The sequence below is a fragment of the Apodemus sylvaticus genome, chromosome 20, assembly GCF_947179515.1.
Source record: "Apodemus sylvaticus chromosome 20, mApoSyl1.1, whole genome shotgun sequence".
In the NCBI taxonomy this organism is placed as follows: domain Eukaryota; kingdom Metazoa; phylum Chordata; class Mammalia; order Rodentia; family Muridae; genus Apodemus; species Apodemus sylvaticus.
Window position 1 is genome coordinate 42456569 of NC_067491.1, and position 144179 is coordinate 42600747.

At 41.5% G+C, this 144179-nt stretch overlaps 1 protein-coding gene and 1 non-coding gene across 3 annotated transcripts; both read left to right on the top strand.

Moving 5' to 3' along the window:
- Positions 1 to 55906: 55906 nt before the first annotated feature.
- On the top strand, positions 55907 to 95969 carry Nedd1 (NEDD1 gamma-tubulin ring complex targeting factor). Of its 2 annotated transcripts, none has more exons than XM_052165416.1 (15): positions 55907 to 56011; positions 58503 to 58646; positions 62111 to 62205; positions 65426 to 65542; positions 68147 to 68287; positions 78658 to 78887; positions 80336 to 80537; positions 80902 to 81097; positions 84083 to 84211; positions 86302 to 86349; positions 87202 to 87404; positions 88451 to 88607; positions 89424 to 89580; positions 93677 to 93743; positions 94169 to 95969. In XM_052165416.1, exons 2-15 carry the CDS (start codon positions 58511 to 58513, stop codon positions 94271 to 94273), a joined length of 1983 nt encoding a protein of 660 aa, XP_052021376.1. In that variant the 5' UTR covers positions 55907 to 56011; positions 58503 to 58510; the 3' UTR covers positions 94274 to 95969. The 2 variants fall into 2 exon arrangements, with proteins under 2 accessions (XP_052021376.1, XP_052021375.1); XM_052165415.1 differs by lacking the exon at positions 55907 to 56011 and adding an exon at positions 56423 to 56509.
- On the top strand, positions 90204 to 90344 carry LOC127671403 (small nucleolar RNA SNORA79). Its single transcript, XR_007974758.1, has one exon. It is a non-coding gene; the product is annotated as a small nucleolar RNA SNORA79 (small nucleolar RNA).
- Positions 95970 to 144179: the final 48210 nt, after the last annotated feature.

The following is a 144179-nucleotide window of genomic DNA, read 5'->3' on the forward strand; positions in this document are numbered from 1 at the left end:
CATTGTTGCCTATACTTTCTGGACCATTAGCCATGCCCAACACCAGCTTAGTTGTTACTACAATAGGACTTGTATCCCTTTGACTTCACAAAATGACCATGGTGCACATTGTCTGACTGACCCCCACATTACAGAAGATGAAACGGAATTAGGAGGCAGTTAGATCACCTCTCCAGTGATCAGGGCCACTGATTTAGAGTTGCATTCAGAATTTAGATCCTGCCTGGAGAATCAGCTCTTCAGTGCTAAGTGGGTAGCTCCTACTCTTGTTCCTCAGCTCTGGGATCTTTGTAAGTCAAGAGAAAGTGAGATATAGCTGAGCCTCAATTTAAAATCAGACCATGTGCTTCAGGAGTAGATAGTCTTTAAGTGATCTGTAGACCTGGATGAATGGATGCTCTAAGAAATATGGAGATGATCGGAGAAAATGTTACCCATTTTCTCCATTATCATGACTGCCTGAGAGGAAGAAGGCATGTGCTTCCAACCACTGCAGCTAATGCCACATTTCCATGTGTTTGAAAAGCTGTTATTCCCCTTTCTGTTGTTTCCAAACGCAGTTCTTCTCAGGTGTTGTTTTGCTTGAGAGAGACACTGTCTACAATGTGCCAGACCAATCATTGTTTCCTCCATTTTAATCCACCCTTCTAGAAACCTCCTACATCTTTTAAGATAAGAATGACACTCCCTAGTTAAAGCTGCTGAAACAGTCTGTGCCAGGCACAGAGGGAATGAGGAACTGGACTGAAGCGCAAGCAAACCAACAAACAAAAATTCAAAATCTGTCAGCGTGAAGAATGTGTTGGTTTCCAGAAATGTCTTGCGAGATCTCTTTCAAGGCCAAATTAAAAGTTTTGCAACTGCTTTTATCTTTTAAAAACCATCTACAGTAAAGACTTGCCAGCAGACACCTGCAAAGGTTTCCACTTGTTTTAATTATAACAGAGACAGCAGGAAGCAAAGGGAAAGAGAGAGGGGAAAAAATGTAAGAGGGAAGGAAACACAGGAAGGAGAGCCATGGCCTGCAGCTAAGGTATTGGTAATAGAAGCCAAGAGTTTCCTGAACCTAGCTTAGTCCTCAAAGGAACTGATGTAGGACGCATCTGCCCGCCAGCCATTCGGATGCTCGAGTGCAGCTGTGTGACTCGCTGCACACAGGTACACAAGGGTGTGATGCTGTGTGACTCGCTGCACACAGGTACACAAGGGTGTGATGCTGACATCACAAATGCCTGAGAAACAGAATGTGAAATGTTTGTGAGCAAATTATGGAAATGAGTGTCCACCCACAGTCATCTGAAGTGCTGCCACTGCCAGAGCTGTACATTATCTGTGTCAAATGACACGACATTTAAAGTTAAGTACAATGCCACAGTATTTAACGGTGCATGCCTATATACCAAGTTTTTTTAAACACAAGTTAATTTTTGGCAGCAAATTCCAGCTGTTGTCTCTTGGACAAAGAAGGAGAGAAAATAAGCCATAGGGAGAATTCTTAAGAGGTTTCGCTTGTGTCTTTAGTTTTCTTTTTGTGAGCCAAATATTTGTTATGTAAGTCTCTCAGGTTTTTGCATGCATATGTTTCATAAATTAAAACAAAACAAAACAAACAAAAAAAGCCCTCTCTTTCCTCCCTCGTCCGCCTCGTTGGCAAGCTTGGTGCAGGTACTGACTCCCATACCTGTCAACAAGTAAACGCAAGCTGTGATTCTGCTCTCATACATGGCTACAACTCAGTGCTTCACAGAGCTGGTCCCATTCATTTTTGATTTTAATGACAACTAAAAATCATTTGAAAACTTGTGTTCAACTCTGTCCATATGCCCACTTTCAGAAAATCAATCTGTGAAGATATTAATTTTTAATATAAAATAGCAGAACCTTAACGAATGTTTAATTCAGTGGAGGCAGAGTCCCTATGCAATTCCTATCAGTTATATGTCCCCTTGTTATACTTTAAATGATGTGATTTTTCCAGAATTAGATCTGTGTCAAACCTTTTCCATGACTCGCCTGTTGTATAAAATCAGTCAAGCCAATCTACCATTCGTACTTTCAATGTTTTAAATATTTATAAAGAAGTTTCTCTTTAACAAAGACTTGTTTTCAGTTGTTTTTTTTAAGATTTATTTTTTATTTATATGAGTACATGGTGACTGTCTTCTGACACACACTAGAAGAGTACATGGGATCCCATTACAGATGGTTGTGAGCCACCATGTGGCTGCTGGGAATTGAATTCAGGACCTCTAGAAGAGCAGTCTCAACCACAGAGCTATCTCTCCAGCCTTTTTTTTTTTTTCAGTTGTTACTTTCTCTTCAGTAATGACTTGCTTATGAGTTGTAATTCTGACACTAAAAATTTCCATGACAACCCATTTTCTTTTTGTCATAAACACATGCACAATAAAAGGGGAGGCTTGAGGGGGAAAGCTGGGTTAAGAGGCACAGGAGTTTTACACTGGGACTTTGGAGACAAACAGAATTAATTGCATTTGCAAATGAATAGCACTTGCTGCCCTCTGATGCCCTCTGATGCCCTATGATGCCCTATGATGCTTCAGATCTCACCTTTATCGACTTTGTGTTCAACAGCTCAATGAGTGGACCTGGAGCCAGAGCCTGCTCCAATACAGGCATGCAGCTTTGAACCCTTCTTTTGGACCATCCACATTGTAGAAACTCAAGAGATTTCTGACTATCCCAGGATTTCTAGTCTCCTAATTTTTCTAATTCAATTCTCCTCCTCAAGATTCACAAGAACATCTTGGACTGACTTCTCCTCATTATAAAACATAATTCAAATCTCATAGACTTTGTAAAATGCTGAAAGGTAGAAAACGAAGTTAGAAGTCCACCATTATGTAACAACCAGTGTTAAAATTTAAAAATATTTCATCAAATTTGTCTAATATCCTCCTAATAGACAAAGATAAGTAATTCCAACAATGATCAGACTCCAGATTTGAGGCAACCATCTGTATTCCTTAAGCGTAACATAGACCTTTTGGGGGCTTATTGGCCAGGAAAATGCTCAAGTTGGGAGTGTTTAGATTTGGTGGTTTGGATAAAATGACAGAAAGTAATGAAGATGTAATTAGGTCCAAAGGAATTGTCCAGGATTGTTCTCTTTAGTAATAGAATGGTAATCCTATAATATAAAGAAAACAAACCAGGTCTCAAGTTTGTCCTTTAGAGGCTGGCCATTCAATCTCCCTTCCTCACATACCTACCTTAGTGTCTCCCTGACAAAACTTAGCTCATTGATTCAAACATGCATTTGTTCATTTGAAAGCTCCCCACTACCCATTGGATATATTTAATTTACTCTGTTAATTTTGCTACCTAGGCAAATGCCTTTTCTCACTCTTTTTAATTAAAAAAAAATTCCCAAACACTAACTGCATTCCAGGAACAATCACACAATGCATGGTCATCCCTTCTTTTCAGTAATATATCTATCTGATCCAGCAATCCTACTTCTGTAGATCTATCCAGAAAAAATAGAAATCAGTATATTAAAGAGGTATCTGCACTCAAATTTTTAATTTCAATGTTTTTCACAGATATAAAAACAAATGTCCATCACCTGCTGAGTAAGTAAAGAGAACCCCCAAATCATCATAGGCCTCCTCAACCTTAAAAAAAGAGGAAGATATTGAAGATATGAAGCTAGAAGATATTATGTTAAATGAAATGAGCTAGTCATAGGAAGACAAATATCATAGGGCCTCACTTACATCTAGCCTTTTATAGAGTTAAACTCATTGGATAAACTCACTGGATGGCATGCACTGGGGGCTAGGGAGTGGTGGTTGGAGACATATTGTTGAAAGCATATAAAGTTTCATTTCGATAGAAAAAATAAGTTCAAGAAACCTATTGTACAAATTAGTGTTTGCAGTTAGCCACAATATATATAGTATTGAAAATGATTTTAAGTCTTCTCAACACAAAGCATGTATATGAATACACATGTTTGTTAGCTTTACTTAGTCATTTGAAATCCATATTTCATGCATGATACAAACATATATAGATAAATTTGTATATGGGAGAAATTCTGTAGTCTACAGGAGAGAGCATTTTGAATGTGCTCATTTTTTTCAAAGCTCACATCTAATGACCTTTCCTCCTGGGGCCAGGCATCTCTCAGACCACAGTATCTCTATCACTTCTTCCATGATGCCTCCATGAAACACACACATGCTCTGGTCATACACATTCAGATTTGTATATGCTGCTTATTATATCTCCTTGTGCTCAGGGAGCAAGCAAGGCAAAGCTCAGAGAAGAAGGTAAGTTGTATCTCTACTTTGCAAAGAGGGCCCTCGTTAATGTTTGACTTCTAAAGCTTTATGGTTTTCTTTGTTTTTAGTTTTAGCATATTGCATTATTTTTTTATACCTTCATTACCTCTTCAGGATGTTTGCTCACTACACACACACACACACACACACACACACACACACACACACACACACATCTGTTTACCCCACATAGGGAACCCACAACAGACCAAAGTAAGGATAACACTGAGATAGGTCCAAAAACCTTGGGAATAAAAATTTCAATTCCCGGTGACTGACTTCCGGCGGCGGCGGCAGCGCCGGCAGCAGCAGTGGCTGGTCCAGCTGAAGGGCCATCAGCAGTGGAACCAAGGCGACACAGGGTCCAGTTAGGCCCTGTGCCCACGACCACTGACCTTCGCTGACCAGCCGGGCGGCAAGCAGCTGCAGTTGTGCTGCGCCTTTCCTGCACGGAGGCCACTTCAGAACTCGGCCTCCCACCAGTCAGGAGAGGTGCATCCATCTTGGTTCTGGACTCCGGGGATCGGACAGACTGAGGAACACAAACATAATCCGAGGCCAACACCGCGGTGGTCTGAGCCCGACGGGCGTTGGCCTGCACCCAGGCCCTGGGCTGGTCGGGGGGCCATCGGGGTGCCAACCCAGCCAGGGTTTTTTTTGCCCAGGCCTGCGCGCGCGCCGCCGCCGCCATTTTGCCTGCAGGACGACAGAGAGCTCTGGCGGGCAGACCTGTAACAGGCATAGCCTGAGGCTAACAAAGCGAGGGTCTAGGCCCCAAAAGGCACAGGACTGACCCCAAGAACTGGGTGGCTTGGTGGGCCATCTGTGAGTCAACCCGCCCAGGGGATTGTTAGCACAGCAGACTCTCCCGGCGCTTTCAGGGAGCGCGGGGTGCGCACGCCCGCCATCCTAGTCACCTGGCAAACCCAATTAACAGTCATAGCCCTAGGGGAACTTTGCTCGGACCTTGGCCTCCCAGGCTTTTGCCTGGACTCAGGGACTGGGCGGCCAGGCTAACCTTGTGTGCGACAGCCCGGTTGGCGGATTGGCTGCCCAGTGGAGTGAGCGGAACACAGGGGAGGTCACAGTAGCATACACCATCGGCACTCCCTGGGAGTGCACACGGGCTCCATCTGGTCCACAGACACAATCTGGGGCAAGGCCTCAGGCAGAAGCCATCAGCTCTACTCCCTCCGCTTCCGGATCCAGATCAGCCTGGGCGGCAACACCACATCTCCAACAAGTCCTGCAAGTGGCTAGCTGGGCTTCCGGGAGGCCAGCTGGGAGAAGTCAGTGTGCTCCAGTGAATCCAGCGGGCCCCAGCGGGAGCCTTCGGGTGCCTGCTTTGGGATCTGAACAGCCTGGGCAGCAGCACCCTGTCTACAAGCAGTGCAGGAGGTAAGCTGTGCACCAGAGGCCAACTGGGAAGGGGCAGCTTACACTGGTGAGTCCAGCACTGACAAGACAAACTAACACCAGTGAGAACTAGATGGCAAAAGGCAAACGCAGGAACGTCACTAACAGAAATCAAGGCAATATGGCAACATCTGAACCCAATTCTCCTCTACCAACATGTCCTGGATACACCATCACACCAGTAAAACAAGATTTGGATTTAAAATCACTAGTCATGATGCTGGAACAGGAACACATGAAGGACATACTTAAAGAAATTCAGGAGAAAATGGATCAAAAGTTAGAGGCCCTTGCAAGGGAAACACAAAAATCATTGAAAGAAATCCAGGAGAATACAAAAGCCAACAAGGAGGAAATGCAAAAAACACTTAAAGAAATACAGGAGAACTTTGGTCAACAGGCTGAGGTCATGAAAGACGAAACACAAAAATCTCTTAAAGAAATACAGGAGAACTTTGGTCAACAGGCTGAGGTCATGAAAAAGGAAACACAAAAATCTCTTAAAGAATTCCAGGAAAACACAAACATGCAAGTGAAGGAGCTAAGCAAAACCATCCAGGATCTAAAATCAGAAGTAGAAACAACTAAGAAAACTCAAAGGGAGACAACTTTGGAGATAGAAAGCCTTGGGAAGAAATCGGGGGACAGAGATGCAAATATCAACAACAGAATACAAGAGATAGAAGAAAGAATCTCAGATGCTGAAGATTCCATAGAAACCATGGACTCAACAGTTAAAGAAAATGCAAAATGCAAAAAGCTTGTAACCCAAAATATCCAGGAAATCCAGGACACAATGAGAAGACCAAACCTAAGGATTATAGGCATAGATGAGAGAGAAGATTTACAACTTAAAGGGCCAGCAAATATCTTCAATAAAATTATGGAAGAAAACTTCCCTAACCTAAAGAGAGAGATGCCCATGAATATACAAGAAGCCTACATAACTCCAAACAGACTGGACCAGAACAGAAATACTTCCCGTCACATAATAATCAAAACACCAAATGTTCTAAACAAAGAAAGAATACTAAAGGCAGTAAGAGAAAAAGGCCAAGTAACATATAAAGGAAGACATCAGAATCACAGCAGACTTTTCACCTGAGACTATGAAGGCTAGAAGGTCCTGGGCAGATCTCATGTAGACTCTAAGAGAACACAAATGCCAACCAAAACTACTATATCCAGCAAAACTCTCAATCACCATAGATGGAGAAACTAAGATATTTCATGACAAAACCAAGTTTACCCAATATCTATCCACAAACCCGGCCCTAAAAAGGATAATAGGAGGACAACACCAATACAAGGAGGGAAACTTCACCCTGGAAAAAGCAAGATAGTAACCTTTCATCAAACCCAAAAGAAGATAAGCATTCAAATTTAAAAAATAACGTCAAAAATGATAGGAAGTAACAATCACTATTCCTTAATATCTCTTAACATCAATGGACTTAATGCCCCAATAAAAAGACACAGACTAACTGAATGGATACGTAAACAGGACCCTACATTTTGCTGCTTACAGGAAACACACCTCAGGGTCAAAGACAAACACTACCCTAGAGTAAAAGGCTGGAAGACAATTTTACAAGCAAATGGTCTCAGGAAACAAGCTGGAGTAGCCATTTTAATATCAGATGAAATTGACTTTCAACCCAAAGTCATCAAAAGGGACCCTGAGGGACACTTCTTGCTGGTCAAAGGAAAAATACAAAAAGAAGAACTGTGAATCCTGAACATCTATGCCCCAAATGCAAGGGCACCCTCTTTTGTAAAAGAAACTTTATTAAAACTAAAAGCACACATTGCACCTAACACAATAATTGTGGGTGACTTCAACACTGCACTTTCCTCAATGGACCGATCAGGAAAACAGAAACTAAACAGGGACACAATGAAACTAATTGAAGCTTTGGACCAATTAGATTTAACAGATATATATAGAACATTCTATCCTAAAGCAAAAGAATATACCTTTTTCTCAGCACCTCATGGTACCTTCTCCAAAATCGACCATATAATTGGTCACAAGACAGACCTCAACAAATATAAGAAGATCGAACTAATCCCATGCCTCCTATCAGATCACTATGGAGTAAAAGTGATCTTCAATAGCAACAGAAACAACAGAAAACCCACATACACGTGGAAACTGAACAATACTCTACTCAATGATAACTTGGTCAAAGAAGAAATAAAGAAAGAAATTAAAGACTTTTTAGAACATAATGAAAATGAAAACACAACATACCCAAATCTATGGGACACAATGAAAGCAGTGCTAAGAGGAAAACTCATAGCCCTGAGTGCCTCCAAAAAGAAAATGGAGAGAGCACACATTACCAGCTTAATGACACACCTGAAAGCCCTAGAACAAAAAGAAGCTATTTCGCCCAGGAGGAGTAGAAGGCAGGAAATCATCAAACTCAGGGCCGAAATCAATCAAGTAGAAACAAAGAGAACCATACAAAAAATCAACAAAACCAGGAGCTGGTTCTTTGAGAAAATCAACAAGATAGATAAACCCTTAGCCAGACTGACCAAAGGGCACAGAGAAAGTATCCAAATTAACAAACTAAGAAATGAAAAGGGAGATATAACAACGGAAACTGAGGAAATCCAAAAAATCATCAGATACTACTACAAGATCCTGTACTCAACACAACTGGAGAATTTGGAGGAAATGGACAATTTCCTTGACAGATACCAAATACCAAAATTAAATCAGGACCAACTAGACCATCTAAACAGTCCCATAATGCCTAAAGAAATAGAAGGAGTCATAGAAAGTCTTCCAACCAAAAAAAGCACAGGACCAGATGGCTTCAGTGCAGAATTCTACCAGACCTTCAAAGAAGAGTTCACACCAATACTCTTCAAACTATTCCACAAAATAGAAACAGAAGGAACACTACCCAATTCCTTCTACGAAGCCACAATTACGCTGATACCAAAGCCATACAAAGATCCAACAAAGAAAGAGAACTTCAGACCAATTTCCCTTATGAACATCGATGCAAAAATACTCAATAAAATTCTTGCCAACCGAATCCAAGAACACATCAAAACGATCATCCACCATGATCAAGTAGGCTTTATCCCGGGAATGCAGGGTTGGTTCAATATACGGAAATCCATCAATATAATCCACTACATAAACAAACTCAAAGAACAAAACCACATGGTCATTTCATTGGATGCTGAAAAAGCATTTGACAAAATTCAGCATCCCTTCATGCTTAAAGTCTTGGAGAGAACAGGAATTCAAAGCCCATACCTGAACATAGTAAAAGCAATATACAGCAAACCGGTAGCCAGCATCAAACTAAATGGAGAGAAACTTGAAGCAATCCCACTGAAATCAGGGACCAGACAAGGCTGCCCCCTTTCTCCTTATCTTTTCAATATTGTACTTGAGGTACTAGCTCGGGCAATTCGACAACATAAGGAGGTCAAAGGGATACAAATTGGAAAGGAAGAAGTCAAACTATCATTATTTGCAGACGACATGATCGTCTACCTAAGTGACCCAAAGAACTCTACTAGAGAGCTCCTACAGCTGATAAACAACTTCAGCAAAGTGGCAGGTTATAAAATCAACTCAAGCAAATCAGTGGCCTTCCTATACTCAAAGGATAAGCAGGCTGAGAAAGAAATTAGGGAAATGACCCCCTTCACAATAGCCACAAATAGTATAAAGTATCTTGGGGTGACTCTTACCAAACATGTGAAAGATCTGTATGACAAGAACTTCAAGACTCTGAAGAAGGAAATGGAAGAAGACCTCAAAAACTGGGAAAACCTCCCATGCTCATGGATCGGTAGAATCAATATAGTTAAAATGGCCATTTTTCCTAAAGCACTATACAGATTCAATGCAATACCCATCAAAATCCCAACTCAATTCTTCACAGAGTTAGAAAGAGCAATTATCAAATTCATCTGGAACAACAAAAAACCCAGGATAGCTAAAACTATTCTCAGCAACAAAAGAAAATCTGGGGGAATCAGTATCCCTGACCTCAAGCAATACTACAGAGCAATAGTGTTAAAAACTGCATGGTATTGGTACAGTGACAGGCAGGAGGATCAATGGAACAGGATTGAAGATCCAGAAATGAACCCACACACCTATGGCCACTTGATCCTCGACAAAGAGGCTGAAAACATCCAATGGAAAAAAGATAGCCTTTTCAACAAATGGTGCTGGTTCAACTGGAGGTCAGCATGCAGAAGAATGCGAATTGATCCATCCTTGTCTCCTTGTACTAAGCTCAAATCCAAATGGATCAAGGACCTCCACATAAAGCCAGACACTCTGAAGCTAATAGAAAAGAAACTGGGTAAGACCCTTGAGGACATCGGTACAGGGAGAAAGTTTCTGAACAGAACACCAATAGCGTATGCTCTAAGAGCAAGAATTGACAAATGGGACCTCATAAGGTTATAGAGTTTCTATAAGGCAAAGGACACCAGCAAGAGGACAGATCGGCAACCAACAAATTGGGAAAAGATCTTCACCAATCCTACATCAGATAGAGGGCTAATATCCAATATATATAAAGAACTCAAGAAGTTAGACTCCAGAAAACCGAACAACCCTATTAAAAAATGGGGTACAGAGTTAAACAAAGAATTCTCACCTGAAGAACTCCGGATGGCGGAGAAGCATCTTAAAAAATGCTCAACTTCATTAGTCATTAGGGAAATGCAAATCAAAACAACCCTAAGATTTCATCTTACACCAGTCAGAATGGCTAAGATTAAAAATTCAGGAGACAGCAGGTGTTGGAGAGGATGTGGAGAAAGAGGAACACTCCTCCACTGCTGGTGGGGTTGCAAATTGGTACAACCACTCTGGAAATCAGTCTGGCGGTTCCTCCGAAAACTGGGCACCTCATTTCCAGAAGATCCTGCTATACCACTCCTGGGCATATATCCAGAGGATTCCCCACCATGTAATAAGGATACATGCTCTACTATGTTCATAGCAGCCCTATTTATAATTGCCAGATGCTGGAAAGAACCCAGGTATCCCTCAACAGAAGAGTGGATGCAAAAAAATGTGGTATATCTACACAATGGAGTACTATTCAGCCATTAGAAACAATGAATTCATGAAATTCTTAGGCAAATGGATGGAGCTAGAGAACATCATACTAAGTGAGGTAACCCAGACTCAAAAGGTGAATCATGGTATGCACTCACTAATAAGTGGTTATTAACCTAGAAAACTGGAATACCCAAAACATAATCCACACATCAAATGAGATACAAGAAGAAAGGAGGAGTGGCCCCTGGTTCTGGAAAGACTCAGTGAAACAGTATTCGGCAAAACCAGAACGGGGAAGTGGGAAGGGGTGGGAGGGAGGACAGGGGAAGAAAAGGGGGCTTACGGGACTATTGGGGAGTGGGGGGCTAGAAAAGGGGAAATCATTTGAAATGTAAATAAATTATATCGAATAAAAAAAAATAAAATAAAAAAAATTTTCAATTCCCTGGGAAGCATACTGGGCTCCTTAGAAGGAGACTCTGATAATAGGTCTTTAATCAATGATTACCCAGCTTAGGGAGGATAAATCTGGAGCTGAGTCAGCAGCTTCTGGGACAAGTAGCTAGAGGAGATTACAAGGTCAGAACAGAACTGTTTTCTAAAATTCTCCAAGATCTTACTAAATATAATGAAACTAACATAACAGCCAATCAAAATTATACCAATCTTCTTGCTTTGCCCTTACCAATCGTGTTAGAGGTTACATAATCCTTTCAGAAAATTCTTCTAGCCCTGAATTAAAGGGGGCCCGAAAGCCCCTTGAGTCATCATCATTTTGATGAATGGTTGGCCCCTACCTACTGGTAGTAAATACTCCTTGCTTTTGCATACTATTTGAGTCTGGCTTGGACCCTAACACATCAAAATCCAGCTTGACAAACCAATGAGTTTTATTGGGGTTACTTACAGGAACAGAAATGACTCACAGACAGGTGCCATTACCAAAGTCTACCCCAGCATGGGTGACAGCTTATCACAAAAGCTGGGTAAAATGGAGCGTATTTCATAACCTGTAGGCAGCAGGTAGGAACTGATTACTTAAATCTCTTTCCAAGTGACTCTGATATAAACCTCTTCCAGGCAGCTCTACTGGTCTCAGTGTCTTCCTTGCAGCTTTTGCCCTGGGGAGAGGGGAACCTTCATTACATTTTAGCTCTGCTTACTAAGACAGGAGGGACCTAATGAATCTGTTCAGTTTCAGGGACTTCCTGAAGCTGTTTTGAGTTGTTTATCTCTTTGCTTAAGGAGCTACTCTGTAGAATAGAATGTATCAATCTTGGAAGAAACTTACACAACATGGAGGCCAGAAAGTGGTGCCAGATCCTTTAGTTGGAGAGTTGCCAGTACTTCTGAGCCCACAGTTATAGGTGCTGGGATCTAAACTCTGATTACCTGATAGAGCAGTAAACATGCTGAACTGCAGAGCCATTTCTCCAGCCTCTCTCTCTCTTCATTTTGATCCATTTGTATGTTCATCTTTTTCTTAACTCCAAAGATCCCTCAACACCAAGGTTATTAACCCTCCAAAAATGAGACTGGTTGAGTTTTGTCAGGTTCTCAACCTTTGTTTATAGTTTAGTGTTTCTTATTTTTTTACAGTTTGGCAGTTAAACAGAAATCTGGGGGTCATTTTGTTATTTATAGTCAGAGTTGTTTAAAGGGGGCTATTAGGGGACCTTAGATGTGTGGATTCACGACAAGGATAAGATTACTTTAGATCAGAAAAGAAAAATCAGACCTAAAAACCAATACAGATAAGGAAGCAGTATAAACTGAGTAAGCTAGGAACTAAGTGCTTTATTGTGTATTTAGCTAGAGGGTTGGTTGGTTGTTTTTGTTTTGTTTTCTTTCTTTTTTGTAATGACATCATTTACTTGGCCTTCACTAGGGTTAGCATAGATCAGGCAGTAGGTGCTCATATGGGTTATGCTAACAAGCAAATTCATCACAAGCAAGGTGGATGGCACTGTGAGAGAAAAACAGACATCACCCTTAGAGCATGCCTGAGAATTCTGAATCCCAACACTAATTCCCCCCAAAGAATTTCCCATGAATCCTCACAACATATTATAAAGAAACACATCTTCAGCCATAGCTTACAGCAAAACGCATCGTCTTTCTCAGATCAAGGGTTTCCGACTCCTTTCCAAAGGATGTGTGCATTTTAATATTGGAAAATATTTGCTTCTGCTTGAAGCGTTTACAACAGGAGGCATGCAGCAAGGGAGGGCTGTCAAGGGAACGAGTATGTTCTTATCAATCCTTAAAAAAAGTTTTGTTTCCTATGAGAGAAAATACTTCAATGTGGTCTTTGATTTAGAGCAGTTTTACTGCTTTTCAAATGTATGTGGGTTGACCCCAGAGAAGCATGTGGGATGGCTATTTTGCAAGACTTCAAAGGCTGATGTTTTGAGCAGCTCAGTGTAAGTGGGATTAGTCTTAGCCCCGAATTTGGGATAAATGCATAGACAGGTAGCAGGGCAGCAACCCCAGATACACAAAAACCCTTGAGTTCTGCCTGAAGGGGAGGGCCTATGTCAAAATCTGAGGTTCCTGAGATACCGAATAGAGATACTATTCTAGCCTACTTCTCAGTTAGGATTTCTGATTGGGAGAAAGTAATTTTTCTGACATGAAAATATTTTTAGCTGATCTGATTTGTTTGTTTGTTTGTTTGTTTGTTTTGGTTTTGGTTTTTGGTTTTTTTGAAACAGGATTTCTCGGTGTAGCCCTGACTGTCCTGGAACTCACTCTGTAGACCAGGCTGGCCTCAAGCTCAGAAATTCACCTGCCTCTGCCTCCCAAGTGCTGGGATTAAAGGCGTGCGCCACCACTGCCTGGCTAAGCTGATCTGATTTTATTAAGCTATCAAATACACATGTTTAAAAGAACCACACAGATGGGCCATTCGGTCCAGTTGTAAATTACATGTTGATATCCACTCCAAGTCTTCAGGAAACTAGCATGTGGCTAGAGAGACTGTACAGCAGTTGAGGTCACTTGTTGCTCGTCCAGAGGAGTTTGATTCCCAGCACCTGTGTCAAGTGGCTCCAAAGTGCCTTGAACTCCAGTTGCAGGGGACCCCATACCTTCTTTTGCCCTCTTGTGGTGTCGGTAAGCATCCACAGTCACATAAATAAAGATAAAATCTTGTTTTTTTGTTTTTTTGTTTTTTTAAAGAAATCAGGCAGTCTATACTAGAACAACAGGATAACATGATGGGTAAGAGAGCAAGCTCTGACATTAGTTGGGATTAGACTTGTAGATATCCTGTTTGTGTGTGTGTATGCGTGTGTGTGTGTGTGTGTGTGTGTGTGTGTGTGTGTGTGTGTGTGCGCGCGCGCGCGCGCGCCTCAGTTGCTCTCCACCTTATTTTTTGAAACACTCACCGAACCTTGGCCATTGGGTTCAAGTCTCTGCCTTTCTCTCCTTGCCTCACACTTGGGATATAGACCTGTACGATACCGCCTGGCTCTTCATTTTTGTGGTAGTGAGTGGGAAGTCAGATTCCATAGCAAGCACTTGATCAGCTGAGTCATAGACCTAGCTGTACGGCAAGTTGTTTTTATTTTTTTTTCCAACTTTCCTGCACTGCAGCTTTGTGGGATATAACACCTAGAAAAACAGCATCTGGCACATTGGATGCTCACTACCAGTTATTTCTTCCTATCCCCTCTTTTTATGTACACCTTTCAGTGACGCTTAGTCATGCCAATAAATAACATAAGGGTTTGTTTTGCTATATATGTATATGTCTATGTCTATGTCTATGAACATGTATATGTATATGTATATATATATGTGTGTGTGTGTGTATATATATATATATATATATATATATATATATATATATATATTTAAGAGTTCAGTTTTGGATTTGCTCTATTCTCATATATTGTCAAGCAATTGGTATGTCTACCCGAGTATCCTCATAACACACAGGAGTCATGTATAGTGTCATCAGTTTACAGTGTCTCCTGTATCATCAAGCAACAGGAATGTTTCAGCTTCATCATAATCTTATGTGGTTGCTGTGGTATATAATTGAACAAGCATCAGGAATATAACTCAACAAAGGAGAGAGAATCAGGAAGAGGAAAAGTGGTTGGACTGAAGGTTCGGTCCTGTCTGAGCAGAATCAGGGCCCTCCCTGCTGAATGAGATATCCTAGAATCACCCAAATTGGTCCACAAATTGTACTCAAATTACTGGTACACAATTATGAACACAATGCACAGCACCTGTTGAGCCCGTAGGACGATCAATGACAAGTCGTAGATGTAAGAATTGGGCAGAGATTTCAGTAGATGCTGAAAAGAAAGTTCTAGAAAATCAAAGTTTCCAATTCAAGTCAAGGCAAGTGAAAGAGCCCTACTGAATTTCTTGTGCTCTTCTTTGAAACCCAGGAGCTAGGACTGCTACTGAGAACTAAGAATAATGCAAAACTAAGCCAGCACTCTCAAACCTCCCTCAGAGGGACAAGATTTGACAGTCATTTAACTCGGTGCTCAGACCAAAGCCAACGCTCTTCACAGGAAGGCAATATGTCTCCTGCAGTTTAGTGCTCCTGTTGTGAAATACAAAATTAAAAACGACTAGGTAGAAGCAACAGGGAAAGTGTTACCCATGGTTAGTGGGGGCTGCAGGCAAAGAGTTCCTCTCCAACCCCAGACAACAGACTCAGGAGAGTGAGTCTTTTAAATCACAATGGCGCATGTGCAAGATCTATTGGAAAAGACTGATATAGGGATGAAAAGCAGAGTTTAGTCACGGGAGACCTGGAAATGAAAAAGAACTCAGTAATGCAAATTCTGGGACTGAAAACTTCACCTGAAAGTGAACATGCATTGAATGAACTTTAAAAGCTAACGAACTCTACGGGAAGAGGACAGTGTCCTTGAAACAAACCAAAACAAATTAATTATTACTTGGCCCAGGAAGTGGGGTGATTAGGTGTGGCCTTGTTGGAGGAAGGGTGTCACTATGCAGGTGGAAAAAGAGAGCTGCCTCTTTGCTGCCTGAGGATGCCAGTCTTCTCCTGTTTCCCTTCAGAACAAAATGGAGAACTCTCAGCTCCTTCCACACCATGTCTGCCTGGATGCTGCCATGCTCTAGCCTTGATGATAACAGGCTAAACCTCTGAACCTATGAGCCAGCTGCAATTAAATGTTGTCATTTATAAGACTGGCCTTACTCGTGGTGTCTTTTCAAGGCCAGCCTGGTCTACAAAGTAAGTTTCACGATAGCCAAGGCTGTTATACAGAGAAACCCTATATTTAAAAACAAACAAACAAAAAATACTTAAATTAAGGCCATGCTGTGGTGGTGCACATCTTTAAGCCCAGCATTCAAGAGGCAGAGGTAGATGGATCTCTGAGTTCAAGGCTAGCCTCATCTACAGAATAGGTGCCAGGACAGCCAGGGCTACACAGAGAAACCCTGTCTCAAAAAACAACAACAATGTTTTAAAAAATATACAAGCCATGGCAGCTTATATAACTATATCAAGTGTGCTTTGGTTGTGTGTGTGTGTGTTTGTCTCTGTGTGTGTGTGTGTGTGTGTTTACAGGTAGACATGTGTTTGTGTATTTGTACACCCTTAGCCCAAAAGTCAGCTCCAAGTGTCATTTTGTGGAAGCCATCTGCATAAATCTCTCACTGGGTCATGATGAGGCTAGTCTGGCTGGTTGGTGAACCCCAGAGACATGAGTCTTCACTCTTCGCATGTCTTCACAGTGGCAGGATTATGAGCATGCCCCCATCATAGCTCATTTTTCTACATGAGATTTGAGGACCCTCCCACTTTTGTGGCCAATACTTTACTGACTGAGCTCTCTGCTCAGCCCATCAGATGTTCAAAAGTACATGAAATTGAAGCCTAGAAGGAAAGAAAGGTAGGAAGATAAAAAGGTTATTTTAAAATATGATAAAACTTCAGAAAGGCAAATATTATGTTTCCTTTCATGTGGAATCTAGGTTTTAAAAAGATGTGAAGGAATGTACTATTTGGACAGAAGAAGGGACCATTGGGAACATGTGAAGGGAACATGAATGTAACAGAGGGTGAATCATCAAGCTACATTATATACATATAAAAAATGCCATAATGACACTCATTTCCTAAAATATACAATAATAACCATAAATTATAAATGATAATGGTAAAACCTTTTCTCAGTTGGATTTACAACATTAAACACACTCAGATTTGGGAATTCTAAATGAACTCCACAGAAGGGGAAAAAAAAAAAACCTTAGTCACAGTGGAGCTTCTGCAAACAAAGGAAAAATATCTAAACTCCAAAGAAAGTGCCAAAGACCAGCCTCAGCTCGGAGAGGAGTTCTGAGATAAGGGGTGTATAGAAGCAGTGAAAACAAATGACTTGAAGTCAAATCATAATGGCCTATGTTCTGCTTGAGACAGCTTTCTAGATTTCTCTCTGTGTTCTACTGTCTCAATACACCTTTCTGTTGCTATTCTAAAATTTCTCTGCATAGCTCATTTCTTGAAGATCAAAAACCCAGTATTTTATTTACATATCAATTCAGTCATTGCCCCAGGTTCCTTTTTGACTATCTCTCATGGATCAGTATCCCTTTACCCCAGTCCCTTGATTCTTAGAAAGAGACAGCAAACACAAGCACAGACAATAAGATAGCTGGGTGGGATCCTGCCCTGAAATTACCATTCTGACCTTCCTGAACCTAAATTATCTCTGTCCCAGGCTGTCCTTGAACTCTGGAATCCACTTGCCTTGTAAGTATAAACAACAACAACAAAAAAAATTATCTGGGTGGGATCTTGCCTAGCGATCACCACTCCCTAAATCTTTTTATCTCCTTCCTTAGTATCTTTCTGACAAACTGGCTTGTAGTGCAGCTGGGTCCTTATGTTTTCACATAGTTGAGAAATTAAATATTTTTGAACTCATGTTCCCAGCATTCTTTCCCACAGCCTTAAGGGCTGCCCTGAAGTTCTCAGCATTTAACATTTAGCTGAGATGTAGACACACCCTCACCTCCCAGACTCTTGCTGTCTCTGATTATCATGGAGTCATTAACCTTGGCACAGAGGACATTCTTCAAATGAGGAATGTGAAAATATGTACCCTATTATACAAATAAGCCTTATGCCCACAGCAACCTTCAACACTTGTGGAGGTCCATTCCCTGCTGGCTCTGTTCCAGGGGCAGGAAACCATGTCATACTGTCCCTTACATGGCCATGCAAGACTCAGCAAGAAAGGAGTCATTACAAAACTCCAAGAATAAGAATGATAAGAATGAAAGCCAATTTCTCATTAGAAACATTCTAAGCTAAATAATGATGGTGAGTTTTCTTTAAAGTGTCAGTAAAAATACTTGCTGTTCAAGCCTGATGGCCTGAGTTAGATAGATATCTTGGACAGAGAGAATAAACTTTACAAAGCTTTCCTCTGCCCTTTCTTACGCACCCACATCCCTCACTTCCCCATATATATATATACATTTCACCAGTAAGTCAATAAATGTCAATAAAACAGCCAACTAGTCTAGATGACTCAAACTCAAGCATGTCACTAATTATATTAGGTATAAATAGACCAAAACATCTGATGCCTTGTTATAGCCAAGTATTATGCCAGGAGTTGGCAGTCTGAAGCAGGAGTATGGTTGTGAGTTTAAGGCTAGCCTGAGATACATAGTGTGTTCCACGATAGTCTGAAATACAGCCTCTCTTAACCTTTCCTTCCAGTCCCCCCAAAAGCAGAAATTGTATGCACTAACAGGTTGAAAACAAGGGATTGAGACATGGATACCATACAGACACTGAACCTAAGAAAGCTGCTGTGGCTCTATTAATAATAAGGTGGGTTTTATTTATTTTTTACTTATTTTTATTTGTGTCTGGTAGTTTGAATGAAAATGGTGCCCACAGGCCCACAGAGAGTGGTACTATTATGAGGGTGTGGCCTTGTTGGAGTAGGTGTAGCCTTGTATCACTGGGGGGAGGGCTTGAAGATTTCAACCACTCAAACCAGGCTTAATGTGTCTTTCTCTTCCTACTACCGACAAGTCCAGATATAGAACTCTTGGCTCCTCCAGCGCCATGTCTGCCTATGTCCTGCCATGCTTTCTACCATGACAAAAATAGACTAAACCTCTGAAACTGTAAGTCAGCCCCAGTGAAATGCTTTCCTTTATAAAAGTTGACATGGCCATGATGTCTCTTCACAGCAATAGAAACCCTCACTAAGACAGTGTCTATGCCTGTGTCAGTTCATGCATGTGTGTGTGTGGGTATGTGTATGTATAAGTACTTTTGTGCAAGTATGTGTGTGTATGTATGTATATATGTATGCATGTATGTGTGTGTGAGTATGTGTGTGCATGACCCCACAGAGAGGGAAGAAGAGGACAGCAAGAATTCTCTATTGTTCTCTATTATTCCTTTGAGACAGGGTCTCTCCCTGAATCTGGGACTCATGTCTTTTCAGCTCTGTTGAAAGACAACAATCCCAGTGATCCTCAGAGAGTGTGTGTATGGGGGGGGGGATACCTGTCATGTTACAAAGCCATGCTGGCACCCAAAATCTGATCCTTACGATTGCACTGCAACCACTCGTAAATGCTGAGCCATATCTCAAGCACCTCAAGTTTGTTTTTTACATATCTGTTCAGGGGTTCCCTCAAAGGAGAACTTTGCCTTGATTAGAAAACTGTTTAACTCTGGGCCACAGATAAGGACTAATTTTGATGCTTCAGGGAAGCAGGTGAAATTATATGAGGAGAGTCACATATTTCAGTTTTTACAGAAATCAGTCTTTCAACATGCAACTTATAAACAGCCAGGACTGTCTCAAAATGAACAGGGTCCAGGAAAAACTGGGATTGTTATCCTATAAAAAGAGGCTCTTTGTCCTGGAGATGGGGGAGTAAGAGGATAATGAGGGAAGAGGAAAAGAGACATAGACACACCCTCATAGACAACAGGCTGCACAGGGGGGAGAATGAGGTCTTTCAGTAGTCCCTCGGATCTTAGGCAATGCTGTTCAATCCCTAAAGCATATTTAGGAAGCTAACAGTGATGGACAGAGCATGAAAAAACATTGTTCATTATGTATATGATATTTGGGGGTCAAGGGTCATGGAAATATTGTTTTGGTGACTTTGTAGAAATCATGGGACAGCTTCTGAATATCCATGAGCTCTGAAACCAGGGATCTGAGTCAAAATATAGTCCATGTCTAAGCTGGTTAGTTTTTGTCAACTCAAATTTAGAGTCACCTATAAAGAAGGAACCTCACTGAAGAATTGTCTCCATCAGACTGGCTTGTTTCTGGGTCCATTGCATTTTCTTGGTTAATGATTGATATGGGAAGGCCTAGCCCCCTGTAGTTAGTGCCCACTGTGGGTGATAACCCCCTCCGTATTAAAGGTATGTCCTAGAGTTGTCCGAGAAAGCATGTTTAGCAAGCTTTTCCACGATTCCCTTTCCTTTCCGTGATTATCCCTTGAAGCCCCTGCCTTGAATTTCTGCCTTGGCTTCTTTAGTTGATGTAAACCAAATAAACCCATTCTTCCTTCAAGGTTGTTCTGATCAGTGTTTTATCACAGCAACAGAGAAGCAAGCTGGAGTGATGTCATGGTTTCTTTTTTGCTTCAATTAAGTACCCTGGCAAAACCAACCCTAGGAAGGGAGTGCTTGTTCTATCTCAGTCATTCAAGAGCACAATCCAGCTTAGCAGGGAAATTAAGATGGCATGAGCTTGAAGCAACTGGTCACACTGTGTCCCCAATAATGACAAGAGGGCAATGAATGTATGCTCGGCATACTTCCTCTATTTTATACTGTCTACGATCCACCATCTAGGAAATGGTTCCTTCCATAATAAAGATGGATCCTCTCACATCAGTTAATATAATCCATGTAATCCTGTACACATGTGCCCCTGAAAAACCCATCTCCTAGGTGATTCTCTATTCTGTCAAGTTGACAATTAGCTCTATCTCAATATTTTTAAGAGAAGACTAAAATTACATCTGCATTTTATAACTGTATTCATTAAAAGACTTTGACGTTTGCATGATAGAAAATAGACCTCCACATATTAAATGATGTCCAAGAAGAACGGGGGAGTGGCCCCTGGTTCTAGAAAGACTCAGTGCAGCGGTATAGGGGAATACCAGAACAGGGAAGTGGGAAGGGGTGGATGGGGAAATAGGGGGAGGGAAGAGGGCTTATGGGACTTTTGGGGAATGGGGAGCCAGAAAAGGGGAAATCATTTGAAATGTAAATAAAAAATATATCGAATAAATAGAAAGAAAGAAAAAGAAAATAGACCTCCACCTGAGTCACACAATAAAGGGTATTTTCTACTCACAGGACTCCCAAGTCCAGAGGTAAGGGGACTTTAGGCTTCAGCAGTGCAGGAGTACCTGATCCCATGTGAGCTCTGACCCACTTCTGAGAATGTGGCTTAGAAGTCATTTTCCTTATGGACTTTTTCCTGCGGGCTGGATACCCTCCCTATACCCTGACAACAGTGATGCTCATAGTGACTCCAAGACGCTCAGGCTCAGAGAACACCACACATGAGCTAATTTCTTCCACAAAAGACCAGATAGGAAATATCTCAGGTTTGAACCTAGTTAATTCCAGCAGTTTGCAGCCAATGGGGCCGTAAAGAATCCATCCACACAAATGAGACTGTGATCCAAAAGAACTTGATCCATTTGAATATTATAAGTGTGGTGTGTTATATAATCTTACATTTTGAAAATGTCCTCAAATTGAAAACATAAGATCTTCCTTAGTTTAAAATTGGAACAAAATCAGGAGGTGTGCCAGATTCGACCTACAGACTGTAGTTGCCTGGTCCCTGAGTCTTTGCTTTAAAGCAAAGACCATGCCTTCTTTCCTTCCTGGCATATAGACTCTTTGTTCCATATTCTCATCCAAGATGATTGTATTTAATACCACTTATATACCACAACACCCCAAACTTTTCATCTTTAATCCAGTCAAATCTCATATCTCCATACCCCCACGGCCACGCCTGTTCTGTGTCTCTATGTAGAAGACAAATAGAGTTTTAAGTTAAGCGTGTTCAACATCTGTGTCAGCAACTCTATTCCTTTCAAAAGATTGTTGTCCAGTGATTCTCAACCTTCCTAAAGCTGTGGCCCTTTAATATAGTTCCTCATATTGTGGTGGCCAGAAACCATAACATTATCTTTGTTGCTACTTCATAACGGAAATTTTGCTGATCAGAGGACTGAGTTATCCGGAGACCAAGCTGACTTCATGACAGGGTGCAACCTGGAAGTTTGGGAAACTAGGCCTAAATTTTTGTTTCCCAGAACTGGAAAAGCCCAATCCAAGTCAATTCCAGGATAAATCGTCTCTCATGGGCAGCCAATCAGGAAGCTACCCTACCACCTAACTTGAGCCAAGTAGTTTATCAGGAAAAGCATCCCCAGATCCCCTTGTGCCTTAACCAATCTCAAAGTCACCTATATCCTGGGAAATAGAACTAGTCAATCATGGGAAAGAAAGGTAAAATCCATTCATTCCTACCCTAACAGGTTTTGCATTGACCCTGCAAAGTCCACACCTTTGTCTTCTATCCTGAGGTATGGTGGACCATTGAATGCAGGCTCTGCAGAACAAACACTCTTTGCTATTGCATACTATTTGAGTCTGGGGTATCATTCCTTGCGAATCACAGACCCTTATACTACTGTTATGAATTGTAACATAGATATCTGATACGCAACCCCTGTGAAAGGGTCTTTTAGCCCCTCCCCCCAAAAAGGGTCATGGCCCCCAAGTTGAGAACCATTGGTCTAATCTCATGCATCAGGCAGAGAGGCACTGGAGCTGTCCCATGGAACTGCTACCAAGACCACAGGGCTATACTTCTTCCACATTCTTGTATTTCTGACATGTGTAGTGAAGTGAGCAGGCAGTCTAAACCTCCTCTGCCCCTTTTTCAATCCATCCATGGGACGAATAAAATGGAAATCAATTAAAAAAAAATCTAACGTCAGACTGATAAACTCCTCAGAGGCTTGTATCAGGAGCTGTGGTAGAAAGACGCAGTTGTGGTGCAGTGTCCTGTATCAGAGAAGCTTCCAGATCAGACTTAGATCTCGCCCCATCCTAATATGCATCCAGGTCTTCCGGGCATGGCTCCCAGTTCCTGCTTTTATTCAGCTATGTCCTTGCAACTTCACAAGAGTTAGTTCCTAGGGAGGCAGCCTAACTGCTTCTTCCTTCTATGGTGTTTGGAGGTCTGCACATGTCTTCTGCTTGGCCTTAGTTTATACACCTGTTCCATTTTCTCCCTGCAATGGTTCAGCTTCCTACTCTCCCGGGTTTTCAAAAGAATACATTTTCAAGCAAATTAAAGTTAAGTTCTTATAAACATAAGTCTGCACGAGTGTTTAGACATTCTTTCCCTCATATATTTTTTCAGGCATACACTTTTCCTTTGAGCACTACTCCATACTAGATGCTAGGCTGGACCCTGAAGAGACAAAGATCTGTATGCCGCAGCCCAGCACGAAGGGTGTTCATAATGTATGAAGGGCGACCGGTACACGCATTTACAATTTACAGCACAACCTTGTAGACAATAGAATGAAACCTGAGCAGAATGTTAAAGGAACAGAGGGACATGGCAAAGGTTCGCAGAGGAGTTGATGGAGCATCTCCACTGGGAAAAGAAAACAGGGAGAAAACAGAAAGTGCAAACAAGAATCCCTAGTCCAAAGTCTCCCGAGTTGAGTCACAAGATGATGACTTCCGGAAAGAAATATTGGGAAGATGGATTGGGTAGATGAAATGCCTAATGAGTCCATAAATGAGGAGAATTGCTTCTTACCGTGTATGAGAAGATAATTTTTATCAGATAATGAAATTGTTTTCAGTCTTCGGAATGAAAATGAATCCCTTGCTAATGCAGATCACACTAATAAAGGGAGCGGGGGAGAATGTTGAAATTACACTTGGCTGGTCGTAGGCAGAAACCAACCTAAATAGTCTAGGGGAAAAAAAATGAAAGATAATGAAGTAATCAAAATAATTGCTTAATAGGGAATGTGAAAGATCTGCGGTGTTAAATTATAAATGTACATTTTTGAGAAAAATGAGGTGACCTTAAGGAACAGATTAGAAACCCAAACCCATGCCGGGCAAAAGAGATGCCTTTCATTAGCAGAGCGAAAGATTAATTAAATCTGGGCAAGCTCTTTGAAGTCTGCAAGTGCGAGTCACATTATAACACAATGCACCCGGTATATTGGTATCATAATTAATGATTAAAACAGGGCTCTTTATTGAATGCATTCTGGAACAGTTCGTGTGACAGATGTGAGACGAAGAGGAGGAAAACATGTTTCTGAAAATGCAAACTGACATTAGGACTTTAGTAGTATCTGCTGACAAAAGTGTGTGTGTGTGTGTGTGTGTGTGTGTGTGTGTGTGTGCACCTTTGTATGTGCCTGTGGGGGGGCTGTGTATATGTGTACGTGTGTCTGTGTGTGTACCTATGTGTGTGACTCTGTGCGTGTTTGCTGCAGACTAGTTTATCTAAAGGCAGATACATATTCCTTCCCTCGCCGAGGTTTCCTAGAGACCCATGCTCACCATGATGAGGGTGGCATGGTGTGCCCCTTTACTGACCTCTCTGAGGTAATAGGTGGGAGAGAGAAGAGAAGGAAGTGGATGACTTATTGATTATTTTCCTTACTCTCTGAATCTTTTGTTTCAGGTGAATGGTTTTCAGGAGAAAATGGTTTTCAGAGAAAGGAGAGATAGGTGGAAATGACAAAGCCTCTGGCGTTTCTTAAAGTTGCTCAAGGTTGAGGTTTTAGGATAATTAAAAAACAAAGGGCCCATTTCGGATGAAATGTAACACATAGGTCAACGGCAGCTCTGAGCAAGCAGCTGGTGATCCAAATGGGTATTCTAGGACCAGGTACAAGGCAAACTTGTTTCTCAAGGCCTGGTCTGGTTGGCATCAGGATGAGGCAGGGCAGATCCTGCTTGAGGAGTGAAGACGCATGCATGGAGGCAGATTCACACAGGATCACAGGAACTCTGAGTCTACGGCACATGCTAGCTAAGATGCTGGCCCTCAATATTCGAACGAGAGAGCAAGTTGCAGGAACTCTTGTTTCACGGAAGAGATTGCAGTCATGCTCACTGTTTATCAATAGTATAACTCATGGAATATTGTGTCCTGAAAGTGGGATTTTTTTATTTTGAGCTTGGCTGTTAACTCTGCGGCATGAATGTTTCATAATTGAGCTCGGTCCATGCTGTGTCAACTCTAGATCGTTTAGAACCGCTGCTCTCAACTCATTTCAGAAAGGAATCTGAATCCTATGGCATGTAAGTCTTGTCTTGCCTTGAAGATAGACTCCAGAGAGCCAAAGAACCCTATTAAAAATGGGGTACAGAGCTAAACAAAGAAATTTCACCTGAGGAATATCGAATGGCAGAGAAGTATCTAAAGAAATGTTCAACATCCTTAGTCATCAGGGAAATGCAAATCAAAAACAACCCTCAGATTTCACCTCACACCAGTCAGAATGGCTAAGATCAAAAACTCAGGAGAAAACAGGTGCTGGTGAGGATGTGGAGAAAGAGGAACACTCCTCCACTGCTGGTGGGGTTGCAAGCTGGTACAGCCACTCTGGAAATCAGTCTGGCAGTTCCTCAGAAAACTGGGCATGACACTTCCAGAGGACTCCATGGCATGCAATAAGGACACATACTCTACTATGTTCATAGCAGCCTTATTTATAATAGTCAGAAGCTGGAAAGAACCCAGATGTCCCTCAATGGAGGAATGGATACAGAAAATGTGGTATATTTACACTATGGAATACTACTCAGCTATAAAAACAATGAATTCATGAAATTCTTAGGCAAGTGGGTGGAACTGGAGAATGTCATCCTGAGTGAGGCGACCCAATCACAAAAGAACACACATGGTATGCACTCACTGATAAACAGATATTAGCCCAGAAGCTAGGAATACCCAAGAAACAATTCACATATCAAATGATGCCCAAGAAGAAGGAAGGAGAGGCCCCTGGTTCTAGAAAGGCTCAGTGCAGCAGTGTAGGAGAATACCAGGACAGGGAAGCAGGAAGGGGTTGGTTGGGGAACAGGGGGAGGCAAGAGGGCTTATGAGACTTTCGGGGAGAGGGGATCCAGGAAAGGGGAATCATTTGAAATGTAAATAAAGAATATATAGAATAAAAAAATAAAAATGAAACACATCTTAGAAACTCTGTTCTGAAAAGTCCTCATAGGAAATAGGTGTCATCTCAAGTGTGGTTTCCAAGTGTGTTTTCTCATGCAATACAACGTTATCTTTTGACAGCTTGGACGGAAAGTCTCAACATGATTTCATTGATGTGTTGTATTTTTCTCATTATCCCTTTGTCTCTAAAATCCTCCAAAAGACATAACCAGTCTTATTAGACTCCCTTGGCAATCCTTCCCACTCCACGGATATATTCTTGCCAGGAAAGTCACTGTTTCCTTGTCATTGCAAATCTTTGAACGAATCCCATATGAAAAGGTTGAGGTTTACTCTCAATCATTGCAAGAGCCAGCCCAGGATACATGACATTTTCAACCTTTCTTCCAATTCAAAAGCTTCTTTTCTCTGCATGCTGAAGAAGCCTGGTGGCCTGCAGCGAGGAGGAAGCCAATCTTCCTTTCTCATGTCTTCATATCATTTCATCGCCACACTTCTAGATGTTTTTGACACCTCATGTTTGGGGAGCCCAGCAGAAGACTGCTAAGTAAGGGTTAAAATGACACATGTGATCTTGGCCCCTGTAGTTTGCCCTGTGACCTCTGAGTGGCAGCCCCACCCCCATCCCAATGTGGAGTCAGGCACCCTTATACCTGGCTCACACCACACTCACAGATACCGACCAGGGGGGAAAAAGAGTCAGAGAGAACTGGGGGTGAATGGATACTGCTCGAATCTTTGAAGCATCACTTCCCTGGGAAGTCTGAGGAAACTAATTTGCTAAAACCTGTGTCTCTTCAAGGGTCATTGTGATGTTGTGTGGTCAGCTCTTTAACACATTTAATGTTCTTTCCTGTTTCCCTGTTTCCTATTTTTTTTTTCTTTTAACAGTTTCTTGCTTTCACATGCCTGCCCTCTCTAGAAATAAGCAGCACTGATCTCCTTTTTTATGCTCTGTTGTCTAGGAAACCTAGCTTAAGACAACTTTTAAACTAAAACCGTGTACCAAAGTAAGAAATGGCCCGAAAGATGGAAGATAATATTCTAAGCTCCAGGAATCCTATGTTTGGAGGTCTCGAGGCAAATTGGCGTGTGCCTTTATTTTTTGATCGTACTCTAGGGTGTTATAAGCCATGACTGTGTGGCTTACAAATAACAGGCATTTATCTTTCATAGCTGTGGAAGCTGGGAAGCCCAAGATATCAAGGTGCTAGGAAAATTAGCACCTGTTAAAGGCACACACCCAGGTTCAAGGCTGGTACCATTTATCTCTGCCTGAACGCCCTAGAAGGGACTTCCTTCCCCTTCCGGGTTTCTTCTAGATATCTTTCTTAAAGACACTGAGTCTGATCTAATCACTCCTCAAAGTCCCACTCCCTGGTCCCCATACCTCTGGGATCAGGATTTCAACATGTGCACTTGGGAAGGGCCTGGCTGAGCATCCAGTCCCTTTAATGCCCTGGACTTTCCAAGAGAAAAGTCTGTCAGAGAACAACAGCTCTGGTTGGCCAGGATGATGGTACAGGGATTGTAAGAGATGCAGGTGGAGAGGACCATCTACGGGGCGGGCAATGGTAAGGAAGCGACAGAAGGACTTGAAATGGGAAGCCGAAGGGAGAGTTACATTCAGATCACTTACCGCTTCTAGAGACTGAGATGCGAGCTGACTGGGAAGATGGAGTCAATCTGTACAAATGTGTTCACTCAGGCTGTGACCTTCCTGTGGGTTTTTTAAAATTATTATTATAAAAGACAAGCGGTCTCATACACTCTGTGTGTCATTTTTAATTAAGTAATGTAGCCACGATGTCTCCTACCAAGTCAAGTATACTATTTATTTCTGATGTTACTCTGGGCATGGCCCAAGAAGCAGAATTGGAAGCTAATTTTGGAGAGTAAGATAAGACAAGGAGAATATTGTTTTGGAACAACTCTTGGGCTGGTCTCTAGCAGACCAGACCAAAATTCAAGACGACTCACTGATGTTAAAGTTCTGCTGTACCAACTCAATAATCACACTGGTTCTTTAACTGTCAAGGTCATGAAATGAGGAGGACAGAACTGTTTTCCCCAAGTGACCTAGTTTTACTCAGCAGAGTTATGGAGTCCCTATGTTTTAATATTGATGCAAAAAATGGTGACCTTTGAACCAGTCAGTTGCTTCTCTCCTCTTTGTCTCCATCTGTGTCTGTGTCTTACAAGGACATAACTGTGAGATAGATGACCTATCTGCTTTTTGTTCTTTGCTTTGAATTTTTGTTTTCCCCTCTAGCTGATTTTAAAACCAAGCTCTCCTTGTTTCCTCTGAAATCTTATTCTACTTTATGGACTGAAGTATTGATTGAGTCTAACCAAAACTTAAAACCTATACAACGTTGTACTTGTTGTGTTTTGACAGGTGTTAATAAATAATTACTTAGAGTATATTTAACTGTATAGGGCATATAGGGAAAAATGACATAAAAATTGGAACTAGACAAATTAAACTATTAGATGCCCTTCTAGCTTTTAGTTCAGTGATTTGCAGTGTCAACTCAAGGCTTCTGAAGCTTTTTAACTTGTTACCACCCAAGAAATTTTTACAAGACCCTGAGTGTGTATGTGTGTGTGTGTGTGTGTGTGTGTGTGTGTGTGTGTGTGTGTGGTGTGTGTGTGTGTGTGTGTGTGTGTGTGTGTGTAGTAGGCACTTAAATCTAACATTTACTAATATTAAATTCTATACTTAACTTTTAGATAGTTATTTGGTATATGTATATGCATATACATAAATAATTGTACCCTTTATTGAAGATGAAAACATTTGAATACTAATGAAATAAATGTTCTTGTTCTATTACTACATAAAATATTAAAGTCTAGCTGATTGGTACTCAGTGTGTAGAGCATTTTTTAACATTTTTCAGACTTGATTGATGTCTTAATTTATAATCATGAATCCTGAGACTGTCCCTTACCATATAGTTGTAGTATAGGAGAACAGAAACATGTTTAATGTCATTTCAGAAGTTGCTGAGAATTCGGTCCTAATTTCAAGCCAAAATTTATTTAACATTTTCTTCCATGAAGCTCAAATCAATACTTGACCATTTTAAAAACCAACCATTCTAACACAATGTAACCCAAAGATACACTAATTTGACACTTATATCCTGAGAAATGGTGGGGAGGAAATGTTGCCTTTGTCTTCTGTGATTAAACAATGATGTTTCCTAAGAGCAGAAACCTTTGTTCGTACAATAAAAGACAACAATTTAGAAAATACAGCAGCCTCAGACATGAGCCAGGATGGGTCAGGCAGCATCATTGATGCTATGTGGTGTGAGGGCGTATCCAGGGCAACGTCCGTGCTGTGTGTTCAGGAACAAACTTTCAGGGAGGTTGTACAATGCCACATAGGCAAGCACGATCAGAAACACTTGAACTAAATACTGTTTGTTGAACATTTAGAACCGTTTACTGTTACCTTATACAGTGTGCCCTCCACCCCATTCCAAAATGGGATTATGTCTCCCATTTTCAGAAGCTCGGGTTTACCTCGTGGCTGTTTTAGCCAGAGTCCTCCAGAGAAATATTAACACATAGGATATATGGGGTGTGGATGAGCTAGTTCACTCAGGCGTGATGCTTAAACTCTGCAGAAGCAAGGAAGAACTGATGTAGCAGCTTTAGCCACCGGCAGACTCCGGGGCAGAGTTCCGTCTTCCTCTGAGAACCCTAGTCGTTTCTCTTTGCACCCATCCTCTCTGTTTATATGTGTGTAGTGTGCACACATATTTACTGACCTGAGGTTCATGTCATGAGTCTTTTCCAACTGCTCTCCACCTTATTCACTGAGCCAGGCCTCTCACTTTACGCCTGCATGGCTAGTCAGGACAGCCAGTGTGCTTCTTGGATCCTCAGTGTTGACTTTGGAGTTGCAGGCCAGCCGCCATGCCTATTTGGCATCTACATGGGTCCTCAGGATTCAAATTCTGATCCTCGTGCTTGCCGAAAGTGAGTTCTAAACCACTGAGCCATCTCCTCACCCTCTTAATCTTCTCTGGAGGCTGTCAACTGATAGATAGCACAAGGTTAAACTACATCATGAAGTAGTCAGCATTTCTCACACGCTTCTGATACAATGCCAATCTTAAAAAACAACAAAACCCGAAGCACCTTCACAGTAACATCTGCACTCACGTTTGAGGGAATGGCCAGGTATTGACCTAAGGTCTCACTGAGGAGCAAAATGGGGTCAGAGGGAAGAACTTAGTGAAAGCAAGAAAGGATGTAAAATTAAGAAAGTCATCACTGCTGGGTCAGGCAGGATCATGTGTGTCTGTGTGAGTGCGTGCATGTGTATGGATACCTACAGAGACAAGAAGAAGGCATTTGTTCCCCCTAGAACTAAAGCAACAGGCAAAAGTGAGCTACCAGACATAGATCCTTAGGAAACAAACTTAGGTCCTCTGCAAGAGCCACAAGCACTCTTAACCACCAAGCCCCGCGGCTAGGGCACTTTGATAAGGATCTAGATACGGGATCAGTAATCGAGTTTCTGTTGAAAGCAATGGGTTCAACTTCCCCTATCATATCTGACTTTCTAACCCGTACCTAGGTACACATGCACGCACTCACACAGACACACATATATTCATATAAATAAAAACGCAAATATAACTATCATGCTGTGTCCCCTCTGATTCTGTAAAACCTGTTGCCTTTGCCTTAGAATACTCTACCAACCTACCCGCCAACCCTACCTGCTCTTGAGGGCTGGAGGTGAGGTGGCACAGAAGCAGATAAGAAACACTGCAGCAAGCTCATCTGAGCACTGTGGCAAGCTCCCATAATACCCTCCACCCAGCTCCCATTGGTCCCAAGAAAGTATCTCTTCTAAACAGCAGTTCCCAATTGCCTGGCATTGTCTACACCAGAAATTCTTGGTCTCTCAGATAGTCCTCAATTAGGTCCTCCATCAGGAGATGCTTTTGCGGCTGCACCGGCCCCCAGTGTTTACATAGAGGTGGCCCCGCCATTCGTACTATAGGCATCATATTTGCTCTTGATTAGTAAATTTTATACAGAGGTTAGAATGTAAAAACTGGTGGCAATTCATGTGATTCTTTTCCATGCGTGTGTGTGTGTGTGTGTGTGTGTGTGTGTGTGTATGTGTGTGTATACATGTCTGTCTGCCATGGTGCATGTGTGGAGATCAGAGGACCACTTACAGGAGTTGGGCCCCACATTGTGTGGGCACCAGGGATCGAACTCAGGTCGTCAGGCTTGCCAGCAGTTCTTCATCCACTGAGCCCCGTCACCAGCTGAAGCCAACCTCACTCTAAGATTTGAAGAACATTATTGGGAGCACGTTTGCTGTCTTGCTTTAGAGAGTATCGTTTTTAGTGAGTTGAAAAGCAACTCTTGACTCACATTCATTTTGGAGTTTGTAAGTATGAGGTTTTCACGTTTTGAAGATTATGCACTGACAGTGAACAAATGTATACCATGCATACTGGATTCTCCAATATGAAATATTTACTTTTATATGACAATAGATGGAAATCAATATTGTCATCTCCCTCTCTTTGTTGTTCCTGATTGGCGTGGCTATTAGGTTCAAGATATGCACAATATCTCCCCAAACATCTCTTCAGTTCCACTCAAATCTCTTCTTTGAGGACTCCTGTAAAGTGTAAAGCAAGCTTTGGCTTTCTCCTTGTATCCATTCTGTTTCTTAATTCCTCTCATGTTATCTGTCCCTCTCCCCTAAGACTTTCTGGACAATGACTTCATTTTGATAATACTCTCTTAACTGTATTAAACCTCTTAATCTATCCATTAAGCCTTTAATTTCAAAACATTTTCTCTCTTTTGTAGATTTTCTGGTTAGCTTTTTATTAAGTCTTCCCATTCTTGTCTCATAGCATCTTGTTTTATGGGTGTGATTATTTTATGTTTTGGTGCTAGTTATTAGAAACGTAGTTGTTGTTCTTTCCCTGTGGTATTTTCTTTAATACTTGGTACTTTTGGTGTGTTAATCCTGACTTTTGCTAGGCCTGATTGTTGTATCTTGTAGTGGGTTCTGTTTCTCCTCTCTCCCAAATCTCATTTGTATCTAGGCTGAGAGGGAGAACGGTGTGCTGAGACAGGACAGTTTACTGAGATCTGTAAGCCTTCGTCTGTGGAGAGGAATAGCCAGAATGTAGGCTTTTAAAGCACCGTATAGAGCAGTGCCTAGATTTCAGGATGGCTCCACAATCACTAAATATTTTAGCCTTTCATAAAAGGTACAGTTATTTGGACTGGTTTGTCACTCCAGCCAGTGCTGGTTCCTAGTTGGTAGTGTCACAGAGTCACCATCACCCATCAGCAAAGTCAGAGAACTTGGTTCTACAGACCACCCCAGCTGTTGATTAGCTGTGTGACTCTGATGGAACCTTTTAGAACTTCAGTGTTGGGGCTGGAGAGATGGCTCAGCGGTTAAGAGCAGTGACTGGTCTTCTGAAGGTCCTGAGTTCAAATCTCAGCAACCACATAGTGGCTCACAACCATCCATAATGAGATCTGATGCCCTCTTCTTGGAAAGAAGGCTTTTCTCTTCTTCTGATGTGTCTGAAAACAGCTACAGGGTAATTAGATATAACAATAAATAAAATCCTTTAAAAAAAAAGAACTTCAGTGTGTCCAGAAAAAATGGATTTTAAATTCCTGACTCACAAAAGCTAGGAAAGATAGGTGTTTATTATTGTGTTACTCCACTAAGCTGTTATACCTTGGAGTCATTTGTTACACAGAAATAAGTAACTAATATTTTTATCACATACCCCTGCTTTCCAAGTCATGGTATAATTTCTATTATTTTACTGGGACAAAGAAATAATAGTGATGCTTTAAGGTGGAATTATTTTGAAACATTTTTCTTATTCTCTTCTATTCATTCTTCAAGAACCTAAGCACAAAGTCTTTATTACAATTCAAATTGGAAGAAAATTGAACAGGCCAAACTGTACACATTCTCTTGGGTGCCTTGGCTTTCTGACTCTTCTCACAACACAATGAAAGCTTACAAGAGTGGTTCTCAACCTTCACAATGCTGTGACCTCCTTAATACAGCTCCTCATGTTGTGGTGACCTCCAAGCATAAAATTATTTTTGTTGCTACCTCATAACTGTAATTTTGCTACTATTATGAATTGCAATGTAAATATCTGATATGTGGATGGTCTTAGACAACCCTTATGAAATGGTTTTTGAACTCCTCCCCCATGGGGTTACCCCCACAGGTTGAGAACCACTGGTTTGCAACATGGAGAACAGACGCTTCACTATTCCTCCTTCTGTGGTCTTAAGCTCTCTGGCTCACTTGTTCTGTCTTACCATGAGACAGATGTTTTTGCTATGTTACGGCGTGTGCAGAAGGTTCTTCCCAGATGCACTGTAAGACACATGAACCATAATCTCCCAAGCCTCCAGAACCACAGGCCTAAATATGCTTCTACTACCTAAAAAATATTCAGCATCTACTATTTAGTCTTGAACAAGAACCAAAAAAATCAAACAACCCCCGCCCCCACAGAACAAAACAAACACCCAACAGTAAGACACCTCTTGTCTTATTCTACAGTATTCTAATTACAACATTTCAAAGACCACCTCGCAGTAACAGAGACCTTGCTTTTCCTGGGATACACTTGGTGATGCCAAGGAACAGCCTGGTTTGCTTGGCCAAGCATTCTTTTCAGCCCTTACTATGATTATGAGATACAAACTGCCCATAGAACCTGGCCATTAGGTACAATAATCATGCTCACAGCTATGTTTTACAAAGTAGAGGATTATAATTTATTAGAGTCCTACTTTGAACCATCTGTTCCTATGTTCATTAGTTGTATCATTTATTCATCTTCTAGCTCACTCATTCATTCATTCCTTGCCTATGAAGTATCTTCTGTGTACTAGTTCTGATATAGTGAGTGCTGGAAAAGGTATCATATAAGCCCTGCCAACAAGAGTTTAAATTAAAGCAATAGAACTTAATGTTTAATAGGAAAGAGATTTCTAACAAACAAACAACAAAAACAAACAAACAAACAAAGGCAAAGCCAAACCAACTCCTTTTCAAGAAGGAAAAGTATGCATGTATGTAGACACACTTTTATGAATGCAGGTGTGTGTTTATTTAAGTTGGGAAGTAAAGTTTCCAATTCTATTATTTTGTAATGCATTGAAGTTTAATACAGATACTAAACAAATTCCTAGCATACAACCTACTGCAGTTACTAAAAATTGTAACCTAAACAGCATTTATATAAAGAAACAGCATTTTAGTAGTGCCCAAGATGCCCTTTATGGCCTGTAATAGGGCAGGGTAGGGAAATAATTATCAAGGAACTTTCTTTGTCTATTTCAACAATCCATTAACATAGCTCTTTCTCTATCAAGAGTTACCTTTGGACCATTACAGCCAGCCTTAAAGAACATTTTGTTTGAGTCCCCTCCCCTTCCACTGCAGATGAAATCCTTGATGAAAGCCAGGTGAACCAGAGAAAAAAAATTTCCAGTTGTCCAAATAACATCTCAGAAAGCATCTCTTCCTTTCTCAAAAGATATGTCTAGATTCATAGAAATTAGAAGGAAAAAAAACCTTTTGGTCATTAGGTGAAGGATAATGTCTTCTGATATAGTGCCTGGGTTTTTCTTCAAGTTTAAAATTAGTTGTTTCTATTCAAAGTCAAGCCACCTACATTAAACATGGCTAATGCACCCTTTGTCCCAGGGGTGGAGAGGAAGCATGTGTGAGACCACTTAAGTACTATAACTTCATAATGTCACATTCAAAGCTTCAGGATGTCATTTGAAATAAGTGGCACAAAACACCTTTCTTTGTACTTAGAAGCCACAGGACTGCTTTCTGACCCACAGGTGACCCTCCCCAGTACATGCTGACACAGCCTTCTCCATCAAAATGTAGGAGTCCAAAGCTACTAAGAGTAACTTCCTAGAGTGTTAACTTCAGTCAGTAGCTACAAGAAATGCGAAGATGCCACTTTTCGGGTGGAATCTTCCTTTCATCGTTTGAAGAGTTTCATTTCTGTTCAAACAAAGCAAATATGAGTAAGAATGAACAGTCTGAAGTAGGTAAAACCCCAGGCTGGAACCTCTCAGATCATCTATTTGTTGCTATTCTCCAGTGAGATTTGAAAAGTAAACTCCATTGCTTCATAATTTTGTTCAAGAAACTTGAAATCTATGTTCACCCAAGAAAACAGGAAACTTCCTTGGGGGGAAGAAAGGGGGGAGGAGAAAAAACCAACAATCTATCTATCTATCTATCTATCTATCTATCTATCTATCTATCTATCTATCTATCCATCCATCCATCCATCCATCCATCCATCCATCCATCCATCTATCTATCTATCTATCTATCTATCTATCTATCTATCTATCTATCTATCTATCTATCTACGTATGTATGTATGTATGTATGTATCTATCCATCCATCCATCTATCTATCTATCTATCTATCTATCTATCTATCTATCTATCTATCTACGTATGTATGTATGTATCTATCTATCTATCTATCTTTCCATCCACCCACTTTATACCCTGATTGAAGCTCCCCTTCCAGTCCCACCCCTTCCCCTTCTCACCAGAGAAGGGAAACCCCTCCCCCGCCCCATGGATACCAATGTGCCCTGTCACATCAACTAACCTGGACCATGGACGCTTACAGAGACTAAACCACCAACCAAAGAGTACGCATGGGCTGGACCTAGGCCTACCCATTTGTAGCAGATGTGCAGCTTGGTCTTTATGAGGGTCTCCTAACAACTGGAACAGGGGAGGGTGTGTGTGTGTGTGTATGTGTGTGTGTGTGTGTGTGACTCTGTTGCCTGCCTCTGGAAACAGAACATTTTGTTTTCTTTTGCTGTCAGCCTCAATGACAGCTGCTACAAGCTCTTGGAACATCAGAAGTCAATATTTAATAATTAAATAAATGGCTGTGTGGAAGTTTGTACTAAAAGTGACAAGGGGCCACCAAAGTATGTTCAAACATGGATGGATGTGAATGTGTTTGTTTTGTAGGATGGTCTGTCAGGCAGTAACACGGAGCAGGAAGTGGAAAAGAAGCCTTTTGTTAAGGCAAAAAGTAGCAGCTGGACTGAAGGAAAGTTAGAAAGTGAAAGCAAACCTGAATTATCTAGTGATGACTGGGATGTGAAAGGAAACCAAAAGGCAGAGATTGGTTCCGTGGGTGGCTGATCAGCCAGCTGGCTGAGGCACAGAATACAGAAAGATGCAGTAGGATAAATAGACTTGGTGTTAGGAACAGACATTCTTGAAGCCCTTACAGGCCCGAGGTGCTTGTGGGATGTTGTCAGACTGAGATGAGGAAAGCCACACAGGTTTGATGGCTCTCTCACAGGGCAACCGTTAGCACTGACACTAGGAAGGCTGAAGACAGCAGCACAGGACAAGCCATATGTAGAAACTGAGGAAACTTTAGTACAACGAACACAACTGCCCCTCCCCAGGACCCAAGTGCTCTGGGTGTTTATTTTAGGCTACCTAAACACCAAGCTTGATGACCACAGGGGCTTGAACGCTCTGATGCTCAGGGAGAGTCACATAAGTTAGCTTTAGTTTACTCGACAGGGTGAACTACAGGAATGACAGACAGAGCTCTTCAGATACTGAACAGCTAGTTCATCGTGCACTCCTTAGCATGTGGCTTAGGCAGTGTATTAAGTGACACACAAGGTTAGCTATCTTTTCTTTAAGACTGTTATTTGGAGGTAGGATTATGAAGGAAACAGGTTAACAAACAAACAGGAGGATGTTTTGGGGTTCTCAGTTTTGAGAGACTTGCATTTATCTTAGCAGAGATACTATAATAAGTATCTATACTATAATACTATACTATAATACTATACTATAATACTATACTATAATACTATAATAACTTATACTATACTATAATACTATAATACTATAATTCTATAATAACTTATATAATAAGACTTTTTTTTCCTTCTGAATTTGCTTCTAGCCTTGAAAGGCTAAACTTCTAGGCATTTTTTCTGAGGGTCTGCTTGAGTTCTGAAAAAAATACAAGCTTTCATGTGGTGGAAAAAGATGAATGGTTTTTACACTAGTAGTGATCTGCTCAGTATTATATTTTTAATTGAATAACAAATGTTGAAATAATAACATTTAGACATGGTAGTTTAAATATCTGTTTGGATTACAGTTTATCATTTTCTTTTATTTTTTTTCACACATAGCTGCTAGAATGTTTAAAACCACACATCCTGTTTATAACATAGTAACACTGACAGTGTAAGCAATATGGATCTTACATATATGAAAGTTTCTGGTGTACAAAGGACATCTGGATACAGTGAGGCACATGCATCAATAAAGGTCTTGCCAAATAAAAATCATCCAAAATCAGAACATTGTGTGGACAAGAGGAATAAGGCCAGAATGTACTAAGATAACATTGTTTCCTTTTCTCCATTTTTTATGTGTTTGCAGGTTATGTGTGTGTACATGTTGCATGCTTATGAGCACACATGTGTGTGGGTGCATACATGTACACATGCTTAAGTCAGGGTTTCTATTCCTGCACAAACATCATGACCAAGAAGCAAGTTGGGGAGGAAAGAATTTATTCAGCTTATACTTCCATGTTGCTGTTCATCACCAAAGGAAGTTAAGACTGGAACTCAAGCATGTCAGGAAGCAGGAGCTGATGCAGAGGCCATGGAGGGATGTTGCTTACTGGCTTGCTTCCCCTGGCTTGCTCAGCCTGTTTTTTTAATAGAACCCAAGAATACCAGCCCAGAGATGGTACCATCCACAAGGGACCCTTCCCCCTTGATCACTAATTGAGAAAATGCCTTACAGCTGGATCTCAGGAAGGCATTTCTTCCCCTGAAGCTCCTTTCTCTGTGATAACGCCAGCTTGTGTCAAGTTGACACAAAATCAGCCAGTACAGAGGGCCAAAGGTGATGTCAGAAATGATCTTTTATTTTTCTTCCACTCTATTCCTTGAGGCAGGGGATCCCAATCAAACCCAGAGACTACTGATATGGCGAGTCTTATTCTAGAGATCCTGTCTCCACCTTCTGAGGTCACCACCTCATTTTCTGAGTCAGGCCACATGCCCACCTGCCTTTTCCCTGGATTCTGAGGATCTGAAATCTGGTCCTTTCACTTACCTGGCAAGCACGTCAGCAATCTCCCTGGCTGTCAAATGATTAACCACTGACGACATTTTGATACAAGAGAAAAGCAAAGCTCAGAATAGGTGTCGACTAATGCTTGTGCTCTGTGTGTTTGGGACAGACTTTGAAGTATATAAAACTCAATGTGCACATAATATTCCTGAAGTATGCACAAGAAAATATGCTGAGTTTCTTTCTTAAAGCACAGGAATTGTGGCCCCACTATCAGGGACAAGCAAAGATTTGTTTCTAGTTTAACCTTTTGATATAATATATGCAAGTTTTATAATATGCAGTCATTTCCTACCCAGGAGAAAATTGTTGCTAGCTTTTCCTCAAAATGAAAGTTTTTAAAGTCAGTCACGACAACACAATAATTCCCACTTCCTTGTTTAAATGAGGGTGTGGTAGAGATACATGTAAACTCTTGTACCATACATACAAAAAGAATGTCTCAAGTATGTCTTAAAATGAATCATCATGCCATGAGTCTAGATATATCAAATGTAAATAGGACAAACACATACTGATCCGATGACATGTCCTGGAAGTCAGTTATTTTCCTTCAAAAACATCCCAGAAACTTGTTATTTTTATAACCACTTTATCCAAATGGGTGAAAGCTTATGTAATGTAGAACTTATTAGTCAACATCATGTCTTAGACTACCTGTAGGTTTTATTACACAATTAGAGACCAAAGCAAACTCTTCCAGTTCTTAGATTCTTTGCGCTAAAATCTTCACTCTCCTGTCAGCCTCCTGACTCTTGAGCGGTTAAGACACTTTCATTTCCCCATCAGGAAGTCTCTGCGCCTCCCTAACCTCTTTGTCTGCTTCAATCACTCTCTCTCATTTTCATGAAGTTTGCTGATTGATTGCTTCTTACCGGGTTGGTTGTCTGGCTTTCCAGCCCTTTGTCTACATTCAAAATATCAGAGCTGTCCTTCAGAAAACATGCTGGTGTCAATAAGTTGTGTTTGTTCACAAAATAGCTTTTTTCCCCCCTTTTGGAACAAAAGTTTCCTGGTTCCAATTCATTTCCATTCCCATTGCTTCTGTCCGAATCCAGACCCTCTTCATCTTGCTTGCAGTATGTCGATTAGCTCTTAACTAACCCACGTGCTTCTGGACTCCCCACTGGCAGTTCATTTTCCTCTTTATTACTGAAATTCTTAAAACAGAATTTCAAAACCAGATTCATGCAAGTGTGTAGGAGTTCATTCCTTCATCAATCATTCATGAACTGTCTCCTTTGTTTTGGGCATCATAATAGGACACAGGGACACAAAAACTTATTTTTCATTGTCGATCATGTTACTAGAGTCTCAGGTTTAGAACAGATGGCCAGTAGGGTGACTTGTGCTCACAGTATTGTGGCCATGCACACAGTAGGCTCTAACAGCACCCAAGAAGGAAGGCGAGTTTCCAGAATCCCTTGTTGTAACAGCTAATTGGAAAGAACCAGGAAAAGAGTCATGGGACCATGCTGTAATAGGAACAAGCAGAAAAGGCAGTGGCTGCACGGTGTGATGTGCTATCTGGTCCCTAAGACTGGCCAGTGGCCACAGATATAGCCATGAGGCAGTGGAAGTGCTCCTAAGGGTCTACGCAAAGACGGTTGACTCAGCTCTAAGACGAATCATCATAGGATCAGAGTTGCATTTTTATAAAGACTATTATTAGGATTTATGGGGGAGAGCAGAAGGGTGGAAGCCTGGATATGGGAAGAAAATTAGGAGGGCATTATTTCAACCACCCAGCCAAGAGTGGAGGCTGATCCAAATCAATATAGTCCTGGTAGCAATTGAGAAGAGTGGACAGTTGGGAGATGGTCTGCAAAGAATTTGATTGGGTCTGATGTCCTCTTGGAAGTTTTGGGTGGGGAAATCTAGATATTGATATGCAGATATCTGACTTGAGCTCATGAGGTATCAGTGACAGAAGGGAGGCAGTTTTGGCAGAGAGCATGTGAGTATATCAGCTGGCTCTCAGCTGAGGGATTCGGACAGACTGATTTACTAATTGAGCAGATAGGTATTGTGCCCACATTGTACTGCAGGGAGTACTGTAGGTACTTGGGTGCAATGAGGATCAACCAAGACAAAGAATCTGCCCCTGTGGCATTTTTGAACAAGTAAATGAATGGCAGAAGGTCAATCTCTCATATGCTTTGAAGACAAAGTTAGGCAGAGCAAGAAGTGAGAGTGAATGTGGGGAATGTGTTTGTAAGATGTCTGGGCAGAAACATCTTTGAAGAAATAATATATGATCGCATACCCGAACCAAGTCCCAGAGGGCGCTAGAGGAGAGTTCAGGGAACAGTACACAAGGAAGAACTGCGTGGGGGCCACCAGCTACCTCAATAATGGGCGGGAAAGACTGTAGGGAAGAGGAAAAAGATAGAGATGTAGCTGCCCATGTAACAGGGCTTCTAATGGTACCAGAAAGCACTTAAAGTAGCCTTCATAAGCCATGCTTTTATTTTTCAAAGTTTTGTTGCCTGTGATCAACTATGGTCTGAGAACATTAAAGGGAGCATTCCAGAAACAACTCATACATTTAAAGTCATGCATTCTTTGGAGTAGTGTGACAGAACCTTACTTTGTTGTGCCCCATCTCACCCTGGAGGTAGATCTTTCCTTTGTCAAGAGTAAACTCATTGTAGGTGCTACTCCACTTGGTGGACATATTGGTTGTGAGATTGACTTATCTGAGTATTTGCACTTAACCTTTACGTGATTACAAATATTCCAGGGCAGAAGGGAAGTGATGCTGAAGTCCACAGATGCGGAAGAGAAGCAAGGTGCTCCCTTCCATAAGAGGAAGGATAAGTACAGTACAATGTCATTTGTGGCGAGAGAAGGTGCGAACACATTCATATTACTCTTATTACCATTGTAATTGTTCTGTTTTATTATCACTAACATAGAGCTCTTATGGGGCCTAATTATAAACTTTAATTATAGGTCTGTGTGTATAGGAGAAAACAGAGTGTGTACAAGGCTTGATACCAACCACAGTCATACATTTACAGGAGTCTCATTTGTATTCTCTGCAGATAAGGGGGAGCCACTGTGAATTCTGAATGCTTGTCACCTTGCTTCCCCTTGAAGCCTTCCTTAACTCTAGAGGCAATGCTAATCCCCTCCTCTGCTGTCTGGCATGTGTTCTGTTGAAAGAAGTAGACTTTGTGTCACCTCTATGTTACCTGTGCATGACCTGAACTTTTCCAGGTTAAGAATGCTATTCATCTTAGTGATGGCTGTTCCTCTCCCTGACTCCTGGGGAATCAGTGGACTGGCTGCTTTCTAGCCCCACCCTTGGAAGAATGCAGGCACTTGACTAGGTCATTGGAGTCCCCTCCATGTTTGCTAGGAATTCAAGAGTGTTCACAGATTCATGATCACAAAGCAATGGTGGCCTGACAGAGGAAAGGTTTACTTCTGGGAAGTGGATGGTGATACATAGGTATGAGGAACTCATTTTTCTTTTAATTACATAATAGTCTGTGGTGATATGAACTTCCCTTTAATGTCCTTGAATATTCAGTTCCAGATCTCTGAATAGCTGTCTATTTTTTTTCTTCTCAATTTTAGACTTTTACTCATTGACTTTTCACTATAGAAAATTAGGAATCAATTTTCTCATCTCCCTCTTCTATCCCAACCACACATGTGTTCACACACGCACACACACACACACACACCACACGTACACTCATGCACTCACTCTGACACACATGTATACACATACGTGCATACTTCCCATCCCAGTATCAAACCAATATCAGTGAGTTATAACTTTGGCTAAATTGGCATTCCATATGGGCGATATAGTTACTATAATCTTTGAATCCGTGGTATTGCTGTAGTTTTCTACGGTCACTTCCCCATCACATGTTCTCACACAGTCTCTCCATCCAGAATTCTTTGGATTCTTAGTAAGGCGTTCAGTTGCCTAGTGTGCTTTTGGTTCTGTCAGGAATTAACATCACCAGGCTCAGATCTTCACAAGCTCTGAGGATCAAGCCCTGGTCATGCTCACACACTAAGCACTTTAGGGAGTGAAGTATCTCCTCAGCCTGTGTGGACTTTCCTACCCTTTGAACCAACTGATGAGTTTTTATTTCTCCCTTCTTTCCTAGTTTTTTGAGTACATTTTTTTAAGCCCTCAGGAATATCTCCCACTTCAAATGCTTTTGCTACATGTATTTATTAAATTATACTTTCTAACTTTATATATTTCTAACTATAATATAAATTATATTTTCTAACTTTTCAATTAATTATGTTGTTTTTCTTTATATATATATATATATATATATATTTTCTATATTCTTTGTTTACATTCCAAATGATTTCCCCTTTCTCAGTTCCCCTCTCCCCGTATGTCCCATAAACCTTCTTCTCTCCACCCATTCTCCAATCACCTCTCTCTTTTTTTCTCTGTCCTGGTACTCTCCTCCAATTCCTCTCTAGCATAACACATTTCGACCAGAGCTTCCCTTCCCTCCCCTCAGCCTAGCTCCCCCCCTCCCCCCACTCCTCCTCTCTCCCTCAGATCCACTCCCTTCCTTCTCCATGTCAGAAAAGAGCAGGTCTCCACAAGACAACAGCAGAGCAGGACAAAACAAGATACAATAAGACAAGGCAGACAGCCCTGGGGCTGAGGCTGGACAGGGCCACCCCATAGGGAGCACAGTCCCAAGGGCAGACAAGAATCAGAGACACGGAGGGAGTCCCACAGAAAGCAAACTTACAGCCTTAGCATGCATGTGTAGACCCTTGCAGGCCCGGCGCTTGCCGCTTCAGTCTCTGTGAGCCCTAAGACACCCGCTTGGTTGATTTTGTGGGCCGCATTCTTCTGGTTTCCTCCATACGCTCTGACTTTTATAATCTTTCCTCCACCTCTTCTGTGGGGTTCCTCAATCTCCGAGGGGAGAGACCCAAGGGAGACCTCCAGTTTGGACTTTCTCTTCTTGGAAGGTCTGGTTGTGTGTCTCTACATCCGCTCTCATCTGTTGCCGGTGGAGGTGAAAGCCTTTCTGATGAGAACTGGACTGGACGGGGCGCCAATCGCTGAATACAGCAGAGTATTATTAGGAATCATTGCAATGGTTTCTTTTTCTTTTTTTCTTTCTCTCCTCTCCCATGTTGGGCTTCCTGACTGCTTTACCACTAGGGGCTTTTGTCTGGAGAGAGCAGCCAAGATATTACAGCTCTTTGAAGGGGAAGCCGATGCAGGGCAGGTAGCCAGAGTCTCTCCTGCTGCCTTAGCAGCATGGATACCATCAGCAGCAGCACTGGTGGGCTACAGCAAGCAACAGCAAGCCAAGAACCACAGCCAGAGCCGCTAGGCAAAGTGGGTGGCAGGATGTAGCTAGAATTGACAGCGAACATTGGATTATTGTGAGCCGCAGCAGCTGCTGTGTACGAGCCAGGCCTGCTGGGCAGATCCCAGGTCCAGCCATGAATGCTTACCCAGAGTTTTACAGAGTGTTACAGCTCAATAAAGCAGGCACTTTCAGATGATTCTTGGTGAAATAACTCCTGCCCTTTATTCCATGTAGATAGGGACCTTATAGACATTTTGAGAGCAGGGTGGGATCCAGGGCTAGATGCTTCCCATTGGCTCAGTCCGAGGTGCTAGGGATACTCTATTTACATGGGGGAGGACTTCAGATGTTGTTCCTACATGACTGTCACAGCCCTCTCAGTAGGGTGTGGTAGTTATGTGCTCCAGAACAAGTAGAGCTTGGCAGGGAACTGGCCCCGTTCCTGCCTTGTCTATGTTCCTGCCTTTCTCAATTCTGAGATTCCCCTGGTTTGAATCTCCTCAACCTTACCAGTTCTTCTGTCTGGTGGCATGGTCCACTTGCCCCATATACCTACTTAAAAGCTAATATCCACTTTTAAGTGAGTACCTACCGTCTGTGTCTTTCTAAGGCTTGGTTAATTCACTCAGGATAATTCTTTTTAGTTGCATCCTCTTTGCAGATATCATGATGTATTTTTTTTTTTAAACAGCTGAGTTAAAAATACTGTGTAAACGTAGCACATTTTCTTTATCCATCATTCAGCTGAGAAACATTTAGGTTGTTTCTAGTTTCTGGCTGTTATGAATAAAGTTGATATGAATATGGGTGAGTGCATGTCCTTGTGGTAGGATGGAGCATCTGTTGGGTGTAGCCAGGAGTGGTGTAGCCGGGTCTTGAGGTAGATTGGTTCCTAACTTTCTGAGGAACTGCCATACTGGTTTCCATAGTGGCTGCAACTGGCTGTACAGGTTTGTCTCCCACCAGCAGCAGGAGTGTTCCCCTTGCTCCACATCCTTGCAAGCACAAACTGTCCTTTGTGCTATTGATCTTAGCCATTCTGACACGTGTAAGGCAGAATCTCAAAGTAGGTTTGACTTCCAATTTCCTGATGGCTGATGTTGAACATTTCTCTAAGTGTTTCTCAGCCATTTGAGGTATCCTCTATTGAGAATTTGTTGGTTAGATCTGTACCTCATTCTAAAAATCGGATTATTTTTTTCCTTGAGTTCTTTATATATTTTGGATAGCAGACATATTTTATTTTTGTTTTTTTTTTTTTGTTTGTTTGTTTTTTGTCTTTTTTGAAATAGGGTTTCTCTGTGTAACCCTGACTGTCCTGGAGCTCACTCTGTAGACCAAACTCAGAGATCTGCCTGCTTCTGCCTCCCAAGTGCTGGGATTAAAGGTATCCTCTACCACCACCAGGTAAGATATTAAAGCTCTATTAAATGTGGAGTTGGGGAAAAAAAAAACTTTCCTATTCTGTAGTACACCTCTTTGCCTGATTGACAATGTCTTTTGCCTTACAGAAGCTTTTCAGTTTCATGAGGTCCCACTTATTAATTGTTAATCTTAGTGCCTGTGCTTTTGGTGTTCTGTTCAGGAAGTTGACTCGTGTCAAATGCAAATGCATTTGAAGCTGCTCCTCACTTTCATTTCCATCAGGTTCCGTGTATCTAGTTTTATCTTGCTGTCTTTGATCTACTTGGACTTGAGACTTACATAGGATAATAAATATGTATCTATTGCATTATTCTACATGCAGACATCCAGTTAGAGGAACACCACTTGTTGAAGATGCTGTCTTTTTTTTCTGGCTCTTTGTCAAAAATAAGGTGTCCAAGCATGTGTGAATTTATATCTGGGTCTTCAATTTAAATCAGTTGGTTAGCTTGTCTGTTTTTATGTCATTACTATACAGTTCTTATTATAGCTCAGTAATATAGCTTAAAATCGGGAATGAAAACAGTTCTTTTATTGTTCAGGATTGTTTTAGCTACTCTTATATGTTGTTGTTGGTTTGTTCTTTGCTTTGTTGTTTGTTTTCTTTCCATATGAAATTGAGAATTCTCCTTTCAGGGTCTGTAAAGAATTGTGTTGGAATTTTGATAGAGATTGTAATGAATCTGTAGATTCCTTTTGGAAGGATGGTCATTTTTACTATGTTAGTCTAACCAACCCTTGAGTACGAGAGAATTTCCTATCTTCTGACATATTCATCAATCAATCAATTAATTAATTTGCATGCCCCACATACCTTTAATAAACCAGGAATAGATAGACACTTTCTCAGCTGAATGGAGAGCATGTACATATTTTGCTAAATTGGATATCAATAATATTGTATGTAAGAATGAGAAACTAAGTTTTTCTCTCTAAGATTGGGAAGAATGAAAAATGTCCTCTTTCAACATTCTTATTTTAAAATGGCACTGCAAGTGTTAGCTAGTGTTGTGATACAATTTAGTTTTTCAAAGACTTAATAAAGTTTTGATCATACAACTCTTTCACTTGCTTGGTTAGAGTTGTTCCAATGTATTTTATATTTTAAGGCTGTTGTGAAGGGTGTTGTTTCTTTGATTTATTTCTAGGCTTCTTTGTCACATGGGGACTACTTTTTTTTTTTAAGTTAATCTTGTTTCCAGCCATTTTGCTGAAAGTGTTTGTCAGCTGAAGGAATTTCCTAGTGGAATTTTTAGGGTCACTTATGTATGCCATCATATCCTCTGCAAATAATGACACTTTAACATCTTCCTTTCCAATTTGTATCCCCTTATCTCCTACAACTGTTTTATTGCATGAGCTAAAAGTTCAAGTACTATCTTGAATAGATATGGAGAGAGTGGACAACCTTGTTTTGTTCCTAATTTTAGTGAAAGTGCTTTGAGTTTGTCTCTATTTAACTGATGTTGTTTATAGGCTTGCTATAAAGTGCCTTTATTTTGTTTAGGCGTGTCTCTTCTATCCTTAATTTCTCAGGATTTTTATAATGATTTGATAAAAACTGATTTGGGTTTCTCAAAGGCTTTTTTGGCATCTAATGCGATGATCATGTAGAATTTTTTAAGTTTATTTATATTGTGGATTTCATTTATTGATATTTATATGTTAAACAATTTCTGCATCTCTGGGATGAAGGCTACTTGATCATGGTGGATGATCTTTTTGATGTATTCTTAGATTCAGTTTGCAAGTATTCCATTGAGTATTTTGCAACAATGTCCATAAGGAAAATTAGTCTGCAATTCTCTTTGTTGTGTTTTATGCGGTTTAGGTATCAGGGTAACTGAGGACTCAAAATTAATTGGGCAATGATCCTTCTGTTTCTATTTGTGAAACAACTTGAGTAGTATTAGAGTTAACTCATCCTTGAAAGTCTGATAGGATTCTGTGCTCAAACCTCCTGGTCACAGGCTTTTTGTTGTTGTTGTTGTAAGGAGACTTTTAATGACTGCTTCAGTGTCAGCAGGGGTTATAGTTCTATTCAAATTGTTTATCTGATCTTGATTTAACTTTGGTAAGTGGTACCTACTGAGAAAATTATTCATTTATATTTTAGATTTTCCAACTTGGTGGAGTATAGGTTTTTAAAGTATGTTCCCATGACTCCATGAATTTCCTCTGTGTTTGTTCTTATGCCCCTCTTTTCCTTTCTCATCTATTAATTTAGATAATCTCTCTGTGTCTTTTATTATCTATTAATTTAGATAATCTCTGTGTCTTAGTAAGTTGGATAAGGGGTTGTCTATCTTGCTAATGCTCTCAAAGAACCAACTCTTAGTTTCATTGATTCTCTGTATTGTTCTCTTTGTTTCTATTTTATTGATTTCAGCCCTTAGTTTACCATCCACTTCTTGGTGTCCCTCTCGGGTGTCCTTCTCTGTGTTCTAGAGTTTCCAGGTGTGCTCTTAATTTGCTTGTTTGAGATAGGACCATGTTCGTTGTGTCTCATCAGTTGGGGTATGTTGTGTCATTTTCATTGAATTCTACAAAGTCTTTAAATTTTCTTTCTTTCTTTCTGTCTGTCTGTCTTGACCTATTTTTCATTGAGTAGAGAGTTGATCAGTTCCCATGAGCCTTTTGTTGTTCTGTTGTTGTTGATAGTCAGCTTTAATCCATGGATTAGGATGCAGGGATTTATTTCGATTTTCTAATATCTATTGAGACTTGATTTGTGTCTGAGTATGTGGTCCGTTTTGGAGAATGTTTCATGAGCTGCTGAGAAAAAGTTATGTTCTTTGTTGTTTGGATAAAGTATTCTGTAGGTCTGTTAGGTTCGCTTAGTTTTGTGCATGGCAAGGTTCCTTCCCAGTGACAGTGCCCTCTGTGAGGAGCTGCTGAAAGCTTAATCTGTGGCTTCCCCTTTAGGAAATACAGAGACCAGCCTGTCAGCTCCTCACCTTTGCCGGTACCTAGAGAGCAGAGTTTTCTTTTCTTTTCTTTTTTTTTTTTTAAAAGATTTATTTATTTATTATATTTAAGTACACTGTATCTGTTTTCAGACACACCAGAAGAGGGCATTGGATCCCCATTACAGATGGTTGTGAGCCACCATGTAGTTGCTGGGAATTGAACTCAGGACCTCTGGAAGAGCAGTCAGTGCTCTTAACTGCTGAGCCATCTCTCCAGCCCCAGACATATCTTAAGAAAATAAAAATTATCCTTCACTGTCAGTGCCAGCCATAACCCCCTGGCAGTTATTTTTATTTTATAGATTGTTGCAGATGGAGAGCAGAGTTTTCTGAGAACATAAACAAAGTTTTAACATACAAAGTGACCAAGCTGTTTTCTGACCAAGATAAGATAAAATAAAAGTACCAGTTCCCTGAATCATCCCCCTGCCCCTCCTGCTACAGGATCCTAGGGAAGGCCCCAAATTGTCAACTATCTTATTGCAAAAGTCCCTCTTAATCTGTACATTAAAAAATATATTACTCTGTCGAGACCACCCTCGCCAGCAGGGTATGATGCAACACAGGAAGATCTTCTTCAAGCAGTTTACTCAGGATCCCCGTACAAGCTTCCAGAGAATAAGCCAAGCCCTTAAATACTGATAGCTAACCAATCAGGCTTAGCTACATAGGCATTGCTGATAGGCTGTATCCACCCGGAAGGCGCAAGACTCAACAGGCTTCAACCAAATAAGGAGTTGTTTATGATGGGGAGCCCGCCAGCAGGAAGGCAGAAAGCGGAAACTGGCGCCATTTTAAGGGCGTGGTAGCAAACAGCTCCCTACATTACTTATAGTAATCCCTTGTAAATAGGGTATAAAAGATGTATGCTTTCTTTGTTTAGGGTTGACTCTGCCTGCGAGGATGAGTGACCCCACGTACGTGGAACAATAAACCTCATGCTCTTGCATCAATCTTTCATCAAGCTGTGTGCTGAGGGGTTGCGCGCCTGAGCTCAGACCCTGAGGGGGTCTGTTGAGTTACAACAGTTTTTCACATTAGTTAGCTCTAACATTTCACCGTTTAGTTTTTGTCTGGATGAGCTGTCTATCGGCAAGAGTGAAGCCTGCTTTTAGTGTGTGAGCATTAATATGTGATTTAGGCTATAGTTGTGCTTCTTTTACAAAAGTTGTGCCCTTGTGTTTGTGACATAGATGTTAAGAATTGAAATGTTGCCTTTGTGGATTTTTCCTTTGATGAGTATGTAGTGTCTTTTTTCCATCTCTTTTGATTAATTTTACTTTGAAGTCTATTTTGTCTTAAAATGGTTATAACAACTTACTTCTTAGGTCCATTTGCTTGGGCTTTTTCCTACCCTTTACCCTGAGGTAATGTCTATCCCTAATGTTGCAGTGTGTTTCTTGGATGCAGCAGAAGGATAGATCCTGTTTTTGCATTCATTTGTTAATCTGTGTTTTTTTATTGAAGAACTGAGACCATTGATAAAGAGAGATATCAATGACCAATGGCTGATAATTACTATATTTTCTGTTGTTGTTGTTGGTGGTTGTGGTGCTGGTGGTGTTGTGTGTGTGGGTTTTCTCTTTTTTTTTTTTTTTTTTAGTTTAGCTGGTCTAAGATTATTTCTTGTGTTTTCATGAATGTAGTTAATCTTCTCAGTTTGAAATTTTCCTTTTAGCACCCTTCATAGGGCTGAATTTATTGTAGATTTTGTTTAAAAATGATTTTTAACCTGGAATGCCTTGTTTTCTCCATCAATGGTGATTGAATATTTTGCTGGGTATAGTAATCTGTGCTGGCATCTATGGTCTCTTTAGAGTCTGAAGGTCTTTCTGACTTTTAATGTCTACAGTGAGAAGTGTAATTCTAACAGGTCTGACTTAATTGTTATTGGTCTTTTCCTTTGCATTTTCCTTTTAACATTTTTCTTTGTTCTGAATGTTTAGTGTTTGGTTATTATATTGTGAGGGGACTGTCTATTCTGGTCCAAACTATTCAGTATTCTGTAAGCTCCCTGTACCTTCATAGCTATCTTCTTTTTAGGTTAGAAAAGATTTCCTGGTTCTTTAAACTGGGATTCTTCTCCTCCTCGATTCCCATTGTTCTTAGGTTTTGTCTTTTCATAGTGTTTCAGATTTTCTAGAACATTTTGCATCAAGAATTTTTAGTTTCGGCTCCACACTTTGTCTCCCTTATTGATCCAGTGAGTATTTTGTTCTGGGCTTACAGCCCCATGGGAAGAACAATAATTTCAGTAACCCAGATGCCCCAAGACTCCCAGGGACTGAACCATCAGCCAAGGGGTACACATGGTTCCAGCCAAAAATGTGGCAGAGGAAGGCCTTGTTGGGCATCAGTGGGAGGAGTGGTCCTTGGCCAGGTAAAGGCTCAATAGAGGCCCCAACAAAAGGAAATCAGGGCAGAGAGGGGGGAGGTGGGAGTGTGTCTAGTAGAGGGGCATATATGTGGAGGCAGGGGTGGGTGGAAGGGTTGGGGGTCTTTGGGGAGAGGGGAAATTGGGAAAGGTTTTACCATTGGCCAATGTAAATGAAAACGATATTCAATAAAAAAAAAGAATTTTTAGATTTAACATTTTCTTTTATCATATCTTCAATACCTGAGTTTTTGTCTTTTTTTTTAATTGGTTATTTTATTTATTTATATTTCAAATGTTGTTCCTCTTCCTGGTTTCCCCTCTGCAACAGAAATGGGGGGGGTCAGCCTAGGGGGATGATTTATGGGATCCACAGGAGCTATGGGCAGGGGGTAAGGGCAGGCTGTGTGTCTTAGCCAGAGTTTCTATTTCTGTACAAACATCATGACCAAGCAGCAAGTTGGGGAGGAAAGGGTTTATTCAGTTTACACTTTCACACTGCTGTTCATCACCAAAGGAAGTCAGGACTGGAACTCAAGCAGGTCAGGAAGCAGGAGCTGATGCAGAGACCATGGAGGGATGTTTCTTACTGGCTTGCTTCCCCTGGCTTGTTCAGCCTGCTTTCTTAATAGAACCCAAGAATACCATCCCAAGGATGGTACCACCCATAAGGGGCCCTCTCCACTCGATCACTAATTGAGAAAATGCCTTACAGCTGGATCTCATGGAGGCACTTCCACAACTGAAGCTTCTTTCTCTGTGATAACTCCAGCTTGTGTGAAGTTGACACACAAAACCAACCAGTACAATTGACCCCCTGTCAACTTGACACACAAGCACATTACTATTAAGCCTCAACCCTTACTTTCTTATTCATCCCCAAGATCTGAATAACTTTAAAAGTCCCACAGTCTTTACATATTAAAAGTTCAATCCCTTTAAAATATCCAATATCTTTTAAAATTCAGAGTCTTTTAAAAAAATTAAGTCTCTTAACAGTGGGCTCCACTAAAATACTTTTTTCCTTCAAGAGGGAAAAAATATCAGGGCACAGTCACACTCAAAAGCAAAACTCAAATGCCAATGGTTCCAACTCATGATCTTCTGGGCTCCTCCAAGGGCTTGGGTCACCTCTCCAGCTCTGCCCTTTGTAGCACACAGCTTGTCTTCTAGGGTCCAGCCACCTGTACTCCACTGCTGCTGCTGTTCTTGGTGGTCATCTCATGGCACTGACATCTCCAAAACACTGCTGTCTTCCACTGTAACTAGGCTTTACCAATAGCCTCTCGCAGGCTCTTTTCATGGTACCAAGCCTCAACTCCTATGCATGACCCCTTCAGTCCTGGGCCATCAATTGCAACTGAGGCTGCATCTTCACCAATGTCCTTCCATGGCCTCTCACAGTGCTGAGCCTCAGCTGCTTTTGATGACCCTTCATGCCTTTAAAACCAGTACCACCTGGGTGACTCATACAGGACCAAGTCCAGCCACAGCACAAATTACAACTGTGGCTATCTCTGGAACATACTCTCTGTGCTCTCAGAAAACACTTCCCAGAAGATTTCACTTCAGTGATGCTGGTCTCTTCTTAATCACTGCTAACCAGCATCAATAGTCCCAGTAAACATGAAGATTTGCTTTAGTGGTTCTGGTATCTTGTTAATCACAGCTGATTCTTTAGCACCAGCTAACAAAAACCACAGTTAAAACATGGCCCTGATAAGAGTCTTTAATCTTGCCTCTGAAATTTCACAAGCCAGGTCTCCATCTTCTGCACTGTTCTTAACATTATCTTCCAAGCTCCTACAGAACTTTCCACAGAGCTCTTAACATCCTAATGGCTCTTCTAGATCAAAGTTCCAAAATCCTTCCACAGTCCTCTCCAAAACATGGTCAGTTTGTCACAGGAATATCCCACTATTCTGGTACCAATTTGTCTTAGTCAAAGTTTCTATTCCTGTACAAACACTATGACCAAGAAGCAAGTTGGAGAGGAAAGGGTTTATTCAGCTTATACTTCCACACCAAAGGAAGTCAGGACTGGAACTCAAGCAGGTCAGGAAGCAGGAGCTGATGCAGAGGCCATGGAGGGATGTTCCTTGCTGGCTTGCTTCCCCTGGCTTGCTCAGCCTGCTTTCTTATAGAACCCAAGAATACCAGCCCAGGGATGGCACCATCCACAAGGGCTCTCCTCCCTATCACTAATTGAGAAAATGCCCCACAGCTGGATCTCACGGAGGCACTTCCCCAACTGAAGGTCCTTTCTCTGTGATAACTCCAGCCTGTGTCAAGTTGACACACAAAACCAACCAGTACACTGTGGCTGTTGTTTTGTTGCAGAGCTAGGGCTGACAGAGTGAATTGTGTCTGAGGGATCATAGAGAGTGGAGAAGGTCAGTTTACCTCAATTATGTTGATTCTTGTCATTTTTGGAATAAAACTTATTTGGTTTGGTACGTAATCCCTTTTATATAATATTGAATTATTTGCATATATATATATATATACATACACATTCATATATAATCTTATTTTATATATAAAGGGTCATGAGTTTACAGTTTTCTTTTAATGCCCCTTTTAATGGTTAGAACCAGCATCATATTGTCCTTAACAAATGAGCTTTGGGTATTCCTCGGACTTCTTCCTGATGATTGTGTTTATTGGTATTATTTGATAAAACTCAACAGTTGCTTAGGCTAGCCTTGACCTTGGATTCCTTAGGGTTGCCATCCTCCTGCCTCAGCCCCTACTGAAGTTGCAGATGTACATCACCAAACCTGCATTGATCTTTATGCTGTATTTTATTTGTCATCTAGTTAAATGTTTTTTTTTTAATTTTTATTTTTTGTGATTTATTTTTAGTTTGATCTGGGGTTGTCTAGAAGTTAAAGGTGTTTAATTCTCAGATGTTTGGAACTTTTCTAGTTTCTTTGTCATAATCTAATTATGTTTAGCATTATGAGGATCAGAAAACCTGGTCTGTAAGAGACATTTTTTTCAAAATCTATTAAAACTTGTTTAATTTTTCATCCTTTTGTTTACAGATACGTTGCTGAAGAGAATGGTAACCTTGCAATAGTTGGGGGACAGGTAGAGTCATCTGTGAATGCAGATAGTTGACAATACCCCAATCTTCTATACATGTGCTTCCCCTCCCCCCATAAGGGTGAATTCTGTTGAAATTTTCAACAAGAATCACAGATATGCTTCTGTGGTGTCTATTGGTAACTATATCTGGAATGAACTAAAACCCCAAGCCACTGGGCATATCTATGAGGGATCTTTTGAAGTAGGAAGACCCACCTTTAAATCCAGATTACTAGAGGTCACAAGACCACCTTAAATCAGAATCGTTATATCTCAGAGGCCACACCCTAAGTCTGGGCCACACCTTTTCCTGGAAGGCCATGCAAAGAACAGGCTTGGGCGCCCCCCTCCCCCCAGACAGGGTTTCTCTGTGTAGCCCTGGCTGTCCCAGAACTCACTCTGTAGACCAGGCTGGCCTCGAACTCAGAAATCCACCTGCCTCTGCCTCCCAAGTGCTGGGATTAAAGGCGTGAGCCACCAACACTGCCTGGCCAGGCTTGTTGTTTAAGCAAACAAAAAGCCTTTGCTCTTTTCCTTCTTGCTCTCCCTGTCACTGGCAAGTTCATTCCTTCACTGGTAGTAGAGCCTACTTCTTGGGGATTCTGTCATAGATTCAAGACTAGCTGAGACATCAAGCACTGTAGACTAAACGGCTACTGAATTACGGCTACTGAATTCTGGGACTTTCCGTTGTTCATTGTTGAACTAGCTGGACCATGGCCTGTAAGTCACTCTAATAAGATTTTATATACATACATGTATATATTGACTTTATATATATATATGTATGTATATATATAATGAATATATATACACATATATAAATGTATATATATAAAGAAAAAATATATATATTCTTTCAGTTCTGTTTCTCTAAGAGCTCTTGTTGAAATGAAAACCCTTCTTTTCAGTTAATGTCTTACATTAAACCCATGTAAGACCTTCTGCCTCAATCTCCTGGGTGTCGGGATTACTAGTGTGAGCTATTGTGCCCAGCTTAGTTACTTTTATTGTTATGAAATATCTCACTTTTAATTAAGGAATAGTCTTGGTGTCTACATTTTTCCCTACCACAGAGTCCAGTTTTAAGCTTTTTTGCTGGTTTCAGGGTTAGAAATTAGTATTTTCGGCTTGAATCATTTTTTTCTTCATGTGCTCCAGTTCTCCCTTACTCTGGTTTCTCAGATCTCAATGTTTTGGGCTAAATCTCAGACAAAAAAAAAATTAAAAAAAATTAATTAAAAAAATTCAGATAACACCAAAGGAAGCTTCAGATTACAAGCGGCATATACTTCTCATTCCCTGTCTTTATTTTATGGTTGCTCCCCAGAGGCTGGATAGAAAGAACTTCCTTTTCTCGTGGGGGAGGTAGGGAATGGCACATCTGAGGTTTCCAGTTGTTTGTGATATGGGTTCAGATAACGGAGACCTTATGTATCCAGTTCAGAAACTCATCCGTGTGCACCTGGGACAAAGGAGCGACATTTTCCACAGAAACACGCTATCAGTGATGGAAGTAAAAACTGTCAACAGAGCCATCTTTTAGCAAGAATTTTGGAAAACTCAGTTCATCGGCCCCCCTTTCCACCATGAGACAAACTTCCTTCAAAAGAATAACCACGGAGCTGGTGGTCATGTAACTGAACAGCAGCGTGTGAAGGGTGTGGAGATGGCTAGCTCAGAGGCTTAAGTCATCACTGGGCTTGTTCTCAGGGTCCATTTAGGTTAGATGTTTCTCTCCTCTCCTCGTCTCTGCTCCCCTCCCTCCTGCCTCACCTCCTTTCCTTCTCTCACTCCTGCCCTAAATCCCTCCCCATCTCCTGCCCTCTTTCTTTTTTGAAACTGGGTTTCTCTGTATAACTGCCCTGGCTGTCCTGGAACTCCTTCTGTACAACAGGATGTATTCGAACTCACAGAGATCCTCCCGAGCAGAGTGCTAGGATTAAAGGTGTGCACCACCACACCCCTTTGAAGTTTACTTAGCACCTTTCCTTGGCTTCCTCTTCATGAAATCTTCTCCTAAAGCAACATTCATGTTAATTCCTTAGTTAAGGGCAATCTTCTTTGTGATAACTAACTGCAACACCTTTGTGTGGGAACTGAGATTCGATCCAGTTGGCCTTGAACCACCTATCTTTTATTCTTTTCTTCCCTTTCCCAGCAGAATTGTCAATACTAACTTCCTACACTGGACTGTAATCTCCACCAGGCTGCGGAACCTGAGTGTTGACTGATCTCTTGTCCCTTTAGGCTAAACCCAGTAAGTGCATACACCCACAGCCTAACTCAGAGCCTGGCACACGGTAGCCAGCAAACATGAGTGACAAAGGAGTAGTAGCTACAGGCTAGGAAAACTTCCTTTGCACCGCCCCATTGTGGGCCGCCACCCAGCACGAGCGGGCGGAGCGCTCAGGCTCCGCCTCCACCGTGACGTCACGCGAGGCGGGACTTCCGGCCGCCTAAGTTTAACAGTCTAGGCGGGAGCCGGAAGCGCAGCGAGGAGCGGGTGGAGCCGGCCCCCCCTCCCCACTCCCCCGTGGTCCCAAACTTGAGAGGTGAGGTTCCGCATGACAGAGGGGGGCTCGGTGAGCGCCGAGGCCTTGAGCCGGGGACCCCGGAGGTCAGCCTCTTCGGCCCTGCGCTGGGCGGCTGCGGGCGCGCGCGGCGGAGAGTGGCCCGGGACCGAGCAGGACGGGGTCGCGGGCCCCGGACCTACGGGCCGAGTTTCCCCGAGGGGTTCGCTCATCCCGAGGCTCCGGTCCGGCTCTCCAGTGTCTGCTGAGCGCCGCTGCCCCTGGGCTAGGCGTGCAACTGCGGGAACTTTTTCTGCAGACTGTGCAGCTAGCTGGCCGCTGTCGCTCTTCTTTTCGCGGGCTCCTCTCCCGGGGGCGGGGGAGAACTGATGTCAGATCCCAGAAGCCAAGCGAAGGAAGCGTGAGAGCTCTCTGGGAAGTCGCATCCCTGAAGCTGTGTGGGTCGCCTAACTCAGCTTCTGAAGAACTTTGATGCACCCATTGCACCACACCACTGCACAGTTGGCTCCTTGTGTGGGGGTATGGAAGCAACAGCTTGCAGCTGTGTTTACTGCTCTTAAAGAGTTCAGCTTTTCTACCCTGTGTTTTTCCTTGAGCTGGGGAACAAGGGGCTTAGTGTACACGCTTTCGTCACCAAATAGAAACATTGTCTACAATTCAACAGGTGACTCTACTAGTTTTTAGCAGCACCTACTAGGGGCCTTCTAACTCGGACCCACTCACAAGCTACCGTATCCCAAAATGTGCACAACAAATCCTGGGAGTTTCTGGCTAAACGTTTTATCCTTTCCTTAAACTTTAATTTGTTTTGTTGTGTGTGTGTGTGTGTGTGTGTGTGTGTTTTCCCCTCTTGGGAATCAATGGTTTCTGCCTTATGCTTTTTAGTTTGTCCTCTGGAGCCAATTAGAGATATGTATGGTGCTTTGTTGATGATACGGGGGCGTGTCTGTGACCACTGTGTCTGTGACCACTGTTAGCCTATAACATTGGTGGATAAATTCAGCCCTCATATGTCACCACATGGAATCAATTCAGTATGTTGGAGCAGCAGTAGCATTCCTTTTTTAAAAAAGTAACCACTTTTTATTGACTTCAAGTATGAGTGAAACTGTGTTGACCTATAAAAAGAAATATATTGTGTGGCTACCATGGATTACACACACACACACACACACACAGGAACAGGAATCTACTTGTGCCTTAGTTCTCTCCATTGATTTTATTTATATATAAACAAAGATTGTTTGCAAGCCACTTCATTCAAACTCATTGTTAATGTATATAATATCTTTAGACATAGGCAGTAGGCTAAATTGTATTATCAGAAGTTTGTTAATTGGGCTATAATATAGTACTCTTTTTTTTTTTTGTTGCTGTTTTTGTTTGTTTTGTTTCTGAGACAGGGCTTTTCTATGTAGCCCTGGCTGTCTGGAACTAGCTCCACAGACTAGGCTGGCCTCAAACTCACAGATCCACCTGCCTCTGCCTGGGATTAAAGGCCTGTGCCACTACCAGCCCTGTAATAACAGTACCCTGGTACCACCCATCCTGGGTGTGGGAGTACATTTCTCTGCCCTCTTCTTTCCTGTGTATGTTTAAATACGCTGTCTCCCACAGTACCTGCTGCCCTTCAGAGTGTGTGGAAAAGCCTCTCTGCCTTCTGTCTAGGCTGCTTTGGCTTGTGGCATCACTCAGTCAGATTTATGTGTTGGAACATCGCACTGAATCAAAACTGAGAGCAAGAGTTGGTATTAGGACACAGTGGCAACTTCTTTAACCTTGTTAATTTCAGAGTTTGGAAAACTTGGCTTAGTGGGATTCAGACGTCCAGGAAGGCTAGATTATGGAACATTAAAAAATATATGAGAACATTACTCAGTATATTTCTCTGTGGAGTACTTAGCATGGATCAGGAATATTTCAAAACTCCTAGGGGAGGAGGCAGGCATTGTTATGGGAACAAAGAAGACAATAAAAATTCCTTAAAAAAAATTAAATTGGGTGGTGGAGTATGAGGTAGCTGCTGACATGGGGCTGTTTTTGCCATAGTAGGTGGGCACCTGCATTTTAGAAGCAGAGATGTTTTGAGCGGAGGGCTGAATGCTAAGAATGGTTTTAGGGTAACATGGGGGGAACTTTCCAGGTAGATGGGGGCAGCAGGTGAAGAGACACTAAGATGAGGATGAGCTTGTCTTGATTTATAGACATGGAGAAGGCCAGTGTCCAGATGTGGTGGCCTCAGGCAAGAGAGGTAGGACAGCCACACAGCATGCCGGTCCTATAAGGCCGGGAGGTTGGGTTTATTGTAGTTGCGGAGGGAATTCTTGGAAGGATGAGCTAAGCGTATGTGATTGGTGGTTGTTTAAGTCACTCACACTACTTTCTGTGTGTGCTTTTGGAATAAAGGTGGACAGACATGGGCAAGTAAGGCCCCTGATCAGGGTCCTTTCAGCTTTTAAAACTTGCCTTTCTGTAATTGCGCTTTAAATGTGTTGTTCTAAATGTTTTGTAGGCTCAGTCATGCAGGAAAACCTCAGATTTGCTTCATCAGGAGATGACGTTAAAATATGGGATGCTTCGTTTCTGACATTGGTGGATAAATTCAACCCCCACACGACACCGCATGGAATCAGTTCAGTCTGTTGGAGCAGCAATAGTATCCTTTAAAAAAAAGTAACCACTTTTTATTAGTTTTCAATGATCAGTGAAACTGTTTTGATCCATAAAAAGTATTTGTGGGGCTACTTTATATAAAAAAAACACTGATTAAAAATAGTGCGTATGTATATACTTTAGTTTTCTGTGTTGATTTTCTTTAAAAAAATTTTTTTTAGTTGAAACCCACTTCAACTTTGTTCAAACTTGCTGAATATTATTAGTCTTTAGATGCAAGTGGTAGAATTTTTTATATTGACTACAGTTACTAAATAAATGGTAGTAGCTAGGAATAGCAGAGCAGAGCACCTGGAAGACTTTGCAATGCTTTTTTTCTTTTTTCATCTCTATTTGGATATTTCAGAGCTTGGGGACAGAAGCAGGGTGGAGAGGAGAATAAAAAGTCATTGTGTGTCATTCACATCTTACTGATGATATGTTGGAATTTCCTCTTCCGTCTGGGATGAAAACAACCATCGGTTCACAATAGGCAACATGGGTTGAGTTTTCCTGCACTGTGCCTGTCAGTGTACTCCATGTGTTGGGGAGTTCTGATGGGGAATGAGGGGAAACCTGAAAGTTAGGGTTGATGATATGTCATTGACATTCTGGGGTGGCGGTTTGTTGTTGTGGGGGCTTTCCTGGGCACCATAGGATGCTAGGAAGTGTCCCTGGCCTCTACTGTGCAACCACTAAATGCCTTTAGCTTCCAGTTGTGATGATCCAAATGCCCCCTGAGCTAGACTCGCCTGCAGTTGGGGACCTCAGTTGTAGATGAAGCGCTCTTAGTTTTCTTGATGTAGAAATACTCTGTCATTGGTATTCTAGAAAGGAATCTTGTGTGAAGCACATACTGTTTTGAAACAACCATTAAGTGTTAAGAATTGCCTGGTTTCTTACCAGTATCAAAGTATTAATATTCTCCCTGATGAAAGGGAAACTGACAGGGCTTTAAAATATGACCGATTTATGAACAAACATATTAGGGTTTTTTAATCTCAAATGCCTGTTCTTACACATACATAACAAATGACAACTTTTCTTATTGAATTACATTTCCCTCTTGATCGTTCCTTGGTTTTGGAGAGCAGTGAAACCAATTACTTGGATGCTCTATTAATCAGACCATGTGAAGGACTCTCCAGCCTGTCATGTGGAAACTATTTTCAGGAGAGTGGCAAGTGTCTGAAGTTTGTCCTTACTATTTTTAGGTTTTAATTGTGTTTACAGCTTCACTCCCCCCCCCCCTTGAAGAAATGAACCAATTCTTAATAGGATATGTTTTTTTTTTTTTTCTGCTTAACTTTGTTTTGGGGGGATTGTCACTAGTAGCTGGCTGGCACTCACCAGTGCCTTCCTTAATGTGGCCGTGAGGTAGTGCTGTGTGACTTTGAGAAGCTCATCTTGTTTCTGTGTAGAGAGCTCTGTGTCATCTGTATTCCCATGAAGCCATGGTTCAATTGTTACTGAAAAACAGAGTTCCAGACATAGCAAGTCAGGGTCCCAGTGCATAAACTCCAAGAACAGGGTTAGTATGTGGTGCCAGGGAAGTTCGTTTTCTTTATTCTTTTGGTTTCCATACTTGTTATGATTTCTAAAATTACAAGAAAACTTAAAAACTAGCCTCCCGTCTCTTATCTCCTAGAGGTTCTTTTTCTGTGGTAAACAGAAGCAGCCAGTGGCTTCTCACTCTGGCACTGTGTTGGCAGAGATGATTTTACTCCCCTTAGAAATGATGGGTGTAGATCTCTCTCTAGCTCACTCAGCGCTTATCCGGGCCGCTCAGTTCAGAGATGTGCATACCTGGAAGGCAAAAGCAAGCCTGTAGTTACATTAGAAGAGGGGGCATTGGTGACGAGCTCTGGATTTCAGCACTGTGCTGATTCATTTGATAGTCCACAAGCCAGAGACTTGCACTCCTCTGGATTTCAGCACTGTGCTGATTCGTTTGATAGTCCACAAGCCAGAGACTTGCACTCCTCTGGATTTCAGCACTGTGCTGATTCATTTGATAGTCCACAAGCCAGAGACTTGCACTCTAGATTTCAGCGCTGTGCTGATTCATTTGATAGTCCACAAGCCAGAGACTTGCACTCGGTTCTTATGAAGAGTGGCTCCTGTTGATGGCCTTAGCTGCCACTTGGAGACTTCCTTCTTAGGGTAGAAGATGATACTCTGTCCTTGACTCCAGTGGAGTTCAGACATGGTTCAGACTAGCTAACCTTCTTTATCTTTTTTAAATAATGCTCTGTCTGGCGATGGAGCTCAGTTGGTAGAGGATTGCCTAGCATGAAGGAAGCCCAGGTTTGATTGTAAGCTTGATGTTGAGTTAGGCACAGTGGTACACACCTGTAATCTTAGCATTTGGGAAGCGGAAGCAGGACGATCGGAATTTGAAGGTTGTTCTAGGCTCCAGAAGCTCCCCCCCCAAAACTTTGTTCCAATGCATGATCTAGTCATAAAATATCAGAATACTGTGCACAATGTCCAAATAATATAGTAAGGATGCTATACCTAGATGCTTCCATTGTTTCTATGCATAGACTTTGCTTACTAAAAGTCAAAAGGTTAAAATTCCTATATTCTGGAGACAGGAAGATGGCTCAAAGGTGAGGAGGCTCTTTGCTCAATCCAGTTGGTGGAATGAGAGAGTGACTTCTGTGAGTTGTCCTCTGCCTTTCATACTTGGAATGTGACATGTGGATGTGCGCACACACGTACATATACATGTAAAGCACTATGGTATTTTAACGTGCTATGACTTTGAAAACCAGACTCTTATTCTTGATTAAATTATTTAATCATTTTGGTTTAATATACATTGTTTTGTACTTACTTATTACTCATGTGTAATTTATATAGAGTAAACTAATTAAAAATTTAAGTTAAGATTAATTTAAAATAATTTAAATTTGTATAACATACATAGTTTTTATTTAACCGTACCCAATCATGTTTACACTCTGTAATACTCATTCATAATATACAACAGTGATTCTAGTCCTGAGAAAATAACAGTCCTCATTTTTTTCATTTGGAAGAAGTAGGAAAGTGATGTGGATACTAGCTTTTTAACTGAAGATGATACTGAGAACTTGATCAATGAGTAGTCCCTCAACAGATTTTGTGTATGAAAAAGCTGATTATTATTTGTGTTTTGCTGCTTTTCTCAGATTCTCACATCTGAAAGGATAAAATTAGGCGTGGCCCACTCTGGGAAGGGAGTAGTGTTTCTCCCGGGCTAAGTGTCTTTCACATGATGGCATAGTCAGAAGGGGGAGTTCTTCCCTGCAGGCCTGGAAGAGAGAACTGGTAATGGGTAGCGGGAACCATCCTGAAAGCCAGTGTACAAGCCGCATTTGGGTACTTGTCTGGACGCTGGCTTACGTGACTGCACTCCTGAGACTGCAGTTGGGTGTCGTGGGTGCCCTTGGAGTGCTTGATGTTTCTTAACTCTTCGTTTAGATAACTTTCTAGTGACAGCGTCTTCCAGTGGTGACAAAATAGTGGTGTCAAGTTGCAAATGTAAGCCCGTTCCACTTTTGGAGCTTGCAGAAGGGGTAAGTTATTTGCTTTTTAACCTGTTTACAATCTCAGTTTGCTTAAGTGACTGTGACTGACTTGTTATGGTTCTTTGTGTTTAAAAACATTTTTCATCTAAACCCTGAATAGCACAGTAACAGATGGGGTGTGCTTAGTGATAGGGTGTTAGGTGAGATTGTGGTGAATGCTAGGAGAGCAGTTCAGGCCTTAGACTCCATTAGGAAGGGACTCTCTTTGTTTCCCCTTCCTCGATGCATGACTAGGTCACTAGGTTGACACTCTCACTGGATATTTCTTTATCCTTTTGTTTTTTAAGTCATTCAGGATAATACTGGTCTCCTCATTTCTGTTTTCACATTCAGAAAGCTATTCTTCAACGAGAATGACACCTAAAGACAAGGGTGCTCCATTCTGCTGCTGCTTTTTCCTCTTTTTTTTTTTTTTTTTTTTTTTGTAAACTTATTTCACTCCCAGGCCAGGTGTGGAAGCTTAGGGAATGTCTGGCAAAGGTACAGTGGGAGTTTGGGGCAGACTGGGCTAAGGAAAGATGAGGAAGAGACTACCCTTGGTCAGTAGGCAAACCGCACTCTTCAAGATAGAAGTGATAGCAATCTTGGGACTTTTAAGTCCTTTCAGAGTGGCCAGCAAGCCGCTGTTGAATTTAATATTAAAGCCAGACCAGTTCCTCTGACTTTCACAACTGCCTGGGCTTTCATGTGTTGGGTTTTCAAATCAGTGTTTAGTACCTTCACCCACTTTTTTTTTTCTTTCTCTTTCAACTTATTTGATTATGTGTTTGTTTATTTGGGCAGAGTCTCCCATGTAGTTCTGGCTGCTATTCAGTTATCTGGAGCTTGGTATCCAGACCAGGCTGGCCTTGAGATCCACCTGCCTTTGCTGCTTTAGTGTTTGGACTAAAGGCATGGGCTAAACCAAGTCTGACTTCTCCCATTAAAGAAAAAAAAGTATACTTTGTACTTTTATACTTCGACTTCTGTTTTAAACCTTCATACTGTATCAGATGATATAAACAGCTGTGAGTCCTTCTGAGGACTTGGTGAATACTCCACTCATTGGTATAATTCTAGCCCTTCCCACTTTAAGGCGTTACATTATAAGGCAGGTGAAAAAATGTGCATTAGAGTTCTAATTTTGAATGTGCTGCAGTTGTAAGGAGTTATTTAATGAAACAAGTTATTAGAATTTCTTGTACCATGTCTGGGCTTTGCTCACTATTCTGTTAACTCACATGCTACTTGAGCTATTGGGCCTTCATTCTTGGGAAGAGACATTTCCACCCTACTCATTTTAAAATTATTTTTACAGTGAAACTTTAGGTTCCTGGTTTTGTTCTTAATTTTGTGTATTTCCTCTTTGAAGTGGACAGATTAGTATTAATGGTATTATAATGGTTATTGTGAGCTACAAAAATAGCTTTAAAATTTGACCACCTTGTTTTTAGATTTAAAAAATTATGTTTTAGTATTTTTATCTTGTGGATACATATGTTTTTGTAGGCAACCCATAATGTGCCTATAATACCATATAATTTTAGTTGCATTAAAATACATTAAAATGAAAGGTTTTCTATTAACAAGGTAAGTATAGGTTTTATTCTGAACTCTTAACAATAATCGTACCTATGACAGCTGGCATCCCAATATATTAATTTTTGGTGGAAACCATCCTTAACTCTTTCTTTTAAAAGTTATTTTAATGGTTATTAGGAAACTTTGATTTGCAGTGCAAGTAGATCCTAAAGTATATCTTATTGATCCCTTCAGACATGTTTGTTCCTCTAATTCCTAGAGCATTAATACCTAAGTTAAAACACTGATGAAGTGTGCATCCTGCTCTTGTTGTGTTTGATAGCTGATACTGTTGGTCCAGGAAACAATCTTGATTGGTCTGGTGGGCATGTGGCAAGGGACCATCAGTAAGCGATCTCTGGAGCGGAGTCTGGTCTGGGATGCCCTGGTCTCTGGGTAGGCCAAGTACTGCCTGCTGATCTGACCTAGTGCTCAGCACTGCTTCTCAGCTGTGTGCAAACGTGGGCACTCTCCTAAGTCTGCAGAAGACTCTCCTTTGAACTTCCTGTCTCCTGTTTTGTTTGTTTGTTTTTCATGGCTTTCATTTGGATGTAAGAACCATTAGTGTAGCTCCATTCTGCTTCCTTGGGTTAAATAAAGCACTGTACAGGTGTCCAGGTCCCGTGTTTCTAATGACACTAGGGTGACACACACTTGGTAAGCCTTGAATTTAGCCATTGTTTTGTAATGTTGGTTGAATATAGTTGTAGTCGTTAAGAATTGACTTTCTGATTTCAAGCAGACAATAAACTTGTAGCAAAGATGCCCAGGTATTGGGAAGTTGTTTTGCAGAAAACTAAAATACTGCTTCAGAAGTTACACTAAGTGACTTGGGGAGGTTACATCACAAGTAGCTTCTGCTGTCTTTTTACCAAGGAGAGCCGTCAGGACTGGCTCAGTGAACTTTGCATCTGGACAAGGAGATCAGGTATTCAGAAGCCTTGAGTGACGGCTTGGGTTTCTTCTGGATATGCCTGGAAGCCATTGAAAACCTTTATACCCAGCTCTGGCTTTCTTTTCTTTCTTTCTTTTACTTTTTCTTCTTTTTTTAATCATTATTTTTGTACTCTGTTTATGGAAGATGGACTTTCAGGAACTAGGAGTGGAAACAGTGAAACTACCTAGGAGGCTGCCTCCACGGTAGGGCAAGGTTTGGGTTAGCAGTAATAATGTATTTAGATGAAGAGCGAGCGGCCTGTGGGATTTATTGTAGGAGTGGAGTTTATAGGCCTGGGTGAGAGGTTGGGACGAGGGTACCAAGGAACCGACCGGCTTCCCCTGGTCGTTTGTGCCCTGGCTGAACTGCACTGAGGCCCGCTTGCTCGCTTGGTTCACATGCTGTGAATGCGGTTGTATTTGATGGTCCATTTCCCTCAACCTCATTCTAGCCCAGTAACTGTCAGCTCCTGAGCCTCATCACTAGTCCCTGAGGTCCGGATGGATTGGGTGACTTTCTTGAGACTGAGTGCGGTGAGGTTTGCAGTTTTCTTGACATTTGAAAATGAATAAGCTGTTGGGCCCTGTGAGAGAAATCTTTGGGTTCAAGTGTAAGCATCCTTATGGTTGTGATTCAGCAGACTGGCCGTCCTGCTTACGGTCATCTCTACACTCTGTTAAGCTAATTTTGTTTGTTTGTTTGTTTAAATAGCAAAAGCAGACATGTGTCGATTTAAATTCTACATCAATGTATTTGGCAAGTGGAGGCCTAAATAACACTGTTAATATTTGGGATTTAAAGTCAAAACGACTTCATCGGTCTCTTAAGGTAAGTGAATATATTTTAAATGTTTACAGAATGGGTAGCTCATACCCTGTTTGGAATGGTTACCAAACTTTGTCCTCATAATTGAAGTGTTTTAGACTCAAAGTGGGGATTATTGAGGAAATAGAGGTACTGTCTAGCTGAAACTGAGGGTTTTCTTTTCCTTAAGTGTAGTTTTGCATCAGGGATTTTTTTTTAATTCTTATTTACCTATTTATTTTAGGGATCTTTGGGAAATGGGTGTGGTTCTGGAATTCAGTGACCAGAGTTGAGGGCTTAGCTTCTTAATTCTGCAGTGTATTTGGCTGCCACTGTTGATGATGTTTTTGCTTACATATTTTTAAACTTGGTAATGAAATAGTTCTTAAAATAATTTACTATTTAAAATCAATGTTTCCTTAGGTAGCTCTTTGCAGTTTCCGAAAATAAACATATTCATCTCAGGAAAATGTGTTCAAGACTTCCTTAACTCTACTTTTAACTTTTTTAAGTATTTAGAAGGCGCTACAAAGTTATTTCTAAGTTTGTCATTTACAAGTATTTAATAGAAAATTTTAAATAATTGTATACATGTACTCTCCTGTATACACAGAGAAGTTCTTGAACTGTTAACTGTGTTACTCATTATCTGACGTCAGTGGGTATTTTGTGGCCAGTTTGCCACCCCATCTCTGGACTGTTTGTAGTATATACTAGACATTTCTCTTCTCTCTCTCTCTCTCTCTCTCTCTCTCTCTCTCTCTCTCTGTCTCTCTCTCTGTCTCTCTCTCTCTCTCTCTTCCCCTCCCTCCCCTCCTCTCCCTCCCCCCTCCCGGTTTTCCTCTCCCCCTCTCTCCGTCTCTCATAGCTAAACTGAGACAGAATCCTGTATTAGCTTTGTGTCATCTTTAGAAATTTATTGTTTTACTCTTAGCTAAACTTTGAAGTGTCTTTAAACTCTGCTTAGGAAAAACTGGAAAGTGAAGAGTTGCTACTAACGAACTGGTCAGCTTTTCTCTCTTTCCTTACTGTGCTAGCGTGCCGGTGCGTACTGTTTATTTCAGTAACTGCAGAGCAGCAGACACTCTGAGTTCTCCTCCTTGGGTGTCCGTGCAGATGCCCGCCTTGCTCTTTTTCAGTCTTTAAGGTGTTCACTGTTTGAATTCACACTGCTTAGAGGGTCGGCCGATTTTGTGTAGGGAGTGTCTTTTTAGACACATTTCCCCATCTATGAAACCTTTTCTTTTGCCTTGATTCCTTATCTACGTTCTTATCCCTGTAATGTAATACAGTTTCTGGCATTGGTTAGTGCAGAGTAAATGTTTCCTGTCATGTATTTTCCACAACTGAAATTAGGAAGACAGAGCTCCTTGCCAAGTCACAGACATGACACACTCTTAAGTCCCTGGGGCAGCAGTGCACACAGTGTGCTTATTCTTGACATCAGTTTCCCCTCAGGCAACTGTGCTGTGTAGAAGCCACGATCACCTGATAAAGTTGTAAAGTAGCATGACAGCCATTGGTTGGTTTGTATTCAGTTTAGGATATTTATCTTAGTAAAAGACAACACTACATTGTTAAAAAAACAAAATGAAAACTCCACCCTTATAAACCTCAGGTCAGGGTTACACGTTCCTGTTAAGCACATCTAATTTGATGCTTGGAAACAACCTTGTAAACTCCGTTTATTCAAGTCTTGGACTTTTCATTCCCTCAGAGTAGATTGTGTTTGTGTCTGGGAGAAAGTCTGTTTGGGGAGGGCCAGGGCTTTGAGGTTTGTCTTGGAGCTGAATTTTGTTGTGTCACTTAGGACATCTGTAAGGTGCACCAGTCTCTTAAGCTTCCATTGTCTCTCGTGTCTCCTCTGTGGATGGGAAAACCGCCATTAACTAGTTAGTGTGTGAAGCCCCAGTGGAGGTGGTCAGCCCGTGGGAACAGCTGCTGTCTGCTGTCTCAGGCTTAGCTCTTGCTTTTTCTCCCACTTTGTTTGCCATGTCTGGTTTTCTTCCTTTCCTATCTCTAACTCACCTCTGATCTTTTTATTTGCTTGTTTGTCTTTTGAGATTAGACCTCACCATATAGATCAGGCTAACCTAGAACTCTGTGGTACAGGGTGGTCTTGAACTCATGGTCCTCGTCAGTGTAAGGAGTTCAAGTGTGTGCTACCACTCCCCGCTCTCATCCTTTCCTTAAGGTTGGATTCAGGTGTTTGTCTCTCAGTCACTTGACAGGGATGCCTGTTTCTTCCTGTGTCCCCTTGATACCACTCTTCACTTACCATTTGCTGTCATTTTGGAGCTAATTTTAGTGTCTTCTAGTTGAACAGTAATACTCAAGAGCACACGTTTACCTTGAAATAAATGTTATCAACAGCAGTGGAAAGCAGGCAATTCTGGAAGGGCAGCACTGAGGAAGTTCCCCTTCTGGACTTCCTATTGTTTCAGAGTCTGTGGACGTGGAATATGATCCTAAGAACTTGTCTCTTGAGCCTTGATGGTGGTTATGTGGTGTCCTGACCAGCTCGGTGGTGTCGTTTGGAGGGAAACTGTCAGCGCAGGTGTTGATTGATAGCCATACTCTTTTCATCATATAGGGTTAATGGGTGCCGTTCTTCTGTGTTTCTTTCAGGATCACAAACGTGAAGTAACTTGTGTAGCATACAATTGGAATGATTGTTACATTGCTTCTGGGTCTCTCAGTGGCGAGATTATTTTACACAGCGTAACCACTAATACATCCAGCACACCTTTTGGCCATGGGAGTAAGCAGGTATGGTGTTTTGTTTTTTATTTTTTTTTTAACATGAAGTTAGTAACATATTATGAATTATTTTACATAAGAAAGTAAGTTTAAGCTTTTTAACATTTAAAAATTTTATTTAGCTTTCTGGAAAATTAGCTAATTGGTAATGGCAGTTTTTGAGAAAGATAAAGTAAGCTAATATACACTAGAGTGCTTGTACGAATTCACTTATATAGTTAAATATTTGGTCTATCTATGCTATATCTGTATTTCTAACAAAATGCAAATATTTCCAAATAGCACAATTCTAAAACTAGAATTTTAATCTTTCCATGGCATTTCTGTTACAGAAGTATTGCAGCCTTCAAACTGTCTTGGCCGTAAGACTGACATGTGCATTCATTCATACTGTTTGTGAACAGGGAATTAGTGTGCTTAGGTTGAGGCAAGTACATTTTGGAAAAAAAAACGAAACAAAGGGGTTTTTTTGTTGTTTCTTAAGAAAAAGTATGTGGTTGTTAAAATACTCAAATCCGACTCATCCATTTCAGGTTAGTACAGAAATCTTTATGGAAACCTTTAAAAAAAATTTAGTCTATTAGGTATTTTCCTTGGTTAAAAAGTAGCTTAAATTTTTTTTCTTGAAAGACTGAGAAATACTTTAATGAGTCTTCCTTGGCTAACATTCTTTGAACATTTCTAGAGATGGTTCCAATAATGTCTTTTAAGGTGGCTGTGTTGTATTTGAGGCCATAGCAATGAGAGAAACTTTAGCGTGGCCTCTTAGTAGTATACATATTGGGTATGGCTGCGCATCTTCTCATCCTTCTGCTCGCCTGTGTCCTGCTGGAGCCTGTGTCACAGCCCGTGTGTCACAGCCCGCGGTCCCTGACTTACAGAGCACCCTCTTCCGTTAGGCTCTGCTGCTAGTTAGTTATTCGCAGTTGACAGCTGAGAAGCGTGGGCCACACCATTCTGTTCACAGAGTGAGCGGACTGACTGGAGGCTCAGCTCCTCTGGTAGCCTCACTTCCTCTTGACTTGCTTTCTACCTTGGTGGACATTGTGAGTGGTTATGTAAGACTGTCTGAAGCTCCTGGGTACAGTTGTAAGATGTAGTAATGTAAGGGAATGGCAGTAGTTGGTTCTCCTCTAGTACCTGTGACCTCTCCAACCAGGGGTCTTGGCCAGGTTTACCGTATTAGTTTCCTCCTGCTGAGTGGCCTTAAGTCCAATGACACCTGTTGGCTTCCTCTCAGATGCGTGCTACTGTTCCCCTGTTGTGGTATCCTGTTACTGTGGTTTGTTCACAGGGGAGAACTGGGGCTACCTTGTCTCCCTTGGGAGCTTGCAGGACTGTGTGGCTGGTCCTTAGAGAGGAGTCTTCAGTTCCTGTCAGTACTAGCTTGACTCACCCCCCTTCCCGTCCTGAGGTCCCGAGACAGAATATGTGCTGTTGTCCTCGTCAAGTCGTCTTCCCTGTTGTCGGACGGCAGCAAAGGGCAGTGGCCATAGACTGGATTGTTTTGGGGGGTTGGGGACCAGTGATCAAAAGGAAGGGTCTCGTGCTTAGTACTGGGGTTTTGTTTAGATAGTCTGTGGTAGCGGTTCTCGCCCTTTCTGGTGCTGTGACCCTTTAATACAGGTCCTTGTGTTGTGGTGATCCCCCAACCATAAAATTCTTTCATTTCTACTTTATAACTCTAATTTTGCTATTGTTATATCTGCTGTTGTCGATAGTCTGAGGTGACCCCATAAAAAGGTCATTTGAACCCTAAAGGGATTGTGACCCACAAATTGAGAACCACTGGTCTCTGGTTCTTGGAAGCATTATCACCTCAAGTATAACTTTTATACAGTGTGTATGTGTGTGTAATATTAGGTAAACATGAAATAATACAATTCCCCATTGCTTTTTCAAACATCTTTATAGTTATCTAACCTTGGCCTCTTCTCCCTTTGTATTATCCTTCCTCCTCAGTTAAAGCCCTCCACTTCGGTTTTTCCCCTTTCCCTCTCCAAAGTTCTGGTTCCCCAGCTCCTCACCCCTTCCCGTGGGCACAACTAGTGGCAGAGAAGACGTTCGATTGGTGCCTTGAGGGGCATAGGGACATAGTGCTTATTCCTATCTTGTTCTCACGTGAAAAGAAAAACCTTCAAATCTTGGGAGATGGATCGTAGCAATGTTGATGTTCAAAGAATTTTAATTGATTAGTTTGCATCAGAAAACATGGACTTAAGTTTATCTTCTAGTTTAGGAAAGCAGTAATGTTTGAGCTGTCTCCAGTGTCAGTCCACCAGACCCTGAACTCTCCCTGGCCTACTGCCTCTTCGTTGGGCAGCTGGCCCTATGAAGGACCTTTGTTAGCCTTTGGATTCACTCGGGAGCATTAGACTAAGGAATCAATGAGTATTAGCTGCTATTGGGAGCTTTTAGCCACTCATTAGATCAAGACATTGAAGTCACTTAAGTCACTTTTCTGGTTTTCTCCTCAGCTTGGTATGTGCACCCCGTCAACCCCCTGCTAACTCACCAGGTAGAATTTACCCTCGGGAATTATTTTCCTGACAAGGGCCCACATCCAGAGGCAGAGCTACGGGTTGTCAGTGTTTTCTTCAGGAAGGGGACTCCTTGTAGGCTTCTCAGTACTTAAGTATGCAGCCTTAAATGTATGCATATACAGACAACAGTACCTGGGCTCCATAGCGTGCGTGCGCGCGTGCGTGCGTGTGCGCGTGCGCGTGTGCGCGTGCGCGCGTGCGTGTGTGGTGTTTGTGATAATAAGAAGGTAAAGAAAATAAAGTGCACTTTTCTGTCTGCCTGGAACAAATGGTTATTTTTTATACACTATATTACTTATATTCTTTGATAAGCTGTACCATTAAGGCAAGGAAATAGAAGTTGGCCTCTTAGAAAGATCAGTTCTGAATCTCTTAGGAAAGTCAGTGTAATGACTTTGCACACTCAGGCTTTACTGTACATAATTGAAATCCGTGAAGGCATTTTTATATTAGTTCTTTCCTACAGTTTACCTGCCGTTTACCTAGCATTACCAGAATTGCCACTTGAGTGTTCATTAAAAAACTGAATTATAAGCTTACTTAAAATTCATTTAAGATTTCAAATATATTAAATATTCATTTAAAACTGTAAGCAGTTCATAAGATCTCAAGTGTTTCAGACATTGACATTTTAAATTTCAGGTATACCGTTGTTCAGCTCAGGTTTGTATTGGTTGATTTTTACTGTACCTGGGGTCTGCGTTATTGAGAAAAAGTAATAGTTAGGACCTATCCATGACTAAATTGAAAATGTTCGTTTTATTATTATAAACAATCAAGGACTTGAGGTTGTTAGAATCACCAAATTGGCTTCCTAGACAAAGTGACAAAACCCTTGTCATCTCACTGAATCTGCATCCGACTGGGATTCCTGTCAGAAATGAGGTTGCCTGGGTATACTGAGTCTTACTTTGTGCTGAATTGAAGCTATTAGTTTTTGTCTTTCTCCAAGAGAAAAAGAGCTGCACCACTTCTGCAGAGCTGCTGGCTTCCTGAGCTGTAACTGCGTGTCAGCACTGGGCAGCTCCGGCAGCTTGGGCTCACTGGGAGTTGCCTTTTCCCAAGCACCGAAAAATGTGCATCTGTGTTACTGATGCCTTAGACTAAGAAGGAAATTAGCTAAGGCAGGTGAGATTTTAAAACATTACCACAGTACATTTAAACACATTTGTTTTTCTTAAGTGAATTTATTTTGTTTTGCATATTGATTTTGTAAGTATTAATAAGCCTGCTTGAGTATAGAAATCTGGTAAATGTAAGTAATTATTATTTACCTTTTAAAACGATAATTATTTCATAAACAGGGAGTTTAGGGCAGGGATATTACTCAGCTATAGAAACTTGGTAAGAAGTCCTGGCTTCTATTTCTGGCATGACAGAAATTTTTAAATTGTAATTTGTTTTATGTTCTACGTGGATTTATATTCAAAAAGTTTGACTACAGAGCTTTAATTTTAGACTAGTGATCCGTAAGTTTATGCATTAGCATAATTTTTGTTGGGGGAGATATTTGGCATGATAACATTTCCTTCATACTCCTCATGATATTTCTTTAACATTTGTTATGTTCTTGCCTTGCCCTGTATTATGTTCTCAAGTAGTTTTATTAACATGAACATAAAATAAAGTGATACTTTATGCATATTTTCAAAGATACTTTTAGTATGTTTTTCTTCCTAATATTAATGGACATTATTTGAAAATAGTACCTTATATGTTTCCGTATACAGCTTTGTCTTTCTTAAGCAATCATTTTCTTTTTCTAGACCTCTTTTCTATCTTTCTTTTGTCACTGTACTGTGTCCCAGGCATGCTAACACCACAATCCTCATTTTCAGTGATTGCATGCATTTTATTAATGCCGCTGTTTACCTAAACATTCTTCTGTTCTAGATAGTTTCCAACTTTTTATAATCACAGCAAGCACTATATTTTAATAGTGTTATGAAAATCACTTTTGAATTTAACTTTTTCAATAAAATTTAGGAACAGGTTCACTGCTGAGGTAATATTTTTAGTCATAGACATTGAGTGGGCACCTCAGGTATCTGTTTCTTTTACTTATTCTAATGATATTGATAGGCAGCAGATGTTCTGGGCTATGTAATCTAAATAAAGATCAGTGAGTAGGAGGTCTAATAAATGATATTTCTCCTGTTCTTATCTTAATCAGTTAGGTGCATCTTTCCATTAAAATGTAAGATGCCTGGCAAAGGGAGAGAAAACAAAAGAAGTTAAGTTTGCAAAGGGCAGATTAACCCAGCAGACAGCTTCTCTGTGTGTTCTCTGTAGGTTAGTAATTGAATCTGCTAGAAAGAACAGAACTGATAGTAAATTAGCAAGGAGAAAGGTGTGCTGGCTCATTGCATGCAAGTACATTGGCTGTTGAGAGGGTAAGGGGTGAATATCCAAGCTGTGGGAGCCCACAGTCCCCAGCAATATATTAGTGGCCAGCTACGAGTCACCATGCAACAGCCTGCTCATTCATGTACATGGTCAGGAACCTTTAACTGCTTCCATGGTGCCCTTGCTACCCCCCCCCCCCCAACCCTCACCCATCCCCTGTTTCCAAGGAAAAGCAACCATTGTGTCAGTGACTCTTATTTAAGCCACATACTCCACTGTTAGATTAGTAACTCAGGGTCTCTAGGCTCTGTAAGGCTGGTGAACCTGCAGCAGAACCACAAGCCCACAAGCTGGAGGCCTCCCAGAGAGCAGGTTAGCCATGCTGCTGGTGTTCAGCTGCTTAGAATCCATCCCCAGGGAGCAGCAGAGGAAACGCTTAAACACTGGAAAGACGGCAAGTAGGAAATACATTTTAAAAAGAAAGGAATCTTCAAAACATGTATCCAGCAAATGTCAGATATAGAGAACTATGATATTCTTCAATCTTTGATTAAAAAAAAAACTCAAAGATATAAAAAAAATAGTAGAATACAAAAACAAATGAATGTTTTATAGACTCTGGGAAAAAAATCAGCAAAGGAATAACATTTAAAGCAGCAGTTATCAACCTGTGGGTAGTAACCCCACATTATCACATACTTATGATTTATAATACTAACAAAATTAAAGTTATGAAGTAATGACAAAAATTTATGGTTGGGAGTCACCATAACACAAGGAACTATATTAAAGGGTTTTAACCTTTAGGAAGGTTGAAAACCACTGATTTAAAGCATTTCTTTCTTTAGTTTTGTAATTTTTCACCATAGAATACCTTAGGATGTCAGGGTTTTTAAAAAAAAAAAAAATAACAGAATTGATAATGGAAGGGCTTGTCTAGAAGCCTTAAGACTGCTTCTATAGACCAGCTCTCTCTGACAGGAGAATCAATACAGCATGAAATGGAGAAAGTATGTACAGTCTATATGAGCATTTATGGCCTTACTTTAAGTAGTTACAAATTAGCAGTTACAAATTCTTAATATCTTGATAGAAAATAGGCAAGATAGAGTAATAGACAATTCGTAAGAACAAAAGTAGATAAATGCTTACGTGGTGTTCTCAACTTAGTATCTCTAAAGAGCACTGGACAACAGAACTGTAAATTATCTCAAGTCAACAACATTAGGAAGTGATAGATTTGTTGGAACCTGGAAGAGATAAGTTGATAAGACATTTTACTGACCTGACTGTGTCCCGGTAGAATGCAATCCCAGATACCGGTTCTATTCCACTCTCCACACAGACACATGTGCAGAAAGGTACTTAAGAGGTCCCTCCAAAGATAGTAACCAGCTTTTCTACAGTTGCTAAGATTACAGATGAGTTTACTCTGTTTGTTATTTCAATTTTTTCCAAATATCCGTAGTGGATATAAGAATTCCTTAGCCCATGGACTTCTTACTTTTATAAATTTTGTAAATGAAGTTTACACAGTTATTGTCATTCATTGATGTGATGTCTTCAGCTACCTTTGCAGTATCATAATGTGTTAACTTTCCGTTTATTTAGGAATAAGTTTGCCAGATACCTACTTATATGAATAGTGTTTCATATTTATAAACAACCTCTTAACAAAAACAGATATTTTCTTACAAAGTGATGATGTGTTGTAAGAAAAAAAGCCACCAATACTGAAAGTGCTAAACAAGATAATTGCTTAATAAGTTTGGTGCTGCTGATACCAAAGTGCATTTATATTTATTTTACATAGTGTAGCAGATTAGTATTTTGTTTATATTGTTTCGTGGCTAATGTCTTAATATTCTAAGGAGATGATGGTTTAATACATGTGGAATGATCAGAAATGATACTCTTGATATTATCAGAAGATTAAAGGGTGGATGTTTAAATAAACATTTATGGGTCTTAAACTATGTTACATATGGAAAACATTAATCATTGAATTGAAGATCCACACATAAATCTATATGCCTGTTTTGAGCACCTGATTTTTTTTTTTAATAAAGAAGCTAGAAATTCACACTGGGAAAACAGGCAGCATCTTCAACAAATGGTGCTGTTAAAGTTAGATAACTGCATGTAGAAGATTCCAGCTCGATCCATCCATATCACCGTGCACAAAGCTCAACTCCACATGGATCATAGACTTCAGCATAAGGCTAGATACACTGAATCTGATAGAAAAGAAATGGGGAATAGCTTGAACTGATTGGTACAGGAAGAGACTTTCTAAACAGACCATCATTAGCACCGGCATTAGATAGGCAATTAATGGAACCTCATGAAACTGAAAAGTGTCAGTAATACAAAGGACACCATCATTCCGAAAAAGTGGCAGCCTACAGAATGGGAAAAGATTTTTACCAACTATATATCCAATAGAGAGATAATGTCCAATACATATGAAGAACTCAAAAAACTGGATATCAGGAAAGCAAATAGACCAATTAAAAAAATGAGGTACAGATCTATTAATAGAACTTTCAAAAAGGAAAAAAAAAGGAATCTTGAATGGCTTGAAGAATGTTCAAAGTCCTTAGTTGTTAGGGAAATGCAAATTATCTTAGGCCAGTCAGAATGGCCAAGATCAATAAAACAAACCACAGCTCCTGCTCGTGAGGATGTGGAACCAAGAAAACACTCCTCCATTGCTGGTGGGAGTGCAAACTTATGGCACCACTATGGGAATCGGTGTGGTGGGTCCTCAGGAAGATGGGAGTCACTTTTCCTCAAGATGCAGCTAGGCCAGTCCCAGGCATATACCCACAGAATGGTTCATGCTATACAGAGACACTTGTTCAACTAACTGTTTATTCATGAGTCAGAGGTTGAAAGCAACCTAGATGTCTTGTCAGCAGCTGCATGGTAAAGAAAATGTGATACATTTAATGATGGAATTTTACACCATCCTTAGAGTCATGAAATTGGCAGGTAAATGGGTAGAATTAGAAAAAAATTCATGTTGAGTGAGGTAACACAGACCCAGAAGGAAAAATAGTATATGTATTCACTTATAGGTAGATGTTAGTTGTTACGTCAAAGATAAGCAAACTACAGTCTTTTAGAATCACGGGAGAGTCACAATCATAAAATTATCTTTGTTGTTGCTTCATAACTGTAACTTTGCTACTGTAATCTATTGTAATGCACGTATCTGATATCCAGGATGGTCTTAGGCAACCCTGTGAAAGGGTCTGTTGTCAAAGCCTTGTCAAAGGGGTTGCTACCCACAGATTAAGAACCACTTGTATGTGGTAAGTGGCTAGGAAACAATACATTTCTCTAGGACCAGGTAATAGGTAGTAGAGTAGATAGTTATGAATAGATGTGTGGTTAGGGGAGGGGTAGGGACTAGGACAGGGAGATAGGTGGGGAGGGCAAGAGAAGAGGGGAATGAGGAAGGGAAGATGGGGAGGAGAGGGACAGTAAAATTGAGGGTAATTTGAGGGGTTGTATGGAAACCTAATACAGTAGAAGCTTTCTAAATTGTGTGTGTGTGTGTTAGTTAGTGTTCTAAGTGAAATTGCCAAATAACGGGGGACACAGCTGTAAGTGGATGTCTTTCATGACCAGCTGAAGCTCCTGTACCAGAACACTGTAGAGGAGGCCTACAGCCTGTGGGAGTACCTAACCAGTATCCCAGGGGTGTGAGGCCCACAGCCTGTGGGAGTACCTAACCAGTATCCCAGGGGTGTGAGGCCCACAGCCTGTGGGAGTACCTAACCAGTATCCCAGGGATGTGAGGCTCACAGCCTGTGGGAGTGCCTAACCAGTATCCCAGGGGTGTGAGGCCCACAGCCTGTGGGAGTGCCTAACCAGTATCCCAGGGGTGTGAGGCTCACAGCCTGTGGGAGTGCCTAACCAGTATCCCAGGGGTGTGAGGCCCACTCTGTGAGAAGGAGTCATACCTGACACTGCTTGGGTGACCAAGAAGCTGAGACTAGATAGCCAAGGGACCTACAAGTCCTACAAAAGGAATGTAGCAATAAAATGACTCGTAATGACACTCTGCTGTACTCATAGGTCAGTGTCTCACTCAGCCATGATCAGAGAAGCTTCCTTCTGCAGCAGATGAGAGTAAACACAGCCAGAAAATCCGCAGCCAGACAGAGAGACCTTGGACCACTCCACCCTAATTGGGAGGTCTCCATTTAATCCCTCCCTCTTAGGGCTCAGAGAACCCTGAGGAAAAGGAGGTGGAAGGAGTTGAAGAGCCAGTGGGGAGTGAAAGAAAACCAAGCCTTCTAAGCATAGGGTGAATTCCTACGGACTCAGACAGAGGCGGCGAGCACGAGGCCCGCACAGGTCTGACAGAGAGGTCTCAGAGCTGAAAGAGATGGACACATAGCCCAGAAGCTATCTCTAGTTGTTAACCACTTATAAATGAAAAATTAGTTTTCTCCCAGAGAAACAAAGTACTCTGAAGCATAGGCTCTATGCCCAGCAGTACATGAAAAGTCAGTGCATCTTTTTGAGGTTCCTGTCTCATAATATCATGTTGAGGCTTTTACATTTACTTTTACTTTTCGTATGTGTGTGTGTGTGTGTGTGTATGTATGTATGTATTATAATTTCCATTTTTTTGTGGCATTTTGTGGGGCTCTTGAATGTGCAGTCAAGTGTTTCTCTGTGTCTATATTTGTTTCTTGGACCCCTTTTCTTCTGTCTGTTTTGTTATGTTCTGGTATTTTTAAATGCTATTTTATTAGTAGTACAATTAATTATGATGCCAATAGAAATCTGGACACAGTATTTTAGGAAAAGTAGGTATAATTCAATCAATTTTAATCAAGTCCTATTTATTTAGCCTGAATTTTCTGATCCAGATAAACTAGAAAGGAAGCCTCTTCTGGTGGGGATTGGTGTTTAGAGCCAGGTCTGTACTGCTCTCAGCTGATAAGTTTTCAAAGGAGGTTTAGCCCATTCCAGTGAGGAGGTTGTCCATCCAACCTTTGTACCTAAGCTTACCGTGCTGCTTAGTGTGTTGGATTGTCAGCTCCACAGGCCCCACACGCCAAAACATCCCAGAGCCTAAGGGCTATGGAAGAAGTGAGTGCAAATTAGCTTCTCCCTCTCCCAGGGTTCTCTTGTGATCTGACTGAGCTGGGGCCCTGCTTTTATGGTGACTGTTCTAACCCCTGGTTAATATAGACAGTGCGGGTGTGTTATATTAAAAGTTTTCCTCTGAAATGGAGGAGATTGAAGAGGCTGAGTTATCCAGGATATTAAAATCATGACAGATATTTGACTAAGAGAATATTGAAATGTTGCAGGGTCTTCTTACAGCACACTAAATAACATGGTGGAGGTTGTGATCAAACCTGTATGTCTGTAAATCAGAGAATACCTAACCCGGCCTAGACACAGTTGATGTTTATGAATGGCTGTGAATGTTTGCAGTCACATCAATGTGTCTTTATCTCACAGCCTGTCCGGCACATCAAGTACTCCTTGTTTAGGAAGTCTCTATTGGGCAGCGTTTCGGATAATGGAGTAGTGACCCTCTGGGATGTGAACAGTCAGAGTTCATACCACAGCTTCGACAGTCCACACAAAGCTCCAGCCTCAGGCATCTGCTTCTCTCCTGTCAATGAACTGCTGTTCGTAACCATAGGCCTGGACAAGAGGATCATCCTCTATGACACTTCAAGTAAGAAGTAAGTGTGACGTTGTCATGAGTACTTGTACTGGCTAGGACTGACCGTACATGGCAAAGGCAGGCCTCAAACTGGTCAGTTAGCTGAAGATGACCTTGAACTTCTGATGTTCTTGTCTTGCTGAGTGATGGGATTGCAGGTGTATGTCACCACACATACTATATGTGCTGCTTAGGATCCAGCGTAGGGTTTTATGTGTGCTAGCACTCTGTCCCCCGAACTGTGTCCGTGCTTTAATTTAGTGACAGATATCTCATTAACAGACATGGTTGTGACTTACATACACAGGCATCTGATCACTATCAAGGGGATCTGATATTTGTACACCTGATGTATCTAATATGATAATTGTCTTAGTTTTCTTAGAAAAGATTAGATACAGCATAGACATCAGGGTACTTTTAGACTGAGAAGGGGGGAGAGAGAGAGAGAGACTTCATTATACATCTTTATTTCAGCAATCTAAAGATTCTTTTGTAAAATACAACTAAATATACTTTTTAAAAACAGTTTTGTTTTAAATTAATTTATTTTCTGCATCAGTGTCTAAACTAGTTATATCCCAGCCTGGTGTTCTGTCCTGGGTGCTGTCCTCAGCACTGTAATGCATTTCAGCACTGGCCTTGATCTCTCCCACTAAGCCCTGTGACATTTGCTGAGTCATGGTAGTCTGCAAACATTACCAGGTCTCCCTAAAAATGTCCCTGCTTGGGTCAATGATCTTTGAACCATTCACCCTTCTTGTGTGATACCTGTGCTTAATTTATAACTTTAAAAAAGGAGGAGGAGGAAGAGGCTGCTAGACTTATATTCAGTGCTAAGCAGTGTTTAAAAACCCTGTAGAATGCTAAGGTTACTGTCAGGGGAGATACCAGAATCAGGCCTTGCTTCAGTGCTCTAGTAGTTACTGTGACCTGTTTCACTCCCTGTTCTTTTTGAAATAGTTCACTGACAGCCTCTATGGTCAGTAAGCCATTTTTCCCCCTCTAGTACCAGATAGACCAGCAAGAGCAAGTCAGTATCCGTTGCCTGGCTGTGGCCGGCCATGTGAACTGTGTTGCCTTAGCCTTTTGCTCAGAACAGAGTAGGAGCAGCTGCTCCTGTGAAAGGTCACAGTCCCTCCAGAGACAGGCAGGCCACTAAGTGGAAGCTGGCTCAGCCCTGAGGCTGGTGCGCTGCCAGAGAGGACTTAATCCAGGAAGCAGGAGGTCCACATGGAAAATGGAGGCTGCACAATTGTGATGTGAGTAGAAAATCGGCGGAATGTCCGTTCTTTACAGGTCATGCTGTTAGATGTCTGTAAGACTACTCCAAACTGCTTTAAACAAGTATTTGGGCTATGCAGTTTGCCCAGTTCTGACTAAGTGTTCTTGATAAGTAAATGTGTCGTATAAGCTTATACTCCTGCATATACTGATGCATTTGCATATTCTCCTCCTCCTCCAAAGACTAGTGAAAACTTTAGTGGCCGACACCCCTCTGACTGCAGTAGATTTTATGCCTGATGGAGCCACTTTGGCTATTGGATCCTCCCGTGGGAAAATATATCAGTATGATTTAAGGATGCTGAAATCTCCTGTGAAAACCATCAGTGCCCACAAGACATCTGTGCAGTGTATAGCATTTCAGTACTCCACGTCTCTGACAAAGGTGAGATACTCTTTTCAACATTTTCCATTTTCCTAGAAATTCCTACCTTAGAAAATGAAAATTTTCTCTTGTCAGTTAAACACAGCATTGTATTGCTTCATAGTTATTTTATATGGTGACATTATGCATCATTTGAATATAAAGCTGTTTGAGACTTGATTTTAAAATTATTTAGTATTTAATTCTTCTATGTAAGAATTTTAAAATGTGTTGTTGTTTAGAGCAAAATTCAGATAATAGCAGCAAGCTTCAGGTTTATAAGAAGAAAAATTAAGTTTTTAATTTAGTGAGGCACTTATAAAATATTAATGTTTATGATGACACATTAGTAACCTGAGCTTTTAAATATTCTATTTCCATTTAGGCAAGTTTAAATAAAGGTGGCTCAAATAAGGCCTCAGCAGTGAACAAACGGAGTGTTCCTGGAAGCAGCAGCAGTGGGGCTGCCCAGAGCTCTGGGACTGTCAGAGAAGCACCCAGCCCTTCCATCGCCACAGTTCTCCCACAACCCGTGACGACAGCTCTGGGCAAAGGAGCCGGGGCTCCTCAGGACGAAGCAGGTAAGTGGTTTACGTCAGAGTGATCTGAGGCCCTTGTCTTTCCCCCACAGTTGGCCATTTCTGAGAGCCTAGGACTCATTTGAGTACTTAGGCAAAACTGATTAGTAGATACCACTGAAGAAATGAAACTTATTACTTTGCCTTGTTAAGGAGCTCTTCAGAGCACTTACTCTTTTCATCTGAATTTCTGCTGTGAGGAAGAGTAAGCTAATTTAGCCATTCCTCTTTACCCCTCCCTCAGACGGGCTGATCTTCCCTCACATCCTGGGCAGAGTGGTAACATCAGTGCCACCTGTTTGTTTGACCAGATAGTCAAAAGAGTAAAATGCAACTCTTCTTAAGTGCTTCTTAACGCTTCATATCTCAAAATGAAAAGTAAGTCGGGTGGTAGGAGAAATATTTTGAAATGCTGAATAGTGCCTGGCACACATTAAAGTACAGTTTTGTTAGCTGGAAGTTAGACGTCAAGGTGATGTCTAAGGATAATCTTGCTGACTCCAGTAGGTCACAGGAAGGTGCAGTGTAGTGGTGGCTTCTCTGCTCTTCACTGTAACGAGAACCGCAGTCTGAGTTCTCACAGACATCTGGAGCTCAGTGGCGCAAGTCCACGGACTTCCTTTACAGGTCACGCCCTTGCTCCTCAGCATGAGTTTACCACTTCTAAATAACAGCAGAACTCTGACGGGTTGGCTCTGATAGTGTGGAACAACCGTTCACTCTCAGGTCCTTGTGACCTTGTGTCGCTCTTACAGAGTAGTCACAACATACAGAAAAATAACTAGGTCCGCCTTTAAGAACTTGGAGACACTGTGACTGTTTACTTAGAAGAAATTATTTTTGAAATATAACTGAATAATGTCTCCTAAAATGCTTAATTAGCTGTATTATGAGAATTTGCCATGATTTTCATGACTAATGCTACAATTCTTTTTTTTTTTTCCATGACTTTAAAAAGTTAAAACAATGGTTTATAAACTTGGAAATAGAGTATCGGTTTTTAGTAAACAGCTCCTCTTTAAGGGTGACCACGCTCATTAGCAAACAAAGACCTGGGTTTGCTGGGTAACTTTCAGTGAGAGCTCTCAACAGTCTCAAAATTTCTGTCAAAAAGAAGCATTTGCTTTGTCCCCACAAACAGATTTCTGTTCATTTTGAAGCAGCTGTCAGCTTATAGGGAAGTTTTACTCAGAGTGCTGAGCTCTTGAGCTCTGCCCTTTGGCACACTCACAATTTCATAAGCTTATTCCCAGTTGTTGCCGTACTCTGTTGTTTTACATACTCAGACACATCTTTGCTTAGCCTACTTGCTCTGTGTGTGTGTCTGTGAACACAAATCTGCAGGTACATATGTGTGTGTTTGTGTGTGTATATGTATCTGTGTGTGTGTGTGTGTGTGTGTGTATCTGTGTCTGTTTGTGTCTGCAGGTGCATGTGTGCTCTGTGTATGTGTCTATGTATGTGTGTATGTGTCTGTGAACACGCATGTCCTGACGACAGCTTTGGGTATCACATTCCTCATGGACTGTCTGTTTTACTTTGGTTTCTCACTGCCTTGGAGCTTCCCAAGCTAGCTGGCTAGCAAGCCGCAGAGACCTGTGTACTAGCTCTGCCTCGCCCCTGCCGGCACTGCAAGCACTTGCTTGTTTCCTCCTGGGGTCTGTGGGTCATGGTCGGGCTCCACTGCTTTTAGGGCGAGCACTTCCCCACGGAGCCATCTCCAGGCCGCTGCTGTCTCATTGTTTCCCGCTTACACACTAAGATGACATTTAACATTTAAGGTAATTATGGCAGTCAGAGAAAATGTATCTCTAGTGTCTGGCACATGAGGCAGGAAGTGATAGAACATTGTAGTCATAGTCATAACCATGATGCTGACTTATTTTGAGATTAAGCTACAATTAATCTGAAGTTTTAAAAAATTCCTGTCCCTACTCCAGTTAACGCGTTGAGAAAAGAACCTTTATAATTTGTTGCTGCTCCTTGGCTTAAGTAGGAAGCAGCAGTTTAAGGAGTGAAGAGCAAGGTCCAGTGCTGTGTTTATGATACTAACCCTCTGTTTTATTCACTCAAGTACATTAAAATCCTAGAGAAAGGAGGCAAGCCCCTCCCTCCCCACGCGATCCGCTTTCAGCCCAGTCCCTGTGTGACCGAGCTAACCAGTTAGCCCTGACGTTGTCAGCCTCGCAGTGCTCCTTTCCAGCTGTGTGTTGCTGCCAGGCTGCAGCCCCTGCTGGAAGCACCCCTCAGTTATGATCCACAGACGCCTGAGCTCTTAGCAGTCTGTTTTTAAGTTCATTTCCTTAGCCCGGCTTTGTCACCTTCGGAAATCCAGTTGACTGTCATCTCTGGCTCCTCAGTTTCCATTTGACTGAGGTGTCAAGTCAAGCTCCTTTGAAAATGCCAGTTTGAAGCTCGAGCTCGCTGTCAGCGCAGCTAGCTGGTCCTTATTCCATGCTCTGTCCCACAGAGCCTTAGTCTAAAGCCACTGCTCGCCAGCCCTTTCTCTAGCCTACTGCACTCTCGCTGAGTTACGAGTCCTTCAGCTGGGTGCTACTGAGCGTAAGGGAGGGCAGGCTCCCACTGTTCATGAGGAAGGCTTTAGAGGGACTAAGAGGCCTGCTGTCTGCAAGCTGGAGAGCAAATGTTTGTTGTCTCCTATAGTGTTAGGCGTCATGCTGTATGCCCTCGGATTTGTCTTAGTTGGTTGTAGGCAATCAGGCATAACAAACAGAGATTGTATTTAGTATACTTTAAGAAGGCAGCAGAAGCATATTAATGATTTTAGAAACCTTCCAGCAAAGTGTTGTCTGTGAACAAATGACTGTTTAGAGAAGCCCTTCACTGACATATTCTGCTGCTTTTCTTGATGCTTAATTATAAACTCAAAACAGTGTGGGTAATGTTCATTTTACAGTCTAGCTTCTGATGTTAGCAGCTATTTACATGGATGTAATAACACTGACTTTTGTATCTAATTCTTTCAAGGTTTGGCTCGAAGCAAAAATACAGATATTTTATCTAAGGAAACAGATGCTGGAAAAAGTCAGGATTTCTCCAGCTTTGATGATATTGGAAAAAGTAGTTTAGGTGACATGTTCTCACCAATCAGAGATGGTAAGTGTGCTCAGATGAGGGTGGAGTCTCTTAGGGCTGTTAGGTGAATCTGAAGCATACAGTGCTTAGGTCGTGTTCTCAGTTCCTGAGCTGGATCTCTCCTGTATCTGATATGTCAGAAGTTGCCATGTTCACGCAAGTGCTGGTCATTGCACGCGGTTCCAGTCCCTGCCACCGCCACCGTGAGCAGGGGATCCGCCCGGGCTCTTCTGTGTGTTAAGCCAGTGCTCAGCCTCTGAGCTTAGGTGCCAACAGAATTCTAACGGGAGTCTACCTTTATAAACAATCTTTGACTTGTACCTGCTTCACATAAATCTCCCTAAAATCTTGGTTGTTTTGTATATAAAAATAAGGATTATTAGTATTTCTTTGGAATTTCTTTAATTTTCTGATGGCTAGGTAATAGACTGCCTCTCCTTGTGCACTTGTATATGATAGTTTCATGTGTGCGCTATATCATCTCTGCCACTACCCTGTAAAGGCACCACTGAGAAGAAACCTCTGTCACCTTGATGCATGGACGCAATGTGTATCATTGTCCAGCTGTGCTTTTTCAGTTCTACTGAGGCTCACATTCCTTAATGGGATGGTTTCAGTGCTAACAGCAGTATCAGTGATCCAGGCAAATATCTGGAGAGTCATTTGACAGTTAAATTATTCATGTTTTCTGGCCTATTAATTCCATTTCTGCCAATTTACCTCAGAAAATGTTCACAGACATCTGTAAGATTTGTGTGTTTACAGTTTTATTTGTAGTATTGAAAAACCAGAGAGACTCTAACATGTCCATAGTAGAGGATTTAAACACACACACACACAGGAACGCACACTCACACACAACTTTTGCAACTTCTGTATATTTAAGACTCAAGGTGGGGCTTTTTTGCAAGAATAAATTAACGAGCAGCCCAGCTTTTCCTTTAGATGCTGCACTGTTTCTCAAATGTAAAATTTGAGGTATGTGTGTCTCCATTCATTGAGGCCTCACCCTTTCTTTTTTGTTTGTTTTTGTTTTTGTTTGTTTTGTTTTTGAGACGGGATCTCTCTCTGTAGACTAGGCTGGCCTTGAACTCAAGAGATCCACCTGCCTCTGCCTCCTGAGTGCTGGGATTAAATTTGTATGCCACCACCTCCCAGCTAGGAGGCTCCTTAATTTAAAGAAAATGTGGACAAATATAAAGCTTGTTTTGTTGACTAGGGATTGGTTTTAATTCCAAGGGTGAAATTCACTAAGGAATGGGCTTAATCTTTGTGCCTCAGTTTCTTCATTTGTTTAATAAAAATATTTTTTATATTAAGAGGAACCCTAGGATTTTTTGTGTTAGGGGTATTGACATCAAAGCTCAACTGAGTAGCTGCCTAACACATATATCTGGTGCACTCAAGAGAGAAATGGGGAGGAGAAGAGAGAGGAAGGAGGAAGGGAGACAGACAGAGACAGACCAGGTGATCATGTGCTTACTGGCCATTTGTATTTCTGGTGTATTTGCTAGAGCTTTTGGCCAGTCAGTTCAGTTCACAGTTTTCGTTATGTATTGGTAAATGAATAATTATAATATTGCAAATGGTCTGTGACTGAAGTTAGTATCAATAAAGCCACATTTTTTATAACATTGTAGTACTTGTAAAATATTCTTGCTGCATTTAATTACCCAAACAGTTTTATGAGACCATCAAGGCATTATCTCTAGTGTAAACATACAAAAGTTGAAGTTTCACTGTGTTGGAAGCTTGCCCAAAATCAGAATGGTACCAGATAGAATCAGGGAAAGTGGGCTTCTGGACGCCAGCACCTGCACTGGGGCGTGTTCACGCAATGCTGTCTCCTTACTTGACCGTGGCATTCTGCAGGGAGTAAAAGAATGAAAGGGACTCCTGAATGAGCCTGGTGTTGGTCTGGCCTCACTTATGTTCTCTGCCCTCTTGGGACAGGGAACAGGAAGCCCAAGTTACCTCAGCTGCTTTTTTTGCAATTTTTAAAAATCTTAAAATTTTTAAAATCTTAAAAACTTAAATTTTTAAAACTCTTAAACTGTATTATAAAAAATGTTGCAATAAAAAGTTACGTTGACTTTCTTATTTTATTATAGATGCTGTAGTCAGCAAAGGAGGTGATGAATCTGTAGGCAAAGGAGATGGTAAGAACTCTTGAGAAGTATCTTCCTGAAGATAAACCGCAATGCTGCTGTTGCGCCTAGTAACCCTTACCCACTGTCAGCTTTAGATAGCGGACACTCGGCATCTCACTATCCCGTGGAGTTAAGCTCCAGATGCCGTCCGTGGCTCCTGATCTCCCTTGCTTGATGCTTCAGCTAAGGAATCGGCCAGATTCAGCTCCATTCAGCTCTGCTTCCAAGCTCGTTTGTGCGGCTTTTGACTGGGGGGACAGTTTCTTGCTCCCTTGGGTGCTATCTGAGCTGATTTGGAAACAGTGGAGTGAGCTCGAGGGCAGCTGAGAAACCAGACCAGCTGATCTTGGAGGCGACAGCACACCCTTTGGCCACACTCCTTTCCTTAGTCTAACTCGGGCACACAGCGTGGGAGCCCAAGGCAGGAATCCTCAGGTCATCTTACAGGCTGCCACAGACAGACCCATACCAATTACAGCTCCCGGTTATCAAGAGCTAGTGCTGCCTCAGTCATTGATTGTGGTTTGTAGTTTTCAAAGTATTCCACAAGGAAAGAAACTTTTTAAGACATTCTTGCCATGTAGCTCAGGCTGTCCTGCCTAAGGCTCCTGAGCGCATTAGTGCTCCTGGATACGTGTTTTTTTTCAAAGGCTCACCACACTTCCAGATAGGAAGTAGTGTCAGGATTGAAAGGATGTACCCACTCAAGTCCACATCATTTTAGCTGAGATGGAAGCAGCCTTCTGAGTCCAGATCCCCTATCTTTTGCCAATTTTTTTGGTGTTCTTTTAAGAAAGTGCTTATACCTAGTGTTTCAGGTTGGGAGACTCCTAAGCTTCTGGTGTTTCCTTCCTTTCCCAGGCCTTGACTTTCTGCCACAGCTGAATTCGGTGTTCCCCCTGAGGAAGAACGCAGGCCCCTCCAGCACCCTGGTGCTGCACTCCAGCCCTCTTAATGTCCTCATGGGATCTTCAGGGAAAGACGACAGCGAAAACCATGAACTGTCGGCCGAGTGTGAGAGAGCACACCTAGGGAGGCGGGAGCCTAAGGACCCCTTGAAGCAGGTATCCACCCGAAGGAGTGCCCGGCTCAAGGGTCGTCACTCGAGGGGTGACCGCCACTGTGTGTGTCTTAGTTGTTACTGTCTTACACTTGCTAGACAGAAAAATAGTTTTAAATCTTGATGCCAGTTTTTAATAACTGAAGAACACTTCTGAAGCCAGTCGAACCTGTCTGTGTTACAGATAACCACACATCTGCAAAAGAATACCTCATAACTGAATTATTTTTTTGAGGAGAAATAATTTTTATTCTCATGAAGGCAAGGGAAAGAATCAGCCTCATGCTTAAATAGAGAAAAATCAAAATAAAATAGTGTATATTATTACCCTATATCTGTGCATTCTTCATTCTTACTGAAGAAAAGAAATTCCCAGCTAACTCTTATTTTTGAGAAGTAAAGCTAAAACACTGGGGGATGTGTTTTTATGCGTATTTTCAGTTCGTGGTCTGCTTGGGTAAAATTCTGATTTCTTAAGGAGCAAAAAAAAAAAAGAAATATGTAAAAAAGGGGAAATTCTTTTAAAATATATTTCTACTGCAGTCTAAAGCAAGCTGTGATGAAGTGGTTCTTAGTGTTAGAGCAAGTCTGAGGTGGCTGAGAATGAGTAAATGATTAGCACCTTGGGGGGGTCACAGGTATAGGAAGGTCAAGTCTGTAGGTATTCAAATGCAGTGTTTGTTTTCTTATTTACACTTAAAATTACAAGAAAAAAAAGATAAGTTAGAAGTACAAAACTGTCTTTAGTTTTCAATATTTCCATCTAGATACTACATGAAAGTCCAGAGTTCTCTCCCCTCCTTCCTCCTCCCAGGGATTTGCATTTCGCCTGTAGTCAGCAAGTGTTTAGCACATTAACCCTTTGTAAAATTGACTTTTTGATTAACAGGCTTGCTGTGCTGCTAGCAATAGCCCCTTCTCAGTCTCTCTGTTCTTCATTTTCCTGACCCTGCCTGTTGGGAGAAAGCAGTGAGAACTAGATACAGTTTGCGGGTAATAGAATAATTTTAGAAATGCATATTAAAGTGAACTGTTTGTTCTAAATTTAAGTTTACAAAGTTGATCTCCTCTGGTGCTGAACCTGGAATTCTAAATACCTGTCCATCGTCTAACCAAGCAAGAAATCTTGAAAAATTTGAAAAACCAGAAAAAGATATTGAAGCCCAGCTGATACATGAACCCTCAGTCAATGGATCCTCACCTCAAGGTAAGCACACCGAACATCCTTAGGTTTGAAATGTGCAGTTGGAAAGATTCCTGATTATTTCGCTTTTAAGGGATAAATAGAATAACCATGGACCAGATAACACTAAAGGCATGCTTACTAGCATGACTTCTCCTTATTAGAAGGCATGAGTGGCTAACTCCATCAACCCTGGTTTGGTCATTTGATATGAGCCTCATTCTCAGTCCAGTATATAAGGGCTTGAGTAACTCAGTGTGCATGATGAAGAAAGGCTTTTCAGAAAGGCTTGGGTAATACCTGAAATCTGTAGAAAGTTTGTATTTGGTTTTATTGTTAGAGTTTATGCCGTAGACACCTAAGACCCACTTGCATTGAAGGGAGCTGAGCTGGTCTAAGAGAAGCTGGCTGTTCAGAAGAGCTCTTCCGAGAGAGGCGCTTCTCCATTTGTTAAAGTCTAAGGCTTTGCCAGTGGCAACTGCTTCAAGCCTGTGTTCTTCCTGTTTGTTTTCAGTAGTCCTGGTTTATCTGGTTTGTGGTACAGTTGTCACATACATCTTTTATAAGAGGAAATGGTTCAGGGATTCTTGAAGATTAATCCCTCTGTCTTGTGTTATTACATTAGACAGTTGGCAGTTTATATATACAGATAAATGACTATTAGAAATAATGTCATAGAAAGTTTCTAAAATTTGTACTCCAGACAGTGGGTTTTTCTAAATGTCATAGGAACACTGTTCTTTTGCAGTTTCCAAAGTCTTTCTTTACCAAATCTTATTTAGAAATGCTTGATGTCTTTTAGTCCAAGTTAACTATCAATATTTTCTCCATTTGTTTTAGTACCAAAGGCAGCGTCCTCCATCACTGCTGGAGTAGCCAGTTCACTCTCAGAAAAAATCGCCGATACCCTTGGGAACAGCCGGCCAAGTGCACCGCTTACCTCTGTCCAGATCCGCTTCATTCAGAACATGATCCAGGAGACCCTGGATGACTTCAGGTAGCACTGAGAGACTGCTCGCCTCCTAATCACTAAGTTTGTCTTTACCAGTGTGAAACCAGAACCAGAATTCATCTTGGTTGTGCATACATGTGTCTAGGTTGAGATGACCACAGAAACAGGAAATATGATTGTGACCTTTGCCTACTACAGTACGGAGAGGCACATTGGCCACTCGAAGGAGATGTCTAGTGTGCAGCACACCCTTGCAGGTTCTGTCTGAGTCGTCAGAATGCGGGCAGATTGTTATATACTCAGATGTGTCGTTCTGACATCCAGTACTTATAGATCACCTTTAAGTGCTCTATAGCACATGATGTGGAAACAGACCTTTCATGCTTCTTTACTATTTTGTGTGGGAGCTAGGGTGGGGAGCATTTGTCTGTGCTCTGTGTGGAGGTCAGAGGTCAGAGTGCAAGGTCAGTTCTCTTTTTCTGGAGATTAAACTTTAGTCTCCAGTCTCACTTTAACTTGGCAGCAAGTGCCTATAGCCAGTGCGCCACCTCAGCAGGCCTGAAAGATGCCTCTGAAATGTACGTCTAAATGTTTTATGTAGATATAAATCTTTCTATAACTTAACTTTGTTCTTTCTACCATTTGAATTTTCATTATGAAGTTATGTTTGATGCCTGTTCCTCCTATTGCCTCTAGGCATAGCACTAGGATTTTAGGTCATCATAAATTAAAATAGATTTTTTTTTTACTCAGAGAATATTAAGATATTGGGATTATCTATTCTCTAAAATTTGCAGGATCAAACAAAAAATATTAATGTGTTCTAGAACCTTACTGCCTCATTTTCATGGTTATTTCCGGGTTTGGAAATTATTTTCCATCACTAATGTTTTTGGGTTTTTTTTTTTTTATATAAAATTTTTTTCCTCTTTCTAACCTGTAATTACTTGGATTCTAGTGAGAAGAAAATTGGAGATATATTTCTCCAATATTTTTGATTGGTGCACATTTTTTAATGTTTAAAATATTTTTAAATATTAGAGATTTTCTTTTTGAAAGATCATCTTTTTGGTAACAGTGGTGTGCCTAGTTTATATATGTATCCAGATATTAATACAGAAGTGGGAATCTTCCCATAGTGGCCATAGTTTCTCTAGAATAAGTTGTATCCTGTTGACGTGTTTGTGTAGTGTGAATCAGGTCATTCATTCATAGCAGGTAGGGAGCAGATGGGGGGGGGGGACTCAAGTGGATCTGTGAGTGCGGTGAGCGGCCATCGCCCGCTTTCTCGTAGCTTGCTGTGTCAGAGCGCGTTGTTCCGACAGCATTTGGTTTGTGATTATCCCGTCTCTGGGCACGTTGCCCTTTCACCTCTTAATGTCGCATCCCCGGTCTGTTCTTCTCTCCCCTTCCATTAAGTGACCATCAGTCTTTCTTAGTAAGATCACATTTATGGACTGGGCTTTAATCGTGCCTTTAGTTATGCTTGTTCGTGCGTGAGGCAGTTGCATGGATTGTGAGCGGTCTGCTCTAGTCCTTTCTCTCCGTGTCCTCCTGTTCTCAGTGCATGGTCTTAAAAGATATCAGAGTTATTTGAGGACACCGTAAATAGTTATGGCCTGATAGGAAAGCTGTCTGGGTAACAAGTGCTAAGTCTAGTGCAAATGAAATGGTGTTGGAATCACAGAAAAGGAGCAGTTTTCTCAGGCAAATGTAGAAGGTCTCACTGTAGAGACGCTGATGTATACAGGGACAGCGTGAGAAGAGATGGTTATAAATTCTAGGAGTGTCCACAGAGAGGAGTTACTAGAACATGGTAGTACTTACTGCCTGTTTATTATACACACATGCGAGCCTCAGTTCACTGATGTCTGCTAATTCTAGAGAGGGCTCGGCCTTCCTTTCAGCAGGAAGACTGTGCGTCTCAGTTGGCTCCGCCTTGCGGCTGGGCCACCTCTGCACTAGCAGGGCTCTCCTCTACTGAGTCTGTCCAGGCTCTCTGCACCTCTGGACCAGTGGCTCAGGGTTCTAAGTTAGTTGTTCTGCCTCTGCTTCCAGTAGGTTAGACACAGCTACCCTGTCACTATGCGCACAGGGGAACAGTGGTGAGGCACTGGGCCGTGTCTTTTAGCTCTCACGGCTGTTCCTCTCTGAAGACCATAGCACAGGCCGTTTTTAGTATGTCATCCTCGCCCCCACGATACCATATTCTCTGTGACCTAGGGGGTCTCTTTCAAGCATGCATCTTTGTTTATTGTTTATTTTTAATAATGAGCATGTAGTGAAGGCCCCGGGGGAATGTTGCTCATGGCAGACTTGACAGCAGATGGTCTTAAGATTCTAAACTCAGTCTCAGTTGACCTTGAAAAGCTACAGACATTTCAGTCCATTCTCGTCAGCCTCTCAAGGGGAGTTTCTTCTGCAGGTGCTAGGTCTAGAATCTTGGGCCTCTTCTCCCAGGAAGACTTCCTCCTTTCTTGGACTCTAGTTTAAATTTCTCTGTATTTGCAACTGAGGATCATTTTAACAGTTGACGTTTTGCAGACTTGTTCTTACCATTGAGGGATGGCACGAAGTGATCTCTCAGGATGTTCACCTGTCAGGCAGCTCCCTTGGTCTCTGCTGTTGCTGGGTTTAGGTTTCCTTAGTTTATCCCTAGCTTCCCTTTATTCCCCTGGCCTAACCTTTGCCCCGTGGGACAGCAGCTCAATGTCTGGAGTATTCACTCCATCTTTCGATCTTGGGGCGGGGGTCTTGTTTTATCCTCACCCCATGAATGTCCGAATGCTCCCAGCTCTGCAGCTCCTGCTCTGTCCTTGCCCTCCTGCCACAGCCCAGCGGAGGAACTCACACATGTCTCCTCAGACACGGGCACCTTAGGCTTGCTTTCCCTTAGGCCTGTCCTCATTAGGATGGAGCCTGCTGAGCCTGTAATCTTGACTTTCTTGGTAGTCACGTGCTCCCACCACTCCCCTACCAGGGAAGGGTATCTCAGCTGCCAGCCCTGCTGTGCCTCAGCCTCGTCCTCCATAGTGAAATAAATACACATTCAGGATGGGAAAGCGGAAGTAAGTGCGGACTGGATCTAGAAGTAGAACTTTTGGAACCCTGGCTATGTTAGTATGGTCTGATGTCTTTTTTCTTTCTATTGCCTTTTGTTGTATTCCTGGGAATCGCACCCAAGGCCCAGTGTATGGTAGACAAGCACTCTACTAGTTTGCCTCCAACTTTTCTAATACCTTCATTTTTTAAAAATATATACATTTTAATTCTTTTCAGCTTAAATTTTTTCTACTTGTACTGGAATACAGACACAACACTGGGACTTAGGTATGTTAGGCACGTGTTCTGTCACTCAGCTGTATCCCACGCATGTCACACAGATATACTTTTAAAGAAAAGCATTTCTTTGGGTAGTAATATTGAAAAGACAAGACTTTCTGCAAGCATTAAGCAGTAACATCATATGGGAACACATGGTAAGTCTACACAAGTTGATCATGTGTGTTCTATGTACTGTCATTTTATTATCATAGTTACTAATTTTTATTATGTGTTAACTAGTTAGAGCCAATCAAATATCCCCTTTCCACTGGTAGTCCTCTCTCTGTAGATAAGACTCTGACAGTGAGAGGGCCTTGAAATCTATGAGTATTCTAACTTGCCTAGAAGCCTCTCTCTGGTGAGCCTGTCTTTCAGAAGGCTGTAATGGTGAGAGATGCAGAGGAGGACAGCCAGGGCTGGCAGCCTGGTCAGTCCTCTGTGTAACAGCCCGGTCGGTCCTCTGTGTAACAGCCCGGTCGGTCCTCTGTGTAACAGCCCGGTCGGTCCCCTGTGTAACAGCCCGGTCGGTCCTCTGTGTAACAGCCTGGTCCATCCTCTGTGTAACAACATATGAATTAGAACTCTTTGTCTTTGTTTCTTCATCGGCAAAATATCTATTACGTTGTGGAGATTAACAAGTTCCTAAATTTTCAAGTAAAGGAATCGCAGCACTGCCAGTCACACAGCAAACATCACTGGTACATTGGTAAACCTATGATTAATACCTAATCATTTAAACAGTGAGCATGCTTTGTGAGCGAATGATCTAAAGCTGTAACATTGTTCCAGTTCTAACAGGGGTGTATTTTCTTTCTAGGGAAGCTTGTCATAGGGACATTGTGAATCTGCAAGTGGAAATGATTAAACAGTTTCATATGCAACTGGTATGTATAGCAAATAGTGTCCTAAAGAGTGCAGAAGGTGAGGATCTGAGGAAAAGAATCCATGACAAAATGATCCACTTTTATTTAGATGTTACAGCTAGTTGCTAAATTTAGTAAGTAGAGTTTAGGATGTTTTAACAGGTAAAGCAGATCTCAGCTACATATGTGCTTTTTTTTAACTTGTGAAAGTTGAGGCTTCTTTCAAAGAACAGGCTTGTTCTTTGATGAGTAGACAAAAAGATTCCCAAAAGTGTGACTGTAAACCTCCTCAATATTTCATTTCCCTTGCAATCTTCCTGGTTAGGTCCAAGGAATACCATTTAGCCAGCCAGTTGAGCTTTGGAGTGGCAGCTCAACTAGTGTAACACAGCTCTCTGGGTTGTGGGAAGAGCCCGTAATTTAAGATGCGTGTCCCCCTTTTCCAGAATGAAATGCACTCCTTGCTGGAAAGATACTCGGTGAATGAAGGCTTAGTGGCTGAGATCGAAAGGCTGCGAGAAGAAAACAAAAGGCTGCGGGCCCATTTCTGAAGACTCGGGCACCGTGACTTGTTATGAGTTAGGAGTTTCTGGCAACTAAAATACACGGAATCAGTATTGTTCACATAGCCTTGAAAATGGATTTTCTAGCACACACTATTCCATCTCTGTCAGACATATTTATATTTTTATATTAAAACTGCACAGAATAATGTCTTCCTAGTGGGGAATTCAACAGGATCTTTATTATCTGAATGCCTTAGCTATACACTAAGTGCCCTTTTTCCTAAAAGAAGAACATGTTTGTAAGAATAGGTTTATGTTTTGTAAATGACTTTTTAAAACAGATATATTTTTGATGGACAAATTGTATTCCAATTTTTTTCAAGTAGCCAACGTTTAAAACCTTGGTATACCTCCTATTTTATGAAGAAATAATTTTAAAGTGGCAATTGGATTTTTTTCACAGTTTAGTAATTATTTGTTAACATGACGACATCAGGTATGCCTTATTTATTTAGTGTATATTTAATACATTTTGAAACTGCATTGTACAGATACATGGTACCTTTGTTCTGGTTACCTAACTTCATATATGAAAAACCTTTAAGGATTTGGAAGATTCAAGGGCTATACATCTTCTGATTGTCTAATGAATTAACGATGTGCAAAATCATTCTGTAAGATTTTCATCACCGTGACTCGACTTAGGATCAGTGAAATTTTCTTATAAAATACTAAATATTACAATATTGTCGCCATTTTTCCTCACAAGTGAAAGGCATAGATTATTTCTTCTGTGTTGTGTACCATTAACTTTCTCTAATTACAGTGTGCTATGAACAGCACTTTCTATTGTTAGCCTTACCATAATATTATTTATAAAAGTTCATCATGCAAGGAATTTACAAGTAGGCAGCGCTGGCCATGTTCATCTGCCTGCTCTGATCCACACTTTGATAGGGCTGGATTAGGGGGCTGTTCACCTGTTTATGTTCTTGTTGCCTCTTGCCCAAAGATTTCAGCTGTGTACTTTATATATAGATCTGTTGCCCACTTTTGCTTTCCAGGATCAAGATGTTTACTAAAATGTAGCTTAGATTGCTAACTTTATGTGCTTCTAAAGGAATGGAAGCTGTAGGGTGTATTTAATAAATATAAAACTATGAATAATTATCTCCGAAAGTGGAACATGAATAGGGCTTTTCCCAAGAGACTCAGAAAGTCCATTTGTGTATCAAGTTTCCGTGGTCTTTTCTTGGCAGATATGGCAGCATTATGACTTGCAACAAGTCCCTTATGTGTCACTCAAACAATGTTAGAATGCAGACGTTTTTGTCTATATACTACATTCTAATCAATTAATATTTTCCTACTTCCTTTTTCTATAGGTGTATATATTGTGTATTAAAAGGGGTCTGATAGAACATGTATATAGGTGAAACACTTGTCATGGATTTAAGCACTGAGTACAATAAATTTTTGTATTCAAAATGTAGACAATCTGAGCTTGAACCTTTCCCCTCCAGCTGAAATGGAGTAATAAGGAGGGGACTTAACCTTCCCTCTGGGAATTTGAAAACAAAAGGCAAGATTGTTACTAATGGACAGCAACAAAATAGTGCCCCCCCTCTTCTTCCCTGTTTCCCTTTCTCTTCTCCCCCTATTTCCCCTCCCCTCCCTCTTCCTCCCCCTCCCTCTCTGTCATCTCCATCATTAAATAAATCCTTAAAAATTGTGGAAACCACGCAATGTGTTGTTTGTAGATGAATGTATAGCAAGCATCAAAGCTTATCTTAGAAAAGGAAAGACCCCTATAATTAGTGACCTCAGCTTCTACCTGCAAGTAGAATGTTTATTCCCCAATATAAGAAGGGAAAGAATGCAGTGGAAAACAAAATCATTTGGCAAAAATAGTGAAACATGAAGTAGTTCTTAGCAATAAAACCGATAAGCCACCAGCCACATTACCAAGAAAGCCAGACAAAAGTGATCAATATTGCAAGTGAAAGAAATAACAAATTGTGTGCTTGCACGCGCACTAGCACACACACACACACACACACAAACCAAGTATGAAAACTGATGAATTCTTTCAAATATTTAAAGAAAACACCCACTACTGAACAAGTGCGTGCAGTATTATGAAACCACGGTGTGATACCCAACTCACAAAGGCCAGCATCACTCCGCTACTCAAAGGAGACATCATCCTGACAGTCCCACATTACATTTCAGTAGTTTAAATCCAGCAGTCTATTAAATGATATTGCAAAAGGAACCATCTCAAAGATGCAAACTTGGGATAGCGAGGCAGTCTAAGAAAAGACTATTAAAAAGCAAACATTCTCTTCATAGTTGCAGAAGGTTTGATAAAGCCAGCATTCACGCCTGATTAAAGCCCAGGTGCAAGTGAGGATACAAAAGCCTCATTTCCATATGGGCAGTATTTAATGAGTAATTTAATAAAAACATGAGTTAGTGAGGGATAGATTTGATAAAAGACCTATGCACTGTGTTCTTCAAGGAGAAGGTAAACTTCACAAGCAAGCATGATGTGCACATCAGAGGTTGAAAGCCTCAGCACTGTGAAATGTCCAGATATGTGAAAATATTTGAATAACCAAACAATCTAGGAAAAATAGCACTTTAGTGTTTACATTTAACAATTCCTCATTAAAAGGTACGAGCCAAGACAACAGATAAATGTAAATATAATCACATCAATAAGGTATAATAAACTCCAGAAGTAGATTCTCATTCTGGTACACACACTCATACATATGTTACGGGCAGCCCACCAGAAATGACAAAAGATTATAGCCAATTGAGAGTTTTTGCTACAGTTGGCTGGGACCACATTCAGGTATTTGGAACCCAAGTGCAGCAACGGGCATTTTATAGTTAAGTGGTTTTTAAAGGCAAAAGCCACATCCTGCCATCTCACTGGGCAGCGGTAGGAGGAGGTTTTGCACAAGCAAGCAGTTTAACAGAAGCTAAGATAAGCAGCTGGCTTAAGGGAGAGGTTTTACTCAAGCAGACAGTTTATCAGAAGCTAAGATAAGTTAGCTGGGGCATCTTAACCTTGGATAATTTTCCATGGGGCTTCCCATCCAGGAGACCACATTCTAGTTAAACCTAAAATGGCCTTCAGCAAGTATACAAGATGCAAGAACCTCAGTACTGTCTAGCTTTATAATACATACCCATCAACTGATTTTTGACATAAAAATATAAACCAATAGAGAAAGTTTATACTTTTATTGAAATAAGTAGATATCTGGAATAAAAATTGTGAGACATACTTTGTATTATATAAAGATTATATAGGCCAAACTATATGCAAAATAGGCCAAACTATATGCAAATTTTAATTAAGGTTCTAGAAGACAATATCAGGTGGAAATTACCAGTTTTGCATATGTCAACAGATAAAACTTTGAAAGAAAAGTTGTTGACTTGGACTTAAGCAAACAATTGTTATGTTCTTCAAAAAATAGTACAAAAGAGATTCAGAAGACAGGCATTTAGTATCTTGCAGTCCAGACATACGAAGGTATCTCAGTAGAAAAGTACCGTTTTAAAATGGGCAAATGATTTAGATAGGCATATTGACAGTGATGGTGGGAAGGCTGAGAGTGGCAAAAACTGTAATCCCAGTCCTCAGAGAAATTCAGACCAAGCCAGGAGATGTCATTGCGTGTTCATTTAACTACTGAGAGCTAGAAATACGGCTTTATCCTGAGTTGGTGTCTTAGGTTTCCATTGCTGTGAAGAGACAACAATGATCATGATGACTCTTATAAAGGAAAACATTTAATTGGGGCTGACTTTACAGTTCCAGAGGTTTATTTCATTATCGTCATGGTGGGAAGCATGACAGCGTGCAGGGCAGTCATGGTGCTGGAGGAGCTGGGAGCTCTATATCGATACACAGGCAGCAGAGGGAGACTGTCACACTAAGTGTAGCTTGAGAATAGAAACCTCAAATCTTGCTCCCACAGTGACATACTTCCTCCTAGAAGGCTAGACCTCCTAATAGTGCCACTTCATATGGGCCAGCATTCAAACAGGATTCTGTAGGGGCCATAGCTATTCAAATCACCACATTTGTCGAAGCGGAACAACTGTGGGTTTTATACTCAGAATAAAGAATGGTGCAGTCCTTCTGGGGAAGATTTTTAATGGCTTCTTCCATCATCCACCAGTCATATGCCTCAGCTATTCTAATCCAGACACTTAAACAAAGCATGGCGCACAGCACAACAGTAATATCCAAAGTCTAGAAGCCATCCAAACACTTGACAGTAAGTAAACGAATAAACAAATCACAGTACATGGAACTCCACCAGCTATATGAAGGGAAGAACTCTAACATAGAGTAATGTGGATTAGTCACAAAATATGTGGGCAGAAACGAGTGCTATGTGGCCATGTGCAGTTCTAGAACATGCAAATGTACCCTGGCACCAGTCAGTGTTTGTAAACAGTAGGGAATAGGGTCAGAGAAGGATGCCAAAGGGTCAAGGGAAGATTTTGTCACTGATGACTACATGGTCTGGGTTTTGATGATGCTTCTGATATGGATAATTAATATCAGCTGTTTCAACTTTTTAAGATGGGACCCAGTTAGCCTCAAGCTCACCTTGATCTTTGGATCCTCCTGTCTTCACCTTCCCCCAAGAGATCACTTCTAATGTATGGCATAAGTAGTTGAAAAGTCTTCTCCCAGCCCCTCACATCCTATTATTTTTCAAAATATGAAGGATAAATAAAGTGAGAGAATCATTTGACGTCAGCTTAGCGCTCAGGTTTTAGTTTGCTCTGCTGTAGCTAGTAATGCACTGACAGATGTGACAAGGGAGAAAGGGTTTACTTGGCTCATGAATCCAGTCACAGTCTGTCATTGTGGAGAAGCAAGGTGACTGGAACTAGAAGCAGATAGTCACATCCACAGTCAAGTGCAGAAAGAGTGCACGCAAGTATAACTGCCTGCCTTTGTATCCAGTCTAGGGCCCAGCCCAAGAAATGATGTTGACCACATCCAAGGTAAGTTTTTGTACCTCAGTTGGCCTAAGTTAGAAAATCCTTTGTAAACATGTCCATCGGCCAACCTCATCTGGACAGCAACTCATGGAGACTCCTTGCCTGGTTGATTATAGACTGGGTCAAGATGGCAGAACTAACCATCCCAGCATGGATGGAGGAGTCGATACTGAACCTGTAAGTATGTCTACAGATAATAGTTATTTAGGGACTGTTAGGATGTGCAATGTTAGGGTAAACACATTGATTGGGAATTCCCACGTTTAGGGTTTTACAGTAAATAAACCCAATAAAATAATGAAGTTTACACAGGACAGAATGTATTTTTCTGTTTTATATTAAAAAAAATTGAGTAGCATTTTGGTGGCAGCCTCTACACATTTAAAATTTTTAACTTAGCTGTTTGACAGGTCCTAGTTAATCAACTTTAACCACCTGACTTTTTTCATCTCACCTAGAACACATCTATCTATACATGATTATCTGTCGATGGGCTGAGTGTTTGGAGAACAGAGCATTAGAGATTTTTGTATGCGGTTGACTTATTTTCCTGGGAGATTCAGATGGTTGTCATTTATACACACATAGTTTCCCTGACAAATGACAAATCATCACTGAGAAAAATGAAACTGTCAAGTCTAGTTTTGCATTTCCTCCTTTTGTCTGTACATTTTAGTCTTTATTTTTGAGACACGCTGGCCTTGAACATGGGACCCTCCTGAAATCTGAAATCTGAGATTGCAACCTTTCTGGCTAGGATGCAACATTTCCTCAAAAGGCAAAGTCTAAGTGTGGTTTGCAGAACCTGCCGTGAGAGTACAGGCAAGGAGTCACAATAAAGGTTATATTCAAGTTTTATGTGTGCTGTGTGTGTGTGTGGTGTATGTGCACATGGTTGACCAGGGTTGACTTGGGGTATCTTCTTTTTATCATTATCTGCCATCTTATTTTACAGACAGATGGGCTCACTGAACTTGGAGCTCTCTGATTGGCTAGGCTGGCTGGCCAGTGAGCCCCTGTGAACCTCCCGTCTCTGCCTCCCAGTGCTGAGGTTACAGCCATGCACATCCATGCTCAGCTTTTTATGTGGGTGCCAGGATTGCAAACTCAGGTCCTCATGCTTGCACCGCCAACACTACCCACTGAGCTATCAGATTTGTTCTTTTCCTCATTTATTGAATGCCAGGCATGATAGATAATGGTATTTGTTAAAGCATAAGAGTATATATATTTTTTTTTCATGGAAATAATAGTAGTTCAGTTACCAGGTAAATTGTGATTTTACCACTCAAGGAATATTTAAATGGAAATATATCATTATATGCTCGACCTGATCTTGAACCATAATTTCACACTATGAGAAAATGGCAACTATAAAGAGTAATTATGATATTTTTGACCCACTATTGAAATATGTTGCTCATATAGTACTATTTTTCTCCCATTTTCTAACAGAAAGGTGCTGGGGAAACTATCTGAAATTGTCTAGACTTATGGCTTTGAGTCTGAAAATACAACATCTCTTCTAGCAATTTATAGGATCCATTTCAGAAATTACGAAGCCTCTTGGTGGAGGGATAGTTTTGTTGTCCTTGTTTCAAAGGCGGTGTCTTTCTGGCGAGTGCATGGGTGCTTCCCTGTAGTTTAAGGTCACCCAACTCAATTTATGTTTTATGATGGCCACACCACTAAGTATTTATCAACCGGGGTGCAACAGGGCTGGCATTTGCATCAGCTGGAATAAACAAATGAATAGTCATAGTCCATTCCTGCCTTAGAGGTTTCCTTGGTGTCCAAAGCACAGAATGCTTTGCAGAATTCTGTAAAATATAAATATCACTGTTGTTTATGTTTCCACATCCTCTGAATGTTGCCATATCTACACCAACTCAAAATTACTCCTACTATTCTATAACCTTATATTTATGCTCCCATATGAAATTAGTTGCCAGGGACACTTACATTTAATTTTCTATTGAAAGCATTACGACATGCATTATTCAGACATAGTTTTTGACCCTGAAACCACATATCATAATACACTTCTATATTTGATGTGGGTTTTGATGTAATGATAAGCCATAAGTGTTTTTTTTTTTTTTTATGTATAAATGTGTTGATAAGCTATGTTGGGGTTTTTGTGTGTGTCTTTTTTTGGATTTGGTTTTTTTCGAGACAGGGTTTCTCTGTGTAGCCCTGGCTGTCCTGGAACTCACTCTGTAGACCAGGCTGGCCTTGAACTCAGAAATCTGCCTGCCTCTGCCTCCCAGAGTGCTGGGATTACAGGCGTGCACCACCACCGCCTGGCATGTGTGTCATTTTTATACAAGTCTTTACTTGTATATTAAGAGCTATTAAGATGTAGAATTGAAACCCAAGCCTTAGGATTTATAGAAATGTGCAAATACATAGGTAAAGTGGCCAGAATAATTCACCTTTGTTTTTTTCCCCTAAGGATGCTTCCGTCATTAAAGATAGTTATAGTTTATGTGCTTGAAGTTGGAAATGCCCCACCATAGCTTGTATATATACATATATGTGTGTGTTGCAGATACATGCTTGTGTGAGAGTATGGCCATGCTTTCCCACCATTTTATTTCACTTGAGACTTCCTCACTGAGCCTGGAACTCGGCAGTCTGGCTGGACTGACTGTCTCTAAGCTCCAGGGGCTTACCCGCCACCCTCTAGCCCTGGGCTTACAGACATGCTGTCATGTCTGGCGGTTATGTGGGTGATCATGCTCTGGTGGCAAGCACTCTAACCATTGGGCCATCTCTCCGGCCTGCCCACGTTAATATTAAGGTGCGCAGATTATGTGCTCCAGGCTAGGAAAAGTAACTGAAGGCGCGTGTATTTGGGAAGAAGGCCCTTTATTTCCACAAGCCCTGCCTTGGTTTGGGACTGGATCTGTGTCTCAGTTGAGTTTTCACACCAGCCAACTCTTTGTTCTTCTCTTCACTCTGTAGACTCCCTGTAGACTCTCCTGCCTTCCAAAGTGCTGGGATTAAAGAAGGCATGCGCCACCGCTGCCTGGCCTGGCCGTTTTCTCCTTTTTTAATGTTGCCAGAATAATTTGTTAGCCCAATGCTCGTCTGGTCTCCTTCTCTGCTCCGTGTCTTCAGTTTCAGCGGTTACCAGCAGCATCTCAGTGCCTCTTAGCCTCTTATTTTATTGATCTTGTAATGTGTTCCCCTTATTACTTTTTAAAAATTAGAAGTCACTGCTTGTCATAAACCCAATTACTGACTTATGTTCCAAACTAGCCGCCTGAAATCTTTTTATTCATCTTCTCTTGACTATATAAACCCTTCAAAGAGCACCGGGAACAAGCCTGCAAGTCAATACTTGCAGCAGGCATGCAGGCATGCAGCATGAGGATGCACAGGTGTGTCTCAGTAAGGGAGTGGAAGGTGAGGCTTGAACCTGGGGTCTCACACATGCTAGATAAGCACTGGTTCCAGGAGATAGTCTTCGGGCCTGAGAAATTTTTTTTGATGTTGTTTGCATGTTTATTTGTTTGTTTTTTCAAATAAGGTTTATTCTTGGGCTGGTAAATCTTAGAGCAGTGGCTCTCAACCTGTGGATCCAAACCCCTCTGGGGAGGTCAGATACACTGTGTATCAGATACTTTCTTTTTGATTCTTAGATGTAGCAGTTATGAGTTACATAAAATTACGTAATTATGAAGTAGCAGTGAAAAAAGTTTTGTGGTGGTGATGGTGGGGTGTCACCACAACATGAAGGACTGTGTTAAAGGGTCTCACAGTCTTAGGAAGGTTGAGAACCAGCGTGTTAGAGGATTTAAGAAAGCAAGTGTTGAGTGATTTCAGCAAGGTAGGTGGGGGAAAAAAGCCACAAACCCTCCTTCGTTCACATTGATGAAGCATTAATAACCCAGAGATCAAATACCCTCAGAGAAATCCACTAAGCGGTTCTTATACCCCAGGAGAAAATGAACCAATCTCATTAAAACCCAGTAGGGGAAATGAGATGATATGTCCCAGAGTCCCTCTCTCAAGCACAGAGCTGTGTGTTTGGGGCAACAGGCTAATTCCTATTTTTTTTCCTTGGGAGAGGGTTATAACATATAATATGCATATCGAATGTTCAGCCTTTTAGTGGAGGCTCTGTGGCCAACTGGTTTCTGGTGTTCTTATATCTGAATAAAGCAGTTACTTTTCCTAAGTTCAAGAAAAAACATGGTGAACAGCATGACAAAACTATTCATAAATATAATAATTTCAAATATAGGTCAATACATAGACACATAGAAGAAGCCCGGAGTCTGGGAAGGTAATTCATTTTTGAATCAGGCGTCGGATCTTTAAGAGCATAAGAAGTAATTATAGTGTCCCAGTTAAGCAAGATGAATAAGCTCAGGGGACCTGCACATTGCATCTGTTGTCAACAGTGATATATTATATGCTCATAGCTTGTTAATAGGGTAGGGCCTCATGCTAAATGTTCTTACCACAGTAAAATTAAATTAAAGAGTTACAAATCTATGACATTGGGCTGGGGCTATAGGTCAGAGTATTTACCTGGCATGTGTAAGACCCTGGGCTTCACACACACACACACACAAGTGTTTCTACAGCTAATCTGTAGGGTTGTATTTGTAATACCAAAAGGGAGATTTGTCAACTGAGGAGATGACTTGGTGGGTAGAAGTGTTTCCACACAAGAATGCTGTTCTTCGTTTCAGTCCCTAGATCCCATGTAAAAGGTAGACCTTTAGCACAAACCCCAGGGCTCCTAGAGGGGAGATGGAGTCAGAAGAATCCCCAGAAGCTTAGGGGTCAGCTAACCTGATGTATACAGTAGGAGAACAAACAGTCCCTGTCTCAAAGGAAGTGGAAGGTGAGACTCACCAACTGAGTTTGTCCTCTGATCTCCACACAGATGTACACACACACACACACACACACATGCACGCGCTCGTGCGGGCACACAAAAATTTGCATCGCTAGTATTCTAAAAAGTGATAGGCATAAGGTGTAGAATTTTTATAGATGAAGCCACTTATTAAGGTTGATTATTATAATTAAGTAATTAAGATGATTTATATAATTACACTCATAATTACAAAGACTATAGAGAGCGAAGTGAGGAAGAAATAAAATGTAACTGTAGGGAAGCTCCACAGCACAGTGGAAGAGGCCTAGGGAAGAAAGGGAAAGCAAGAGAGCCCCAGGGACCACAGAAAGGAGTGGCCAAAGGTCAGCAGCGACTTCTAACCTACAGATAGCTACCTTCCTTATAAATGTGCTGAATGGACCAAGTAAATGACATAGGCTGGCTTAAGGACAGTGCATACATGTGTGTACAAGAGACTCCAGGTAGATCTGAGGAGGCACAGGCTGAAAATGAGGGATCACTTGGTACTCCATGCAAGTGAGCCTCTGAAGAGAATCTGTGAGCACACACATACACAATAGACTGATGAAGGCTAGCAGTAAGCAATAAATCATAATAATAATAATAAGTAAATTTTGCAAGTGTTTTATATTTATATGTGTATGTATATATGTGTCTATGTATGTGTGTATGCATGTATGTATGCATTTGAGTGTGCACATGCACACACGTATACACAAGCTTATGCATACACACGTTTGGCTTCAGCTCTAGAATGGACTATTAAGTTAAAGGACCTAAGATTACCAAGTCTTAGACTTTATAAGATGGAGGGAAATCCTCATAAGCTTTGAAAGGGTGACCCAAATTTAACTTTGACCCTGTGGGGCTATACTGCTGAGATACTTGAATTTATCCAAAGGATCCTCTTGTGACAAGACCATCCAGCCTTTGGATCAGATTGAAGTAAGGTTGGTTGAGCCTACAGCTGTCCTCTGCATCTCCTTCCTCTTAAGGAACAGCAGTACTCCAAGCTTGGCAGACAACACACATGCTGTGCTAGAAGGCCAGCAGCCAGGTTTCAGTAATAAACAGTCTGGCTGGATTCAAAGGCTTATAAACCCGATGGCTGCAGAGCACAGTGAAATAACCCTCACTCCAATTCAGCATGAAACTTAACAATTCCTTGTAGCCTCAGGCAAGTTGACACTAAAGGGTCTCCCATATACACTGTACTACTGAAAGGTGTACATGCTCTGGGGGATGTCTTAGTTAGGGTTTCATTGCTGTGAAGACACACCGAGACCAAGGCAACTCTTATAAAGACATTTAATTGAGGCTGGCTTACAGGTTCAGAGTTTCAGTCAATTATCATCAAGGTGGTAGCATGGCAGTGTCTGGGCAGGCATGGTGTAGGAAGGGTTGAGAGTTCTATATCTTATTCCAAAGGGAAACAGAAGACTGGCTTCCAGGCAGTTAGAAGGAAGCTCTCTCAAAGCCTGCCCCCCACAATGACACACTTCCTCAGACAAGGCAACAAGGCCACACATACTCCAATAAGGCCACACCTCCTAATAATGCCACTCCCTGGGTCAAGCATATTCAAACCACCACAGGGGTTCTGTTGGAATATTTCACCTGTGGCAATAGAGATCTCATCTGGAGATGAGAATTCTGGAGCCCAAGGCCCAAAGAGCACTAGGGAAATTCCTGAGGCCAGGGCTTTACTTTCAAGTCTGAGTGTTGGCATATAGGTGTGCTGTTTGTGAAAACCTATTATAGCCAGGCAGTGGTGGCACACACCTTTGATCCCAGCACTTGGGAGGCAGAGGCAGTCGGATTTCTGAGGTCGAGGCCAGCCTGGTCTACAGAGTGAGTTCCAGGACAGCCGTGGATACACAGAGAAACACTGTCTCGAAAAAACCAAAAAAGAAAACCTATTATAAATCCATAAATCTTTGACTGGTTCATTTCTATTTCTGGGGGGGTGGGAGAGTGTCAATTTTGATAAATAACTAAAAATAAGATAACACAAAAGAATATGCAGTCCAGATGGGAAACAATGGTAAGATAGTATGTTTTGGTTAAAATGCATTAGTAGCAATGATTAATATACAAAGAATCCCCAGGCCAATTAAAACATCAGACAAAACACAAATAAGTGCTCATTACAAGATTCACGTGACAGAAAGGATGGAAACAAAGGGATGGAAGAAGGTATGAAAGACTAGCATAAATCCAATGCGTGTCTTGGTCTCATTCCTAATGCTGGGGTAAGATGCTCCTATGAGAAGCAGCTTAATTGAGAAAGGGTTTATTTGGCTCATGATTCTGAGTTACACCGGAAAGCAAGAGAGGGACCCGAAGCAGCTAAGGCGCATTGCCCTCAGGAGCAGAGGGGACTGCATGTGAAGCTGCGTCTTCAGCTTCCTCTACTTACATAGTCCAGAGCCCAAACCAGGGAATGGTGCCTCCCACTTTCAGGCTGGAGCTTCCTTTATCAGTGAAGACAGTCAAGACATATCTCCACAGATATTCCCACAAGCCAACCTACCCTAGTGTCACTGAAATTCTTCCCTGGACGATTCTAATTCATGTCCAGTTGACAAAGAAACTAGAAAAGTAGATTGGCTATAGGCCCTCTGGAGCTAAAGAAGCCATCTGGTAATGCTGCCGTGTTCACAGAAAATGACTTAGCGATTCCAGTGTTTCATGTTCCTCATAAGAGAGATTTAAACATATAAAGCAAATGTTCTGTTATAGACAGCCAAAGAAAAGGTCAACACTTATAATTTTGTGGAAGCACTGAATGTTCCTCTCAATAATTGGTAGGGGAAAGGCACAGTCTTCTGTTGTCTGTCTAGTTTGCTAAGAAATTTTGCTTTGTTTCAGTCAGGAGTGAGTGGGTGCTTGAGCCCTGTTAATTGCTTTTGCTGAATCCACTGAGATTGGTTTCCCCCTTTAAATCTATGAATATAGAGGTTCGTATTGATTTTTAAATGTTAAATCATCCTGGCACTCCGAAGAAACCTCATTATCTTGGATTTACTTTGCTAGTGTTTGGGATTACTTCATCTAAGTTTATTAGAAAGGTTAGTTATTAATTTTCCTTTCTTTAGAATCTTCTTTCAGTATCTGAGTATGAAAGGTTAGGCAACTACAGGAAACAAAGTTGAAATGTGTCCAACAGACTTAGATGCCCCTAGGGACATCTATCTATCTCCAAGGTGGCTGACTTTGCTTTGGGTTCCGCACAGGGACGGCGTGAGCTGGATCACTTTAATTCTAACAGTAAATGCTGTGGGTCATGGGGGAGGGGTCCATGGGCTATAACTTTGCAGAGGATCCTGCTTCTTGTTCCCAGTGTGCTCAAAGAGACCTCCAAGGAGATCAGCATAGAACTTCAGCCAGTCTTGGGACTTCAACCCAGGATGTCACCCATACACTGGTCTCTGTTTAGCAACGTTGGCTGTAGAAATTTCAGATTTCCGAAGCTCTCCTCCCAGTTTTTAGCTTCAATATTCCAGATCTGGCCCAGTGTGAGTGACTCTGTCTCTGTCTGTGAGGAGAGCCAAAAGCTAAAAGCTCTCCCGGTTTCTCTTGTTTCCTATCCATAGTCAGAGTTAGAACATTTCCCAGAAGCTGGTAGCATGATGATTAGTAGGTCCTTCATGCTCCTCCATTCTAGAAGGATACATCTTCCTGGTTCTGATCAGTTCCCCGCTCTCAACCAAACCATGCTTTATTTCACATAACATTTGACAAAGCACAAGGTTATGAGAATCCACAAGATCCTTATGCTGTCTGTTCTCATATCTGTTTTCTTCTTCCCCAAAACATCTCTTCTTCTTTCATGTCTCTTCTCAACTTTCTCAGTTTGTTTATAAATATGCACTCACTCTTCATGCACATGAAAAAAGCAATTATTTTGATTTATCATTCATGTTTTTGTATGTGTGCATATGTGTGTGCATGTATGTGAGGGTGTGTGCATGTGTGTGAATGCAAGAGACCAACCTCCTTTGTAAATCCTCAGTTGCCAAACACCTTAGCTTTTGACACAGGGTCTCTCACTGGGCCCTGGGAGCTTTCCAAATAGGCTGAGCTGGTTTGTCTACAAGCTTCAGAAATCCACTTGTTTCTGTTTCTCCAGTGCTGAGATTAGAATTGTGTACTAGTGTATCTGGTGCAGGCACACTCACATGTACACACACACACACACACACACACATAATGGATTCTGGGGATTGAGCTCAGGTCTCTGTACTTGCATGGTGGGCACTTAGTAACTTTTCAAATGAGCTACTTTTACAGACCTAGGAATTCTTTGTCTTTGAATGCTATTAATGTTTTCAAGAGAAGCTTTAAAGGTTTGTGTATGTCCAAAACTCATGTTGAGTGTAATCCCCATGGTGAGGTATTAAGGGATAGATATTTAATCTAATTATGTGGCTTAGAAATAGAATCTTCTGGAGGTTTTAGGATTACATAAAACTATCAAGGGGGAGCACCCTAGATTGGACACCGGTGGCCTCATGAGAAGAGTGAAAGAGATCAGAAGGGAAGCAGATGTGTGTTTCCTGTCTCTTACCATAAACTGCCTCATGCTACCTAGGGACTCTGTCAATAAAAATGTGGGCCCTTGTACCCCTGGAATGGTAAGCTAATTAAACCTCATTTCCTTATAATTTAGACAGTTTGGTATTGTGTTTCTAGCAACAGAAAATGAACTAAGACAATATTGGTACTAGAATGGAGTTATTACTATATCTAAAAAAATGTGGGGTGACTTTGGAAATGAGGCATGGGCATAGCCTGGTAGAATATGAAAAAGAAAACTAGAAAGAGCCTAGAGTTCTGTACGCAGAGCTAATTCTGGTGATGTCTCAGAGGACAAAAAGACTGGGAAAATGGTCTCAAGAAGAAATGGAAAAGACTGTTAAAGTGTACTATCTACCACCCTGGGCATATGATTACATGAGACTTGTACCCCTGTCCAAGCTCTGGGCTTTGGAGGAAGCTGCAGTTGGAAGGACAGCCTCATTTGTCCGACTGAGTACCTGAACAAGAAACACCGAGGCTGGATTATTTGAACTGCTGTAGAGTAGGACCCAGAAGCAATATACATCCAACCTAAAGGCAGAATGCATAATGGCCAGGGAAGCAGAGTGGGAACATTTTAAACCTTCACTGTAAGACCAGAGTGGGAAAGTTACATCTTTAAAACTGCCTGCTGCAAAGATCAGCATAGATTTAAAAGGAGACAAAGTTTTCCATAAAGATAATGAGGAAGAGGTCTAGAGGACATCTCAGAGATAGGTGGCTCTCTTGAGGACATGTGCTTCTGGTTTTTTCATTACAGGCTGTAGAGCTAGGACTTGGTTTTGGTGAGCATATCCATGGTCATCTCCACAGGCATGTCATGGGGCTACCTGGAATTGTCTTCCTTGCTTCCTGGCAACGTGCCTCACCACTGAATTAACAATGCTTTAAACAGGCCCAATTACAGCACATATTGTTTCTCTAAAGAGAGCATGTGGTAGACCTTGGATATAGTAGTGGTTCTACAGACTATGTGGTATATAATAATCTTGTCTCTAGCCTTCTTTCCCTGCTGTATATCTGCCCTTTGGTGTTTGAAAACAATTTCTACGACTGAAGAGTTGGGGGATCTTTCTTTACTAACTTTGTTGTTGTAGAGTATTAGTTGTTGTAGAGTAAAAATGATATTCTGGTTGAAAAACTAGGCTTCAAGAGGTAAGGTATCATGGCATATATCTGAACTTTCAGCCCTCAGAGAACTATAGAATAGGAATCCTGAGTTTGGGGCCATCCTAAGCTATATAGTAAGATCCTCATCTTGAAAAGCACCCTCCCCTTCCCAAGAAAAAGAAAGAAGAGAAAAAATCTTGTCTCAATTGTCTTTTGACACACACATTAAACACATGCACAAGCACATCTAGCACACATTTGTACACACATATGCATACCACACATATCCCTGAGAGAGCAGTTGCTCCAAAAAGAAATAAGAAAAAATATATATGGGATAGAGATGTTGATTGGTGTTTGCCAGCTCAATGCAAACTAGACTTATTTGAGAAGATGGAATCTCAACTGGGAAAAAATGCCTCCATGAGATTGACCGGTAGACAAGTCTGTGGGGACATTTTCTTGATTAATGATCAATATGAGAGGACCCAGCCAACTGTGGGTGCTGCCATCTCTGGTAGGTGGTACTGAATTGTTTTAAAACAAGCAAGCTGAGTGAGACATGGAGAGCAAAACAGCAAGTAGAGTTACTCCATGGTCTCTGCTTCAATCCTGCCTCCAGGTTCCTGCCCTGCTTGAGTTCCTGTCTTGTCTTCCCTTAACAATGTACTTTAATGTGGTCGGTAAACCCAATAAACCCTTTCCTCTCCAAGTTGCTTTTGTTCATTGTATATATCTTAGTAACCGAAAGCAAATTATGACAGACCTTTAACCAAGCTGCTGACTCAACCCAGCTTAGTGTGAGGAGAAACTAGATATAAGTACTGCTATGTCCACTGAGATGCTTTCAGTTGTGTCTTGTGCTATGCAAGGTCCATTTCTTGTCCCACCTCTGTCCCAGCTGCTGTTCTTCAGACTGTCCACACATCTCATCTAGATTTTCAATGGCTTTTTAACTAGGCTTCCCACTTTCCTACATGGCCACTGCCTATGCAGACATTAGAGTTGTTTTCTATGCAATTGTGATTGTCCAAAAGAAGGGGATATTATTTGATATTGGGGATATTGAAGGGGATATTTTCCTTGGTATGACATCTTTGTCCTTCTTGCAGACTTTTCTCCTATTTGTCCACATATCCCATATCCAATGTGCCAATCTCCAGATCTCGGGTAGGGAGGTGCATGTGTGGATGGGTTACGCCTTTTCATAGCTCCCTGCTTTTACCTTTCAAACACTATCAAATTCTAGGATACTATTTACTGTACTTACATTTCACTTCCTTGATGATATCTTTCTTTGACCTAAAGGCAACCCTATTTTCTTCTGGGTATCCAAAAACGTGTTCTCTAGCTGTATAGTAATTTTTGTAGAATTATGATGATGATTTGTCTCCAAGTCTGTATCCTCACTAGCCAGAAGTGACCCTTAAATTACCCTGGTCAAGACAATGTCCAGTGTGATGTGAACTGCTCCACAGAGGTTCAATACCATCTCTTTATATAACAGCCATTGAACAATGATGGGTGCATATATTAATTCCTGTGTTGTATAGATGATACTCATAGTAAGCCTGAAATCTGATTAATCATAAACCTTTCATTCTTCACATCAACTAACAGTTCTTCATAATAGTGAGGTAGGTTCATGTATATAGCAAAATGACAATATGATTGAAGATAATTGGCATATCCCTGATACAGATATTGTGGATCCTATTCACGTTAATCTAAGGATGAGCTCACTAAATATTAAAAAACTGTCAAAAAATCAATTATGCCTCATTCTGTATTCAGACAAATTGAAATTCTCAAAATTTGTTTCAAGTACGCCTTATGTCAAAAGACACCTACTCTAGTCTTTGAAAAGCAGTCAAGTGAGAAAACATTTATTTCTTATTTTAAAAAGATGAAGAGCACACCAAATTTTTATCTGCCAGATGATACCTAAGATTATCTGGATTTCTAAATATTGCCACAGGTATTGAGCCCTCCTTCAATAGCACAATTATTGACATTGATGCAAAAAAAAAAAAAAGAGAGAGATTTGTCTTAAGTGTCACAGGAGTGAAGGATTTGGGTCTGGAACAAGGGCCACATGCAGAAGTTGCTGCAGAGAGGTAGGTGAGACTGGGGGCAGGGCAAATCAAGATAGGAGTTCCACTTCAGTCTATGTGTGCTTGGCTGTACACTACAGAATGAGGAGAACCGTGTCCACACTCCTAGTTAGATGTTATCAGAAGCTATCATCTGTGCCTTTGCTTTGTGAATGTGACTGCCATTCCTTTTTTCCCATCAGGCCTATCTTTCCAGGGAAGGAGAGTACTGCTTCCTTGGCTAGGGAAGGAGATGATTAGGTAAGTCTATAAGCTATCCCCAGATCTGGAAAGTTGCTTTGAACAGGTTTCTCCCAGGATTAGTGGTAGATATTCTAAGATACTGTCCCGGGCTTAGCAATATTCACACAAGACTCTGTTCCAGCCTTACTTCATGGGAGGCACTCCATCTGGAAGGCTCACTTCTAATCTTTTGTCTTAATTTTTAATTATGAATTAATTTGATGAACAGTAAATCATTCCTTTGTGATAAGCACTAGAATAACATAAGCTCATCGAGTATCAAATACAGATATATTGGCACACAGCAGCAGCTCTTCTCTTAAAGCGAATAAAAGACAGTCTGCACTATAGCCAAATATGGGTGACCATGGCCCTGGCTCAGCTTTAGATCACCCTAAATACCATCTTCTAACAGTATAACAGTTTTGTGAGGGCTTTTATAATTATAAAAAACAAACAAACAAAAAACCATAAACCAAGGCACTTTAAAAATACATAGATGAAACCAATCAAGTAGGGGAGTTACAGCAAAATGGAAGAATCTGCTGCAGGTTTTCAAGGCTCTCTGATAACATTCTTAGCTTTGGGCATGGTATAAACTATAGTATGCTCATACCTCCCCAAAAGGTTTCATATGATAGTCACAAAGATGTTAGGTCAGGCAAGCTTCGTGGTTTGCCCTTCCTGGCTTCCCTAGCTACCTTCGTTACATGACCCAGGCCCACCTGCACAGAGATGATACAGCCCACAGTGGGCTGGGCCCTCCTACATTAATTACCAGTCAAGAAAATGTGGCAGAGCCTTGGCCATAGACTAATTGGATAGAGACAGTTTCTCAATTGAGTTCCCTCTTCTGATGAGTGATAAGTTGACAACCAAGTTCAACTTAACACTCATCTGAAGAGGAAACTCAATTGAGAACTCAACCGTCACTCCTTGGTTTTCAGTATTAAAGACATGTAGAGATATAGAGTTCCCAACATCCAGTGGGGGTCTCTTCTCTTCTACTAACCTTTATTTTGGAGGCAGATTCTTTTATAGTCAAAGATTTATGTATCCTTTTTCATCTATGGTTTTTATCCTTTCCCTTTGCATTTGTTTCAGATGCCACTGCATTCTTTTTAGAATTATTTATTGTTATTTCATGTGTATGAGAGTTGTGCCTGCATGTATGTATGTGTGCCATGTTCATGTCTGGTGCTTCTGGGGATCAGAAGAAGGTATCAGATCCCCTGGAACTGTAGTCACAGAAAATTGTGAGTTTCCATGTGGGTGCTGGGAACTGAACCCAGGTCCTCTACAAAAGCAGCAAGGGCTTTTAATTACTGAGCCATCTCTTCGGTCCTCTATTGTGCTTTTCAAACACAGCATCAGTCTCTCATCATCCTTGTTCACCATTACTATCTTTTTCTTTTAAGGATATTAAACGATATTTAAGGATATTATTTTCCTAATAGAATTTCCTTCAGTGATTTATAATCATCAGATCTAGTTAGACAAAACACAGACCACAGCCTCATGAATGGGAATGGAAAAGGAGCTTGAGAGAAGGATATTATATAGAGATTTGGTTGACCAGAGATGGATGGCAGGAGCAGGAGTGTCTTGCTTTCAAAGCTATAAAGTTACAGTTGCACCAGATGTGTTTATCATGTACATGTCATTTAGTATATAATCAAGATAAAGAGTTTTACTGGGAACATGATCCCATGCTCATGGATCGGCAGGATCAATATAGTTAAAATGGCCATTTTGCCAAAAGCAATATACAGATTCAATACAATACCCATCAAAATCCCAACTCAATTCTTCACAGAGTTAGAAAGAGCAATTATCAAATTCATCTGGAATAACAAGAAACCCAGGATAGCTAAAACTATTCTCAGCAACAAAAGAAAGTCTGGGGGAATCAGTATCCCTGACCTCAAGCAATACTACAGAGCAATAGTGTTAAAAACTGCATGGTATTGGTACAGTGACAGGCAGGCAGATCAATGGAACAGGATTGAAGATCCAGAAATGAACCCACACACCTATGGCCACTTGATCCTCGACAAAGGGGCTGAAAACATCCAATGGAAAAAAGATAGCCTTTTCAACAAATGGTGCTGGTTCAAATGGAGGTCAGCATGCAGAAGAATGCGAATTGATCCATCCTTGTCTCCTTGTACTAAGCTCAAATCCAAATGGATCGGGGACCTCCACATAAAGCCAGACACTCTGAAGCTAATAGAAAAGCAACTGGGGAAGACCCTTGAGGACATCGGTACAGGGAGAATGTTTCTGAACAGAACACCAATAGCATATGCTCTAAGATCAAGAATTGACAAATGGGACCTCATAAAATTACAAAGTTTCTGTACGGCAAAGGACACCATCAAGAGGACAAATCGGCAACCAACAAATTGGGAAAAGATCTTCACCAATCCTACATCAGATAGAGGGCTAATATCCAATATATATAAAGAACTCAAGAAGTTAGACTCCACAAAACCAAACAACCCTATTAAAAAATGGGGTACAGAGTTAAACAAAGAATTCTCACCTGAAGAACTTCGGATGGCAGAGAAACACGTTAAAAAATGCTCAACTTCATTAGTCATTAGGGAAATGCAAATCAAAACAACCCTGAGATTTCACCTTACACCAGTCAGAATGGTTAAGATTAAAAACTCAGGAGACAGCAGGTGTTGGCGAGGATGTGGAGAAAGAGGAACACTCCTCCACTGCTGGTGGGGTTGCAAATTGGTACAACCACTCTGGAAATCAGTCTGGCGGTTCCTCCGAAAACTGGGCACCTCACTTCCAGAAGATCCTGCTATACCACTCTTGGGTATATACCCAAAAGATTCCCCAGCATGTAATAAGGATACATGTTCCACTATGTTCATAGCAGCCCTATTTATAATTGTCAGAAGTTGGAAAGAACCCAGGTATCCCTCAACAGAAGAGTGGATGCAAAAAATGTGGCATATATACACAATGGAGTACTATTCAGCCATTAGAAACAATGAATTCATGAAATTCTTAGGCAAATGGATGGAGCTGGAGAATATCATACTAAGTGAGGTAACCCAGTCTCAAAAGATGAATCATGGTATGCACTCACTAATAAGTGGATATTAACCTAGAAAATTGGAATACCCAAAACATAATCCATACATCAAATGAGATACAAGAAGAAAGGAGGAGTGGCCCCTTGTTCTGAAAAGACTCAGTGAAACAGTATAGAGCAAAATCAGAACAGGGAAGTGGGAAGGGTCGGGTGGGAAAACAGGGGGAGGGAAGGGAACTGATGGGACTTTCGGGGAGTGGGGGGTCCAGAAAAGGAGAAATCATTTGAAATGTAAATAAATATAGCAATTAAAAAAAAAGAAAAAAAAGAAAGAAAGAAAAAAGATCCTTCCATCATAAATGATTGCCAGTGACTCGGGATTTCATGTCACAGTCCACACCAGTTACAGCAATGGCTTACTTGGTACCAGGTTATCAATGCCAGGGAGTTGTCAACGCCATATAATTTCTAAGGATGTGCCCACTCAAACAACTGAGGCAAGGAAAACAGACTGTTAACTATTTCATGAGTGATTGTGTCCTGTGAAGAAACAGGCTCTTCCAGGTGTCTCTTTCTGGATGTGTTGATCCTCGAAGCTGATCTATTTCCGCAACTGTTTACATTCTTCCTCTGAAAGCAAATGGTTCATTAAAAGAAAACCCAAAAGCAACAAACAAAACAAAACAAAAAAATACCAAACCCCAAAATTAAAATCAACAACAACAACAACAACAACCTTCTGAGAATAAAAATCTGCACAACAACAATAAAAAAGTTACATATCCTACTCTGAAGTAGTCTAACATCTTGAAGCATGTTGCCATCACTTTACACCAGTGGACAGTTACAATTTGCTCTTTCTAGGATATGCTGTTACCTGATGAATGATCTAAAGGCCTAGATAGCTAAACTATTTGATCAAAATTATTAAAAAGCAAAGCAGCAAGCAAACAAAACAAAGCAAAACACCATAGGGCTGGGGAGACGGCTGGCTGGATGAAGTGCTTTGCACACGGGTGTGACGACTGATGTACGTAGGACCCATGCAAAAGCTGGGCAGGCATGGTGGCCCTGTGTAGTGCCAGAACATTGGAGGCAGAGACAGAGGATGCCCTGGACAAGCTAACTGGCTACAGTAGCTGAACTGGCAGGCTCTGGGCTCAGTGAGAGAGAATGTTTCAGTAATTAAAGTGGAGAATAATGGGAAGAGATACCTAACCTTAACCTTTGCTGCCTACATGCATGCACATGCACACACACACACACACACACACACACACACACACATTTATGTACAGTCATGTGTAATCATACACAGGTACACAAAACACCCAGCACAAAAACCAACCAACCAAACACAGCAACCATAGCAACACAAATACATTTTCTTTTCCACTGAGGCCAGATAAGTCCTATAGTGACTGATGTGTCAGAGGTGGAAGGTGACACTCCTGGGGGCTCCCCCTTATCAGAGGAGAAAGGGAGGGGAGAATGGGGGGAGGAGCTTCGAGAGGGGAGGACTGGAAGGAGATGGGGTGCTGATATTGGAATGCAAAGTAAGTAAATGAATTAATTTAAAAATATATTACTTGGTTTATAGTCGATTAATATCCTAGTTTTTGCATATTCATCACCAGAATCCGCAGTTTCAACTAACTCATATTTATTCCTTTCAGTTTCTCTATCTCAGGAGCCTGGGGTGGCTACACAGCCAGCCACCTCCCTTGCCCTTCCCTTCAGAGTGTTGGCCAGGGCATTCATGCTCATTTGTGGGCTGGGCTGGTATCAGTTGGATACATGTCATCTGGGGCAAGACTGGGGCAAGTACTGGCTGGTTTTGTGTGTCAACTTGACTCAGGCTGGAGTTATCACAGAGAAAGGAGCTTCTGTTAGGGAAGTGCCTCCATGAATTCCGACTGTGGGGCATTTTCTCAATTAGTGATCAAGGGGGAAGGGCCCCTTGTGGGTGGTGCCATCTCTGAACTGGTAGTCTTGTGTTCTATAAGAAAGCAGGCTGAGTAAGCCAGGGGAAGCAAGTCAGTAAGTAACATCCCTCCATGGCCTCTGCATCAGCTCCTGCTTCCTGACCTGCTTGAGTTCCAGTTCTGACTTCCTATGGTGATGAACAGCAGCATGGTAGTGTAAGCTAAATAAACCCTTCCCTCCCCAACTTGCTTCCTGGTCATGATGTTTGTGCAGGAATAGAAACCCTGACTAAGACAACCTGAAGGTCGAGTTGTTCTAACTTAACTTAGGCTAGAGAGGTCTGAATCAGGTTCTGCAAAGCCATGTGCATCCCCATTACTACTGCATGCTAGGGGGAGGGGCTATGCATGGAGAGACGATGGCTTGACTTAACTTTTAGAAATGAGGTCCCTGAAGTATGGCGGAAGAGTGTAAGGATGGCCTCATGCTGATGAACACGCTTAGGAAACCATCTTAGAAGCACAGGATGTAAACCATGGCCACATGAGCAGGAATGGAGAGGGAGCTTGAGACAGCACAACAGATTCATCGGATAGAGGTCTGGTTGACAGGAAATGGACCGGTTAAGGCAGAAGAAGCACCTTGCTTCCAATCCTAGAGGAGCGGATGCTCTCAGAATTACAACAATATGACCAGGATGTTCTCTTTGGTTGCCATGTAGACACTGAATGGCCAGCTAGACTCATTTGAGGTCTCGAGTTCATAGAAATCTCTGTTAGGACATAATAGGGTTTTCTATGCATTTGACAAGGGATCTGTGGCAACTTTCCTCAGAACACTGAATGGTCTTTGTCTAGAGATGAAACAAACAGGTAGAAATGCTTGTCAAAGGGATAAAGACCTTTGCTTTATGTCATACTAAAATGAGCTCAAAATGAGAGCTCAAAAGACCAAAATTTTAAATCTGAATCACAATCCTCTAGCAGCAGGAAACATAGGGATACATTTTCTTGAGTTCGGTTTTGTCAATGTCCCCCTTTTTCATACGAGGCACTGAAAGCGCCCAAATGAAAAGTGATAATCTGGACACGGTTGAAGTTAAAAACGTATGTGAAAAGATGTTACAAAGAGAGAGAAAAGATGACCTACAGGATAGAGGGTGGTATTTGTAAATGAGCAGCTCATAGTCAGAATGTATGAGGAAACCATAGAACTCAACAAGAGACCTACAGTATGGTTAAAGCGGGCAAAAGGCTAAAAGGAACATTTTGCCCCAGATGATGCACAAATGTCTAACAGGCACACAACAAGCATATTCCTATCATTGGTCATTAGGAAAGTCATAGCCTGGGAAAATACCACTTCAGTCACACTAGGAGGCCACTGTGCTGTACTATATCACATTTTATAACTGTGGTAGAGTACCTGATGAGGGAGCCTGAGAGGAGGAAAAAATTAGTTTGGCTCCCTTGTTACACTGGGATAAGACAGAAAGAGCATGGAGCAGGAAAGCTGTTCCCTGAATGGTGGCCAGTGTGTAGGAGCTCTAAGGACCACCAGACATCCTCACCATCCCAAGAGATACACCCCCACTTGCTGACTTCCTCCAACTAGTCCTACCTCCTAATGGTTCAGTTAGCCAAGCCTCATCAACAGATTAGTCCATGGGTGAAATCAGTACCCTCACATCAGCCCCTTCTCCGTGTCACCAGTGGGGAGGCAAAGTTCAACAAATGAGCCATTTGGGGGGACACTTCAAAGCAGCCATAATTGAAGGTGCAGAAAAAATAAAATAAATATTGACAAGGATATGAGGAGGAATGGCCCCTCACACATTGCCAGTGGGGATGTAAACTGGTACATCGCTTTAGAGAAGAAGTTGGCAGTGTGTCAGTATGTCAAGCATAAGAATCCTTAGAGTCCAGCCATTCACCTTCTAGGATATACCCCACAAAACTAAAAGCAGGGTTTGAGAGAAATAGTGCACAATAGGACTCCAAGCAGCACTGTTCTTGATGGCTGAGAGGTGAATCCAAATGTCTTTCAGCAGACAAATTCATCAACGAAAGAGCATCTCCAGATAAAGCACGCTTCTCCAGCCACACAAGGCAGACAGATGGCTAGGTACTACATGCATCCATTTACACGAGCTATCCAGGCGGAGTCCATAGACACTGAGCATACTGGCAGTCTCCAGGGAACAGGGGGCTGGGGAAATGATGGCTTGTTTATAGTAGGTTTGTATTTCTATATTTTGGTGATGATACAGTTCTGGGATTTGATAATGGTGATGGTTGAGTAATACTTGGGTATGCTTCATTGTACTTTAAGATGGTCATGTTTATCTTCTCCATGTTATATTGTATTTAAAAAGATAATGAGACATTATTGGTGTAGTTTATAATATCACTAGGAGACACAATCTCACAGCAAACTCAGTGATCCACTGGGTCTTACACCCTTCCTGTCCCTTCTTCAGTAGTGTTCCCAGAACCTTACATATGGGAGTATTTTATAGATTTCTGCATTGAAACTAGGTTCCACAGTTCTGCATTTTGATTAACTGTAATTTTTTTCTAGTGGTTTCTGTTTCAAAGAGAATTTAGGAGTGTGTGTGTGTGTATGAGGGGGTGGGTGGTGTACACAATACATATATGCATCTAATAGCAATTAGTGAAAAAAAAAGAGACCATGAATTTAAAAGAGAGCAAGCAGGGTATATAGGAGATTTTGGTGGAATGAAAGGAAAAGAAGAAATATTCTAATTGAATTATAATCTTTTTATTAGATATTTGCTTCATTTACATTTCAGGTAGTATCCCTTTTTCTTGTTACCCCTCTGAAAACCCCCCATATCCCCCCCTCCCCCTGCTTACCACCTCCCCTCACACTTCCCTGACCTGACATTCCCCTACACTGGGGCATCGAGCTTTCACAGGACCAATGGCCTCTCCTCTCACTGATGTTTGAAATGGCCATCCTCTGCTACATATGTAGCTGGAGCCATGGGTCCCTCCATGTGTACTCTTTGGTTGGTAGTTTAGTCCCTGGGAGCTCTGGGGGTACTGGTTGGTACATATTATTGTTCCTCCTATGGGGCTGCAAACCTCTTCAGCTTCTTGGGTCCTTTCTCTAGCTGCTCCATTGGGGACCCTATGCTCAGTCTATTGGTTGGCTGTGAGACATGGGCATTTTGATCCACCTTCCAAGAAGGATCAAAGTATCCACACTTTGGTCCTCCTTCTTCTTGACCTTTATGTGGTCTGTTAGTTGTATCTTGGATATTCTGAGCTTTTGGGATAACATCCACTTATCAGTGAGTGCATACTGTGCATGTTCTTTTGTGATTGAAAATATCTCACTGATATTTTCTAGCTCCATCAATTTGCCTAAGAATTTCATGATTTCATTGTCTTTAATAGCTGAGTAGTATTCCATTGGATAAAACTACCACATTTTCTGTATCCATTCCTCTATTGAAGGACATCTGGGAAAGTAAATGTAAACTATAATCTTTTAATAAAAACACAGTGAGATTTATTTTGGCCTCTATACACCAATTAAAAGTATATTGTGGTCTCCTCTGGGTATTGTATACAGAAGGAAAATGGTCTGTGACTGATGTTTGAATATTGTGGCGTTTTAAAGAAGAGACACAAGTTCAGTACTCTGTACACTGAAGAGGAGAGGCATGAGAGGAGGAGTCTAAACAGGAAGGTGCCATGTGACCCCACTGAAGTTAGTGACATGCTGCAGAAGGATGCTGGGAAATGCTGAAGCTTTTGTCACAGAGGGTTTGAAAGCTTTTCCTTAAGGAAAATTAATTTAGCAACTATGTGCAAAGAAGTTTATGGGAGAAACAGGAAATTTGACTGTCTTGTGGAAAGATGGGTTAGCTTTGAGCAATGAGAGAGAGAGCAGTTGAGAAGTATCCTGGCTCTTACAGCCAGGGCTTTGGATGCTGGAGGTATGGAGACAGCATTTCTCACTCTAGAATGTGGACCATTTTGATCTGGATGATTTTTTTTTTTAGTCTTCCCCATTTCTTAGCTGAAGTAGGATAGTTGATGCATGATTTTCATATACATGAAAGAGATGCTGATCACATATATTACATTCATATATACCCAGTTTTCAAATTTCTAGAGTCTTCTTCCAGTTTAGAAGTTACCACATCTTCTGCCTGCCAGTGTCTTACTAATATCCATACAGTTCTTTTTGCACCTTTACACCTTAGTATTATTTTGAAATACAATCTCATCACACAACCTTAACAAGCTTGAAACTCACCGTATAGAACAGGCTGTTTTCAAAATGCATAGAGACCCAAATGCTTTTGCCTTCTGAGTGCTGTAATCAAGTACATGCTCCACCATGCCTTTGTAGGAAGAAAAATCATCTAAGCATAGATCCGGAAGGCATTTCAGGGATAACTGAATTAAAAGTATTTTTCCCGTGACTGATGGGAAGCCTTTAGAGAATCTGTCTGTATCAATGGGGCCATCTCCTTAGTCAGTTAAACTCCTTTAGTTTTTCTCCTTCATCTGGTAGACACTGGACCAGGGTCATCTGGTGATATAAATATAAGAAAGAAGTAATCGATACACTCATCAATAAAGTACATATAAATGTATGTGTGATGGACTAACTACTGTTTCAGTGAGAGAAAGAAGAAAATAGATCTTGTGACCCTAAGGTTTGCTACTTTGGGATTAATGTTCAAAGGCTTTCCTGTAATCCTTCTTATATCACTAAGATATATCTATATTCATATCTGTGTCTGGATAGAGATAGATAGAGATAGATAGATAGATAGATAGATAGATAGATAGATAGATAGATAGATAGAAAGAGAGGTGTGTGTGTGTGTGTGTGTGTGTGTGTGTGAAGTATGAGAACTAACCCAGGAAGGAGGATTTATGTCCACACTCCCAGTGGACGTAGAACATATGTTTCAAGACAGGTAGTGTCATAACCCCCACACTTATTTTCATCTTATTACATTTCTTGTCAGTGAATGTGAACTGCCTGGCTGTAGAGTCAGGTAGCCAATCATTTTCTTCTACATTCTTTATTCTTGAAGCTCTTCTGTGGTATTTCCTTTAGTGCCCTTTGTTCCTGTTGCTTCTGTCCCAGACTTGCAGATCTTTACTCTGCGTGTTTATCAAACTGATACTGGATTCAATGTATGTCTGTTGTTGGATACAAAAGCATAATGTTACTTTCAATATACATTTGGAGTGACAGATGCTTCCATCTCATGCTTTACAGCAGTGTCATTAGCTAACTTAGACCCCATTCAGTTGAGAGATAATGATTTTATTTACCAACTCAATTATTCCACTTATGTTGTTTTAGTTAAGGTTTCTATTGCTATGAAAACACACCATGACTAGGACAACTCTTATAAATGAAAATGTTTAATTGGAGGCTGGCTTACAGTTTCAGAAGTTCAGTCCATTATCGTCATGGTGGAAAACATGGCAGCATCCAGGCAAACAAAGTGCTGGCAGAGGGGCTGAGAGTTCTACATCTGAATCCAAAGGCAGCCAGGAGAGTCTGGCATCCTCAGACAGTTTGGAGGAAGATCTCTTCCATAGGAGGAGACCTCCAAAGCCCACAGCTACAGTGACATATATCCTCCAATAAGGCCACACACTCCCTATGGACCAAGCATATTCAAACCACCACAAATGTTCAGAGAAGTCTAAAGTTTTACCTAAAACTTTTGGATGTATCTTTGGAGTTTAGGTTTTCTTATTTAGTAAGAGTTTATTTACATTATAAAGCATATCACTTCATCATCGAGTCTGTGTAGCACCTTCTAATCACATATATTGATAGTTTCACAGCAAAACAATCACATGAGCATTATATGGGACAAGTTGACATTTTGGCTAGTCCCAGGTAAGTATTGAGTCACATTCTGTTTTGTTACCGAATACGTTACAGTTGTAAGATGTGTGGATCTTGCAGCCACAGATAAGGGCATGTTTGTTTAGTAACAAGATGAACGGAAGTGTAATGTCTGCATTCAGAATGCATCATTTGTCCGGGCGGTGGTGGTGCATGCCTTTAATCCCAGCACTTGGGAGGTAGAGGTAGGCAGATTTCTGACTTCCAGCCAAGCCTGGTCTACAAAGTGAGTTCCAGGACAGCCAGGGCTACACAGAGAAACCCTGTCTCAAAAAACAAACAAACAAAAACAAAACAAAACAAACAAACAAACAAACAAACAGAATTCCCCGTTTATTTCATGCCCTGTCTACTCAGCCGTTTTACTTTATTGTAAGCCCAATGAGGGGGAGTGGGGGAGGGAGGAGGGAGAAAGAGAGTGCCTTATTGGCTTAAGAATTTATAAACGTAGCAGAAGGGTTCAGCCACATGTGTTCGTGCTTCTGGGCTGACATTTGCCGAGCTTTCTCTTAATCTTCCATGTGCGCTGTGTCTCCAAGCTTTTTCCATTCTTGACTCGAAGCCTCTGCAATCTCCAGGTACCCTCTTGTGGTGGCAGAGATGGATATAGATGCTTATTCCACTGTGAAGTCTTCCTGATTGAACCTTCCCACCAGAAGATCTTGTGGGCTCACTGGCTCTGATGGAGTCACGGGACCCATTTTTAAACTAAAGTCAGCGGGATAAGATACTCTGATTGGTTTTGGTTCTGGAATATCTGATTGATCTTGGGGTCGCAGTGGATCACATACAGGATGTGACCATGCAACAGAACGAAACAAGGATGAATCTGGGAGCTGGTGCCCGAGGAAACAGGAGACACTGGGTGGTAAAGGATAAACACTGCGTTGCAGATTCTCTTTGTACGAAATTCTAGTGGAGTACAGTTGGATTCAAGATCTTTAGCTCTTCTAGCTTTCCTGTTGATTGTCTAGCACATACGTACAGTGTTGTAGGTAAAAAGTATAGAAAATCTTTTCAACCTAAAGGCACATTTACCTCCCAAACTAGTGTTTCTCAGCCTTCCTAATGCTGCAGCCCATTAATGCAGTTTCTCATGCTATGGTAACCCCCAACTGTAAAATTATTTTGATGCTATTTCATAACTGTAATTTTGCTGCTGTTATGAATTGTAATGTAAATATATGATATGCAGGATATCTGATATGAAGCCCCCCTCCATGAAAGGGTCATTTGATCCCTTCCTCAAAGGGGTCCCAACCCACAGGCTGAGCACCACTGCTCTAAACTGTTCTCATAATCCCACAGTAGTCCCAGGGAGCCCACAGCATCCTGAGATGCAGGGTGGTCAGTCTTCTGGGAATGTCTTCGGAGAGACAATACTGTGACTACGGTATCTGCAGTCCAGCATGGACAACTCAAAGCTCTCTGTGTGGATCTCCTGCTAATGCTATTTTGCTTTTGTCTAGAATGCAGCTGTATACTGTGGTTAAGTATATTGGCTCTGCTGTAGGCTGCTTTAGTTTGAGTCTTGTTTTCTCTACTTTATGTGGATGAGTTACTTTGGTCCCCTGTGCTTCTCCTGTGTATAAAATGAATGTGACAGAATAACTTCTATCATTCATGTTTGGAAAGGGTCACATGAATCCATACATACAAAGTTCTTAGAAAGGGCCCTGACACACAGTAAGTAGGGCTATAATCCTCAGTGACTATCTTTATTCTGAAGGGTAACACGAACTCAAATTCATCTTGGTAAGTAAGGATTTTTGTAACATGGCCATTGGCATTTGGATTCTGATGCAGTGTGAATATTATTATGGGTAATGCCATCTATCTTAATGTCTGGCTAAAGATAGAAAAATTAAGCCAGCCATAAGTTTTTCAAAAAGCATTTATTTTTGACGCAAGGGATTCAAGTGTGTTTCATAAACTTATAAGTAGAGTTTCTTTCTGAACTGAGGGGAAATGAATCTAATCTCAACTCCCAAATGAGAGTCCTGTTTTTGTTTCTATTCTTCCTCTAAAACACCAAGCCGGATGTTTTCCCAGAGCCTAGAAAGCAAAAATTAAAAAACAAAATAAAACAGATATATTACAATGTTTACCATTTACCCCAGTCCACAGTCACGAAACTCACAAATTCTTTCAATTTCCCAAACATGATATAAATGTCAGCCCATTCTATAAATTGACTTTATGAAGCATTTCTGAGCTGAGCCTTCTGACATTCACACCAAGGTTTCCATAGTAACTAATGTGTTCAGAACGGGGAAGAGCAGGAGGAGACGGACAAACAAAGGAGATGATCCAAATCGGAGAGATGCGTGAAGAAGGGCGCCGAGAAGGTTCTGAAACTTTGAACCATTGCTTCCTGCAAGAGACGGGGCTTCTCATTCCTCCCAGGAGGCTTCCTTCCTGACTGGCTGACTGAAGGGTTCTTATTGAAGATGGGTCTTTACTAAAAACCTAGCCAGCTAGCACTCAACTTTACTTGTACAGTGACTTATTGATGCCAACCTTCCCCTCCTTCTTTCTCCTCTTTCTCCTCTTCCTCCTCCTCTTCCTCTTTCTTCTCTCCTCCTACCGCTTCCTTCTCTCATTCTAATCTTTATTGTTTTTTTTTTCTTTCGAGATGCGTTGGTTGCCATAGGTAACAGAAATAATTTGTACCTGTCATTGAAATGTCAATAAAAATAGGAGGAATCAAGTCAATTTAGAGACTAGTTAGAAAGTGGGGCAGGGGAGTACAGGTGTTAAGCGATAATCACAGCTGTTTGCAAACACTGTGGTTAAAAATGAAGTGCCAATATCATTGAAATATAGGTTCTCTTCTCAAGTGTCATTAAGTGGTACCCAACCACTGGCATTTAGGAGTTCCTTTTGATGATCCCCATTTCTACAACCTAGCATCTTTTTCTTATGAAAAGGTAAACAAAGCTGTGTCTATGCAAATAGTTCTAATTCTCAACATGTTGGTGGGGGGGGGGTTGTCAGCTGAGGGTAGGTTGCTCACCGGTGTCTAACTCAGACACCCCTGTCAAGAAAAATGGATCCTTGAAATGGTCATATCCTAATCCCTTACACTAGTAACTTGTCTTCCTGGCAAAAGGGACATTGATAGATCTTAGTGGAAAAAGGTGCCCTAGAATGTCCAGATGGGGCCCAGTACAATCACAAATGTCATTTTTAAAGAGAGAGGTATAAAAGACAAAGTCAGAGAAGCAACCCTAGTAATGGATGTAGAGGTTGAGTGTCATGAATCCATGAGCCAAGTTATGGAGATTGTCTTTAGCTATTTGAAAGGGCAAGAACAATGGTGTACTGGCTTGTTTTGTGTGTCAACTTGACAAAGGCTGGAGTTATCACAGAGAAAGGAGCTTCAGTTGGGGAAGTGCCTCCATGAGATCCAGTTGTGGGGCATTTTCTCAATTAGTGATCAAGGGGAGAGGGGAGGGCTCCTTGTAGGTGGTACCAACTCTGGGCTGGTATTTGTGGGTTCTATAAGAGAGCAGGCTGAGCAAGTCAGGGGAAGCAAGCCAGTAAGTAACAGTCCCCCAAGGCTTCTGCATCCGCTCCTGCTTCCTTACCTGTTTGAGTCCCAGTCCTTACTTCCTTTGGTGATGAACAGCTGTGTGGAAGTGTACTCGGAATAAACCCTTTCCTCCCAAACTTGCTTCTTGGTCATGATGTTTGTGCAGGAATAGAAACCCTAAGACAAATGGATTGGCTTTTGAGTTCATGGAAGTAGCATGGCACTATTGAAAGCTTGATGGTACCCAGGCCAATGCTATAAACCTCTGCCCCCTAGAACTGTAGGACAGCCTGTGTTGCGCTCATCAGTCCGTGACAGCAGCAGATCTTAGTTCTTTCTGTCCTAACAGGCTCTCTAACACCACCTGACCTGACTAGGAGAAGAGAATGGAACCATTGGTGCCTGCTGACTGTGCATCCCTGGCCCTTTCACATCATTACATGCAAGTCTGTTTTTTCAAACACCTTAGGATGAGCACCAGGGGCATGGAACATGGAAGGATTAGTGAGGCGAGGTGGTTCCAGTTGCCTGGCTGGACCACCTCATGAGACCAAAAGCTCCCAGGCTCTGGGTGAGAGTTTATAAGTGGGATTCTTGAACACATAGTCCTGTCTAAAGATTAAGCTGCTTCCTGGGTGAAAGCGCGAGCTTACTAATTTGACAGTACATGCTTCGGTCCAGATGTCGACCTGCTTCATGGGCATCTGTGAACCCCATGGTTCCCCACATTGTGCTGGGTATGTAGTCTATACTACAAGAGACAGCTTATCTAAGCTGATTATAGGTTTTCTGATTTTTTTCCCTCTTATCATTTGGATAGTGCATTAATTATGGTGTGCACGTATGTGTGTGTGCCTGTGTGTGTGTGTGTGTCTGTGTGAATTGTGTGAAAGCCAGAAATTGTCATCAGAAGTCTCCCTCAATTATAGAACTTATAGAACTCCTAGCTTGTCAATTCTGGTAGGCTGGCTTACCAGTAAATCCTAGGAAGTCTCTTGGGATTACAGGTGTGCACCATTGCACCCAGCTTTTTAACATAAGGAAGTATTAGGGATAGAACTTAGCTCTTCATGCCATCTCTCTAGCCCAACTATGGTAGTTTATTTTATCTCCCAGTATTATAAAGATCTTGGAGAAAATCTTGTTATTTTCATTTCATGAAAGAAGAAAAATGGACATTCAGAAACTAGATCTTGATGAGCAGTACAAGGTAAGGGGTCAGAGCTGTGTTGTGGCCACAGGTGTGTCCTCCTGACCTCTCCATTTTAATTGCTGTATCACTGCCACATCAAAGGCACCATGGGGTGATGACAGTGGCCTTCTGTACCTCAGGCACTTAGTAAATGGCTTTAATTCTCTGATTTCTCATGGTGGCTTTAATTCCTATTTACACAGGGGTGAATGGGGGCAACGGCCGTTTTAGAGTCTAAAGAACTGATGTGGAGAGAGAGGTTCTCCTGGTCACGGATCCATGTGGCCTTTAGACATTAGTTTATGAGCTAGAAACGTCATTCCGAGGTGAGTATATTGTGTGAGCTTTAAATGTTCTTGTTATTTTCTTTATAGGTAAATTCTATAGAACTCTAAGGTGACTTGCAAGACTTCCCCTCCCTTGTAAGTTCTGTTGCTATGGGCTGAACATCTTAATTCCCCAACATGTATATATGATCAAGCTCTAATCCTCAATGACAACCTAGGAGAGGTCATCAGCAAGAAATGAGTTACTTGTCACCTTAATTGTTAGCTTTCCAGCCTCTGGAAGTGGAAGAAATAATTATGTTGGAATCACCTAACCTACAGTATTTTGTCACAGTAACTCAGACTCTAATCCTTTTCCCGGTGAATATGACGAGCTATTGTGCCCATGGTTTTGTTCCTAGTTAGTGACTTGGAACTGATTAACAAGGCAATTATCTAAACAGAAGAGTTTTAGAAGAGTATAAGAGGACCAATAGAAAGGTCCTTATTGTGAAGTATAGTAAACCAGAGAGTGGCCTCTAGATGCTGAGTGTGATCCTTGATCAACAGATAACAAAACAGCAGGACGTCTGTCTTGTGCCAGTAAGGAAGGGAATTCGGTTCATAGCCTGAGGGAGCTTGGAAGAGTATCTCTTCATAGTAGAGCCTCTAGAGAAAGATACCTCTAGTGCATCTCAAGAGGAGTTCAGGGCCTGTGCCTATAGCCTTCATACCATGAGATAATTAATATGAATAAATTGTTGACAAGTTGTTCTGTAACAGTGGAAGTCCAATATATTTTTCTAAAATGCATTTTTGAAAAAGTCTTGTTTGGAATAGGTAGAGAAATAATAGAGACCCCATCTTTATTTTGAGGAGTTGAACACTGCAACAGTTTACATAGTTAAGAGGACCATTTCCATTTGCCCAAGAGCTGCCGTTTGCAAAGTAGTAGCACAAATGACCGTCTCAGATCAGATTTTTGATGGAGAACTCTGACAAAAAGTTTTTTTAATGGCCTCTGAAAATGTTGGAGCTTCTAAATATGCCTCAAGTGGGGTGTAGGTGGCTCATTCCAGGATGCCTGTAGAAGGTGTTAATGGGAAAGTTAGTCATGGGGGAAAGGTGACCCCTGAGCAGATCCACACCTTCTGGCTAAAAGAAATTCCTTTTTCTTGGGATTGGTCAGTCCCTCAAATATAGGATGTCCTTTCCTGAAGGAAGGTTACCTTCCAGATACCAGGAGTTTCTGTGAAGGTAGCCAGAGGCTGGTAATTGGTCCCAGGGCTGTTTGTCTCACTGGGGCAAAGAGTCTTCCCCTTCCTTCTCTCCTCTTTCCTCTAAAGAGCTTCAGAACATCCTTTGTTCATTCAACACTTCTTGAGCCATAGATACAAACAAAGTTTTTGCCTGGCTCTTGGACTCGGCAATCTCTGGTCTGCAAGAAGAAGTCAGAACAGATGTGGATGCTAACCCTTAATTTTAAGCAGCATTGTTTCCCAAAGGCTAACTATATATGCTAGAAGCTGGGCTAGGAAGTCTTATAGATGAATGGTCTAGGTCATCCTTTCAGGTAAGTCGTCTGAGATCCTAAGAGGGCAGTAGAAGACAGCTTTGAGTAGAGTTGATCTAGTGCCTCCATAGAGCTTGGAATATGTAGGTTTATTTGATGAATGAAGAATGAATGAATGAATGAATGAATGAACTGATGAGCATATGATCATGACTGGTAGCTCTGGCTTTGCTATTAGTGTTATCAGAGTCACCATAACAAGAAGCCCAAGGCGCATAGCAGGTAACTAGGATCCCATGACTGTGTCCTAGATCCTGTTAGCCATTAGATTGAACAGCTGTGTCCTTGGTTCTGTCCCACCTAGGGGGACTGGTCATTCTGAAGTGGTTGGGTCCAAGATCCAGGCAGTGTGTGATTGTGGGCAGTGGGGCTCTCTGCCAGTACCCTCTGTTGGTGCTGGCATACAGGTACAACGCCTCTGAGGACTCATGAGTAGGTGTCTGATGAAGACTGATGAACTGCTCTGGGGAAGAGGGGGCAGCCACGACCTATGTCCTGACCACAGGTGTTCCTTAAATGCTTAATTTCATATTTGGGGAAGCTGAGCGTATCCCCTCAGTGGGAACAAGAGGTCGCCTGTAATGTTCAGAGTTTCAAAGTAGTCTTCTTTGAAACGTCTTGCTTCTGGGCTTCTTTAAGGAGCCCAGGATGGAGGCATTTTGAGAGAAAAGGGAGAAGAGTTAGTGACCTTGAATTAAGAATCCATACTTCTTGTTACCTCCCTAAGCTGGAACTAGAGGCTGGTACTGGGAACCTGGGAACTCTCCCTTCCATTTATTCACTGGAGGTTTGTTTCTTGGAGGAGGAGGAGGAGGAGGAGGAGGAGGAGGAGGGGGGGGGAGAAGCTGCCTTTGGGCCAACCTTGGGAATTGAGATGCAGGTGCAGCCCTAGTGAGCTGGAAGCCAGAACACTGCCTCCTCCCCTCACAGCCTCCTCTGTCTCAGTCCCACCTGCAGACACAGCTGCGAGTGCCACACCCCACTGGTATTTGGGCTTGCTCCCCTCCACTCCAACTGATAGTAATTACACTCCCTCTCCCGCACGCTGGTATTACTCAATTCTTTTCCTTTCTCTGCTTCATTTCAAGACGCCACAAACAGCATTCACTCACATCCCAGCAAGCACAATTAAGATGTCATCGCTCTCTCTGTGCTTTTGTTCTGTTCTAGCATCAAGTGAGGACAATTCCAGGGGATTGTTTCTTTCGATCCTCCTCCCACAATTATCTCCTTCAGCTTTCCTTCTTCTGTCTTATTGAAATTCCAAATACATAAAGCTAACTTTATTAATTTCTATCTCAAAAACTCCAACAAAGGTGCACTTATTCTCTCATGTGCTTCCCATTGGAATAACATAGTCTAATGGTGGAGAAATGTACCTGCAGTCACTTGAAAAGCAAATATGTATAGACAAACTGAAGATAAAGAGGTAAGAATTCTTTTGAAAAGAGAGCGCAGATACATTTGCTGGCCGAGTCGAGTTCTCTCTAGAAATGCCAGGAAGTGGGATGGGAAGTGGGAAGCAGGCTGAGAAGCAGGAAGTGGGGTGGGAAGCAGGAAATGGAGTGGGAAGCAGGAAGTGGGGTGGGAAGCAGGAAATGGAGTGGGAAGCAGGAAATGGAGTGGGAAGCAGGAAGTGGGGTGGGAAGCAGGAAGTGGGGTGGGAAGCAGGAAGTGGGGTGGGAAGCAGGAAGTGGGGTGGGAAGCAGGAAGTGGGGTGGGAAGCAGAAATGGAGTGGGAAGCAGGAAGTGGGGTAGGAAGCAGGAAATGGAGTGGGAAGCAGGAAGTGGGGTGGGAAGCAGGAAATGGAATGGGAAGCAGGAAGTGGGGTGGGAAGCAGGAAATGGAGTGGGAAGCAGGAAATGGAGTGGGAAGCAGGAAGTGTGGTAGAGACCAGGTAGTCCACCAGGGTAGGCTGGGAGGCACTGGATTTGAGAGCACGGCTTTCTTTTGAGAGCAGCCGAGTCCCTGGTGACTGTGTTTCAGATCTGAACACAAGCTTTTCATCCCTTCCACCAGAATGTTGGGCGCCCGTGTGAACATGTCTAAAATGAAATTCTAAATTAGTACTCATTGAAAGTTGGTTTGACACAAAGAAAGGACCACGAATGAAGCCTTCTAAACCTTGTATACATTTCCAATCAATGTTCAGTTCTTTGGAAAAGTCATTGTTACTGGTTGAGGAAAGATTTATTTAATTCCCAAATGCCACCTCCAGAGGGCACAGCTGTCTCAAAAAAAAATTTTTTTTTTTTTAAAGTTCCTTCAGCTTTCTTAAGCTTGAATAAAGGGGGCTCTGCATACGGTTCCTGGGATCTGAAAATGAAGCATTTAATACAATACATTTTAACATTCATGTACATGTTAAAACAAGGTAACCCTTTGTTCTTACAGCTATTTAGTATGCATAATATATTTACTTTTTAGAAAAACAAAAACAAAAACATGAAGCTGGTGTTTTAAATTTGCCTCTAGCTTAAAACCCCAGTAATTTTAACAAGTGACTCTAAACATAGTCCTGTAACAAGTTTTTACCATTAAAATGTATTTATAAGGTTACTTGTTTGTCTTTGTATTTCTAAGAGAGCATTTAGAGTGGGTCTCCTAAAGTAAAATATAGTGTATCATCCATATCCCGGGGCGGGTTTAAAGCTTTGTGTGTTTTCTAGGGTGCAGCGTTGTGTCCAGAATAAATGCGCGGGAAGCTTTCCATTCTTGAAGCAACACAAACCATTTGTGGGGGATTTATTTTGCAACATAAAATTTATGGTGACTAGTTATTTAAAATGCTTCTTATTTATCTGCGGAGGAGGAGGAGTTGACAAGAATCTGTTCTGAAAAGAATGACGTTATTTTCTTTTAGAACATACATCGAACAATTCATCTCTCCCCCTTTTGTCTCCGACATCTCAGCTGTGTTTAGTGTGAAATTGAATCCTGTTGGGCTAAAAATCTAAGAACAGGCAGGCAATTTACATAGAATTTCCCCTGTGTTTTCTTTACGCTTTCACTTGCTGTTCACTGGAGGTGTAGGGGAAGTATTTTTCTTTTCTTGGTTCCTCCCCCGGCCCCCACCTCACAGGAAAAACATTACATATACAGAAAGTGGCAAGGAGATGTAAAAGAGACAGGAGTGTTTAAAATCTGGCTACATATGTAAAAGTCTTTTAAGGTTTTAGAACGTTATTTCTCTGTTGGAATGAAAAATGTCTGTGCTTAACAGGGTAGATGTTGGTCAACTTTTAAGTTTGTGTCTTGTCAAAGGGCAAAGGGAGAAGTCATCAAAACAGGGTTCTCTGCAGGGGATCCTGTCAGGATCTGGTGTTGGTGAACACGTGGTACACGAGAAGGAAATACCCCTGACATCAGGGCAAGCTGCGGCTGAGCCACCTGGCACTAATATGTATGGAACACAAGTACAATTATAAAAATCAGTGAATTTATCTCTCTTCTACTGGGCTTCAGTAAATTAAATGCTAGTCTACTGATATATCCTTTGGCCTTGTATCCTTTGGTCTTGTCTGCCCGTAGAGACAGAAGAAGACTGTGGATGACAAAGAGGACGTCTGAAATACTGTCTCTTCGGTCCATCACAGTCACTCCCATTAAAACAAAAAGGCTTTCCACAAATAGCTCTAGAGAGTTACCTTTGGAGCTGTTGACAAGGTAGAGGGGAATCCGAGAGGCCATTGTGCAGTCCAAAGGCATTCTGGAGTGTTTTCGCACAGGTGAATGTTTGGCCTTCTTTATGGCCAGAAAGAGGTAGTTTGCAAGGAATTAATCACAAGCAGTTTGGATTATTTTTTTCATGATCATTCTTCTAAATTTAGAGCATAAACCCGAGGAGGTACAGTAGAAAAGGACAGAGTTAGACCAAGTGTCTAAACTGGGAAGGATTGGGAACCGAGAGCTTTGAAAGAGACAAAATGTCTAGACTGAAGCTTTTCTCTCTTCTTTATTCTTACTCCATTTCATCTACACAGAGAGAACTTCCAGCATTCATCAGTAGATGTTAAGCATTGCAAGAAATCCAACACCACGGAGACAGAGCAACATAGTTAGCCACCAGAAGCAGTCACCTCCCATAGAGGCTCTGCTACATGAGCTACATGGGGTGTGTCTGTGTGGTGCCTCCAGACTGTGGAAGGAGGTTTTATTAGCTGGTGATCTCTGAAGTTGCCTGCCAATGAAAATGCTGCCTAAATCCGTTTTGAGCTCCAACGGCACACATTTCTTAGAATCAAAGGTGGTTTTTACAAATACTCAAGTGAAGAAATCTGAGCTGAAGACCGCCAAGCTAGGAGTGTGTCCTCATTAGATTAAGGGTACAGCATCTAATTTAGGGTCTTGTTTCTTGGTCAGCGCAGTCTATTAGCCTGGGGACAAGTGTTAATTATATAGGTAGCTCAGATTTCTGTCCCTGGCTGTTTACTGTGTTTATGATTCTAATCCAATTAGGAATGCATTAAGGACGCTAATGCTATTTGTAATTTACAAGTAAATTCCTTAGTGTAATAGATGGAGCTTTGGTAGTGAGACACAACCTGATTTTGAAGTCTGGGTGTTCTTTTATCACTCTTGCTGAAAGTCTTGCAGAACTTTCTAGAGACCTGTGATGTAGATTCTTCCAGCTACCAGCATGATCTCCAAAGAGGAGAGTGCAAAGATTGGTAGGCTAAACAGCTAAACAGCTCCTGGTTTTGCTTTTTGCGCTCATAGAATCTCTTGGTTGCTTGCATGTCCATGTAGACAAAATACCCCGCTAGGAGCAGTATCTAACTCTGTGTTGCAGATGGAGCATAATGCATTATTGATACCCAACTAAGAGCCATATCGGAGTCATCAAAATAATCAACAATATCCCATCTCTTGTTTACCAATGATGTCATTTTAGTCCAATATAGTTATGGGTTCATTTCCTGCAAGTAGACTCTGAAAAGTGGCACCATACCCCTGTGGTTAGTGTAAGTAGCCTCCTGTTGGCACTGGGAGGACACTTGCTCTGCACAGGAAGGCCACATGCATGGCAGGCAGAAAAGAAACAGGTCATGTTATCCCAAGTTGTATTGTGCCATTTCAAAGTCCTCTCAGTGACATTTGCTGTGGTTTAGGTAGATTCCTAGAGTTTGTATTCTCCTCAGAGTGGTTTAAGGTCCGGGCTCACATTTTGATGTTCAACTCCTGAGGTAGCACTGTGAAGCCCTGAGTTTTGAGGTTCCATTGTCCTGGAAAGAATGAGAGTTTTACATTCCCATTCTATAAGGAAAGACCTAGTCATTTCTATTTTGTAGTTTATGCCAATGGCGTTGTCTCTCATCCTTTTAGTGGGTGTTCTTTTTCTTAAGTAATCTGGTCACGATGGGAGGAGGCCCATCAGGATGCTGCGGTCACATAAATGACAAGCTGCGTGTCTGACAGTGTGATTCTTACAGCAAACAACGGTTCCAGGCATCTAGCTGGAAGGCTGTCGTGCATGGTCCAGAGCCCTCCAGGGTCATGTTTGTAGTAACCTTTCAAAGACATCCTCTGCTCACTAGCAAGAAAAAAAAAAAAGAAAGAAAAAACAGGGACAGGAGGATGAAGTGCTTTGGACACATCCCATGGGGTTAGGTTTTCTATTCCCCTCTCTTGGTCCCCCTGGTGGGTTTTGATCTCCCAAGTACCAGTACCGTAATTACAATAATGCCACTTAGGAGAATTTAAAACGAACAACTGCAAAAAGCAAAACAATAGTGAGGGAGAGAGGCAAGGGCCGTCCTAGTGAGCCAAGCTCTGCAGACAGTTCACCATTGGCTTCACAGACAAAGAATTTCCTATGCACAGGCTGCCCTTCCCACTGCATCCTTCAGACCGTTCTTCCCCATCTCCCTCTCTCCCATGAAGCTTGCTGTATCTTATGGCGGATGGCTATTCTAAGTTCTCCTTCCTATTACCAAACACAAGGGACAACAATGCTGTTGCTAATTTTCAGGTTGGAACTGGTAGCTTTACAGTCACTCCTTTAAGACATAGTGTAGTTGCTGTTTTAAATCTTTTTCGACCTCCTTTGAGTCGGACTTTTCTCTTAGCTGAAATGTTTTGCTCATTTTTTTAAATCGCCTTTTCAAAAAGAATAACTGAATGTTGTTCTTCAAATACATCTGGCATTTTCCATCGTGTTTCTTAGTCAAAAACAAACACCCTGAAAAATGAAAGCCAGCTAAAAGCCTACCAGAACAGAGGCACAAAGTGAAGTTGATATCCTAGAGGGAGAAGGGAGAGGTGCTAATGTCCCAAGTAATCAGTTTGGACGATTTCTGTGCTAAATGACAGGATCAAGAAGAAAAATTTTGAAATTGATTTTTAAGACTGTCTGTAAAGGGAGGCTGAAATGAATATTAAGTGATTTCTCTGGATCTGTCAGAAATAATCATGGAAGAGGAGTCAGGCCCAGTCTTGCCGCTGATGGCAGGATCAGGGAATTTAGAGTCAGGCAGATTGAAGATGAGTTTCTGCACTCCAATTTTTGAAGAAATATTAATGAGAAGGAGGAAAGAGAATCGCAGTACAGGAGGGTCCTAGGAGGAGGTGTGAGCTATAGGGAGGAGGGGGTGAGGCATAGAACTGTATTTCTAAGTATTTGGAAAGTGCTTGGGGGTGTGTGTGTGTTGGGTGGGCATCAAGGAGGGTGTGTCAGAGAGATGTGGGTATACGGGTGGACCTATCTGCAGGTATTTATACTCTATTCTCCCTGTCCCTTCTCTCTCATCGGAAGTCATATACGTTTATCAGTTGGTCTGTGGGAGTGGGGCTCTAGGCTGGCTGTTGAACAAGCCCATATGGCATGTGAATGGAATTCATGCCTTTGGACTCATTAGCACCATGTTGGAATCAACAGAGTTAGCCAGCTAATTAATACAGAGTTCCATTGGGTGTTCTCTGGGACTTGAAATCAGTTTCCCTTAAATTAGCCATGTCAGTTACCACAAGTCCATAGATACCAAGACTTGCAAAAAGCTATGGCAGGATTTAGAATCAGATAGGGAAATTTAGAGGGCTGGAATTTAAAAATATAAAACTCTATGGAGGAAAATGCCCAGTTGACTAGACTTGTGCTTTTCCAGTCTACTGGTACCAATCAGCACAGCTTTGTGAAGGGTTGATATTTTCCTGGGCAACTTTTTCTGTATTCTGTTTTCAAACACTTCACAGTTTCCTTCCCCCATTGTTTCTTGAGCATGTGAACTGGAGAGCAGCCTTCTTTGGCTTCCATTTATCCTTGTAGAGGTGAACAGCGACGATCGCTCTCCCTGCATTTTGCCAGTGGTAACTTAGTTTCGTTGCTTTGGAGACTTGCCTACTTTCCGTTGTCTCACAGATTCTATATCACCTTCCCTGGCCTTTCCTGAGCAAAAACATGGTGCTTTTATTATTTAATATAAACCAGTGCTTTCCAGTGTGGAAGTGTCTTGACTAGAGGGGGTGCTTCTGGCTTCTAGCCTCTGTTTTTGCAAAGGATACCTCACCCCCCAATACTATTATGTGGTACTTACCATTGCTTGGTTCTTTCCGGGTTGGGAAACCCTAAACTAAAGCTACTCTATTTTCTCTTCTGAGACTTCTGTGGTGAGACCTAAATAATAGACTTCAGCAGTAATGCCTCCATGAGTGGTCAAGTTGTTCCTGCTAACTTTATCTTCTTAAGCTTTTCTTGGTCCTCACCCTCTCTGTGTCACATCTCTAGCCTTTTGTTTGGCTTCTCCTCTGCATCTTTGACAAAGCCTTTTGCAAACACTTAAGTTAGCCAGAGTAGTTTTCTGTTGCCAAGGACCCTAAAGTGATTTGGTTTAAATGGTGGCTTGTTCTCCAGTCTTTGTCAGACATTACTTTATAAATGGATAGTGTCTTCTGAAAGATTTTTGTGCTTATTAACTATTAAGTAGTCAGTTGATGATGGGATGTCAAATTAAGGAAGCAAAAGCCATAGAAAAGAGAGATTTCTATTTGAAGCTCTTTTCCCAACTGTGTGGACATTTGCTGAGCTCCACAGCCAAAGTCAATCAATAGGCCAATGGATTGCCTATGTTCTTTCTGTAAAGTAGAGACATTGAAAGTTTCCTAAAATGACAGGGTTTCCAAATGGAATTTAAAAAAAGAAAAACAAAACAACAACAGACAGTGACTTCCCATCTTTGGAACCTGTCTCTTGACTACTTCAGTGTCATGTACAATGTCCAAGCCAACATTATTTAACTAGAGATAAATAATTGCTTCACTCCCCCGCAACCCCTGCCCCCTAACAAAAACCCTTCACATCCCAAGATTTCCACGAAGTCCCTCTAAGTCTTCTTTATGAATTCTTAATCCCAGGACTGGTTCTGAGCTTGGTACTTCATTCATTTAAGCAGGAGAAATGTTGCTCAAATTAACATGAACCAGTCAACTGAGTTATTTGATTACTGAAGCCAGACTTGAGACTGTTGCTTGAATGAGTTTAGCTGTTGGGAGACCTAGGGGGCTGCCTCATAAAAAGACCTGTTTTGTTGGAAGCCTCTTCCCGAAGTGCATGGCTTGGAATATGTTAAGCTCTTCTTCAGTGAACAAAGCCATAAAAATATGTGAGCACACAGACAGAGGATTCTTGTCTGGGATCTCATGGGGCTCACCGTCTTTCCAAGACTAGCTTGCTTGTCTTTCTTTTATTTTTTTTTAATTTTTTTTTTCATTTAAGATGCCAACAAAATGCCATGGTATTTTATTTTTGTCTCTGGTAAATTGCTCTAGAAACTTAAACAAATTAAATATCCTGTTTTTGTGTTGCTGAGACTCACCGGAGGAAATTCAATCTCTGTAGTCTGAAGACTTGGGAGAGGAACAACAGCTCGTAAGATACAGTTTTTAATCACTTTTGTGAAATCGTTAACGGATGTGTTCAGTTGAGGGAGTGTGGGGAGGTTCGTGATCAGCTGGAATCACAGGTAGCTAAGGAAGAACAAAGTAGCAGGGAGGCTTTTGAAGGTGTGTGTGTGTGTGTGTGTGTGTGTGTCCTGTTGCTTTTTAAATTCAGGAACTAATTTCCTTCTTTTATTGTCTCCTTCCTCCTCCTGTTTTTTCCTTCCTTTCTTCCTTTATCTCTTTCTGTCTTCAATGTTAAGAGAGAACTTCGGGCCTATGCTGGGAAAGTGCTCTGGGCAATATCCCTAGCTCTTAGGAAATGATTTCCTATATGGTATATTAGTGCTACTTAATTAAAATACACATTGAGAGCATTTTGAAACAAATTTAAAACTCTGCCTTAATAAAAGTAATAATTAAAGGTCATGGTGAAATGAAGGCAAAGTTATGGAAATTAGCAGGTGATCCTTTAAGGGTTGTCTTGGAAAGTGAACGGGGCCCTATTTTTCTTCAATTCCCAATCATCAAACGAGTTTATTTCTAGGGGGCTAGAGCAATGGCTATGCAGGTAAGAGCACTGGCTGCTCTTCCAGAGGACCAGGGCTCAATTCCCAGCTCCCACATGGTGGCTCACAACCATGTGTAACTCCAATTTCGGGGGATCTGATTCCCAATTCTGGCCACCACATCCACCAATGAAAAACAAGTTCTTCCTAATAGTGCAGAAATGTGTTTGTGGGACAGAGAGGGAGGGGCGGGGGAAGGAAGAGGGAGGGTGAGGGAGAGGGAGAGGGAGAGGGAGAGAGAAATTCTGAAAATGTAGCACTGCTTCCGTTTGAGGCTTTCTTCAGCAAAGAATGAAGCAGTTAGAAAGCCACAATTGTGCTCCCGTCCCCGGGCCTGGGTGGTAAATGGTTAATTTTAGCGTCTCCACCTTTGCCCAGGAGCTTCTTGACACTCAGAACTGTCTGCCTGGCTGGGCTCCTTTTCATGAAAACCCAGCCCGCACACCAGTTTGACCTCTCAGTTGGAATATTGCATTTAAAGGCCAACCAGAAACCAAATGAATGAGAGACTGCAGCCCCGTTCAAATGTCACTAAAAAAAAAATCTCTGAAGTGAAGACTCCAGTCCTTTGGGATGAAGCAACTGTCACCCTTACCCCCTCCTCCCTCTGCTTATCTCTCAGCTCTCTCCCTCTGTCAGGCTCAAAGTCCCTCTGCCCTCTCCTTGTGTTCCTTCCGTCCTCCCCTGCGCGGCCGTCCTCCTCCCACATGCACCTGAGCTGCTGCGGTGTGAAATTCAAGTTGGAGTGTATGCCCCGGAGGCTGAACTATGCAAGAAGTGTCATCTGCGGAGGTGTTTCCTTTCTGAATGTCACTGTTTAACTTGAGGGTCCTGTTATTCTTGTGTGAATGAAATGTCAGAAATGAATTTCACCGTGTAATTTCCCAGGCAGCAGCGGGCCTTTGGCGGCTGTCATCGAATCAGGGGTTTTACCTTTGGTCTCCTGCCATGTTTAAGGTTTTGACCTCTCCCTCTGAGCCTTGATGATCCTACCTCTCAATACACCTGAAGTGGAGGGCTCTGTTGGCAGGCATGACTTCTTTTGCTTCAGAGAATGGGGTGATTTCTTTCACAGATTTTGCTTATTACATTTTTAAGACATGAAGTGTCACAAATCCTGTCACCTGAACAGTGTTGCTTTGTGATTAATCCTGTGTGTATCTATTTTCGTGCTCGGTGTTTGCTGATGAAATGGGGGCTCCTTGCACAAAAGCCTCAGCCCTTGTGCTGATGGCTGGAAGCGATAGTTCAGGGGAAAAGATTTGGTGCACGAAGTCCGGAGAAACTGTGATGGTCTTTATACAGAATCAAGCTTAATTGGAAAGAAGGAAAACTAAAGTTTTTCTTTCCCCCACAGTAAAGATTTTGAAAAAAGAATCCCACTGCTCTGAAGTTAGAGGACGGATTTTATAAAGTACAAGCAGATTGTCTTTGAACTGAATTTTAAAGCTCAACTGTCAGACTTGACAAGCTCCTGAATTCAATTTTCAAACTAAAACTTAGAAAACTGGGGAAGACAGCGCAGTTTCCTTGGTTCTTATCAAAAGAAAAGAGGCGTCAGGCCAGGTGGGGTGGGGTGGGCGTGGGGCAGATGCTCTTCCGGCGAGGTTACTCCTAGCTTGCTTGCTCTGGTCCGTGATGCATTTGGGAGACAGGATGGATGATATGAAGGGCTCCAGCAGCTTGAGCTAGCTGAGATGACCAGGACAGGTAGCCTAGCTCTTCTTACTGAGAATACAGATGGCGCTGAACACTAGCGATCCTTGCCCAGAGTCAAGGTTCTTCAGGGTTGGCAGAAAATGGATTAAAGTGCATAGACATTAGCACACAGTTGTTTTATAAGTGTAATGCTGCCGTGTACACAATCCAGACTTAACCAGCATTGGTGTGTGTGTGTGTGTGTAACATATTCCTCTGTGGATATGTGCACTTATACGTAGCAGTATGACTCTCTGTAAAGCTTATAGAATGATATCACGTCTCTTCCTCAATGGCTGTCCACTTCTGTTTTGAGAAGATGTTGACTCTGCTAGATTAGAGCTCATTGATTCTGCCAAGTTGTATGCTCATAGCAAGTTCCTGGGATCCTTCTGTCTCTGCTCTCCCAGCGCTGGGATTATAGTTAAATTTTGCCACTGTCACTGGACTGTCTTGAGTCCCCCAGTTCCCAAATAATGACGCAGAGACTTAAGCTTAGACACTATAGCAAAGCTACCTCCCAGCTAGCTCTAACTTAACCCATTTATTCTAGTCCATGTGTGCCACATAGCCAGTCACCTCTCGCTCAGTCCTAGTACTAATTCCTTCAACCTCTACATCCTGCTGGTGAATCTTCCTAAGCCTGATTCTCCCACAATTCCTACCTCTTTTGGGAAGTCCCACCTTTCCTCTCCTACTTAGCTATTGGCAGTCAACTTTTTATTAAACCAGAAAGTGAGGAAGGTGTATGTTTACAAAATACTGAGGCAGGGTATCATCTGTAAGAATAACAATACCAAAGCCCCTGCCTATATAGAAATCAATATTCGATTAATACAAAGTCAACCTTTAAACAGTGTGCAAAAATGTTACCCCAAGCTGCCACACCCAGATTTTTAAATGCGTGTTAAGAATCTGAAATCAGGTCAGATGGCAAACACTGACTGAGCCATCTCTCCAGCCCTCTCCCGACCCTAATCATCATTCTGAAATAAAAATCAGAGCTATTTATGTCTTCTAAATTCTATAGATCTTCCTTATACATGTAGACAGACAGTGACTGGCTATTCTTAAAAAAAAATTAGTGCAACTAATTTTTATATTAAATTGATCTAACAAAGCATTACATATTTATAATTTGCTGTGTATTAAGAGCCATGGAAACCTAAAAGTCCATTGAGTTCCAGCAACCCATCATTATCATGCAGGGGGAATGTGAGAGTTCAAGTTTACTTAGGGTTTAGGTCTAACTCCGCTAACCTTGGCCTCTGTTACACCGCTGTAAGTCATGACAACAATGAGCTCTGGTAGAATTCCTTCCCACGGATCTATTCAAAATTAAGTTAACATCGTGACCTTTTGCATAATCTTTGGGGCGTGTGGTTCTATTAAGTCTTACATTTTCATGCCTCTTTTATGTTTGTATCCATTTGGACTTGGAAAATTCAGGTTTATTAGCAGCTATCATTCATCTTTATTCCTCCAACTGTTATAAAAATGTATTACATTCAAACCTTATTACCTGGAATTCTCAATTAACCAGATTTCCCCCTCCTTACCCTGTGTTCCAGTTTTAGAAGGAGAAAAATCACAGTAAAAAAAAAAAAAAGGCAACAAGCTCATATCAGAAATTATTTTAAAGGTTAAGTATGGCCTATGGTCTTATGCTTTTTAATTACATGCTAAAATGTGAGTATACCCTTTTATGATTTCTAAAACTCTTAACTGCAAAATACATTAAAATTGTTTCAGTGTATGTTAGTTGTTATAAATTCATGGCTTGCAAAAAAAAAAAAAAAAATCTCTGCATCTCAGTCAGAACCTCATCACAATCAAAACCGGTTTCTCTCATTCCCTGCAGCCCAGTAGGGGGCAGTAGGAGTTCCCTCTCTCCTCTGTATACCCCTTGATGTTCTTAGGTTTTCAATCCCAATGGCCTTGGTGTACTAGATTCTCATAGTTCCTCCTTCAAGGTAAGGATACAAAGGAAAGCAGAGTTGACAGTAAATAAGGCAAAGACCCAGTCATGTGCCCTCCAAGGGCAAGGGAGGCTGGGAAATGTAGTTCAGCTCTATCCAGGGAACCAATGATTCTGCCACAGAATATTGCTGTAGTTCTTCATGAGGTTTCAGCATTAAGAAACATCCAGTTATCATGAAAATTTGTGATGCTTAAAACCTAGGTAATTAAGACCTCTGAGATTTTTACACAGACCCATTGTACTGGCTGGTTTTGTGTGTCAACTTGACACAGGCTGGAGTTATCACAGAGAAAGGAGCTTCAGTTGGGGAAGTGCCTCCATGATATCCAGCTGTGGGGCATTTTCTCAATTAGTGATCAAGTGGGGAGGGCCCCTTGTGGGTGGTACCACTTTTGGGCTGGCGTTCTTGGGTTCTATAAGAGCAGGCTGAGCAAGCCAGGGGAAGCAAGCCAGTAAGAAACATCCCTCTATGGCCTCTGCATCAGCTTCTGCTTCCTGACCTGCTTGAGTTCCAGTCCTGACTTCCTTTTGTGATGAACAGCAATGCAGAACTGTAAGCTGGATAAACCCTTTCCTCCCCAACTTGCTTCTTGGTCATGATATTTGTGCAGAAATAGAAACCTTGACTAAGACACCCATATAGAATCAAAATGGGAATGACAGAATGGGGCAGTGGCAGGCCAGGAATCTGCCTTCCTCAGAAGCTGTTTATATGACACACAAACATCTAGTGGAGGGCTGTGTTGATGCTGAGAAATAACCAATGGAGACAGTCCATTTGGTGAGATATGGATATGGGTATACTGATTTCATGAATATTTTTAGCAAAAAGAACCAGAAGGAAAAAAAGGGGGGGGGTGATCTTTAGTTACTTAGCAAAGGAACCCAAGCCTCTGTGTACAGCATCCATTTTAATTAATCAAGGCTTTGCCTATAATCTGTCTTCTATTGTTTTGTAAACCTTCAGAGTTCCTCAGCTGAACAACTCCCCCTTTTAGTGATGCAATAGGAGAGCCTTCCTGATACAGTGAACACTGACTACTTATATTTTTTAATAATTATTTGAAAGTTTTCTTAAGCTACCGTACAACGTTTTGCCTCCTCTGTCAAACGCAATTATAGATTGCTGGCAGCATAAAGTATGGGAGCAGTTGTAACAGTAAAAGCAGTTTCTGCTTGTATTTGGTCTTTAGCTTTATGGCATTTCCATTGTGCTCGCTTGTTTTCATTCCACATGCCCCTTCACGACGCAAGCCCCGTGTAGACGTTTAATAGTGTGTGGCTTTGTGGGGGATAAAGGTCACGCCTGGTGACCAATAAAAGTTGCAGTGTTAAAATTGGTCTCATCTGTTTTCAGGACCATCCTGGTTGCCAGCCCCAGCGAGAGTAGGTGTGCAGAGGTGATTTTCAGGTCTGCGCCTT

Bases quoted from the DNA above. Each gene is read 5' to 3' on its own strand.
- Nedd1 (XM_052165416.1), top strand. From the start codon at position 58,511: ATGCAGGAAAACCTCAGATTTGCTTCATCAGGAGATGACGTTAAAATA. The intron at 87,405-88,450 runs GTATCCACCCGA...TCTAAATTTAAG, and splicing joins CTAAGGACCCCTTGAAGCAG to TTTACAAAGTTGATCTCCTC. The intron at 93,744-94,168 runs GTATGTATAGCA...CCCCTTTTCCAG, and splicing joins AACAGTTTCATATGCAACTG to AATGAAATGCACTCCTTGCT.